The 144,179-nt window shown below is 42.6% G+C and overlaps 3 protein-coding genes across 7 annotated transcripts in view; 2 read left to right on the top strand and 1 right to left on the bottom strand.

Moving 5' to 3' along the window:
* Positions 1-31,805: 31,805 nt before the first annotated feature.
* Positions 31,806-99,454, bottom strand: NR4A2 (nuclear receptor subfamily 4 group A member 2). 3 transcript variants are annotated; one of them, XM_084800265.1, is made up of 8 exons: positions 99,289-99,454; positions 37,888-38,037; positions 36,525-37,390; positions 35,621-35,750; positions 35,094-35,257; positions 34,057-34,259; positions 33,554-33,732; positions 31,806-33,393 (listed from the first exon to the last, which is right to left on the bottom strand). In XM_084800265.1, the coding sequence occupies exons 3-8, from the start codon at positions 37,386-37,388 to the stop codon at positions 33,137-33,139; spliced, it is 1,797 nt and encodes a 598-aa protein (XP_084656391.1). In that variant the 5' UTR covers positions 37,389-37,390; positions 37,888-38,037; positions 99,289-99,454; the 3' UTR covers positions 31,806-33,136. The 3 variants fall into 3 exon arrangements, with proteins under 3 accessions (XP_084656391.1, XP_084656390.1, XP_084656392.1); XM_084800264.1 differs by lacking the exon at positions 99,289-99,454 and adding an exon at positions 39,249-39,367; XM_084800266.1 differs by lacking the exon at positions 99,289-99,454 and having other exon boundaries at positions 36,525-37,212; positions 37,888-37,996.
* Positions 99,455-132,921: 33,467 nt separating this feature from the next.
* On the top strand, positions 132,922-136,871 carry LOC311607317 (uncharacterized protein; the record flags this gene model as incomplete). Its single annotated transcript, XM_084798977.1, has 3 exons — positions 132,922-132,951; positions 136,051-136,421; positions 136,547-136,871. The coding sequence occupies 3 exons, from the start codon at positions 132,922-132,924 to the stop codon at positions 136,869-136,871; spliced, it is 726 nt and encodes a 241-aa protein (XP_084655103.1).
* The window catches only part of GPD2 (glycerol-3-phosphate dehydrogenase 2), a 159,827-nt gene continuing 152,506 nt past the window's right edge, over positions 136,859-144,179 (top strand). For 2 of the 3 annotated variants that reach the window (XM_084800261.1, XM_084800262.1), the window contains exon 1: positions 136,859-136,995. The gene's annotated coding sequence lies outside the window, so the exon portion shown is untranslated. The remainder of the gene's footprint in view (positions 136,996-144,179) is intronic. The other variant, XM_084800263.1, reaches the window with a different exon arrangement.

Genomic DNA, 144,179 nt, shown 5'->3' on the forward strand with positions numbered 1-144,179 from the left:
TTTTTGTTGTTGTTGTTGTTGTTGTTTGTTTGTTTGTTTTGTTTTGTTTTTTGTTGTTTGAAATGATGTTAATACATTCATGGGTCCCTACAGTCTCGGTTCATCCTGATAAATTCAAACGGTGGTTCCCTTTCTACTTACAGGAATAAATCATTCTTCGTTCAATCATGGATGGTGGTGGCTGAGAAATGGTGCCATCTGTGTGATTACACTGAGGTAGCAGCCATTCTCTTTCTTCAAAACAGATATGAAAGCTATAGTGACCTGGAGAGTTGGCTCAGTTAACAGGACTGACTGCTCTTCCAGAAGACTTGGACCAGCATTCATGTGACAGCTGAGACCCATCAGTAACTCCAGTTCCACAGGACGCTGGCTTTAGGGAGGAGTTCACAAATGTGCTACACACATACAGGTAAAGTACCCATACACATGAAATAAATACATAAATAAGTCTTGGGTTTTGTTGCTGCTGTTGTTGTTTTTGTTTCTGTGGTTGGTTGGTTGGTTGGTTGGTTGGTTGGTTGGTTGGTTTCTTTGCACGGTTGTTTGGTTGGGCTTTGGTTTTTTGAGACTGGATTTCTCAGTGTGTAGCCCTAGCTGTCTTCTAACTCACTCTGTAGACCAGGCTTGTCTCAAACTCAGATATCTGCCTGCCTCTGCCTCCCAAATGCTGGCATTAAAGGCATGCTCTGCCACCACTCACTGTCCTGATTTAAGTTGGTAGTAAGGTGGAATCTCCTAGGGATGGCATAGCTTTAAAAAAAAAAAACTCACACTCTTATATAATATGAAGTGTCTTAGAGTAGGGCAGGGCTTGGTGTCAAGAAGAGTAATTGAGGAAGATATCCAACATCAACTTCTGGCTTACAAACACATGTGCATACACACACACACACAGAGAAACAGTTACACTCAGACCTTTGAAGGGTGATGCTGTAGCCTATACCACTCTTACTTTATGCTAAGCTACCCAGCATCTTACCTGGCAGATGTGCACAGCTGCCCAGCCAGCCAGCGTCTGCGCAGAGCTCCTTAAGATTGCCCGGGTGTCTCGTTTCTAGCACCTCACATCCCTCTGTGAAACAATTTCCTGTCGACGAGCTTGCTTCTTGGCCTACATCAGAGTTTCTCCTTGACCTTGGAGGAGGGCTGCATTTCTCCTCCACGCACTTTCTTCCAGGCTTGTCATTTTTACTGATACCACCAATTGAACTCAGATTTATTTTAACCCCTGACTCCAAATGTAGCCAGTCTCCTTAAGCAGTGCACTGGGAAGGATTGGCATGACTTCACAGGTGTGCTAACCAGTCTGAGGAATTACAGGAAGCAGCGTCAGGAAAGGAGATGCCCCGTGCAGCAACATCACAAACTCCCACTGCTCCTATGGAACGCTAGAGTTTTAATGAGCAAACACTCCTCAGTTGGTTGGTTGTGTGTGGTTGACTTAGAGAAAGTGTTTTTTGACATTTCTTACCCAGCTCCATGGCTTGTTTTGAAGGGAGAAGGCTTGTCTACAGTCCTGAAATGCTGGTTCCCACTGTCTCATCTGCCTTCAGTGATGGACTCTGGTGAACACATTTAGTTATTCCCAAGTTTCTTTATTTCATTATCTTTATTAATTGACATTATGTCTTTTTCCTTCTACAGAGCATTATCTTTTACATTTGTCACTAAACATGTATTATACATCTTCCCTTTTAAGCCATTTATCATGCAGATATAATTCTGATCATCCTTAGTATAGGATAATGTAATACACAGGGGTTTTTTTTCTTCCTTTAAAGAAACACTGTAAAGCTGGGCATAGTGGTGCATGTCTTTAAACCCAGCACTTGGGAGCCAGAGGCAGAAGGATCTCTGTGAGTTTGAGGCCACCCTAGTCTACATAGTGAGCTTTAGGACAGCAAGGACAATGTAGACACCCTGTCTCAGTAGAAAAGGAGGAGAAGGAGACAGAAAAGGAAAAGGAGACAAAAGAGAAGAAGGAGAGAGGAAGAAAAGAAAAAACTGCAAAGTTTGTAAGCTGATGCTTTTTTCAGAGTAACTAGCTATGGAAACAGCTTCATCGATAGAGTTCCCAGCATGCATGAAGGCCAGGACTGGATCTCTTATAGCCACATAAGCTAGGCATAATGGCGTCTGCCTGCATTCCCCCTCATCCTCAGCTAATAGAGATCTTAAGGACAACCTGGAGTGCATAGGACTCCACACAATAGCCACTTTGTGAGTAAAGAAAAGCAGTCAACTCAAGGGGCAGCTGGAGGAACTTAGTGTTTCTTAGCACAGTTTTAAGACAGTGACTCTGAGCTGAAGGTCATGACTTTTCCTTTAGAGGATATTTGGCAATGATGTCACTGGGGAAAAAATGCTACTGGCTTCTAATGGAGGAAAGGGAAGGACCAGAGTTAGAACAGACACCTGAAGCAAAGAATCACGCAGCAAATTAACAAGAGCACCAAGAATGCTTTCTTTCCTTGAGAAAAGCCAGCAGATGGTATGGATGTAACTCAGAGTTAGAATGCTTGCCTAGTGTGTGAGACCATGACTTGTACTCCCAGCACTGAAAAATAAATAAATCGAAAGAAAAAAATAAAGCAACAAAGATCCCCCTTGGGATTGTCAAGGCGAGAAGTGACTACCTTTAGAAGAATTGTTGCTGGAACTCATTTGGACTACAGAGTGAAGACAGATCATATGGCAGGGATTGGCACAAGTTTTAGAACTGAATTTCTATAATTTGAGGACATTTCAGAAAAAGATAAATTTACAAATATGAACTTAGGCATGAAATTAAATATTTTAAAATTTAAAAGTCAATAATGTTTAAGATCTTACAAATACAGTAACCCTCACAGTATCTGGTGGAAAAAATGTCATGACATTGTGGCAATTAACTAAGATACAGCTTGGGAAGACATTTGATCTGATTTTTTTTTTTTTTTTTGCTTATTTGTCCACTCACATAATAATTTTATAATAGTTTCTATATGAAAAAAAGTAAGTCAAAATTTCCTAGAATGTAATGGGTTTAAATTGGTTTATGTCCTCTTGAGTTTTAGTGGTTTTGAAGGTGACTTGTGGCTTCCCAGTTCAAGTTAATATCATTGTGTTAGCTTACTTTCTCATTGCTGTAACTAGATGTCTATTGTAATCAGCTTAAAGGGGAAAACGCTAGTTTCAGTCATCGTTTCAGAGGGTTCAGCCTATACAGTGGAGAGGGCATGGCTGGGCACATCTTCTGACCTCATAACAGGCAGGAAGCAAAGCACAGGAAACATCTAGCAAGATACCGTCCACAAGGACATTCCCCCAGGGACCTCCTTCCTCCAACCAGCCCCTGCTTCCCACAGTTCTACCATCCCCCAAAAGTTTATTCAGACCTTGAATGCATCAAGTAATTTATCAGGTCAGAGCCCTTCTCATCTAATTGTCTCTAGAAATGTTCTCACAAACTCACCCAGAGGTACATTATCCCAATCCCCTTATGTAATATCTTAATTATTGCTTAACCACATGTAGGGAAATTTGCACCATTTTGGGTATAAGCAGTAACATACAGTTCATTCAAGTTTTTGTAGTTAGTGACTGGTATTAAAAACTCTTTGAAACGACCATAATCATTAGCCAATTTTCCTAGTTGATTATTTTGTTTTATATTATGATCTTCAGTAAGCATGTCAAAGTTCCAATAACACAATAAGATGCCCTGCAATATACATGTATGATTAATTCATTTCTTAACTAGGTTATGATTTTTGAGAGCCTACTTATTTGCTGTATTCATTCTATTACTGTATCTCTTCTTAGCGAATTATTTCTTTGTTATGAATGGAAATTATTTCTATGTTTTTATTAAGAGTGGCTTATGTTGACTTTATTACTCCAGTATCACTTATCCTTTACATTCTACCAGCTTTATAATTTAGATCATGTATTCTTTTAATAAACAGAGAAATGGTAAAAAAAAAAAAAAACACAAAGTACTAATTATGAAGTCCCAAATCCCTCACTTGTTTTATGAGCTATCTAAAATATCTTCTCAGTAGATACTTCTCAAGCTGTGAACATATTTTTCCTCTTAACAAAAATATGACTATGTCAACACACTATTGGATCATCTCTCTGGGTCTTAGAAAAGAGCCTGTGCACTTGAGGAGCTCCGACGCTTAAGCTGTATTCATTTCACTCACTAAGATGTCCCACTAAATGGAATCACTGTCAGCCGTTGGGAAGGAAACCAAGGCAATGAGTAGTCCGCTGTCTTTATTGCCAGAAGCTCCACGTGGCCAAAAGCCTAGAATGAGAAGTAGGGGACAGTGAATGACGTTGATAATCAGTTGGCCTCCTAGGTTATAGAACAGTGCCAAGGACTAAAGAGCAGAATAAGAAAGGTAAACCTCAGTCATACACAAAGAATTGCAAGCAGCTGAGCAAAGCTGGGAATGAGAGACGAGGTCTTCCATAGGGAAGGGCATGGCAATTGCTTGTCCAGCGCCAAAAGGTCAGGCTAGAAAGCATGCATATAAGTAGCACTATACAGACTGAACAGGTTCTACTTAAGTTCTATACACATAGATAGATATAGACATTAAAAATATATCCATATGTGTATATATTCATATATACATGTTATATATGTTTATGTATATATGTTGTATATATTATCTCCTTAGGAATATATAGGCATATAAATGTATATGCATCCAATAACAATTAATTAGTTAAAAAAAACAAAAATAAAAACAAAAAAAAAAAAACAGGCCAAAAGTTTGAAGGAGAGTGCGGACAGATCTATGAGAGGATTTAGAAGGACAAACAGAAGAGAGAAATATTATAATTAAATTATAATCTCCAAAAAAATGTGAATAGCAGATAAGAAGTTCTGTTATTGATCTGAATGGCTATTGCTCTTTAGAATTTTTATCCTATGCCATTTATTTGGGGACTGATATGCTTGTGTTCACAAAGGAAAAAAAATAAGAAAAAATAATATGATTGATACTTTGTCATTAAAAAAAATTAATCACTTCCTATGGAAGCATAGATAATGCTAGTGAGGCCTTGCTTGTCTCCCTGAGCTGAGTCCAGACCAATCTCAAAGTCCATAATTACCTCTGCCTTCCCATGACCACTGGACATCCTGTGCAAGGCATAAGGTCTGTCTGGTGCTGCAATTCACTGCACTTGTGTAGCTGAAGTGTCACCAGCTCAGTCAGTCTCAGTGTAAACTCCACAATGAACATGCACATTACATTCCTGAAGCCTCTTAACAAAATCCGGAGCACAATAAACTTTATTAGATGCTCTGGTGTTCACGCCAATGCTTCCCAGAATAAACAGAAACCTCCTGTTTAGGAGGAAGCGGAGGAGAGAAGATGGAGGAGGCGTCCCTGGCAGCAGCATGTCTAGCTAAAGTACTCCTTGTGACTACTTTACAGTCTTGTCTCAGCAAAGCATATTTATCCTCTAATACATTCACATATCATAATCATTTTGAAAGCCTCAACACATGTCTTCTAATGGTGTCACTCTATATAATGAGATATGCAAATTAGAATGTTATAGAGTCTTAATTGCACTATATCATTCGGAGTTGTAAATGTTCAGCTACTTACAGCTCAGATAGGGCAATCAGTAAAAGAGAAAGAGAAGAAGAAATATCCTTTTGGCTGTTTGACCAAAACTGAAATAGACTCACATTGCTAATGGAAAAATTAATATGCTTGTTGGATGTGTATTGTAACTGTGGGTTAACATGAACGGCCTCCAGAGTTATAGCATCACTTCCTAATAAATGCTTTATGAACCTGGCTTCAGCGTTTTTGGGGGATCCCAGGGCTCTATTTCACACACTGTGTTAAAGCTCACAATAAACTCTCAAATAACTAAAAAGAAATGTAAAAGTTGAAACTGATATGGCTTGTCGGGTAAAGAATACGACAGGGCATATTCTCTGTCACAGAGACAATGTCTTTCATCTCATACACTTTCCATGTCACCAAATGGTTCTTTATAATGTTACTTCCCAAACTCCAAATCCTGACATGATTTGGCAAGATGTACGATTGGAATCTGGGAAACTTTCCCACCTGAAAACAGGTGGCTTCATCCCTGCGTGTCGAGCTCCTACAGAGCAGATGCACCACGTCAAGCACTTCTATGCAGCCACAGGAGAACACAAATCCACTCTCAGGTCCGGTGGCTGCTGTGCTGTCTTCTGTGCCGGCAAGATCAGGGTCTCAAGGGTGACAAACTATTAAAATAAAGAACGTTGCTCTGTCCTTCAAAACTCAAAACTTATCCTCCCAGTAGTCACCCCAACTTCCTTCTTCTTCCACTTACATAGCCATTTTTTTTATTCTTCTCTCATACACTACAGTACAGTTTTACCCCATTACATACAGTCGGTACAGTACTGGCTGTCGTTTCCCCTCCCTTCACTCTTCCTAGCCCTCACCTTCCCTCTCCCCCAGATCTGATCATCCTCCATTACCCTTAAAAAAACAAACAAAAGAATAGGCCTCCCAAGGAATATCAACTGAACAAAGATATAGTAAGTCTAGGCACAAATTCTCATATCAAGGCTGGATAAAGGAACCCAGTAGGAGGAAAGGGGTCCCAAGAGTAAGCAAAAGAGTCAGTGACAGCCCTCAAACCTACTAATAGGAGATCCACGAGAACATCAAACTACACAACCCTATGTATATGCAGAGGACGTAGCTCAGACCCACACAGGATCTGTAATTGTCATTCCAGTCTCTGTGATCCTCTATGAGCCCTGCTTATATCAGTCTCTGTGCTTAGTTGGTTCTGTGGGCTGTGTTCTTATGGTTGCACACCCATTCTTACTTCATTTAAATATCAATGCTTCTCACACCCACCAAAATTTGCTTCTGGAATCACAGCTCCATCATGACTACCATTTATCACTATGATCCTCCCCAATTCCAAGGGAACACTGTTCTAGAACCATGCTCGGCCATGTTGTTTTTATCGGGCTCATGTACTGTAGTGTCTTGGATGCTCTGCCTGGATCATACAGACACTTAATCATATCAAAAAAGATACAAATTTAAGCAGAAAAATCACAACATTCTCTAATACAATCTAGTTTTATCATTTGATCCTGGGAAGGTGTGTTTTCCTCACTTACCTAAGAAACAACATCACCAGGACTTCTCCACAATGTTACACTGAATAAGTTCATAATGACCTCATCAGTTTTACAAGACAAGGTGCTAGAACAACATCCCATATTTCTGCCACTATCATTATTTTCACTTCTCATCTCTTAATTTTGCATATCTAATTTTTTTCTTTTATTCATTATCTATAATCAATTAGCCTACAAGCTACATTGATGTTTCTTACCTTCTGTTCCTTTCCTTCGTTCCCTACAACCACTTCACTCTGTAGTTATTATTGCATTGCCTCATAAAACTCTTCCTTTTAATATTGTCCATAAATTTCTTTCAAAGCAAAATTCTAAGTGCACCGATATTGTTTTTCACTTCTCTAACGGGTTTTGGTGGGTATTCAATAAGTAATATTAATAAGTTCAAACTCCACAGTTTGGAAAACTTTTATACAACTCCATCTCACTAATTCATTTCCTCATTGTGTCCACCCTCCCCAGACTGCACAGGAATATCCTCCTGGAGGTCAGAGTTCATGAAGAGTACACACAGATTCAGAAACAGTTATCTCAAGGCAGAAATCATGACCAACAATGTTGACAATTAGAATGGAAGCCAGACAGAGATGGGTCCGAAAAAATCTAAGTCAAAAAGGCAATTTCTCACCAAGTCATAAGAAATCTCCTTAATCACAGAAATAAAAGGTAAAGATGTTATTTTTTTTCCTTGATGTCTCTTAAATGCCCACCTTCTCTGTACAACAACCGATATCCACCTTACTCAGATTTCAATTTCATCTGAAATTCAAAATGGCAAATATATAGGTGGTAAAGAGTGCTCAAACGTCTTTGTCTTTGCCTATAATATGTTTGGGGAAAGGCATAAGAGGAAGGTGACAGGGGTTGCAAATAGATATGGTAGACTTAGATTCTAATCCTGCCTCCATTGTGCGACAAATAATTAAATAATTTAAGTCCTTACATTGTCTTTTCTGATTTGTAAAACAAGGATTACAATACTTAGCTTTTGTACATTTATACATTCACAATGACAGTACCAGGGATTGAACGTAGGGCACCCTGCATGAACAGCAAGTCCTCCGCCACTGAACTACAGCCATAGTCACTCATTGCTGCTTAGTTCTGCTCTGTTACCTGATGCACTGCTACAGTTAACTTCTCAGTTGCAGTTCTGTGATATTACTCTGTTACCATTTAGGAGGTTTTCTCTGACTTCCCAATTCTGAAGTCCAACACAATCATCAACTCTGTGTGTGTGTGTGTTGTGTAGTATATATTGTGTAGTATGTACGTATATATGCATGTATGTACATATTTATATTTTGGCCCTTACAAATTTTAAACATTAAAATTTCCAAGATGAAAATACTAATGGTCATTAAAGGCAACCCTTTCATTTGAGTTCATTTTCAGATATTACCTATTTGGTAGATAATAAATAACACTCAATCTAGTCTTCCTGACTTCACCTTGTTGAGTAAAAGCTTTGCACTGGGGGCTTAAACAATATCTAACCTGGTATGAATTGGTGTAGGTAATGAAGGATAGAAACATTTAAGTCAAAGAGCCAGAGAAACAGATGACTCTCAGCTATTCCATCATTGCATCCTATGTCATTATACCTTTTCCTAAGTTCTAGGAGTCAGGGACACAGGACTATGCTGAGTGAAAGGAGAGTGATCATATTAGAAGATTACATGCTGCGTTGTTGTTCCATTTGTATAGGTTTGTAAATGATAGAATTATAGATATAAAGAGATTTGTGGCTTCCAAGGGATACGGAAAGAGGTGGATGGGAGGTTGCTGATGAAAGATGTGTTGGCACTGTTTGTAACAATAACTGTATCCTGAATATGAAATATATATATATATATATATACATACATACATATATATATATGGCATAGAGGGTAGCAGTGTTCCTTGTCTTTCAGTTGATTTTGAACACCTGGTTTAAAGTTCAGTTTAAAGCGCAAAACCTGGGGCTGGAGAGATGGCTCAGGGGTTAAGAGCACTGTCTGTTCTTCCAGAGGTCCTGAGTTCAAGTCCCAGCAATCCCATGGTGGCTCACAACCATCTATAATGGAATGTGGTGCCCTCTTCTGGCCTGCAGGCACACATGGGGGCAGAATACTGTATAAATAATAAATAAATAAAGTCTAAAAATTAAAAATTAAAAATAAAGAGCAAAACCCATTGGGAATAGTATCGCAATATTCCTCAGGTATGTATGGCTAGAATTCTGAGAGAAGAAAACATACAAAAAAGGAAAGAAATATGCCTACTGTTTTTTTTTTTTGTCTGTCTCTGACTTAAAGTTCCATCTAAAATGGGGAGATACTCTTACAAATCCAGAACTTGGAAGGAGAAACCAGAGTATGAGAAATTCAAGGCCAACCTATGCTGAGTTACAGAACAGCCTGTGTTATATGAGAGCACATCCCAAACATAAGGAAACTTTTAAAAACATGTTAAGTTGAGAAATCACAACATCTGTGGGCAGTGGTTTATTTTTACTGCCTGTACCACAATAGGATTTATTTCATGTCCATTATGTTAGTCACCCAAGGACTATTTGTTAATTGAACACCTATTATACGTCAGGCTCATTGACTACTTTTTTTTCCGTTTTTTACAGAAGTCAAAAACTTTACCATTTAGAAAATTTAGGAGGTATCTAATCTATCTAGCCCTTTTAATGCTTTGAACTCCAAACAAAAACGTGGATGTGCCATTATTTGGACAAACACTACATATTATCATCCACTGCTTGATTCTTGGGAATAATTTTTTATTTCACTCATTAATACAGAGACCCTATGACTCCCGTTCCACCTTAAAACACTAGTCTTTCAAAGCTTACGGAAGTCAAAGCCATCGTGCCTCTACTCAGTCAACAGATTTGTTCTTGATCATGATGCACTAATTATGTCTATAACAACTAATTTTGCCATTGTATGACATTAGTCCAGTAAGAGAACAAAAAAAAAAAAAATAAGAGTAAGAGTGAGACAATAAAGAAGCTAGAAAGAGTAATTGCAGGAAGAGGGAGAGAAAGAGATAGTGGACAGAAGAGGACAGGACAGGAAACGGGAGAAAATGGAAGAAATAGCAATGCAGTGCAACTGCAGACAGTATTAAATTAGAGCCAGATGTGGGATCCACCTGGGAAAGTGTGGGGTTTTTTTTTTCTGTCCTATAGGATCTTAGCCCAAAAATGCCAACAAAGATGTTTGTTATTAAAGCTTAAATAAGCGTGAATGGTTTGCACTTTCAAAGGTAGCTCCTAAAGACAAATTATGAACAAACACTAAAGCTTACCTGACATAGCAATTTATGTTGCTCTGGGTCATATGGAGGCTCACAATCAACCTATGCCTTAAGCTTATAAAGAGAATATAAGGAGTGTGTCCTGGCGAGCTTCTGCTCAGTGTGAAATGACTGAAGAGCCATCTTACTTTGTTAATGAGTTTATGTGTCAGGAAGGTTGGCAGAACACAGCAGGGATGCTTGCCCTCTGGTCTGATATGTGTGATTCCAGGATCTCTCTGCAAACTTCACTCATCATCATCTGGGCATAGTGGTCAGTGCCTAGGATCCCACGCTCTGGAGGCTGAAGCAGTGGTGAGCTGGAAACCTGGGCTACATATAGAGATCACATCTTTAAAATAAGAAAAGAAATCACTTGTCCTATAATTTATTTTTAACACATTTTTATTGAAAAATAAAATAATTCATATTACATCTCATTTGCTATCCCATCCCATGTGTCCTCCCATTCCTCCCTCCCTCCCGCTTTCACCCCATTCCCCTTCCCTCTGACTGTGACTGAGGGGGACCTCCTTCCCCTGTATATGCTCATAGGGTATCAAGTTTCTTCTTGGTAGTCTGCTGTCCTTCCTCTGAGTGCCATTGGGCCTCCCTCATCAAGGCGACATGGCCAAAGATGGTAGGCCATGAATTTAAACCTGCAGAGGTTTTTTGTTGAGAAAATAACCGCCTCTGTACATACCCTTGGCTAACCTAGAACTGGCTGTAGACAAGGCTGGCCTCAAACTCAGAGGCATCCCATCACCTCTGCCTCCTGAGCTGGGATTAAAGGCCTGTGCCATGACACCTGGCAAACTTCCAAACCTTTTAAAAAGACGACTAGATTGTTTCACAAGGTCAGGCATCCTAAGTTGCCTAGTCCCTTCCATAAGTTTACTGCTGCCATAGAAAGATAATCACGTGCTTCAGAGGGTCCCTCTGTAACACTGGCCTCACCCCCACACACACACACACTGTGGCATACAAATGCTAGGCACCTCCCTAGATCAGCTGGAGTGATGTTAAATGCTAGAGTCAGTACAGTACAATGGATGAAAGTGATGTCTCTGGGTCCCAGATGTCAGAGCTTACCTCCGGGGTTCAGTATTTGCTAGCTCCACAACTTTAGGCATGGTACTTGGCCTCTCTGCACTTGTGTCCTTGTTTTATAGAATGGAGAATATAAAAGCCTCCTCCGCACCAGGTTGTTTTAGTGGTTAAATGAGTTAATCCTTATAACGGATAGACAGTAAGCACTCCATCGATAATAGTTGTAAATAATTATTCATTTACAGCTGGCTTGTTCCCAAAAGGTTTAAACAAGGCAACTGAATAAATAAGGCATTAAGTATGTAAATCAAATCCATATTTATGATGTTTTCAGAAATACTATACAAAGCAAGTAGTTCCTGAGCAAAGATCATTGTTTAATGACTCTCGTCCATAGCTGCTATCAATTCACATCCAAACTGGAGGGCTCAGTACTGTGCAGCAACAGTTACCAGTGAGGAAGGAAAACAGGACGATGGACATCGCAAACATAAGAAGCACAATGGTACTGATTCCCTGATAGTCACCCATGTTCACCACGCCTGCTTCTTTTGTTTAAATGCTCAGTTCTAGCAAGTTGTCTGACAGACGAGTTGCTCAATACAATTTTATATTTTTATTATTTTTTATAATATGTGTGTGTGTGCATGTGCACATGGGTACAGGTTCCCACCGAGGCCAGAAGCATCAGAGCCCTCTGGAACAGGAGTTTCAGGCATCTGGGATTCAAACTCCCATCCTCTGAAAGAGCAGAAAACCTCTGTAACTGTCGAGCCATCTCTCCAGCTCTCACACCATTTTCAAACGTTTTTCATTTCTGAGTTAGTTCATAAAACAAAATTATTTGTGTGCTTCCGTGACTTTATGTATGGGCTGCTTTTCAATATGATAGTTCTCTGTACCAGATTATATTAAGTTCTAAAATAAAGTTTAGGCCAACTCAAATCAACAGTGATGTCAAGCCTAGGCCAACTCCTTGCACGCAGTGCTGCTCAGGACAATGAAAAATGGTTTGTGCCTTGTAAAGATGCTATATGTCTACCAGAAGTCTTTTTAACAGCTTTGATAACTGTTACTTGATTTTTTTTTAAAAAAAAACATATTTTTTTTTAAATTCCCTAGCAGTATAAAATAGAATGGCTCTCCTAAGGTTCTCACTTGATGAACATGTGCTTATCCCAGAGCTATGCTGGATGTAGCTTATCTAATGCTGTTGTTGAATACCCCATTAGCCTAAATGACTGTCTGGTGTGGGATTGTTTGTTAGTTTGGTTTGGGGGGGGGGTTGTTGTTATTGTTGTTTGGTTTGGTTTGGGTTTTGTGGTTTTTATACACAAAATGTCTTCATATAACCCTCCAACTTGTGGTCCTTGGGCACCGATTCTCCTAAAAGCTGCATCACAGGAGCACACACCACCACACCTTGTCTGTCTTTCTGTCTTTGGCCATCTAGGCTATCCACTTGCCTTAGGCACCTGAGTAGCTGAGACTACCAGGAGGACTCATCTCTGTTGTGGTCGGCAGCTTCTGTTTTGTTCATTCCTCATAGTATCTGTTACTTAGAAGAAGCCTCATAAACAGCATTTAATTAATTCATTAATATCATTTCCTGTATGACTTTCCTCTTTGTGCATATTTGAGCAGGAAGAAAGCCATCTTTATCTAAATACTTATCTTCCAATAAGAATTCAGTGTCAATTTTTTTTTCACTGTCCTTAGTGAGTATGCATGGTTGGCTTCCCATTGCCCTTGGAGTAAATTTAACAGTGTCCAGGGGCCGAGGAGAGCCTTCTATTTCTCTCTTCATACCTAATTCCTCCTGTTCTCTGGTTCTCAATATCTCCAAAGTGAAAAGTAAATTTTAATTGTATGAACTGATGTGCTGGTTAATTTTTTTGTCAACTTGGTACAAGCTTTGATCACTCAGAAAGAGAAAATGCCTCCACCTGGGTGACCTATAGGCACATCGGGGGAGCATTTTGTCCTGACTATTAATTTATGTAGGAGGGTCCAGCCTACTGTGAGTAGTGGCACATCCTGGACAGGGAATCCTAGATTATGTTAAACAAAAGTAAAATTAATATTAAAAAATCTGAGCAAGCCATAGAAAGCCAACCAGTAAGCAGTGTTTTTCCATGACCTCTACTTCAGTTCCTGCTTCTGGGTTCCTGCCCTGAGTTCTTGCCCTGGCTTCCTTCATGATCCGATGTAAGTTGTAAGGTGAAATAAACTCTTTTCCTCCCTTGTTGCTTTTGGTCATAGTTTATCACAGCAATCAAAGGCAAACTGGCACAACTGGCTAACCAGAAATTTGACAGAAGGATCAGTGTCTTAATTAGGGTTTCCATTGCTGTGATGTGACACTATGGCGACGGCAACCCTTATAAAGGAAAAGATTTCATTTGGGGTTGGCTTACAGTTTCAGAGGCTTTAGCCCATTATCATCACGGTCAGACGCACAGTGGCATGCATGCAGACACGGTGCTGGAGGAGCTGAGAGTTCTGCATCATGATCTGAAGGCAGCAGAAGGAGACTGTGTGTACACACTGGGCATAGCTTGAGCCTAGGAGACCTCAAAGGCTACCCTCGCAGTGACATACTTTTTCCAACAAGGCCACACTTCTTAATTGTGCCACTTCCCATGGGCCAAGCATTCAAACACATGAGGCTACGGGAAGTTTATTCAAACCACCACAATCAGAAACAGAAACTTCAAGCTTCTAGCTAACTTGTTATTCAAAAGAGCTACTCCAGGTGATAAATTACTATCTGGTGGAAATTAGCAAAAGAGAAGGCATGACACTCTACTAGGGCTTCAGCAGTAATGCCTTGCTCTGATTTTTGACTGCTAAGTTCTATGCATGATATTATCTTGTCCTTGAATTGTAATTTGTTTTGATTAGAGATTCTTTCTTTAGTAAAAAATTTATAACTTTGAATTACATACCTGGACTGATACAAACACATGATTTTTGACAATGGCCGTTATGCTAATTTTTACCATAAGCTTTCAACAAAATATAAACTGAATGATTTCCATAGAAATATTTGCATATCTACACACATTCATGCAAGTGATGTGTGCAGCACACTGTTTTAAAGGATGGAACCTAAATTCAGCTGAATCTATTGTGTAGTTTAATTATCTGAAAAATGAACGCTTACTATTTAAAATGAACTACATTTTTATATGTGGCAAATATTTACACTCTCTTCCTGTTATATAAGAGGTTATGGATTTTAATAAATGAATATTTTTTCTTACAATAGGTATGGCTTTGTTTTCTTTAAAAATAATTGAGCATTTTAAAAAATTTATTCATTTTATATTTGAGTACCTTGCCTACACGTATGTATGTTCACCACGTGTGTGTCTGGTGCCCATGAAGATCAGAAGAGGGTATTGAATCCCCTGGCACTGGAGTTATGTGTGATTCTCAACAATCTCACCATGTGGGTGCTGGGAATCGAGCCCAGTCCTCTTCAAGAGCAACAAGTGCTCTTAACCTCTGAGCCATCTCAAAAGCCCAAATTGGGCACTTATACTACTGTATTTAAAAAATAATGGTAGTGTGCACATTTCTTAATGGACAGATATATTGGCTAGAAAATAACAGTAATTTTTCTCCTCCAACAGCTACCACAGTTGAATTTTATTTGCCTTTATAGAAATTTCAGAGACACAATCACGTGTTAAACTTCAAAAGAAACCACACTCCAGAAACAGCTGTCCATAGAAGAATCTGTAGCCTTCAACTGGACTGTGCAATCTGCTTTGAAATGTCACCTAAATGTACAAAAGCTGTCTTAACAAATACAAGATGTCCTCACTTACGGTTCTGAATTATCTTTTGTATAAGATTTACCACCCCCGAGATATATGACAAAACCGACTCTCAATTTAGAAGCTAATGAAGACAGCTAATGCAGACAACCATGAGTGGAGATATTGATGGGCAAAGAAAAGAAGGAAGAGGGGAGAAAGAGGAGGAAATAGGAAATAGGAAGACATGTTCAAAAAATATAATCAACAAGCAGCATGATGGTAGCAAGTATAGAGCCTTCTACAAAAAGTAAAGATAAAGTTTCTATGTGACCTAGGTACTCCTGGGAATAAGCCTGATGAACTCTAAGTCAGTATAATATAGTCTCTATTAGTCAAACATAAGAGAAGCCAAAAAAGGCCCTTCACACTCAGTGACACTATGAACTACCAAGTAAACGCATAAAATTAATAAGAGGGGAAGGTCTAATTAAAATTAAAAAAAGTAATTTTCAGGATCCAGCAAGAGAGTAATGATAGTCAAAGCAGAGTGGGAATTAATCACTGCGTAGGCACTGTCTTAGCACTTGGGTCTTTAAGCCTCAAGACAAAGACTCGTAGACGCCACTGCTTTATCTCAGGTCTGGAGGAGAAACCAATGTATAGACGAGGTAAAGTTGCCTGTGGTGACCCAGGTAGCAAATAGCATTGCTCAATAAGTGCAGATTTACAATCAGCCACCAGTGACAAGTTTTTTGTTCTGTGTCCTAGTGAAAGAGCAGAAATGGACAATCTATATCAGTTACACAGTGATTTGGAGGCTTGTGTCATCAAAATAGCTACATGGGTGCCTTTACTCAACTCCTACATCAAAATCTATGGAACTTTTTTAAGAGCTGCCATTCTACTGCAGTCTGGCCCTTGCTCCTGTTTTTCTAAAACACAGTTTCTGGGTTTGACAGTATCACTCAGTCACATGCATGAAGCCCTGAATTCAATCAACAACACCCTTGTTAGTGTTTGCCTACTATACACAAAGTTCTAGGGTTGATAGCCAGCACCACATAAAACTGGACATGAGGGTATGCAGCTGTAATCTCGGGACTTGGGAGGTGAAAACAAGACCACCCTTGGCTATTTAGTGAGTCTGAGGCTAGCCTGAGCTACATGAAAACAGTCACAATAGATGACAGATAGGTAGATAGATAAATAGGGATAGATAGATTGATAGATAGATAGATAGACAGACAGACAGATAGATGATAGGTAGGTAGATAGATAGATAAAATAATAAAATAATAATAGGTAGTAATACCTACACTTTTTAAGAATACATATTTGGCTTAATTTCTGACCATGTTACTAATCCCAACAAAAATTACGCTGATTTTTCCATTAAAAATTTCATATTGACCAAAGTAGAAAAGATATAGAATTGTAGTCGCACAAATACGCCACAAGAGTGTTCCTTGGATCATTCAAGGCATTCCTCCCACATGCCTCCACCCACAGGACTCCTGAGGAGAGCTCAGAAAAGTCCAGTTAGCACAAAATCAGGCACCTTTGTGTCTTTGTTTATAGCTCATCAGACCTAGCAGGTTTCAAATGAGATAAACTCCATGAGATGAGCTCCATGTAACCTATCTCTGTCCTCCTTTCTATGTACCTTTCCTAGCCTCTAGTGTACACTGTACTTTCCACGTCTATAAAAGCAACCTTTTAAACATATTTTAAACATAAGTCATTATTTACAAATTCCCCCAAAAGGTGCTAAGCAACAAGGTTCATCACTTTCAAAATTTCTCATGTTCATATCAACTTAAGTACTTATTCTTTGGGGGGGAAAAATCAATGGAAGTTATTCACATATGCTAAAGAATCATCTCTGAAAAACTACTTTTTCTATAAATAAATACGTTTTTGTATAATACGTTTTTGTATAATAAGCGTTTTGTATAATATACGTTTTTGTATATAATGTAATTTAGCTACACTTGGCATCCTAAACACACGGGAGAGTAGTCACTAAATCATTCCCTAAATGCTATAATATTCTGTCACTGTATCATAATATTTTATATGCAAAATATGCCCTTCCTAAAGTGGGCCTAAAAACAATCATTTCTGAGACGTTTATCTGGAATATAAATGTGTTAATGCACTACAGGGTAAAAGCACTTGAGTGCCTAAGGATCTCACTCAGCCGCAGGAATTTATCAAAAGACAAACCTCTTACTCATTTTAGTGGGCTATTAAAAGTAGTTAGTATCTACATATTAAAGAGCTCTGCCAAATTTTTGCAAATCCCCATGCCATAATGCATTAGCCTTCCTTTAACTGAGATGTTGTCTTTGACATGCAAGGCAAGCAAAACCCAGTTGGCCAAGAGAAACAGAGGTGGCATTGATCAACATTCTGAGGCCTCGTTAATCTTTATCACTTTACAACTCAAGAAATGAACAATGCTTATCTCTCTAAGAAGATAACAAACATTAACTGATCCTAGTTCACAAAATCAACGTTATAAACACAAGCAAGATATAGATACTCTTCTTGTCATACAGAAACAAATTGCTCTATTGCACAATCATAGAGTACATTTGCTAGCGTGGCAACAGCGCCTTCACACAGCCCCACATCATGACTCTTAGCTTCCTTAATATGACTCCTCGGGCCCAGCAGAACTTTCCTTGTGCATTCAAAGTGCAGGTGAGTAGGAATCAACAAACATTAAGAGATGAGAAAGAATCTTTAATTATTTCAAGAAGTATTGTGTTCCAAAGCCTGAGTTCGGGATAATTGAGAAAGTAAGCTGAATAAGAAAATTATGCATTGTGTAGATGTACCAGTTTCTTTAGTTGAGAAACATCTGAGTTGTTTCCAGAGTCTAGCTATTATGAATAAAGCTGCTATGAATATAGTTAAGCAAATGTCCTTGTACGGTGGAGCATCTTTTGGATATATACCCACAACCTGGAGACTTATGACGGGGTAGGTTCCTAGGAGGATATGGGGGTGACTCTAGCTGTGACCCCTAATAGTGAAGGTCATAGAGGCTGAAGAGGCCACCTTCCTAACAAGACAGGACTCCTAGTAGAGGGAAGGAAACACCTATCCACCCACAAAAACAACAACCCAAAATGTACCCTGCCTACAACATGTGGAAGGATAAAGATAGAGCAGAAATTGAGGGAATATACAACCAATACCTGGCCCAGTCTGAGACCCAGCCCATGGGAGAGCCAACCCCCAACACTATTAACACTCTGCTATGCTTTCACACAGGAACCTAGGATGGGTGTCCTCTGAGAGGCTCCACCCAGCAGCAATAGAAACAGATGCTGAGACTCACAGCCAAACATTGGGCAGAGCACAGGAAGCCTTGTAGAAGAGTGGGAGAAAGAATAGAAGGGCCCAGAGGGTACATGAGCTCCACAAGAAGACCAACAGAGCCAACTAACCTGGGACCAGGGGGTTGGTGGAGACTGAAACACAAGCCAAGGAACATGCATGGACTGGACCTAGTCCGCCTACACATATGTACCCCAGGGGCAGTTTGGTCTTTATTTGAGTCCCTTACTAAGGAGGATGGGGGCTGTCTCTGACAAAGACTCCGTAGCACGATTTTCAGTCACTTCCCCCATGGTGGGGCTGTCTTGCCAGGCCACCACGGAAGAGGATGCGTTCGGTCCTGATGCTACTTGACGTACTATGGTGAGCTGGTGGCGGGGGCTCCCCTTTTCTGATGGGTAGGGGAGGGGGAATAGGAGAAAGAGAGGAGATGGGACCAGGAGGAGAGGCTATGATCGGGATTAAAGTGAATAAATTAATTAATTAATCAATTAAAAAATAAAAGTATCCAATCCCGAGACCTCACGTAAAGGTGGACCTGACTCCACAAAGCTGTCTTCTGACCTCCATATGTGGCAGATCCAGTCACGCGTGCTCACACACAGGCACACACAATAACGATGAGTGGTTGTTTCATCCAAATGTTTGTAACCAACTCATTGTAAAGGTGAACACAGCAATGCCTCCTTGATTTGCACTAATCACTCTGAGATCACAAATGAGTACCTCGGGAAAGTCAATGATAACAGCTTTGTCTACTGTAGCTAATTCAGAAACAAAAAAAATAAGATCGTTTTCCACCAAATCGTTAACACAACACAGTAACAAAAGCCAAGCAGCTTAACAGTTCCAAAGGCTGGCTTATAGAATGGCCTACTGCAGTGCCTGTCCTCACCACTTGTTAAGGTAAGCATGACTATATTGAGGCCCCAGGCTGAGAGCTTTGCTAAAATCAAAACAAATTATAACCACTTACAAAACGAAATTTTAAAAGAAAACCTACACAATCCCACCTGCTTAATGAAACTGTATAATGAGTTTAAATTGAGTCAGGAGAATTCATTTTTATTATTTTTAATAGGTAGTAATAATAGAGACCCTTGGTATCTCCTGAAGCAGATAGTGAGGCAAACGTGCAAACGCTGTGTCACTGTGAGACTGAAATTATGTGAGAAACTTATCTGTCAGAAATTTAAAGATTAGACAGATAGTAACAATTGGTTATAATTGACACAAGCTACGATGTACTGTTAAAAAAAAAAAAAAAAAAGACAAAGCCCTTAGGAAAGTAAAGGCAAATGGGGTGTTTTTTCCTCTTCCGCTTCTTCCAGTTAGAGTGGTAAATCTACTAGATTTCAGACATCAGTATGCACTGCATAGCTAAAGAGAAAATGTCTGTATGTATCCCCAATACGATATCTCACTTCTAGAAGACCAACTGACACACACAGGAAATATCAGCAAGCGTTATCCTGGAACCATCCATAGGAAGCTATCCAGAAATAATTACACGCAGCCTTCTGCAGCTCAGCCCTGGAAGCCTGCATATGCCGGCTTCTCTGCGGCTTGACAGCAGGCAGTTTCCAATTGCATGGAGAAGGGCGAGCTCATGTTAATGAGATTTTCCTTCTGCATCTTCACCTCACTGCATCTTCCACTGGAGGAAAATCATTCCCCCTCTAAAGCAGAGGAAGTGGGAGAGCCTTGTGGGCCTTTTGCTCACTTGCACTTTAATCTTGCCTCTATTCATGTCTTAAAATCAATTTATAGTCCTCGTTGACACACTGCTTGGCTCTGCAACAGATTGCTTTGTAACATCCTTTTCTTCACTTCCATACTTCTGCCCCTTTGCCTGACTTTTTTGGAGACCAGGTCTTACCATGTTGCACAGGCTGGCCTGCCCCTCATGATCATCCTAGCTTACCGTTGTCTGGAGTTTGCTTTTGAAAATGCAGAAAGGAACTATACATTCACCTGGATACCAGCTACTTCCAAGCTTACTGTAATTTAGCCCAAGCACTTCATTTGATTCATCCTTTATCCCTAAAAACTAATCCATGGTACTTCAGAGGTGCATGAAAGAAAAGCAGATAGATAACAAGTGAGAATGCACCTCATTTCTCTCAGTAGTTTGATAATGATTTTTTTGCCTTACCAATATCAGTTGGAGAACAGAGCATCCCTCATGAGGGGATGTGTTAGCACAAGGCGGCACTATAATCCTCCTGCTGAGGTTACTCTACAGGGTAGGCCAAGTGTGTTGTGATGCTACAACCTATAAAAGTGGCATGGTCCTTCCCTTAAGATCCACTCTGACTTTGTTCCAGTGTGTCATATTAATCTCAACTACATATAACTTGTCACATTCTAAACTAAAATCCCGAGTCTTTCCTCCTCCTCCTCTTCCTCCTCCTCCTCCTCTTCCTCCTCCTCCTCCTCCTTTAAAATTTCCTAGTGTAAACACAAAACTATAAACTCTGGCATCCTCTCTCAGAATTAAACACTGACAACATTTTTTAAAAGTTTCCTAATGGTGAATGTATAGTTCCTTTCTGCGTTTTCAAAAGCAAAATTAACTTCTACCAATTCCTAAAAGCCACTCCCCTATTTTATAAATAACAATACACAAATTATTCTTTTAGAATCTACCAAACTTCACCCATTGGTTTCACTCTTACCTCAGAGCTACTGACATGGTGGGCCAACTTAATAATCCATTTCTCCTCTTTGTATGTGTGCTCTTCAAGTACTCATGCATAGCTGTTTGTCTCTCCTCCCTGCTGCTAGTCTTGTTTGGGCAAGCAGTACCTAACTGCTTGTTAGAGTCTTCCTCCATAAATCAATTGCTGGAGCCTTTAACCACTTTTCTCTAGTCTCCAAACTCAGTCCAGTTTATCAGCATCCCTCGTGTGCTGGGAAGTTGAGGATTGCTTGCAGAACTCTGCTACTGCTCCAGCAACACTTTCTTCAGAAAACAATGATCGCCCTGCTTCTTCTGATGGTGACAAATCCTTAGGCATGATGCTTCAAAAGCATGTAAGGCTTTTTTGCTTTGATTTTCACAAAGACTGTTTCTACCTAACTTTTTTCTAACCTTCACTCCAAGCATGAGCACTTGACAAATATTTCTTTTGCAGCCGTACTCTGTATCTCAAATTTGTTATGCTAAGGCATGTATTAGATGGATTTGCTTTCATCTTCCTCCACTAAGAAAAGCTTTCTCTTCTCTGTGTGTGCCTGACCTTTCTTTGTGCTGTTGTAGTTCTCCAGCCTGGCCAATTTCTCCATCCAGTGCCATATGCAGTGTAATTAATATGATCTTTACACATTAGAAGGGTTATTAATGATAAGGTTAAATAAAAACCCTTATAACGGGACCCCCACAGAATCACCCTATATAGTCAGCCTAGTGTTAGATAACAGCTCATTTTATTTATGGTCTTTCAGGCCATTTGTATCACGTGTGACTGTGCTGTGTTAAGCTAAATAAGATTCAAATAGGATTTTGTGAAACTGTATCACATGTTTCATGTTCCTTTTAGTCACCAGTTTTGTGATTTGATCAAAAGGTTGTTAAGTTTGACTGCTATGGTTCACTCTTCAATTTTGGAAGTTACTGTTATTAGCCAGAGGAAAAGGGATGATTAAGCTATTCATAGCACTGTGAGATTGATTCCTCTAAGTGAAAGCTATGGTATCCAGACTTTTAAAAATAATAAGCACTCATTGTAAAAATCATATGGGTTCAGTAATGTGCCTAGTTTCTATATTTATGGGCTTCTTTCAGTAAGTTATCATCAAAATTTATGCATATGTCTACATAATGCAAGTATTTGTATTCCACTTACAGAACAGGGAAAAGTGCTCATTTTTGCTTCTTGCTTATAGTATCTTGCCTTTTCCATCATCTTCTGCTACCTGTAATCTAACACAGTCTACATGTATCACCCTCATCAACTTCCCTACAATCGTGAAATTCCATAACTATTTTACATCATGCTACATTAGAAGGCTTGTTTCGAATACATGTTGAAGGAAATTAACTCAGAAAAGACGAGCACTTGATTTTCTTTTTCTTGCTTTTTTCAGTTAAGTACAGAGAAGGAACGTAATGAATCAACAGTACATATTTTGATGAAAGCAATGTTAAGCACACAAAACACTGCACACGGGAGGAGAGCCTTGCATTTTCCCAGCTCATAACACTGAAAATGAGATTCACAGTCTTGTTAGTGTCAAGGTATAATCATTCATATTGCTCTACAAATCAAAATAGTATTTTTGAAAGAATGGCAATGCACGTTTGATATTAAAGCTTTTTGTAGTTTGTGCTTTTTTTAATGAAATTGTGTTCAAGAAGAGCATTAAGGAAGGGGGAGACTTGCATGTGTCTTGATGAGCTGAGAAGAGAATCCTCCACAGAGAATGGATGTAAGCTGGCCTCTTGTTATCATTTGAGTTGTAAGAAGCGACATTAAACACTTGTGTGTATTGACAGTAAACTTACATTATTCTGGTCAAACCTGAACTGCAGCTTACTATGCATGTCCTAGAGGTGATGAGTTCATCTCCAGAGACAGGGGCAAAGGAAAAAGCATATGAGACTTCCACTCCAGAGGAAAGGCTATGCTGACACCCTAGACAGAGAAAGCTGCCCTCTGCCCTCCACCTGGGGGCCCTGTGCTGTTCTGGCATGGGCCAACAAGTGGAGATTAAAAACAGGAGAAATATCTGGGACAGAAAAATGTCAAAGCCTTAGAGTCAGTTACGGTCTTTAAAAGAACAGTATTTGAATGGAAGTCACATTATTAACAATATGGAATTCTAAGTGGAAAATAAAAATACTAATGTACTAGTTTCAGATTACACAACTTCCAGTGGCATCCGTCATCAGATGATGTGAAGAGAAAGAGTAACAAATTGAATGTGGTGATTTTTTTTTTACATGCTACACAGGATCACATTTGGTAGCAATACCATTTTAGTTCCCTGTCTTTCTAGTAATCAAAGAAAGGAAGAAAAAGGAAGGAAGGAAGGAAGAAAAGAAGGGAGAAAGGAAGGAAGATAGAGAAGTGCTAGCTTTTAGTAACCTATTACTCACAAATCTGAAAAATACTTCACCAAAGATGAGTTTTGAATCTATGTACTGAGTTCAGCCTTAAAAAGAACTTGAAACTGAAACAAAGCAAAGGAGACCACAGCACCAAGCCTATCTTATTCGGTGGAGTTGTTGAAGTCTCTGACTCTACACATACATACCTGCGTGTTTTCTTACAGCATGCTTATCTCAAAGCCACCTGGATGTCTCAGTTCAAAAAGAAATTCGCCCCACTAAGGAGCCTTTTGCCCTTTTCAAAAAAAAAATAAAAATAAATGAATGAATAAAGGACAATTTTAAATACTGCTCAGACTGATTTGAAAACCTCTATTCATTACACCAGATTTTAGTGCACAAATTCCTTGGCTTCCAAGAATATAATCATTCCATACAGTTCCTTTTTCCTTGTTTGTGAATCCAGAGTTGCAGCAAGCTTCAGCCACAAAAGCATGTACAAACACTAAGAACTCAAAATCCAGCTTCTCCTTATAAAGCCCCTTTTTCTCACCCACGTCATGAAAAGCAGTAATAACCTAATTCATTAAAGCATTATTTGCATAAATAACAAACAAATCAGTCATCCAGTAAGCAGACTTGTAGACACCAAGTACAAACAGTGAAAGCTGCATTTTAGTAAGGAAATATGCACTATTGGGGAGGGGGGCAGGAATGTAAGACAGACAGAGCAGTACACCATATATAAAATGTCAAACATGTCAAAACACTCATGAATACCAACATCTCCCACCACACCACGGCCAATTTTAAAGGTTATTTAGGGCTAACACATCTGCAAGTGCAGATTTTACAGCAGCAGACTTTATTTTTCTCAGATATATTAAAAATAAGTCACCGATGTGTCAAATGTTTGCGATATTGTTTCCATACATGCAGCCCATGTTGAAACTTCTGCCCAGCGCAACTTAGAGTAGGGCCACTGCACAAACTCCTGGTATCGGGTTTATTTACTATGGATCTCTGGAAGCATGCTTCTTCTTCTTTTTTTAATTGAATCAATTCAGCATGTTGAGATGATAACTAAGCAGAAGAAAGCAAATGTAGCCATCGTTATTTCTCAAAAATAAAAACATCTCTTAGGGTCTCTATAATTCAGCCTGTCAGAATTCTTTCAGAACATGTCACAAGGCTTCCGTGTCCCTAAGCCTCTGATCATGAATTATTTCTGAATAACTGCAGACGAGTGACTTTTATAAAACAAGAAGCAAGGCACATGCAGAACATGCTTATCCTATTCCCAGCCCTGAGATAGCTGAAGCTTAAATTAAATGTCAAAGCTGAACAAAATCTATTGTATAAGCAAACGGCTGACCTAAATCTACCATATTTTGTCTGCCAGTGTATATATTCTAATAAATTTTGAAATATAATAAGGCGATTTTTGCCTACCCTTTGACCACAACAAGCTAGATGCAGAGGGTCTCCTATTGAAATATTGCTTTCTGTTCAACTCTCTAAACAACATCTATTTATGCCATCTGGTAGATTGCAAGAGCAGCTTGTAAGAAAGTGTAACATTTGAGCATGGTAGATAGCAGGCATAGGAGAAGTAGAGGAAAGAGTAGTGAGCTCACGCAGAGCCAGGTGTTAGGTTTTACTAAATGGCCTGCTCAGAACTAGGGCTTCCTTCCACAAACTAACTTTCCGCTGTGCTCTGTGGTCTTCCTAACAAGAAGCCCATAAGTCAGCTGGAAATCAAATACAGCATAATTCAAACACCCTAAGGAAACCTACCCTAGCGCTATTAACGACTTTCTCAGAGGCATAAAGATGTGCGGCCATCAATCTACTGCTGTCTTGGGTACCAAAGTAGACAACTCTAAACTCCTTCATTGTGAAAAGCATCTCTCATTTAAAATGTCAGAGAGAAGCTGGGGTGATGGCACATGTTGTGATCTGAACCAACTGAGGCAGGGGGTTTGCGAGTTCGAGGACATACTAAGCTACATGGTACGATCTGACTTCAAAATGAAAGAAATTTCAGAAATAAAAGCACTGTCCTACTGTGGCTACCCAACTTGGACTTCTTGTCAGTGTTCTAAACATACAGACAAGAAATTCACTGTCTAAGGAGGCAGTGGAGAAAGCTCTTTAAATGCATGTTTTGACTCTAAATTCAAAGTCTGATAACTCCAGGTGGTGGTAAATGAGTTATTTTGTAATATTCTCCACATCGGTAAAATTAAAAGAATGCTGCCCTCACAGTTTAGAATTCAGAGGATTGTATCAAATAGGATCTGACTTTAAAATGTGGTAGATGTTACTTACTATAATGGACAAACCTCAGAAACTATGGAATAAGGCCTCTGCCTGCTGCCTCATTCTGCTTCACACAATGGCCCCAGTCTTTGAAGGAGTCCACATCAACCCTGCTGGAGAGCTTGGCCCCTCTGAGGAAACAACCTCAAGCTGCAATGTAATAACATAGGCTGCAACTTTCCATGCCAATGGTTTTGGTTGTTTTTAATTCTTTTGTCACAAAACTAGGCGGCCCTGTGGGGTTCCCATTAACCTAAGGCTTCATGTTCTCAAAGCCACACAGTCTTCAAATACAGCTATTAAAGGCATCATACCCACACCCCCCCCCATGTCATCCCCAATGCCTTTCTTACTTGTATTTATCTTCCTTTATCTTTTAACTCATCCATATTACATTTGGTACCCAGCCATAGGATGTCTTAGACTTCTCATCTCTGCTTACCTTCAACTCTACACTCTTCCAGCTCCTCAGTTCCCACCCACCCCCGCCCCTTACCATGTGGTTGGTCGCCATCCATCCCTCATTTCTCGAAAACACTTCTGCTTCCTTTCTTTCGCCAGATGTTAGATTGAGTAGACGATGGACCGTCCACAGTGGCTACCTTTATACCTTCTCTGCTGGTCATTCTCTTCCTAGGAAAAGGCTGCTGAAGAACACCAAGAGGGTTGCTATCTGCATATGTTCGATGCCCTTCCTCCTGGTTGATGACCAATTAATTGACTTCAAGCACGTAATGTGAGGTCAAGAGACTAAAGAGATTCTGAGGTCCTGTTGAGTGAGGAGTTGGTTGCCTCGCTCACAGCACCACCACTACCCAGTCCAGTCCATCAACAGTAGCTGACAAACCTTTTAACTGAGACCCACTCTGATAAAATATTTCATATTGTGCCCCGAGAAAAGTTTGAGCCATCAGTACATAGACTTCTTATAGTCCCTATGTTGTGAACGACCTCTTAATTTCTACTCTTTTCTTTTTCGTTTCTCTTGGGGGAAAAGCTAATTGCAAGCTATAATAACTATGCAATAACTTTTTCCGTTCAAGGATCTTGTTTCAAAAACTGTCTTACTTTCTGCATACTGATAAAGAGTGCTTTCTCCCCTAATCTCATATCCTAATCAAAATTCCAATTTAATTTGAGATTGTCAATACAATCCTCCCCTTTAAGCTTTCAGAGCCAAGAAGTCTCAACAGGCTCAGTCCCTCTGGAAGTCCCTCGCATTGCTGTAAAGTTCTCACGCAGCGCCCCCAGCCACCCTCTGGTGTCTCTGGAAGTCTCAGGCGGAAGCCAGTGTTTGCATTGAGTCTGCTAAAACAAGTGGAACGTGGCTTGGAAGTCTTCTCCCTAAACACAGGTTTAGACAGAAATAAGGAAGGACAATGAAAGACGCAGAGGAAAGGTACAAGGACCTCCTTTGGATACTAGCGTTTGCAGAACGCCCTCGGGTTCCAGCAAAAGCGGGTCCAGACTGGGTTAAGGCAAGAGCTGGTCTGGACCGCCTCTGCCTATCCCCTTCCCTGAGGATGGCTGCCTCACAGGCTTTCCGGGTGGCCCCGAAGACCCGCTTTAAGAAATGCCCCATCCTGCCACCAGACTAGTATTTCACACCTGCACAATGGCTTCGGCTTCCTTTTGCGTGTAGTAAGGGGACCCCAAAGGGGGTCATGGGCGCGCGCTCGCGCGCTCCTGCGCTCGCCCGCGTTGTTTCCTCGGGATGTGGGCACACGTGGGATGCAGGCGACTTTTCCAGCCACTCCCCTATGGAAGTCCGGACCACTTGCAAAATGTCCTTTCCAGGAAGTTTTGAGGGTACGCCCTTAAGGCTGCGGGACACCAAAGACTGATCTCAGATCCAGGGCCTCAAGAAGAAGGCGCCTAGTCTGTACAGCAACCGTGCTTCGTGCCCTAAGGCACCTGACCTAGACAGGAGTTATTTCAGAGCCTAGGGCGACCTCGGACTTGTGTGGAAGTAACACACCTAAGGAAGACCCGGCAACAGCTGAGAAAGAATCTCTCATCTCACCACAAAGCGCAACTGGCAAAGAAAGAGTGTTTGCAAATCCACATTCTTGGGGCGAGGTGGGAGGCAGACACAAGTCCTGTCCAGTGCTGCTAGGTACTTGTCATCACTAGCCAAAAAGAGGATCTATTAGACACCGCGACCAACTAAAGAGGAGTGTGTGGCCAGAGCCTTGCTTGTACCTAGTTGGTTTGCGAGCATCTTCGCGCCCAGAGCGCACGCCCCAGCTAGGAACCTAGGCGAGTCTCTCCTCCCAGCGCTGGCAGCTTTGGCTGCAGGGAGCAGCTCTCTGGCCAGCCCACCGCTTCCTGGGGGCCACTCCAAAGGAAGTCGAACTTTTCCTAAGGAAAAGCTTGGTCGCGGAGGAAAGACCTCTGCCTCCAGCAAATGCTCGCTAGTGCTCCAGCAACATTCCAAAGGAAAATTACTTTACATCACCACCATTCATTTCTGGATTCTAATAAAAATTTTAAACCGATTTCCGTGCGTTGTTTTAGTATTATAAACGAATTATTTTTTTAAACGATGACCTATTTGGAGTTCTTGTACTGCTTTATCAATAAAATCTGCCTGCATCGACTCGATTCACCTCTGAGAAACGTGACTGCTCTTCCGCAGTTCTGTCAAATACAGATTCTTTCCCAGTGTCTAGCAACCAGATGCTCTTATTTGAGCCTTGCCTGAGACCTGAGAAGATCAGGGACTGACCAACTGGCTGCTGGAAGCCAGAGAAGCTTCGAAATGTGATTACAAGTACCGGACCGCTGGGTGTGGAAGAAAGTTTAGGTTGTCGAGAAACTCCCAGGCGCTCCCCGAAAGCAAATGTTCACATCCTCCCATACCAGGGCAAGTACTGAGGAAGAGGGGTAGGTTCTTGAAGTCCCCTTTGGAAGAAGCTATATTAAAAGACACCCATCCTCATGCCCAGACCGTTAAAACAACACTGGGAGAAAGTTTCGAATTTGCGGGCTAGATGTTCTCCCACTCCTTTCATCTTAAGGAACCTGTATCCTTCTTGCAATGGAGTAGGAACCAAACAAGCAAATACCAATCCCAGGAAGGGAGGCCGGCCCCGGGAGACCCTCAGCCCTAGCACTCCTCAGCTACCTGGGCGCTGCCGTGCAGTGGCGGGTGCGAGTGCACAGCTAAGCGATGCCCAGAGCTGGTAGCTGAAAGATGCGGTGCGCAGCAAGCTTACTTCCTTGGGAGTGCTCTGGTATTACTATGCAGTATAGGTCTAGGGAGATGGAAATACATCCTACTGAAAAACTCTCCGGTCAAAATATTACAAAGAAATTGGAAGGCATTAGCCTGTGGACCTCTTGCTTGTATCTTAAAGTATTTCTTCATTGAAGATGTTTTAGTTTAAAAGGTAGATAACTAAGTATGAGGAGTGACGTCCGCAAAGCTTTAAGATCCTTAAGAGAACGTGAAATTCAACCTTCAAGTGACTTTCTTCAATTGTCAGGAAACTCTCTCTTTGTTGGACCACTTTTATGCAGAGTATTAGCGGCCCACAGACTTTCAGCTGGTATTTTTAGAAGATAGGATCCCCAAGTGCTCTAGGGATAAAGTCAATCTGGTGCAAGAAAGAAATGCTCAAACCAAAGTTTGTGCCATGGGGTGTGGTACAATTACTCTGGACCCATATGGACCATGCATATCTCAGGACAAGTGCGCTCTCTCTCTCTCTCTCTCTCTCTCTCTCTCTCTCTCTCTCTCTCTCTCTCTCTCTCTCTCTCTCTCCTAAGAGCCCTCTCACTAGTTTCAGCGAGGGAGAGCAGGGCACCCACAAAGGATGTCACCCTCGGCCCAGACAGCAGAAAGGCAGAAGCTAGAACTGCTCATCTGTTCTTGTTTTAAATTAAAGCCATCTCTCCAAAAAAGGCCGAGCGTTCTAGGGAGCCTTTCAATGTGGTACTGGACAGAAAAGATTTTTAAATAGACCTTTTCTAGGACCTGAGACGTGTGTGAATGGATAGCCATGACATTGGAACAATGACCATGTATTTTTCATTGCTGAAATAACACTTCGTAAATGAAACTCAAGGGTCATTGAGGAGCAGAGACGAATAGGAAGCCCTCGTCATAAAGTTAGACCCGTCTTCCTGAAGAAGTTCCATACATTTTGCTTTGACAATGTAGAGTCTGTGTATGTTCCTGAAAAGAAACACTAAGATGGAAAAAGTTCTAGGCAGAGAGAATCCTTAAAGACAAGGGGGAAATGAAGGGGAGCATGAGCCTGGAGTTGGACTGCCGCTTTGGAGCAAAAACCTACTAAGGGCAAACTAGGAACCAAAACCCAGCGCAGTAGAAGCAGTCTGGAGAACGGAGAGAGCCATTCTCCTTTCACCCTAAAGTCTCCAGAGGCTCACTTTCCAGACACCAGCCCCGTCCTCTGTTGGCTGTTGGCGACGGTCTCCGATGTTCCTCCACTGGGCTTCCTTTGGAGAGAATCAGCCTTGATGTTCGGTTCTGGGCTCAACTCTAAGGGAGTCTGTGGTGGAATGTAATTGTCTCAGGGCACAGATACCTGGGAGAAGAGTGCTGTCTCAGAGCTCATTCTGTCTACTTAATAGTTTGTGGCTTTGATTCAAATTAAGATGTAAAAATAAGATTAAATATCTGGTCTGATCTTTAAAAAAAAACAAAAAATAAAAAAAATTTTAAAACCTAGAAAATTGGACATTTCTGCTTGATACCCTATATAGCCAGTCTCCTTTATCCCTTGGTTGGTCAGAGAAAAACCCTTCCAGTAAAAATGGCTTTAAACTACCACATGGGGACTTTCCTTGTCTTTTTTTGCCAAGCACAAAACAATTTCTTTTGGAGGGGTGGTAAGAACTGATAGCTCTGGTGGCAGGTATCTTCTGACACCCATTTTTTTTTTAAACAATAGGGGAGTTTTTGGTAAATTTCAGTGGCAGGGAGTCATCTATAACTAGCCAACACAATCAATCCCTCTTGCAGCTCAAATTCAAAGGTGGCCTAAGACACAACTGAACTGCCATCTGCCCCAGGGATGGGTGGCAGAAAGCCAGCTCAGCCAAACGTGGTGCCCTTCTTTCAGTGAAAAGTTGGTGCTGGCTGGAATACTGGAGCTTAAAACTTGTTTAAATCAAACAGGAGACCTGACAAAGTTTTTTTTTAATCTGAAATACTTAAAAGGTGAAAACTTTATTTGAAAAGTGCAGATTACACCTCATCACTTACCCACTGAATCAGAGATAATGTAAGATGTCTCTCCAGACCTCTACTGAAAAGGCTGATTCAGAGCTTAGCCGGCCAGAAGAGACCCTGAGCTCTCTGCCCCATGCTTATAAACAGGAACCAGGAACCGAAAGAGCAGAGATAAAGCAGATGGCTATTCAAATCTGTGTCGCCTTTCTGAGTCTCAGGCACAAACTTCACGACTGTTGTCCACAAGAACTTAACAAGGCTCCCAACCTTGGAAAAGTTCAGACATTTGGTCTCCTAAGCTTATGTTTTGAAAGCTGTGCTTACTCAAAACTTACAATAGTAAGATGTTCTAAACTGATTCTGATAAATGTAGGTCAGCAGACTGGAAAATTCAAGCTAAGGAAAAATACTGCAGTGAATTCTCTAGATAATCAGTTCAATTACACCCTCCTTTTTGCCACAATGGATCCAGGCCGTCAGTTTGAAATTCAGATGTCACGTAAGTGACCTACCCCAAATCAATCTCCACTTTTGCTTTTTTCTTGTATGTGCTGTTTAGTCATCATTTTTTCCTGACCCAGAAATAAGACAAAGTTCTGTTCATTTATGTGGTTTATTGTTGTAAACATTAAAATTGTCTTTCTTAAAGAAAGAATTTATCAGAAAAAAAAAAATCAGCGTCTCTAACTGTCGTACACCATAGAAAAAAAGGCAGTGACTCATCCCATGTGCCATACTAGAAATATACAAAGAAAATACTACAGAATATGGCAATATTAAAATTCTTACTCAAACATAAAATAATATATTAACTGACAATTTTAGACGTAAAAAAACAAAAAAATTCAAAGTGCTCAGTAATTTCCAGGGAGTGATGTATATTATAAGCACTCTGGAAACAGTCAAAAGCTGCTGCATGCAAGTTCTGTTTAGCTTTAGACAACAAAATAATCAAGATATAAACTTTCTTTTATCAACATCAACGGTACATACAACACTTACAAACAAGGAATGTTGGACGGTGTTACAAACACTATGTGTCCCTTTTGTCAGGATTTTCCAATGTATTGATACTTGTGCCCACCTATTATACAATTGAGAAAATGTTTAAGCTCAGATAACTACCAATCTTTATAAAATCTAACAGACTACATAGTGTCTGAAATACTATTTATATAATATAGACATTACTGAATAGCAAGTGCCTATAACATCATCAACCTAGAATCACATGCTTGTCCCTTTTTATGTAGTTATTTTTCTTTTTTTTTTTTTGCAAACACACTTACTTTTTAGAATTTGTAATATTTATTCATAAATAGGCACAAAATAATTTAAAAAGCCAAACTGCATTTGGATAAATTTACAAGCCTCTGCCTTCTTCAACTCATGCCAGCCACGCAACATTTAGTTTTACTATATATTACAGCTTTCTTTACAGCAGAAAACTTTGAAATCTCATTAAAGAGCAAAATATGAGGGTCCCATTAAAGGGTGTGTGTGTCTGTGTGTGTGTGTGTGTGTGTGTGTGTGTGTGTGTGTGTGTTACATTTGTCTTAATGCAACAAGCAAGCATGGCCAAACATTTCCCATCACACATTAGCAACCTTTCTTCTGAACAACAAATCGATTTTGAACTGATAATAAAAAGTTTATACCACTGTACTGTGTGTTGTCCGTTTTCTAAATCCAGGATGCCCCGGAGCCATAATGCCCTTTCAGGTTCTGCCTGCAGGTTAGGAAATAGCGACAGTTTTTATTTATTTGTTTGTTTTGTTTTGTTTTGTTTGTTTACTTTAGGGTGAGGGTTAGGGTTCTACAGATGGGAGATGGCATGAACCGGACAGTTCAGCAAGCTCTCTGCCCACGTGACCAGCCCCCACTGGATGCTTTTTTTCTTTCCAGTTCTTTGATGTGCATGGGAGAAGGTCTTAGAAAGGTAAGGTGTCCAGGAAAAGTTTGTCAATTATAGCTGGTGGTGGTACCAAGTCTTCCAATTTCAGGTAGAAAATGCGCTGGAGCCCCTGTGTGCAAAGGGTGCGGAGTTCTGGGAGCTTCCCCAACAGTTTAGACAGGTAATTGGGTCGGTTCAAGCCCCCATTATTGAAAGTCACATGGTCTTTAAGACAATTTACAATTTTGTTTTGTAGCTCTTCCACTCTCTTGGGTTCCTTGAGGCCATGTCTCTCTGCAGAAAAAGCAATCAGAAACAAAAGAAGAATGCATAGGGAGTTAGTTAGTCAGCTGGGAGAGTCGAGTCAGAGAGAATTTGTGGCAAAGGGAAAGCCATGACCGGTCCCACCATGGGAAGTTCTGAAGGGCCAGTGCCCTGCACCAGCAGTACTGACCTGTAACCATAGCCAGGGCAGCAATGCAGGAGAAGGCAGAAATGTCGATGTTCATATTCTGCAAGTTGGAGGAGAATTCAACAATGGAATCAATCCATTCCCCAAAGCCACGCACGCATTGCAACCTGTGCAAGACCACCCCATTGCAAAAGATGAGTTTACCCTCCACTGGGTTGGACCTGCAATTAATACCAAAGAGAGAGGGGAGAAAAAAGAGAGAGAGAGAAGCTAAACAACTAATTACTTGAAGAGCAATAAATGAGGGATTTAAGAGGCACCTAATTACTGAAGAGTTAATAAAATGTAGACCAGTGGACCTTGAAAGGGTTTAGTTTCATAACAATCAAGAACTCCCCTATCCCCCCGCCACTCCATCCACCCAAGGATTCTGGGATCACTATTTCCTTTCTTCACCTTTGGTGTGTTTTTTTTTTAATATTGCCCCCCCTAAACCCTTTTTTCTCCCTTTCCTTTACTGATTCCTCCGAGGCCTCCCTCATTACCTGTATGCTAAGCGCAGAACAAATAATTCTAAGAAAGCTGATTCAAAAAGCAGGTCCTGATCAGCTTTGGGCAGGTCAGCAAAGCCAGGGATCTTCTCTGCCCAACCTCTGATGATTTCCATAGAGCCAGTCAGGAGATCGTAGAATTGCTGTATATGTTGGGTGTCATCTCCGCTCATCTGATAGTCAGGGTTTGCCTGGAACTGGAATTTCATTTTAAAAAGCACTTAATGAGGTTCTCTAAAATATATAACCCGTGAAATTGCTAACCCCGTTTCTAGTAGGGGAGCCAGGTTTTTATAACAATTAAACCTCTCTCTGACCAGTAAGGAAATTAGATGTTCCGGGGCAATTAATTCAATTAGGGACGGTGCTACAAGGTCGCTGCTTTAAATATGTAAATTACCATTTCCATACAGACTAAATACAGTGCCATCCAGCCCTGGGAAACGTTCAGCCTTATCTCCACAAAACAATTGACACGGTAGTATTCATGCTAATCCCAGAGTGGGTCTTGAGCAGAGGCGCCCTTTGCAAAGCTTAATAATATTGCGGTCGCTACTAGGTTTGCCCACACTCCCTCCAACCAAAGCCTGCACATTTTTCACAGCTGAAGTTAAAAAAAAAAAAAAAAAAAAAAAAGGAATTGCACCAGTTGATCCCTGGCCCTGAAACCCCTGTTGCTATTCCTTCCACCCCTCTTTTCACTCCTTGGCCCCAGGCAAGTCTATCCTTCATGGTGGTGGTGTGTGTGTGTGGGGGGGGGGGGTTGTTTCTTGTAACTTCACATAAGTAGACCCACCCGGTGGAGGGACTGTCTGTCGGGCAATAGTGGTTCACAGAGATTCAAGCACTCTGGCATGGTCTCAAGGTCTATACTCTCTGCCTCCTGGAACTCTGCCCAAAAGAACTGTGAAGCATATTTTCTGGGTTGCCTCCTTTACCCCTGAGTCCGGAGGCTAAAGCTAGGTTTAGGGAGAGGGTCCTGCCCATTTGTTGGTATGTCCACATGATACCCCCCCCTACTAGCTTCTTACCCTGGAATAGTCCAGGCTGGTCATAGCCGGGTTGGAGTCGACATGAGCTCTGACGAGGGCACTGATCAGACTCACCGGAGGTGAGGGGGGAGAGGGATCCTGTGGGCTCTTCGGCTTCGAAGGTAAACGACCTCTCCGGCCTTTTAAACTGTCCGTGCGAACCACTGTAAAGGAATAGCCCAGTTAACAGACGCTCCCTTGAGCCCAGACTCCGCGGGCCTCACAGGGCTCTCTCCCGAGGCAGCAGAGGAAGCTAAACCTGGTGGCCCAAGGTTCCTCTGCATGTAAAGACTTTACTGACGAAGCATTAAGAAACGGCGGGTTATTTTATACCTTTCCTCCATCTGGGTCGTATACTTAAAGACAAGAAGGCTCCCCAATGGCTTTCTTTAGAGGAGCTTGGGACGTTCAACAGTGGGAGCCAGGAGTCGAGGGGGTTTGGGGAGTGAGGCAGGGACTAGAGTCCACAAGCAGCCAGCTGTTCTTCAAGGCGCAGAAGGAGAGGTCAGCAGCTGGCCCCAACCTACCTTCTTTAACCATGCCAACAGCCAGGCACTTCTGAAACCGACAGTACTGACAACGATTTCGGCGGCGCTTGTCCACTGGGCAGTTTTTATTTGCTAAACACACATATTTCGCGTTTTTTTGCACCGTGCGCTGCAGAGTGAGAGAATGTAGGCCCAAAATTATTATTATTTTTAAATTGAAGTCCAGCAAACTGGACACATTTTTTTAATGGCTTGGATCTGCATTTCTTCCCTACAAACACAAACACTACTCCTTTTTTAAAAAAATTTTTTTTCTTTTTCTTTTCTTCCCATTTCCTTTCCTTTTCCTCCCCAGGGCATTTACCAGAAGAAAATTGATAGCGTTAACATTTGAGCTAACCTTGCTGCTCCTTGCTGTGTTTTATATGCCAGGAGAAGGAGCAGGAGACGCTCAGTAAATACAAATCCGTGGGCATTCATATTATTTACATTCCTTGGAGACCTTCTCTATTTAAAATGATAAGATTATTCAATCAGGATGGCGAAATAAAGAGATCACTTAATTTGACCATAGGGAATTCTGTTCCACTTGGTTAGCTCAGACACGGTTCTCTGTCCTAACCAATTTCAATCTGAACAAGGAAGACAGCGCCTAACACATGCAAATAGCCCTCTTCCAACTCTGGCTTCAGCAATTTCGGGCAGGAGCCCGCCGGGGCGACAGGGTGCTGTGAGGCTAGGAGGAGGAGGAGGGGCGTAGGGATGAAACCCAGACTTTCCCAGCTTTCCTCATCTCCTTCCTTAGACACCTCGAAGCCCCTCCGCAGCCCTTGGGTAGATGCAGGGAATTAGAGCCGGGCTGCCGACCAGAAGGTGAGGGCACACTGCTGGGTCTCAGGTACAAAGTCACTCGTACCTGACGCTCCGTTCCAGCCTTGCTCACCTTAAAGAAACCTTTGCAGCCCTCACAAGTACGAACACCGTAGTGCTGACAGGCAGCGTTGTCGCCGCAAACAGCGCACAGACCCTCATTGGAGGGAGAGCCCCGGGACGGCGGCGAGGGCACCTGCGTGTCAAGCAACTGTGACGCGTGGCCGATCTGCAGGCCTGGGAAGCCCATGGATGCCGGCTTGCGAATGGGGTTGGGCACGGCGAAGGTCTGCCCATCCACTACGTGGTGGCTGCCCGCGGGCTCCGGGTTCATGGGGACGTGCAGAGGCCCGTCGAAGCGCATCTGGCAGCTGGACACGGGAGTGCCCGGAGGCGACTGCTTAAAGGAGAAGAGTGAAAGGCGGGAGACTGGCGTCTTCCTCTGCTCGATCATGTGCGTAGTGGCCACGTAGTTCTGGTGGAAGTTGTGAAGAGAACCCGGGTCGTCCCACATCGGGCTATGCTGCACCTGGAAGCCCGGGGTGCTGGGTGTCGGGGGCGAAGAGGGCTTGTAGTAAACCGATCCGGAGTGTGGCATCATCTCCTCAGACTGAGGGGGCAGGTGGCTGTGTTGCTGATAGCTGTGCATCTGAATGTCTTCTACCTTAATGGAGGACTGCTGTCCGGACAGAGGCATTTGGTACAAGCAAGGTGGCTTGACGTCGTAGCCTGTGCTGTAGTTGTCCATAAAGGTACTGAAGCTGGGGAGAGAAGTGGTGGCAGTGATTTCAGTGTTGGTGAGGTCCATGCTAAACTTGACAAACTCTGGAGTTAAGAAATCGGAGCTGTATTCTCCCGAAGAGTGGTAACTGTAGCTCTGAGAAGCGGGGCTGGCTCCTTGAGGCGAGGACCCATACTGCGCCTGAACACAAGGCATGGCTGGAAACGAAACAGGGTGATATACACTCAGCCTGGTCAACTGAACACTTTCTTCCGGGCTCGGGTACACCTGGAGCTACACCGGCAGCCCGCGGCGTCAGAAAGCGAGGGGGGGCGCAAAAGGGGGACGGGGGTTAGAGGTGCGAGGGGGAAGGGAAAAAGAGGTCCTAGCAGCACTAAAGAAAGGAAAGGACTCACCCCCCAAAGAACCCAGAGCTGAAAAGCTGCTGAGGGTCTACACTCCCGGGATATTTCCAAATGCTCCCCTGCTCCACCCCCTTCCCACAGCCAATCCCACTCTGGCAAGCCTCTTCTCTGAAGCTCAGGGCCCTCAGGATTTCTAAAAACCCACCATCTAGAAATGAAGTTTGAATTTCACAAGAGAAATTTGTTCTCTGTGACCACAAGGCACAGGTTTGGTCTGAGAAGATCCTGTTGCCCTGTTTTTCTGGATATGTGGGGAACTCGGGAAAGGTAATGAAAGAAAGTTCACTAACCTTCAGCCGAGTTATTGGAGTTTTCGAGGAAATTAAAGGTGGACAGTGTCGTAATTCAGCGAAGGACAAAGTTTCCAAGATTTTTTTGTTGTTGCTGTTGTTGTTTAAAAAAAAAAAAAAGCAATTGGAAATCCAGCCAGTCAGGTCTCCCTGAAATACAGACACAGGAAGTTTCAGGATGTCTTCTAACCGAGACTTGGCTGGGCAGATGCAGGCTCACAAGCAAATCCTTCAGTACCTCTTTGAAAATGAGTCTGAAGACTTTACCAAACATCAGCCTAAATGTATGTGCAGAGACCCGGCTAAACAACTGATAATGCCACTCATCCCCCAGTGTAAATCCCTGCAGAGAAAAGCATGCTGGAGGGAAGTTATCCCACGAGCATACTTGATATGTAACAATATAATGAATTGGCCCCTTTGCTATAAATGGAAGTGTCATTCTCGTTCTACCTTTATTTCAAACCTAAGAAGTCCGGCCTAATAAGAAACCACAGCATCGAAGCCTTCTCTTAAACATTTTTTTTTCTTGTAGTCAAACGGACTTTTCTCTTAGAAGGAGAAAGAACGTTAGTAGAACTCAAAAATACACAGTGAAAAAGAAAATAAGAGATGCCACCATTAGAAAATGTTAGCAAGGCCTGGGCAAACCAAGAAGCCAATTTAGGCGCAAGTGAGCAACTTTTGTAATTACTTTCAACCCAGCACTGGGGCTTGGGGGTACAAATGAGTCGGTGTTCCTCAAGAGAACCGTCTTTCCAACCCCTTTAATGGCCTAGAAGTGATGAGAGAGACTTCTCCTTTACCAGGGATATCTTAGGTCAATGTCAGAGGGAAGGAAAGAAATGATATTGGCACCAAAGTTAGAAGTCCTTCTCAGCATAGCTAGTTAAGCACCTTCTTCTCCACAATGTTTTCCACGGGCGCTTGCTTGCTTAGACAAGGCATTCTTGTACCCTGGCTATTTTTCAGATGTTCCCACTTGCAAGGCATTTTAAAGCATAGACGATCTTGTTAAAGATGAAGAAACCCAAACGCCCGTTCCTTCTGCTCCCTCTCTCCTTTCTTCCATAATCTTGCTTCAAGGAGTGGACAAGTTTAACCAGGAAAAAAAAAGGAAAGAAAGAAAAGAAAAGAAAGAAAAAGGACTCTTGCCCTCCCCCACTCCAACCGCCGCCGCCCTTGGAAATGTGTCTATGCTGGATATTAACCCCTAGCAGCGTCACGCTTTCATAACTGTACTCTTTACCTTACGCACACGCTCTGACACACTACCCCCAAAACAGCATATATGAAAATAAGAAATTTCAGGCAACTTATCAATAGGACTCTCTACCGATACCACCCTTCCTCGACCATACCCGGGAAACACTGGCACGCGAGCGAGCTGAGCGACGCTGTTCCCAAGCAACGCATAAACTTTCTCTCCCGGACTGTTTCCCACACGCTCGTGAGATCTGGAGTCTCTACAAGCCACAATCAATTTCATACCAAGAGCAAACTTTGCGCACATCCCAGCAGGCAATTCCGCATCTCCTAAAACTGAGGGAGTCCCTCTCCCACATCCACCAATGAGAAGCCTGGAAGTCTCTGCCGACAGCCAACTCCCCCCCCCCGTGCCCCCCCCCCCAACGCTACAGCCGGAGTTCCAGCAAAGGCTCGGCTGAGCTATGCGCGCCCACTCGCTGTCCCCCAGCCCTTCGCGCTTCTGGTCTCTGGCGCCCACTTTCAGAGAACCGGTTCCCCGTACGCGGAGACGCGAAGCGCGCGAGACTGCGGGCGACCCCGCTGCCTCTACTCACTTCTCCGATCTTTTCATTCATTCAACTCCGCTGAAGTGCAGTTCCCTCCGGGAGCCGGGGCGCCGGGGTCCGCGGGAGCACTACCGGAGCGGGTCACTGGGAGCCACAAGCCTCCAGTCCAGATGGAAGAGAGGAAGGTAGCCGGTGGGGCAGGAGAGAGGGACGCGGAGCCTTAGCGGAGCCGCGGGGCGGACTGGCCCTGGCCGCCAATGTGCCTTTGTTTATGTGGCTCGCGCTGCTGCTGCCAACATGCACCTAAAGTCTGCGCGCGTCAGCGCGCGTCAGCGGCCCACGGTCCAATCGCCGAGCCGCCGCGCTCCCTGGACTCCTGGCCCGCTCTCGCTTTGGTATATTTCCGACCTGACGTCACGACTGGGGCTGATTTTAAGGTGGGAACCGTTCTGCGTTCACCTTGGTAGCCCACTTGGGTGGATTTTTTTTTTTCCGAAAGAAGTGTGACTTCTGCAACCCAGGTCTGTGAAGCCTGCGGTAATGCTACGCTTCACCTCCGCCCCCCCAACCCGGCCCTGAGCCCTAACACGTGGGGAGAGTGCAACAAAAGCTCGAACGGAAAAGAACGCTGGTGTGGGCCAGGTAGCTGGCACCTGGGCCGCAGGAGCAAAGGTGTGTGCCTTGCAGCTTCCAAACATCACCCTCCACACACTCCTTAGCAGAAGTGCGGACAGCTGTTCCGCGACTTGTAACTAACTCTACAAAGGCTCAAGCTTTAGGTGAGATTTTTCCTAGTTCGCGCACTCGCTTCTTCCTTTTTTTTTTTTTTTTTAATCAGAGTCTTCCTCCCACCTTCTAGGGATGAAGAGATGGGGCCGATTTTTCTTTACCCTCTTTCCTGAAACTAAAAAGTTATCATTCTTAAGAGTATGCGGAGAGAGAGGGTAGATACTGAGCCAGGCCTTTGAGGACCCCCCAACTGCCCCCCCACTCCACCCCCTCCCCCCGCTATGCAGAAGTGAACTGCGGCCGCTTTTCTTTTGCAGACAATGCATCAAAGAGTCGGGCAACAGGTGCGCCTCCAGCCGAAAGGTGGTACGATCCATCCTCCCACCCCACTCCTTGTCAGCAATTAACACCGCTGACATTTCGCTGTGTCCACCAAGCCCTTCCTGTCCTCCTCACAGGTTTTTGAAACGCTAAGGCTGTGATACCCGTACCCAAGAAGAAAGCATGGAGGGAGAAGCAGTAAGGGCAGTGGAGCCCAAGGCGGTGGTGGATCCGCAAAACGGAGAGTGTGTGCCCATTGCCTCACTCCAGGGTCCTTGTGGGCTGTGGGAGCGTACCCTATCCCCCCCGCAGCCCTCGCAGTCGCCCTCCGCTCTGCTCTTCAAGACAATCCACCCGCCAAGCGCGTGGATCTTTCTAGCAAAGGAATCGCCGCTCCGCGGAAGGGCTAGCCCTACTCCCAGTGCCCTAGCGAAGCTTGGGTAGGCAGGCCTCCTTCGGTTTCTCCAGAAGCCAGGAAAGGGCTTGGGCCAAAGGAGGGCAACGTTAGAGAGTCCCGGTCTTTGCCCGGGACAGTGTTCCTCCTCCCCTCCTCCCGCGCTTTGGCTTGCTCCCCTGCTGCCGGGGACTGGGGTCGTGCGGTGGGCTGTGCACTGTGCAACTCGGCCCCTTCTCGGTGACCCTAGCACCAGCAAAGAGTAGCGCGGAACTCTCGGGGTTGTGGGGTTGCTCATTCCTAGCCTGCACCTCCGCCTTTGCTGGCTCCGTGCCGCGCGAGCCAGCGGCTGCAGAGGCGTTGCCATCGGGTGCCCTGCGGCTGCCCAGACAAGCCGCAGGCTTCACTGTGCATCAGCCTCGGGGAAACCTACGTGACCACCTTAAGTTTCCCCCAGATGTTGCGGCTGCTTCTCCAGCTGCTGCCGCTACGGCTCAGCGGTGCCCTAATGGGCACGAGGGAAACACACACACACACACACACACACACACACACACACACACACACACACACACACACACACACACACACACACACACACCAGGAAGTGGGAGGGGGTGCAAGAGGGGGCAAGGTGAAGAACAGCTTATTAGTGTGAGCCCGGCAGCGTCAGCGCCCCGTGGGCAGAAGCGATTCCACGCGAACGAAAGGGAAAAAGTGAGAGTTTGGAGAGCAATGGAGAAGGAAGGGGGTGGGGGTGGCGGTGACGCAGGGGCGCAGGCATTGACGCACCGGCCAGGCTGGGCCCAAAATAGCAACTCCAGCTCACAGGCGCCCTCCCGGGTTCCCTTCCCGTTCCGTGAAGGAGCAGGGTGCGGTCAGGGGGGGAGCTTTCCTTGATCCACGCGGTGGGCCAGCTTCCCGCCAGCTATTTTCAGACAGTCAGAAAGCCACTGGGATGGAAGTTATTATTTTTTAATACAGTTCCAGGAGAGAGAGTACTGGGAGAAGTTTAAGGTCGTAGTCATAAACTCTTCCTACACAAAAGCCCCAAGTAGATGTGCTGCCCTCCACAAGCTCCTGTCCCTCAGTCATTAAAAACACATTCAGTTTGGGTCGAGTCTGAGGACAGTTTGAAAATGCACACTCCCCACCCACCCCCCGATAGCGGAAAGAGCCTGGAGTTCTATTGAACACCACAGGAACAAGGACAGTATTATAGTTATTTTTCTTAGCAACTTGCAGTGCCTGGTTCCTGATAAGAAGAGCCTTTGCTCAAGTCTTGATGAATCCAAGATCAAAAGGCAGCGGCCATAGCAATGTACTACAATAATAAGTGAGAATAGAGTAATTTATAGCATGTAAATGAGAGAAAATGAAGACTTTTTTTCCCAGCCAGTGTGCGTTTTCCCTCTCTTCGAAATTATTTTCAGCTTCCTGAGATGTTACTACTGCTTATGAAAGACTCAGCAACTCGCTTAAACTAATTCTTGGCTGAGACTACTCTAGGGTTGGGGTTTGGGCCTGGGATCCCACATGCTCCAGGTGGGAAGGATCCAGCGCACAGATCGGAAAGTATAAAGAAGGGTCAATCTCAAAACCTCAGTCCGTTGTTTTTCCCTCTGGATTCTGAAGTGGGCAAAGCTGTAGGAGCAAAGACAAGGTTTGCAATTGACTGATCTTGTCAGTAGGGGGCCTGACTCCACAATGTTCAAGAGGCAATCGCCCACACAGACACAGGCGCGCGCAGGCGCGCACACCACACACACACACACACACACACACACACACACACACACACACACACACACAGAGCTATTTACTACTTAGGCTAACTAAGACCCAGGAGAAAAGTCTGCAGGCACAAATGTTCATATTGTGTTGAAATTCATCAACAACTCTTTTATTTTTTTTTTCTATTTTCTCCAAAAGGGAAACAGTTCAACACATGGAATTAGGTTCACAATAGATTTTCTTTATTTTTCTTCTGCCCATGATTAACTCACTGTTAGGTCACACAGGAAAAAAACCAAAATGGCAATAAAATCTCTCATTTTATCTCAAAGTAGTTCAAATTGGCATATAGTTTGGAAAAATGAAAGCATGTTTTAAAATACTATGATTACATGTTTAAATAAATTATAGTTTAGAAGAGAATTCCTGTGGGTATATTTGCTAGTACATAAGAGAATGCTTTTGTGCATAGAGGTTTAATTATACATATAATGGAATCAAAATGCAGAAATGAACAACCTTTCAGAAAATGTTAAAACGATGCTTTAGGCTAAAAGAAACTGAAATTCTGCATTTATATGGCTGCAACCCTTCTGCATTCTTACACATAAATACTTCAAATAAAGTATTTTATAACTCAATTAAAAGGACAATAATGTTTTTTTCCTGGGTCCAGAGTCTGATTTGACTTTAAATTATTGCCGTGCTTAAATGTGTAAAGTTTTCCCATAATAAAGGTCTATTTTCTTAATTTAAAGTACTGGAAGCAAAAAAAAAAAGGTGATATGCATAGTAGGCCCTTCCTTATGTAAATTATGTTATTGATATTAATAAATGCAATATTGTGACCTTAAAAAGCATTGATGAAGCTGAAGGTAATGTTATATTACCTTTTTTATACTAACACATACTGAGAATAATATATCTGCCTGACTATAGAAAAATATTTTCATTAAAAATCAGTATAAATGCACATAAACTCACATATAAACCTAAGTATTTTATTTTATGCATGGCTAAGCAGATTATACTTAATAAAACTGAGCTTTTGGTATAATTTAGAGAGCAAACATAAATGTAATCCCATAGGATTTTCTATTTTAATGCATGGGGAAGAGGCCTCTGTGGGTGGGTTTCAGTATTCTTCCCAAATGAATTCAGAAGAGACCTCACAATGCAGATACAATGAAACAGACATACCTGTTATGCTGCTAGAGTTGAGGCAACTTCAAGATATTTCAATTGTGTAGGTATTGGAACTTGTAAGCATTAAAATGAAATGTATTTTAAATTATGTTTGAACAAACTTTCACTCACAGTCTTTGTTGTTATTTGGTAGTCAGTCTTACAGTAGTGGCAGGAAAAAAGGAATATTTCACTTTAAAACATGTATTTCTCAAAAGAAAAATATTAGTATTAAAGATGTTTTATTGTTTTGCTTTTGCCATTTCATTTGCATTCATGGGCTATTAACCAACCAAACTGCACCTCTCCTGTAGGATACTTGCAGAAGTCAATCGCTTCTTTGATTTTCACATTCTGGGTGATTGCAGCTTTTATTCAGTTTTACTCAGCCTGTTTTTCACCAAAGACCATTAATTTTTTTAATGTCTTACTTTAATTCAGAACCCAATTCTAGAAAATGTGCAAAGATGTGCAGGAGTAAACAGCATTTTTTTCTAGAAGCTTCGACTTATAAATTAAAATCATAAAACTGAACATATGGTAAAACCTCATGCCACTCAAAAACTATTTTACATAATAAAAATCTTTGGGTTTTTTTTCCTCTTAATATTTGGCTTACAGTAGTCCTCTCCTAATACTTGTTTTATAATAAGGACTTAACACTTTTCTTATGAAAAAAATGTTCTTTTATTAGAAAGAAAGATATAGTTGGCTTTAGAATTTATTTGCTTATTTCAGTAAGCATGGAAGACATTTAAATTGCACTATGTCCTAAAACACATTTAAAGATTCTGAAAATAAAGTTATATAGTAATATAAGAGATACCTGAAATTCTATCAAAAGCCAATGACATTATTCTAACAGTACTAAACAAGATTTCTTTAAATAGATAAAACATTTACAATTTGCAACAATTATATGTATATCACAGGAAGCTAGTTTTTGTTCTACTTTTAATGATAAAATAACCACATTTTATTTTTTTTCTCTCAAGCTAATTGTTAGAGAACCTCTTAATTTAATGAAAAGGAAAATAAGGTATTGATATATTCAGACAAAGAAATATATGCCCTTTTCATTGCATAATTCTTAATTATCAAGCTTACAATTTGAACACTACAAAAGTAACTTATAGCAAGGACCCTTATAGTGATAAGAAATAAATCTAATTACCATATCCTTTGAATAGATGTAATATAAATTTCATTGCTCACTTAAAAGTTCTAAAGTTAACAGCATAAACTTGAAGTTGAGTAATTAAGTAATCCTTATATAGACACTTATTAAAGTATTTATACATATTATCTTAAATCTACATCTATCATTTTGCCAATTAAAATTAGGACTTTAATTGCAATTAAGTAATTTAATTGCCAATTGAACAGCAAAATTGCTAAGTGACTAATTTTAATGCCTATTTTAATTACCAATCATGACTGGGGAGGGAGCTAATCAAGTTACATCAAGCAGTACCAGGGTAATGATGTGAAAAAAAAAAAAGGAGAACAAACATTCAAGGCTACATGCTTTTAAAAAAGAAACATAAATTAAATAAATGCAAACATAATCTTATAAATGTATAAAAATACTGTATTTCAATATCTGAATACAGAACATGAAAGAGAACAAGATTAATTAAAGAAAGAGCTCCTGTCAACCCTCAGTCAAAGTAAGGGCAACCCAAGTCAGTCTTTTATGTGGTATCCGTATGGCATTGATACCAGCCTATATAAAAACAAAGGTACATATGAGACTAAGAGACCACTTCCTGCTTGGCTGGAGTAATATTATAGACTGACACTTTTTCTTTTAATGAGATGCCAATAAAAGAAAGAAACAAGTTTCTAATGCAACAACGTGGGCTTTGAATTTGAAAAGCAGGTTGAAGAGCAAGAGGTCCACACCTTTTCCTGGTGACTCTCAACCCCACTGGTCTGAATGAAGAGTTTTACTAGAAGCCTAATGCCTATACATAACTGGTTCCATGCCACCTTGAGAGAACCATAAACTTCACTTAACTCAAAGATCACAAATTTATCTGTGAGGTTTTTTTTTAATGGAAAATCAGCTAGGATTATATATCACAATTAAAATTACTTAGTAGTTTTAAGAGGCCCTCTCTCTCTCTCTCTCTCTCTCTCTCTCTCTCTCTCTCTCTCTCTCTTCCTTTTATGGTCTTAGTAGATAAAGGCCCTATGTCTATGGGCAACAGAAACTCAGAAATATCTATCTTCTTGACCAACACAAACATATTTTCAATCTTTTCCCTGTGTAAACAAATTCTCCAATTAACAACATAGAAGAGCAATGCTGACAAAGGCAGTTTAAAGTTTGAGGACTCAAAAAAACAAAAACAAACAAACAACAACAACAAAAAACACCCCACCAAGAAAGTGATTTCCTAGTGGACAATAGTAAGTCTAGTACTTTCTAGTTTTGGCCTTCCCCTCGGCAGCCAGACATTTAGAGTAACAGAATTATGCTTATCAAATCTTTATTTAAGTTGAAGTGTGCTTGGGTTTGTTACCACGTAAGTATACAAAAAGATGCATAGTTTGTATCTGCAAAGGTGTCCCATTGAAATGTGCAGATAATGGTACAGCTGGAGACAGCGAGCAAACAGTGCTGCTTGAGAGTTTGCTGGAACTCTGAACTGAGGCTCAGGAGGCCTTTGGCCTGGATTTGAAGGAGGAACACTTTAATAATCACAGAGCTTGACAAAAGGTTGAAGTATCTGCCCATGACAATAACAGCTTTATAAGGCAGATTCTGTGTGACTGATTAAAGGGCACACACACTGTCAATTCACAGGTCATGGAGATGGAATCATTATTGACAAGCTCACCCCTGATCTGGATTTAAACTCAAAGAGTTCTAGTCCTGCAGAACACACTAAAACCTCAGCTATTAAAAGATTATGAAACGCAACCCCAGTGAAGAAACTTGCCATAAGCCAGCCATACCCTAATTTGTTCTGCATAAGACTTTTTGCTATATAAATATGCAAACAACACCAGGTATAATTAATTATCAGAATGTCTGAACTAATCCAAGCAGTAGTTACCAAAACCACCAGCCATTTTAAAGTGGGTGGGTATGCGTCCGTGGGAGGGGGTGACAATGTGTCCTTTCAAAATGATTCTGAAAGGCCATGATGTACAAACTTTCAAAATGCTACCACTTTGTGAAATGTCTAAAATTAAAAGTAAACACATTTTTAGACTGTTCATGTCTATTTTGTGTAGTCTAGTCTGTCAGCTCACAGGAATGACTTTTCTTACATATTGTTGACTGCAAAAACAAACAAACAAACAAAAACAAAAAACCCTATATGTCTCTAGCTTTAAGTTGTGTCTTCATATGTAAAAATAAACACGAAATTAAAATTTGACTTTAAGTTGTACCCTTAGGTTATTGGTTGTCTTTCACTGGGATCTGCATTTGTGAATCAAAAATACAGAATACGTTAAGAAGACAATCATGCTTATAACCCAAGTTTAAAGGCAGTTACAATATTTTATTAGTCACCGGGAGATTTAAATCTAATGCAAAAGATTACTAACCCATTCCAGTAGGATCTAAGTGATGCCTTCAATGTGTCGAGACTGACATCCTGGGAAGAGAAAGTCACTCTCTCCACAACCATAACTTGCATTAAGACACAGAGAGAAAGCAAGGTTCAGGAACTGGTGTGCAGAACAGGTTCTACTTTGGTTATTATAGTTCATTATTGCTTCGGACTGTTTTCCCTAAGAGTTGAAGCAGGGTTTTGTTTGAGCTGGAGAACGTCAAATAACTATCTAGATTTAGGCGTTAACACTGAAGCAACTTTTCCTAGGAGTCGTTTGATTTTTCTGGCTTTAAAGTGTGGTGTTCTTGTAGAATGCTAACTGAAACTAACTCCTCCGGAAGTCGTATTTTCCACCTCTCCATACCTTTTACCTGTAGGTAGATTGGCAATTTCCAAGATCAGTTTTGTTAGACTGTATCAATTTTGCGTGTCTAAAGATGGAAGAGGGTGTGGAGGGAGGAAGGAAATGTGGTAACCGATTTTTACAGTCAGAGTGAGGTGGCAGGGCCCCTCAAACTTGCAATAGTTAATACAGAATTTGAAATGTAGTTCTGTAACTCAATTTATACCACAGTAGTTGGGAGATGCTATCTTCCTGTTGTTATAACGCATCAGGTCAAGGGATATAAATTGTACCAGGTAATTCATTTTGCTGTTCAGAGAGCCATTAGGTTCCTCCCAGAATATATATGATTGATATCCCTGGAGGTGAAAGGCTAAAGGAACCATATGGCAACATGTTGCATTCCGTATGCTATCTGCCCATCCGTGCTTAAGCTGCCATTAGCAACATCTGTACCTTACAGAAATCCAGCTGCGCCAACGATGGCTGACGGAATTGTACTTAGGGGGGTGAGAATCTAGCTTAGCGCCATTAACTTCAGACTTTGAGTCTTATCTACCAGGACGAATGGAGGCTTTCCCAATTTAGACGAGACGACACAAATGCTTTATTAAAGTTTAATTTTGAACTCCCAATTAGTGAAAGTGCATTACAAATCGATTGCAATTTCCTAGAAGGCGCAGCAAGTTCTCAGCCAGCTTGCTTGCCTGCCACGTGCGTGGGGCTGCCGAGCAGCCGGAAGGGCAGGGCTCAAGACTGACCTCAGTGTCCCGCAAGTCCCTAAAAGTCCCTGCAAGAGCGACAGTAGGGCTTGGGCAGGCCAGGGTGGGAGCCAGAGGATGGGAGTTCCAGGCGTCTGTAAGGGGGAGAGGAGGGGGAAGAAGTGGCTGGGGAGGGGCCGACTAGGTGCCTTTGTCGCAGCTTCCTCTCGCGAGGAGCCTGTTGGGACTGGTCACACCGAAGTTTCTCTCCAGCTCTGGCTCTCCACACCCACCTCGGCTTCCTACACAGGCGCGGGATACCGCAGGGACAGGAGTCCAGGAAGGGCTGTCCCCGGCCCTCCCGGAGTCCCCAGCCCTGTCCAGTATACGTTACCTGCCCAGCTCTCCCAGCCCCAGGTCGCCGTATCCCGGAGCGCGGAGTGGTCGCGCAGCGGGCTCCAGCTCCTCCTGCTGTCCGGGCGCGCGGGCCGCCGAGCTGAGCCCCGGGGCAGAGGCCGGCCAACCCGGCTGGGGCACCGAATCGAGAAGAGGGTCGAGAGAGCGACCCGCGGCGGCCAGGGAGGCGCGCGCTCCGGGCCATTGTCGCTGCCCGCGCGCACCCCGCGCCCTCGGCCCCGCGGCCAAGAGCGTCAGAGGCCCCGTCAGCCGTGCCGGGCTCCGTGACGCGAGCAGCCCGAGCTATAAATAACCCACCGGCCGCCTCGGAGCCGGGCCAATGACGCCGACCCGGCGGGGAGGAGCGGCCGAGGAAACAATGACCCGCGGGGCCCTGCAGCCAGCCAAGCTGCTCGCCCAGCCCTCCGCGCTCCCCGCCCAAGCGAGGGGTTGTCCCACCCTCCCGGGAAAGCGCGCGAACCTGGAGGACACCCGTGGCTCAACTCATCACCAAGTTCTAACAAAGTTGTTCTAGAATGTCTCGGAGCTTCCTGCCCCAACTCCCTCTCCACTGTAGGTCCTGAGTGCCTTGGGGGTAGTAAATTGTCAATGAAACCCCAAAATAAACAACTTGGCTTCTTAAATATCTGGGCCGGGGTAGGCCATGCCCATGCCACTATTAAGCAATTGTACCTGAGAGCTCAGAAGCCACATTGAGGCCTGGGTCCCAGGACTGACCATCTTAGCCAGCGTCCTTCACATCTCTGCGGCCTTAATGATAGCTCAGCCTGTTGTGATCTTCCAAGTCTGTAGTCTTTTGGCAGTGGGGAGTCCATTCGAGGCTGGCAATTTAAGGGGCTTTCTCTATAGGTAGATATTTCTGCAGAGACTTCCACTGCCATGCTCATCTTCGGGCGTTTCTGTCATAACACTCCCTGACGCACGTCTTACTCATCAAGATTCCCAAATACAAATGAAGATCAGCTAGCTACTCTGCTGGAATTATCAATTATCAGTTGATTGAGACTGTATTCTTTAGTATTGCATTAATATTGATCGCGTGTTTGTATGTGCAAATGAACACGCAAGCCGTGGGGCTGGTGTGGTTATTATTTGGTAACTTTTGAATGTGTTTTCTTCCACCATATTGATCCCTGGCATCAATTGCTGTGCGGTTAGCCTTGCTGAGAAGCATCATTCCTGGCTGAGCCATCTCTCTGGCCACTAAAGACATTGTTTCTTTTGAGCCAAATGCCTCAGACATATGAACTGTGCAGATCTAAGCAGGGCAGTGAAGTGATAAACCATGGACAGTGCTACAGAAAACTTTCTTAGTTCAAAATCAAGGTAATGTGGCATAGTGACCTATCACTGACCTGGAAGTGGGAAGACCAGGAAATTTGAGTATTATGTCTTCATTGTACTTTTCTGTAGATTTTTTCATTCGTATATTTTTCCAAAAAGTAAATATATTAGTACTACTTAAAAAAAAAAAAAAAAAAAAAAAAAAAAAGAGCCGGCGCGGCCGCTGTGGCTCATGCCTGTAATCCCAGCACTCCGGAGACAGAGGCAGGCTTATCTCTGTGAGTTCGAGTCCAGCCTGTTCCACAAAGTGAGTTCAGAACAGCCAAAGCTACACAGAGAAACCCTGCCGGGGGTGGGGGGGTGGGGGGGGGGGGAGTAGAGAGTTTGAATGACCCTGTCATTCTGCCATCTGTAGTTGCAGTCCTCCTGGTCTGGGTAGCCAGGCAGTAGGTGCAGGATTCCCTCTCCCCAGCAGGGCTTCTGGCTCTCTGCCTGACTTCATCTGGAAAGTGTCTTTAGACTTAGATGCCCCTAACCACATTTGATCTATGGCCCTTGGCACAGCTCCCTGCTAGCTCTCCCCTCCCTGCACCTATAGGATAATTAGGTGCTGTGTTCCTGTTCATATGAGAGGAGCGTGCTGCCAAATGCAAAACAAGCATCCTAAACGTGCCTGGTTCCAACCAATTATGAATGCCTATCCTGGAAGCCCCCCACCCACTCGCCAAGGGGGAATATAGCCTTTGCTCTCCCTGATTAAAGTTCAACTACCTCCTGAAGTGATTCCTGGAGTGTTTGCTCTCTGTTGTGCTTATGGCCTTCCAGGCCCTCCATCTTATCTGTTCCTCTTGCCTCTGTGGGCTGGTAGCCAACAGTGCCCCAGGGAAAAGGAGAACCACAGAAAGAAAGAAAGAAAAGAAAAGAAATATATACCATTGTAGTTATTTAAGAGATCCTTTGCTGGTTTCTTTGCATGCTAGTAGCCATATTTACTATCTGGTGCTGCCCTGGGCCCTTCCCAACACCAATTTCTCTGGAAAGAAATGGGCTGATGGTGTGTTACAGAGCACACTAGGATCGCGTTCTTCTATTTTGTCCCCCTCTCTGGCTTTTTTCACCTGAAGGAAAATAGATTCTCCAGCAAGCGGCTATCACCCCGACCGTGTCCTCCTCGGCCTTCATAGGCAGAAGGAATGTGCCTCATTCTCCTGTCTTCAGGTTGGTGAAAAAAAGAAAAAGAAAACATAAAAGGGGAAGAAACAGGTTTGGAGCCAAAACATTTGCTTCACATAGACACCACCAAAGTGTGATCACAACTAAAAGTTAACCAATATTTTTTTTTCCAGTTTCAAGAGCCTATCTGCTTCCTTCCCCATCGAACATCTCATCTCCTCCTTAACTCTGTTTTAAAGTCCTTTCACGGCTGCTCCTCGGCAGCGGGATCTTTCTTTTGCTGATGGTGTCCTGAAACATCCAACTACTCCCGTAGTTTTAAAGTAAAACCACTTTTACTTCTTGTCACATTTAGTGAGCTCTTTGCTAATCATTTTCCTTTCCTTACACTTCTCTTTTTTAGTGTTTATAGTTATAGATTGGTTGTGTGTGTTGGGGGCGGGTGGAAGAGGTCTGAGTTGCCTCTGTGCACAGTATGGAGGTTAAAGGAAATCACTTCTGTCCTTCCACCTGGTGGATTCAGGGGACCAAGCTCCAGTTCTTGAGCTTGACAGCAAGTGCCTCTACCCTCGGAGCCATCTCACTGGCACTGCAATTAAATTTCTAGTCAAGTGGAAATTAGCACAGCCTGAGTAAATATTAAACATACCCAAATTTACTAGAGGCTGGGGATGTATTATGGTTTGTGTCTGAAATGTCCCCCAAAGCCTCAAGTATTGAAGGTTTCATCTCTGATGGACATATGTTCAGAGGTGGTGTCTTTGGGATATGATTAGATCATGAGGGCCCTGGCTCACTGATGCGTTCATAATTTGATAAGCTATTGAGAAGGGATAGAAACAGGAGGTAGGAACTCTGAAGGGAGTAGGTCCTTGGGTGCCTGCCCTGGGGAACTAGATCTTACATGAAAATGTTATTAGAGACATCACCACGCACTCTTGCCTTATTAGTTAAATCTGACCCATCTTCCACTCTGTCTTTGCTCTTTGGGTACCATAAGACAAGCAGCCTCTACTGCCACACACACACACACACTCCCCCACCAGGATGTTCTGCCTCTGTTACATCTCAAACCCAAGGCAACGGCAGTATCTCACTCAGCTTGGACTGAACTCTTTGAAACCTGGAGCTAAAGTAAAATTTTCCTCTTCTAACACCTTTCAGCTTAGGTAGTTTGTTACACTGATGGAAAGCTGGCTAACACAAAGTCATTTAATTCTAAACCAGTAGAAGCACCCAAATGATTTCCTGAAAATAAGAACAATAATACTTAAATCCTTGAAACAGAGGGATAGAAAGTGTTTTACAGATATTTGTGTTTCTTTGATAGCATAAAGCGTGTCACAATTTTTCTAACACTGTGGTTTAGAATGTGGACATTTTCCAGTATTTCCAAAGTTTCTGCCTACCTGAGATTAACTCCTTCAGTGGATCACAAATTAACAGTTTATTTTTTCAACATAGTGGCATCATTATTGATTTCACTTAACTGGAAAAGGACAGCCAGGGCCATTAAACAGAGAAACCTTGTCTAGGAAAAAAAAAGAAAGGAAGGAAGAAAAAAGAGAGGGAGAGAGAAGGGTGGAAAAGAAAATTAACACATACAAAATAAGGGGAGGGTAGTTAAGTGAAATCAATAATCACGCCACTATGTTGAAAAAAACTGTTAATTTGTGACAAGTATTATTTGTCTTTTCACTTTGCTAAACACATACATTTTTATCCAAATGGGCTCACGGCATGCCCAATGTTTTTCATCTAACACCGTGCTGTGAACGCCTGCCTCCCACTCCTCCAAAGCAATTCTTCCTTTGAGGGTTGAGGATCCTAGGCCATACACATCTCTTCAGTCTTCCTCTGGCTTGTATAGCAAAAGCCACATTTCCATGGCCTCCTTATGCACGGGCTTCCTGCTGCGTTCAACCAATCAGAATCATGAACAGAAAATTAGAGAACTGGAGTAGAAGAAAAGCCTTAGTATTCACCACCCCCCTCCCCCACGCTCCAGCTAAATGACCAGTGACCCCTGACTCTGGGGCTCCAGGGCCCACAGCCTCCTCCTTTAGGAGTTTTAGGGCTTCATCTTGTTTCTCATCACACACACACACACACACACACACACACACACACACACACACACACGATCCTTTCTGCCTTCCTTCTTCAGCTCCCTGTTTTACAGACTACTGGAGTTTAGATTTGTTCGTCCTATACTGATTATGTGTTTTCCCGGTTGGAACCCAAATCCTCATTTGTGATAGAGAAGCATCGTGCATGCTATATACCACAAAGCCAATTGTTCCTTCAATTTCTTTTGCTAGAAATGTCTTTCTTAAAGATGGTATTTGAATTAAGTGGCTCAGTCTTAAAAGAAGCAAAAAGAAAACTCACACCCTTTTAAAAATCAATTTTCCAGGAATGTAATTAAAAAATTATAAACACAAAATATTGTGTAACTTTTCTGAACATTAGTCAGAACCTGGCAAATCCTTCGCTGAGACTCAGACATAAATTTTATGCTAATGAAAAGGGTGGCATATAATACCTGTCAGGGCTTAATTTACATTACACATCTTCCAGGAAGCCCACTCAATCACCAGCATATTTGTGAATGGTGTCTGCTTCCTTATATCCTAAAATGGAGAAAAAGACAAGAATTCTGGATGGCTAATTTGAAACATCACATATCTTTAGGGAAGCATTTTAAATGTATACCGTAGCTGTGTTTGACTTCTCACTGTATTTTCTGCTATTGCTTTTTTGCTCCTTCACAACTCCTGAAAGAAAATAGGAGACCATCACCTCAGAAATGACAAGCAAGGCAAGCAGAAAGGACCTGTAAAGGGTTTCTAACTTTATAAAATTCTAAATTCTCAGAGGAAAGGGTTACTTGTTTCACCTTTCTATTATGAGACCGTGCCTCACTAAGTTTCCTAGCTAGTTTTGAACTCACAGTATAGCTCAGCAGGTCTTGAACTTGTGATCCTCCTGCCTCAGCTGATCTCCTGAGTAAGATGTGACACAAACCTGAGTCCCTAGACTCCCACCCTACCTCTTTCTGTGGCCAGTGAAAATGAGAAACAAGTCATACATATCTGTGTACATACACCCTCTCCTGACACTACACACACACACACACACACACACACACACACACCCCACATCCATCCATCTACACACACATTCCCCTCACACCACACCACACACCTCTCTCTCTCTCCTCCTCTTCCTTTTCTTTTCTTCTTCTTCTTCTTCTTCTTCTTTTCTCTCTCTCTCTCTCTCTCTCTCTCTCTCTCTCTCTCTCTCTCTCATACACACACACATTACATGCACACACATATTACACATAGCACAAACATATCATACAAACACTATAGACACACATCACACATACATCACACATGCACACTTATCCTCCTGACATCATATCTCACACACACACACACACACACACACACACACACACACACACCCCACCACCACCACCACCACCACCACCACCACCACCACCACCATCACCATCCAGAAAAAGCTTCAAGGAGGGAAAATATTTCTCTACACTTAGATAAAAGGATCCTGGGCAAGCAGACGGAGACAATGAAACTGACAAGGATCTGGGTTACCCAAAAGACAAACAATCTACTCAGAGCTGATACTCAGAGGAGTAATTCAAGAAAGAAGAGACCCAGAGGAGACTTAGCAAAGGAGTCCCATGATCTCATGATGTGGGCATCCAGGTGTCATGAGATGCAAACGCTACATAGCCTGCTTTCCTTTGTACTAAACATGCTGCTTCTCCATTTTCCACTAGCCAGACTGCAGCCTGGGTAGCCAAAATGACAAGTCAGAGCTTGTAGAAACCACCGGAAAAAGATCACTTTCTATTCTCTACACTTCAACAGAGTTTAACTGATATTATTTCCCCAACACAAAGACAGTGGACCCAAGCAAGAGAGAGACGAAAGGACAGACAGTATTAAAGACATTTTAAGTTGGATCAAGCTGTTCCTGGGGCTACAGGTGGAATCACTAGAGGTTATATGAGTCAATTTGTTGTCTTTTAACTCAAGTAAGTTTGAATTGAATTTTCTGTCATTTAAATATTAAGATCCCTATTTGATACAGCTAACCTATTTCTCTACCTACTGCAGGCATAGGAAGCATAGAACTTAGTTATTGACCAATATCAATGTATACATGCAATGATTATTTATTTTGTTTACTGCTGCTGAGCAGGGGAAGGGAGATTTAACATAATTACAGGGGCCAGCTCTAAATCCGATGCAAGTTCCTATTTTAGATTAAGATTTCAGTGTAGATGAGAATGTTCTTACAAGACATAAAACCTGTCTACTACCAACACACACACACACACACTTTACAGTCAAAGCTGGACAATTGATGCATAGCAACTTCGTTCCCTATCTCTGCCATCTTTGTTACTTAAATAGCATCACCTGATTCCTACCATCACCAACTAACAGTGGTCCCCTGAAACTGCCCATGTTCTCGGCAATGGAATCTCAAGAACTCTGTCCTCAGGCTACATTCAACTTCCCTCGATGTTTAACTGTCAAGACATAGCTCAAACACACAGCCTCCGGCACCACACTGCTCCCCTGGCTTCCCACCCATATGTTCAGAAATGGAGCGAGCATGCCAGGTGCTCTATGTGCACACGTGTGGTGTGACCTCTATTTTGGGTTGTTTACATCTTTGTGTAGCTCCACTACTACCGTTCTCAGTTCTGTGAGGAAGGGGATCCTTCTTATGATCTTTCAGTTTTAAGTATCTATTCACTGAGCCATCACAATGGCTATTTGTTAAGTATAAATAGTTTAAGAAATTAATGGACATAGAGGCAGAAAGATGTACATTTAGCCAAGTATAGTGGCACATACTTTTAATCCCAACACTTGGTGGCAGAGACAGGAAGATCTTTGTGAATTTGAAGTGAGCCTGGTTTACCTGGTGAGGTCCAGGAAAGACAGAGCTACATAGTGAGACTCTGTCTTGAAAAAAGGGAGGAAGGAAGGAAGGAAGGAAGGAAGGAAGGAAGGAAGGAAGGAAGATGCACAGATCACAGTATCTGTGATTGCATAATAGTTTTTAATAACCTGAAACAAAACACTGGGTCAAACAGCTCATTAAAGAATTGGGCTGAGTAAATATGGGAATATAAAACTCTACCCACTTTGCACGAGCACATACGTGTACACACATTCACACTTTTTAATAATCTCATGGTTTCAGTATCTTGTGTAGGAAGAAAGTGCTGTCACTTGAAAAGGTTACAGTAATGGATGCTGTTCCTTCCAGACCTGTATGAATCTGGGAAGGCTTAGAAACAGAAGGATGAGTGAAGTGGGAGGCAGCAAACGTCTGCACAAAAATGTACCAGTTATCCCCATTTAGTATAGACTCCTGTAGATTGTGTTATATGTAGATAAATGCTGTCTCCTCTCTCTCCCTCCCTCCCTCCCTCTCTCTCTCTCTCTCTCTCTCTCTCTCTCTCTCTCTCTCTCTCTCTCTCTCTCTCTCTCTGTGATATACCCCTAGATAGCCTTGAGCTCACTATATAGAACAGGCTGGTCTCACAGAGATCCACCTGGCTCTGCCTCTCCAGTGCTGGGATTAAAGGTCTGCACCACTATGCCAAGTTTGTCTTTATTAATGTAAGTTATCTTTGAGAATATAATGATTTATCCTCAAAGCTGAATGTGCATGCCACTAATCCTAGCACTTAGACAGCTGTGACAGGAGAATTACTCTGAGTTCAAGGCTAGATTACAGTGCATAGAAAATTTAGGACCAGCCTAGATTACATAATGAGTTTGCGGACAGCCAGGGCTACAGAGCAACAGCTTGTTGGTTTTTTTTTTTAATATTATTTACTTTGTGTGTGTGTGTACATATATGTATGTGTGTACACACACACACACACACACACACACACACACACACACACACACAATTGAATGAATGATCAAGAAAAATGAGTAAAGCCAGATGTTAGCACACAACTGAAATCTAAGCACTAGTGAGGCTAAAGTTCAAGGCCAGCCTGAGTTATATACAAAAACTCATATAAAACAAAAAGCATTTGATAAAGCATTCCTGTGGCTCATTTTCTTTGGAAGTTGTAGAAGCTGTCCCTGCATCTGGAGATTTAGGTGTACAGAGTTACTGGCCTGGGCCTCTTGTAGATCCATTTAAAATGCCATTTTCACTCCGTTAAGAAAGGCCATTGAAGCCATTTGTCATGCTAAGATTCCATTTAAAGATTTATCTATTTAAATAGTACCCAAATTTTCAATGCTAAGACAGATGGCCCCACAGTAGGAGCTGTGATGTCCTTGAAAAGATGTGGGTTTTGTTAGGAAAAGTAAATTTTCATATAATGATCAATTAGGTTTGTGAGCTGTGCATCTTGAGTAATTTGCATCACAATTTTCTGGTTCTAGATTAATCTAGGTCAAGAGTATGATAGAGAGCAACTCAGACTTCAGACTTCAGTGGGCATCAAGTTGCTGCATGCAACCCACTTGATTTTCTGAAAGTTATCTTTTCTATGTGGATGTTCATGTGTGTGTGTGTGTGTGTGTGTGTGTGTGTGTGTGTGTGTGTGTGTGTGTGTATAGGCCAGAGATCAACCTCAGGTGGCATTCCTCAGGAACAGTCCACCTTGGTTTGTTGTTTCGTTTTGATTTTTTAAAACTTTAAAAAAATGTTTTATTTTTAATTTGCTCATTTTATACCCCAATTGTAGCCCCCTCCCTCATCTACTCCCATTCCCACCCTCCCTCTCTCATCCCCCCTCCCCCCTCCCCTAGTTCTCAGAAAAGGGGAGCCCTCCTCCCTATCATCTCACCCCAGCCTAACAAGTCTCATCTGAACTGGCTTCATCCTCTTCTTCTGCTACCCTGATCTCATCTGATCTTGGAAGCTAAGCAGGGTCGGGCTTGGTGAGTATTTGGGTGGGAGTCCACCTTGGTTTTTGAGATAGTGCTGAGAACACATGCTCACCATCAATCCTGACTTTTGATTTTTCATGTATTAGGTATGGAACTCAATTCGTCGTGTTTGCACAGCAAACAAGCATTTTCCAGCCAAGCTATTTCCCCAGGAAATGACTTTTAAATTTTTTTCCCCTCTTGGTTTTTTGAGACAGGGTTTTTCTGTGTATCCCTGGCTCTCCTGGAAACTCACTCTGAGGGCCACATTAGGCCTAGAACTCAAAGATCTCTCTGGCTCTGCCTCCAGAAGGATGGAATTAAAGGATGTGCCACCACTACCAGGTCTACTTTTAACCTTTTCATAAGTTTTCCATGAAGCTAAGTTCATGCCCAGATATCCAGTCCACACAATAGATGTGATTTCTAAATACATAGAAGAGACAGAGAGACCACAAATATGCCCATTCTATGCAGGCCAGTAAGAGACACGAGAGCAAATAGTCACACACACTTTGGCTAGCCATATGAATGTCTCTTTCCCCTCCCTGTTCAGATCCATGGTCTGTTGTTGGGTAGCACAAACTGAATTACAGAATCTTTCTTCCAAGTCAGGATGGCAGAGCTGTAATAAGAGACTGTGTCTAGAACTTGCCTCCGTTTCCATCGGAAGATGTCTTTACAACTATGATTGACATAAAATGCCTCCTATATCAACCATGACTTAATAATCCAATCAACTCTAGTATTTAGTTTAGATCCCTTATATTCAAAAGCTCTTCGCCACTGCTGCCCACACATGCTGACAACTGTTCCCCTCCCAGCAGGAATAACAGATTTGATTTCTTAAGCATTGCAGAATGAAACCAGAATGCTACTAATAAAGGGAAGGCCTCATACTGGTTTTACTATAGGGAGAAAAGTAAGACATGAGATGAAAATAATCAAGGCTATTTTAAAATATCCCACACTTTCAAAATTGTAATTTAATTTGGTTTCCACAGGTGACATATTCAAACGCTCAAAATTCAAAAGGTCCAAAACCGTAGACAGAGAATAGTTTTGTTCTCTGGCACTGACTTCTTACCGGGCTAAATCAACATTATTTATCGCTTATGTTTTCTCATAGACATAGCTTATGTATAGTCCTTCAGGGAAATGTGAGCACATATACTCTGCCTTCTCTATCTATCTTCTAATGACTTACTTTGGCAATAGTTTCATATCAGTACCTGAAAAGCTCCTGGCCTGGTGGTGGTGACATATGCCTTTAGCCTCAGCACTTGGGAGGTGGATCTCTGAGTTTGACGTAGCCTGGTCTACAGAGAGAGTTCCAGGACCACCAAGGCAACACGGAGAAATCCTGTCTTAAAAAACAAAACAATTTTTTTTAAAAAAGAGAGAGAGAGAAAGAAACAAAAAAAATAAAGAAAAGATAAAGAAAAAAAGAAGCTTCTTAATTTTTCTGCTTGCATACTATTCTATGGCAAATATAAACATAATCTATTTCACCTGTTTGCAAGATCTTCCTGAACCTACATTATTTTGCTATGGACAGGCATTTCTTTAGAATAAATGCATAAATGTGGAATTCTTTGACTAGAGCTATATGTTACAGTTTTTAAATATAAATTTTTAATATATATTTGCTTTATTATGTATTCATTTACTTATATACATATGTGGAGGTTGAAGACAACTTACAAGAGCTGACTCTTTCTGCTTTGCCCATGTGGGTTCCAGATATCAAAAACAGGTTGTCAGGCTCCATGGCAAGTCTCCTCACCTACTGAGCCATCACCCCTGCCCAAATTATACATATCTGAATGGCGATTTTAAAACTCAAGAGAAACAAAGGGATACATTTTTTTTAAATCTTTTTTAGCTATGACTCTTGTTCAACTTTATACTTCCTTTTTCCCAGGAGCAAATATGTTATTACTTATATATTCTTTTACACACACACACACACACACACAGAGAGAGAGAGAGAGAGAGAGAGAGAGAGAGAGAGAGAGAGAGAGAGAGAGAGAGAGAGGGAAACATATGTGAGTGCCTGGAAGTTCATAGAGAGGATTCAATTTATGCAGGAACATTTGTATTTTCCTCTGCATTGTAGTCTATATAAAAGAGAAAGCAAATGCCATCATCAAGCAAATGCTGAGGTGCTCGCTAAAGAGAGTCAGTGTAATCATTTAAGATACACATACACCTCATGTAACCGTGTCCAGGATTGGAGTGTGAGCTTAGCAGTGAGGAGACCATACTGCTCATTCTTGGATCTGAGTTCAATTCTTAGTAACTACATCAGGCAGCTCACAGCTGTCTGAGACTCCAGCACAGGGCCATTGCTTCCATCCTCCCAGGACCCTGCATTCATGTGTACATGCCTATACACACGCACACACACATGCACATGTATGCATGTGCATACACACATAATTAAGAATTTTTAAAAATCAATGAAATTCTACAGCTTTATACCTTTTGTAACTTGCTTAATTCAGTTAATATAATTGTTTCATTTTTCATCCATACTGTAGAGTTTGTCAGACTTTGCTTTCTTTTAAAGAGGAGCAGCATTCTACTGTGTGTACACTATGTTTGTCCCCTCATCTGTTGATGGACACAGGTTGCTGCTACACTTTGGTAGTTGTAAATAATGTTTCTAGAAATATTAGCATTTCATATCTTTTTTCACTTACATTGTATGTATTTTCAAAATGTTCCCTTGTTTATTGTTACACTTTATGGTATTTTTTCTTTTTTGGGAGGCCATAGTATTTCCTTATTATATATATATATATATTTCATGTGTAATTCTATGTATGTGCTTTAATACATTTGTGTTTATTCATTCCTATCTAGTATCTTTTTTTTCTCAAAATGTGTTTGACTGTTTACCTTGTTTCCATGATAGAATTGCCCTTCAAATTTCTTACAATGCTTGATTTTAAATTTTTCACTTATCTATTTCAATGATGCTATGGATGGAATCAAGGGCCTCTTGTTTGGTTGTTTTAGTCTTTTGAGATAGGGTCTTTCTATGTGGTCCTAGTGTCCTGGAGCTTGCTACATAGACCAGGCTGGCCTCAAACTTACAGAGATCTGCCTTCTTCTGCTTCCTAAGTGCTGGGATTAAAGGCATGCTCCGTCAAGCCTAGCTAATCTAGGGTCTCTTGCATGGGAACCATGTTGTCTATCACTGAGATTACTACCAGCATTAACATTTTGTTCTTGATGAAGAATAAGGGGAAAATAAAAGCTGACAGGGACAGAGAATGTGGCCCAGAGGCAGAACACTCGCCTAACTAGTAAGAGGACCTTAGATTTAATCTTCACTACCAATAAGTCAATGAATAAGTAAGTAAGTGAAAAAGCTTTCATTCGCATCTATTATATGGTTTTTAAAACTATGCTAGGCCAGACATGGTAGTACACCCCTGTAATCCCAACACTCAGGAGGCAGAAGCAAGCGAATCTCTGTGAGTTCCTGGCTAGCCAAGACTGAGTAATGAGTAATGAGTCTCTGTCTTTTAAAAAAAGGGGGGGGGGAGTATGTTTTTCTCCTTCCCTTCTCTTTTTTCTTTAAGACCTTGGTGGGGAGGGGCTCTAGGGAGAAAACTCAGTAGACCTATCTGATCACTCCCCAGCACTCACACATAAAGCTGGACATGGTGGCACGGTCTATAACCACCATGGTGCAGATGGATGGAGACTGGGGGATCCAGACAGGTTCTCTGGACAGGCAGTCTAACCCAACAGCAAGCTCCAGACTCACCACTGACCTCTGACCTCCACTCAGGCAAGCATGGGCAAGATCATCCCATGCATACATGTATACAACACACACTCACCAAGAAGAACATTAACATCCTTATGATCACTTATGAAGGACGCAGAACATGGATAGTTGTTGCGTGTGTCCAATCCCCTCCTTAACTCTGAACCAGGAACAGCCTATTTTGCTTGCCAGAAAGAGAGGAAATGAATGTTCCTGACTCACTAAGCTTCCAGTCGTTTTAAAGATTTAAAATGTAGCTTTATGTCATTAACTTAATGTTTCAGTATTTAAAATCCTCTTGTTTCTTCATCTTAGGGTAATATTTAGGAATAGACTTATTTCTGTAAAATGAAGGCTTTAAGCTTAGGTGCTAATCACATGAGGTGCTCATTCGGAAAAAGCAGTTTACATGTCAGCAAGCGAAAGCTATTTTTGAAAATGTGAAACGTGACACCCTATTGGAAGGAGTAGTCACTGAGGACATGGTATGTACTTACTTGTGATAAATGCTAAGTTACAAGTTGTTTCTTCGCTATTTATCAAAAAATGGTGGCTTGTCTACGGCAGGAGCTTTGCCTGTATTCTTTGAGGTCATTTGTGCCAGCAAGTCAAGTCAAACCTTAGTATCTCAGTAAATCAAGTGACCTCACAAGAAAAAAAAATAACTTAAAAATAAAAGTGGCACCTGGTTATTACCCAGATATATCTGTTCCCTCTGCTTCATTTTAGTCATAGCTATTTAATTTCCCGAACAAAAAACAAACAGATTTTTCACGAATGTCAGTACTGCAGAGCTAGCATAGGAGGGAAGAGCCAGCTGTACCCGGTTTCGTCTTATGCATCATCAACAAAATTGGCAGCTAAGTTCTGATTTCAGAGCCTCTGTGGTTTCTGACGATGAACAAGCTGTGCTTGATTTTCAGATACAAGACTGATACTTTGCTGACAGAAGAATCTATTTTTGATTTGTAAATTGGGCAAATTTGTTGCAAGATTATTGATGCAGGATAAACGCAGATCTTGAAGATATCATTTTTAGACTCCTATCTCTAACCCTTAAACCACTTGAGCCTATTATTATTATAATCATCATCCTTATAATTATTAGCATTACGGGGATAGAAACTAAGTATTTAAGTAAGATCGCAGAAAAATTGTGTAAGTGAGTCATATATCGACAAGTATTATGCTAACATAGCGTAACTGCTATGGAAAGGAGCAACAGAACTAATTAGCAATTGATTATATTAGCATCCCTGTTCTGGGTATAATGCTAATTTAGAATCATGTTGCTGGTGATCATGGGTAAGATCAGACATGGAAAAAATGGTGGAGCAAAATATGTAAAAGAATAGGCATTTTTTTTTTAATTTGGAATTCTTAAGACAGTGGAAATGACGTCTCAGCCATTGCTTAGGGCAAATAATGGAATCTTTTATTTTTTAAAAAAAATTGTACTTGTTAATCTGTTCAGTAGCTAATAATATATGACTGAATATTTTTTTAGGACGGAAATATTGACCTTATACAAAATCATGTAGTTACAAGTTTTGCACTAGGTATTTTCTTATCCTGTGCCCATGTAGAAGTGCCCACTGTGGATGTCCCATCCTTTCATGATGCCTGTTTCCTCAAAGCAAATTCTTTCCCTGCTTCACACTGAGCACTGCCTCTCCCTTCTTCCACACCTGCCACTCCTCACCCATTTCAAAGCTCACCTGTCACTCAACCCATCCCTGTGAGGTTTTGCAAGGACGTGCAAGAGCCTGAAATGTTTATTTTTTTTTAAATATGTTATCCTCATGGGAGTACAAATTTGCATTTTTTAAGAACTCTTGAAGACCTATTGCCAGCGTTGAAATATCACATCTTCTGTCTGTCAAGAGTGGCAAAAATCCATATCCTACAATAACCGGCTTTTACTTATCGTTTCTACCCAGCTTTTAAAAATGTGTGTTTCTGAAGCATAATGAGATAGAGTTTAAGATGAAGAAGTTTGCAGTCGGAATTGCAGTCGGAAAGACCTAGTTTTCCGACTCAGCTCTGCCACTTGCTCGCTGTTCATGCGATTTAGTTTTCTGGGATAGAATAATGCTACTCACCCCCCCCCCCGGGCTGTTATAACAGGTAATTTGGTCAGGGAATGTAAAATTATTGCTATAATGTTGAATAATGCAAAGAATTCAGTCTTCATATAACTGATGACTACTTAATTCTGGCATCCTTTTGAAATTGTTGGTTTTCATTCATTCAAATGTAAGATCTACCTATTTGCACATACATGAATATTTGTATGCTATGCAAGGGAGTTACAAACCTTAGAAAACCATAGCGTGAAGTATTGTTTAAGTTATAAAAATTAAAGTCTTGGGGAACCCAGCTACTGCACAAAATTTTGTCCATAATAATTGCCAAATCAATGTGAAACTTTAATCAATCCATTGTAAAATCACTGTAAAATGACTCTCATAACAATATGTATTTCCTATAAGAAAAGAATAACAAAGGAAAAAAGCTAGGGTTGGACATTGTACTGGTTAGCTTTAACTGGCAACTCCACAAAATCTAAAATTACCTGAGAAGATAGGCCGAGTGATGGAGTGTCTAGATCAGTTTGTCTCATGGGTGTGTCTACAAGGATTTCTTTAATTAATATGAGAAAGCACAGCCCACTGTGGGCAGTACAGTTCCATGGGTTTGGATGACGGACTGTATTGGAATGGAGAAACGAGCTAAACCCAAACATGAATACGTTATTTCTCTCTGCCCTTCATCTTGAATATGAATGTGGTATGCCTGGTTATGTTAGGTTTCATCAGCCTGACTTCTCTGCTTTGATGGACTGTAACATGGAATTGTAAGCTAAAATAAACCTTTTCTCCCCTGAGTTGCCTTCCATCAGTGTTGCTTTGGTTGTTTTGTTTGTTTGTTGGTTTGACAGTGTGCTACTGTGCAACCTTGGCTGGCCTGGAACTGGCTATATGAAACCAGGCTAGCCTTGAACTAACAGATATCCACCCACTTCTGCCCCAGAAGTACATGTGTCACCATGCCTGGCTTTGTCAGAGTATTTTATCCCAGCAACGGAAATTAAACCAAACCATACATTAATGTGTTTCAGTTAGATTAAACTACTTTTTGTGTTTCTTTTAGTTAAGAGCAAATGAAACACTCTCTTAAAAGACAGGCCTGTCTCTTTTTTTTGTCACTAGTGCAACAGGGATGCCATAAGTTATGAGCAATAAATTAGTATCCCAGGGCCTAATTTACCATCAAGGAATGTTTTAGTGCCTTCAGATTGCTCAGAAAACATACCAAATTACACTCCAGAGGTCGAAAAGAGTTAATACCACTCTTTAAAGTGCAGCCTGGTTTATTATCATGAAATAATAGAAGCACTTGGAGAATTTTTAAAATAACATAAGTAAAATAACAACGGCACTGATGATGTTTGGTCCAAGTCTGTGGGGTCCAATCAGTGGCGTGGAGCAGAAAACAGAAAACAACATGAAGTGGGCATAATGACTCATGCCTGTAATCCCAACACTCAGGAGGCTGCAACAGGCAGATTGCTGTGACTTTGAGGCTAACTAGAGCTATATAGCAAGACCATGCCTTAAAAGAAAATTGTATGAAAAGATATTGAAGAGCTGTTAGAAATGAGCACCTATGAATTTGTGTACAGACATATGATTCGTTTAACATCTGCAGTGCCTTCAGCGCTCTCAAAGTTGATTCTGCAGACTGAGTTCACTGTGCTGTCACCATGAATGACTTGTGAGTTGCTCCAAGTGTGTCGGACACAAAATACCTGTTGCTCAAATAGACAGTTGTATGAGTGAGCACTCATGACATGTGCCAGAGACCCAGTGCCTCAGACCAGTGGAAATACCAAGGCTTTCCCCTGGTCACGACATGTGCATAGCCATGTCAGAGACCCAGTGCCTCAGACCAGTGGAAATAGCAGGGCTTTCCCCTGGTCACAACATGTGCATAGTCATGCCAGAGACCCAGTGCCTCAGACCAGTGGAAATAGCAAGGCTTTCCCCTGGTCACAACATGTGCATAGCCATGTCAGAGACCCAGTGCCTCAGACCAATGGAAATAGCAAGGCTTTCCCCTGGTCACAACATGTGCATAGCCATGTCAGAGACCCAGTGCCTCAGACCAGTGGAAATAGCAAGGCTTTCCCCTGGTCACGACATGTGCATAGCCATGTCAGAGACCCAGTGCCTCAGACCAATGGAAATAGCAAGGCTTTCCCCTGGTCACGACATGTGCATAGCCATGTCAGAGACCCAGTGCCTCAGACCAGTGGAAATAGCAAGGCTTTCCCCTGGTCACGACATGTGCATAGCCATGTCAGAGACCCAGTGCCTCAGACCAATGGAAATAGCAAGGCTTTCCCCTGGTCACAACATGTGCATAGCCATGTCAGAGACCCATTGCCTCAGACCAATGGAAATAGCAAGGCTTTCCCCTGGTCACGACATGTGCATAAGCCATGTCAGAGACCCAGTGCCTCAGACCAATGGAAATAGCAAGGCTTTCCCCTGTTCAAGTATGAATCATGATGCATGTTGACAATGTGCAGGAAGTGCCAACCATAACTTCCTCCTCCAGCCTGACCCTGCTTTCCTACAGAAACCCTTACAGAGATTACCTGACCTGCTTCCTCATTCAGCTAGATCTAAAAGAGGCCCTGAGTTTCTGGGAACCTGGTATATCTCCACCAGAGCTCATGGCCCACTTGGTCACAGCTTTTCGGCACATACTCTCCTTTTACATTTCCTGTCACCCGAGACAGGTCGATCCCCATATCATGCAGGTAGTGGCACAATTTGATATGCAACAGCCTGACTGGCTTGACAATATAGAGTCATTTATATTTTATTATACATTGGGAAGCCTGAGTTAGCATACGTCATGACTGCTTGGGGATACAGTCGGGACCTAAGTGAGACTATTCTGCCTGTTCCCATGTTTCTCAATACTTGTGTCTTCTTTCTTTAAAACTCTAAACTGTTCCTTCCTGGCCTTTCACCAAGAAGTGAGGTCTACTCAGTCACAATGCTGAGCAGCCCAGCATCAGGTTTTCCTAACTCGTGAATCCTGTAATTCAGACACCATCCCCCAAATGTCTGCTCTCTTCCGTCTCAGCGACTTCGTGCCATGGGCCCTCTCTCATTCTGGGCTACCACCTCTGGGCAACACATTTGGCAGCTCTTCACCTTCCATATTAAACTGTCTTTCTTCTTGAGGAAAGAGTCAAACCTCCCCTCTGGGGAGTGGCTAAGGGAGAATATGTATGCACGCATGTGCATGTGTATGCACAAGCCAGAGGTACGTGTCTGGTATTGCCCTCTGTTTTTCCCCAACTTACTTTTGACCCAGGGTCTCTCAGTGAACCTAGAGTCTCACTGATTGACTAGACTGGCTGGTCTGGGAGCTCCAGATATCTGCCTGTCTCCCCCATTCTGGGGTGACAGAGACACCATGTTTGCCTTTTACAGCTTTGTGTGTGTGTGTGTGTGTGTGTGTGTGTGTGTGTGTGTGTGTGTGTGTGTGTGTTGCTAGATAAATACCAACTGAGCCATCTCCCTGGGGCCCCAAACACTCACTTGTTGTGTTCTGTTTTGAGGCAGGGTTTCTCTTGTGTAGCCTTGGATGTCCTGGAACTCACTCTGTAGACCACACTGATCTCAAACTCTGAGGTCCTCCTCTCTCTGCCTCCCGAGTGCTCCGATTAAAGGCCTGCGCCACCACTGCTTGGCTTTAAACACTCACATTTTGACCCAGAATCTTTACTGTTTATGTCACCCATCATCAGAAGCACAAACTCTATTACAGGCTCTGTCCATTACCCATGACATGCCCAGTCCTTGTCTTTGTAAATAAAACTTCGTTGGAGCATAACCATATCCATTCTTTGCATATTGCTTTCACACTGAAAGGTAGGGTTGAACCTTTCAAAAAGAGAGCATGAGGGCTGTCAACCTTAACAATCCCACTCTCCAGCCCTACTGTAGAACATTTTCTGGCCTTTCACCTGGTTACTCATCTTTCTCTATTCTGCACTTCCTCATATCTGACCTGCACTTTCACTTCCACCACCTATAATTAAAACCCAATCGGCAGCAAACCTGTCTGTATCCTCACCACTATCTCTGAGTGGCCCCTTCGCTTTCTTACTCTCTGTGAAATCTAGCTGGACCTGTTGAAATCGCCTCTTAGAATCAGAAGCAGAGGAGGATGTTAGGCTTCCGCACCCTGTGTCCCTGTGTCGCTGCGGGCCCAGCATGTTCTCCAGTGCCTGTCCAAGCCCCGTTCTTGTCATCTTCCCCAACTAGCTCCACAGAGGTTTGTGTCATCAGAGTTTGCTGCCTCCTGGGTGACCAGAGAACTGGGTTTCTCATTCTGCGATAATTTTCACCCCAGATCAGTGGCTGTCTGCTGTTTGATCACTGCTCTTCTCAGTGGTTTCCTCGCTGGCTTCAGTGCCCACATGGATAATGCACAGAATGCCATCCACTCTTGACTTCCAGATCCCCTCCCTCTCCTTTAGAACACAGCAGCCACCGACTCATATAGTCATTCTCTTGACCTAGTGATCATCTTCAAAATCTCAAGTTCAGGCATGGCGTTTTCTGGCTAGCATCCCCTACACCAATACACAATTAACGTCTTGACTTCATTAAACTTTCCAAAATGGGGCCTAGGAGATGGTTTTGTGGGTAAAAGCACTTACCACGCAATCCTGACAACCTGAGTTTGGTGACAGAACTTATATTCAAAAGCCAAATGGACCAAATGGACCCAGTAGGTTAAAATAATAAACACCTAACTAAAAAGAAAAACCTGTAAATAGAGAGCATGAATTTGGCAGGGTGAGGTGATGGGAGTCCCGAGGGAGGTTGAAGAAAATGAGTGAACAATCAAGAAACATTGTACGCATGTATGAAACTTTCAGGGATTAAATAAAAATTAAAAGCAGGATATAATGGCAATCCCAGCAGTCCTATGATGAGATGGGAGATGGAAATAATAAAATCTCTGGGAAGATCTCCAGCCAGCTGGCAACAGAAGTAAGAGAGACCCTGCCGCAAATCAAGGGCAGAAAGAGAGAAGCCACCCCTACACGTTGTTCTATGGACTCCACACTTGTGCTGTGCCATGCGTGAATGCTCATGTGCCCACACAGATCAGAGGCACAATGCTAACACTAATACTAATAATTATTATCTTTTATTAAAAATGGAACTTTCTGATCTATTGGGCTTATTAGGTACTATTATTGGTTTGCACTCCATGGGTCCTCAATTTTGTCTCGTCTAAGCCTGTCTTTAACAATATCCCTTACTCTGCCCTCTGCTACCTCCCTTCAACTGGTTAAGCTGATGGATCCCAATACAACATAACACTGATGAGGATGTGCAGACCACTGTTACTAATACCACTTTAAATGTAGTCTGTATAAGGAGTGATCAAGAGTGGTGGTTCCTTCCATAGCCCTTCCATTCCATTTCTCCAAAATGATATTTCCCATCATGCTTTACTCTTTAAATCTTCTAAGCTCCTTTACTTTCACATTCTCAGTGCATAATCTGAAAGTAAAACTTCAAAAAATATTCATAAAATGATTTTAGCAAGAATTCCATCCCTTTTAAACTTAAAAGCACACACCTTCCTCACTCCATACCCTTCTCTGCCTGCCTTATATTACAGAACAAGTCCTCCTGCTGGTCCACTCACACCTCCCTTTTCAAGGGTTTGGCTTCTCCTTTGTCCCCTCTCTGACTCCTGAAGGACCATTTCTCTCCTAAATCATACTCAGCATCATAAACCACTTGTGATTCCTTCCTGAAGTGCACACACCCTCTCGCACATGTAGATGTATACGGAGTCGTGCATATATTGATGATTAAAACATTAATCTGCTGCTAATTTGCTTTTCTATTTTAGGACAGTACTTCGATATCACTCAGGCTGATCTTGAACTCAAAATCTCCCTGCCTTCCATTCCTCACATGCTGAATGATGGGCACACACCACCATACCACAACAGTAGCAGCAAAAGACATTTGATTCTGCCTCACAATACTCTTCCTATGGTCTCCCGGGGCTTAGCTTAAGTGTCTTTGAAGAGGAACCTTCTCTGCCCATCTAAGTACAGCCACCAGGAATTTTAAGTATGTCACTTGACTGAATTTTTATACATTGTCTTTATCACTCTGCTACATGTACAAGCATTGATGTTTGCTTACTGTTTTTTTTTTAATCTCCCCTCAATATTATATAAGCTCTGTTGAGGCCAGTGCCATGTATCTTCGCTCTTCTTTATTCTCAGAATACAAGAAGACCCACCATAATGATTTTTTAATGATATGTCAATGAAGGATGTCCATTACCTGTCTACTACAGATTGTAAGGTTCTCAGGGCAAAGGTCTCTGTGAATTATATCTCTTTATAGCTGGTGTGTGATAAATACCTGTTGCATGAGTGAATGAACCATTGCTCAAAATGAGCAATAATCTAAAGATAAAAGTTATTAGCATGATATTCTACTTTTAAATTTTGCATTGGCATTTTTACTCTTAAAGACTCAAAATGATATCTTTTAGGCTTCTTCTAAAGCCGTGTTAATCTGTGGGGCTTATCCATATGCAAAATTAATTCTAACTTTAACTAAGGCTTATAAATAAATAAGTACACATATATGCATATAGATGGGTGGCTATATATACACCTACCCACACATATATAAAACATATGTTAGTCCTGTTCTTAGGATCTGCCAAACTTTCTTGGTAAGACTTGCCAATTGCAGTCATGTGACAGGATGACAGCTCTCTTCCCTGGGATAAGTCCAGGCTTCCAGTGTCTGGGACAGAAATAATATAGACCAAGAAACATATATAGCTGGTGATGGGTGATTTTTGGCTCTCATACCGTGTGGTTTGGTTGTCTTATTGGAAGACTCTGAAGATCATTAGACCAGAAATTATTTTTGTTTCTACTGAGCTGAAAGAAGTTTTCTGTTTTTCAGGGTGCCGACACACTGCAAAGACAATTTGCCTGGTCAGTGTGGGTTTCTTCTAGTCTGTATCTCTCAGTGATAGCATAGCATCTTTGTGCCAGTGTAGCTGCCTTATTTTTATTGGCATAGTAAGTATGTGTCCAAATATACTCAATTATAGATGCTTTCCCGTTACCAATAATATGGCAGTGCTTAAGAGGGAAGATGTTTGTGCTCACTGGCAGCATAGATCCTAAGCAGATGACGAGAGCTCTGTATTGGCTGTATTTGTTCACAGGGAAGAGGTAATAGTTAAGAATGGTTCCACTACAAGGAAGGGGGGATAAAGCAGCCAAGAGAGGCTTTCACAAACCGAGGCTCAGGCAGAGAGTCAGTGGCAACAGTATTGACACATGTGCAACCCAAATGGCTTCCCTATCAGTCAAATGACAGCTCCTAGACCACAGTAGTCCTTACAAAAAGGAAGTACCCAAGCACAAGAACCAGGAGTTTCCCCTGAACTAGGGAGTTTCTCTCTGTGTAATGTCCTCTGATAAAGAGAAATAAAAATGTCCCTGCAACTCTACAACAGACTCCTCTTTGTGCTCCATAGGCTAATCCTGCCCATGAGAGTTCATAGGTCAGTTGCTGAAACTTAGTTTTTGCAAGAGCCATGGATGGTTTTCTCGCCCAATTTCTAAGCAGATTGAGAATCCATTTGAAGGCTACAAAGGGGACCAGGTATGGTAGGGTGCACCCATCAGCTCAGTACTTATTGGGAGAAGGTGAAGAAGATCACCCAGCTTGGAATACAAGTTCAATCCCAGCCTGAGATACAGAGTGAGTTTCGCGCCAACCTGTGATGTATAGTAAAACCTTATCTTCTTCTTCTTCTTCTTTTTTTTTTAAATAGTAAAGCCTTATCTTAAAAGGAGAGAGAAAGTAAAAGAGGGAAAGAAGGACAAGGGGTTGAAGAGGTTAAGAATTACCATACACCACGGTGGGTCACCAAACACATTCAATGGATTTCATGGAGGAAGGTCTCATATCGAGTCTTAGTTAAAGTTGAAGGCGGGCAATAAATATACCATGAAAAGTTAAAAAGGCAGGGAGATGTTTCTGCACATACAGGGGGCCACCAGGAACTGTACCCTGTTACATCTCAGCACTCTTCACAGACAGAAGAGTGAGAAGAGACTATGGGACTAGCAGCAGACATGCCGTAAAGGCAGTGTACAAGTAAGGAGTTGAATTCTGGTGTTTTCTGGGTTTTTGTTTTCCCTAAGGCTGTTGTTAACGGAACACATGAATATCTTCCTTGGCTTTCATTGCACATATAAGTGGGAAGAAAGAAAGATAGGAAGAGAGGAAGAGAAGGAAGGAGGGAAGAAAGTGGAGAGAAGAAAATCTTGGCATTTCAACCCATCAACTCTACAAGAAAATGGAAAGAGGTAGGCAGGCGCTGCTTAGAAGAGCCCCCTCCATCTCTTGTACAGAGATATTTTTGTCCTTAGCTCTTCACTAAACTGTATCTCACTCAATGGCCTAGGGTGTCTCTGCAGACTCTCCAGCTACACTGCTCCTGAGCTGAGTGACTGTGGCGAAACCAGCCCTGCTGCGTTGATGGGTGATGACTAAGCCAGCCAAGGGACCAGCACCTGAGCCATCACCTGCCCAACAAGAATGAACACGGGTTGGTAACGGCAAACAAGATACACAGATCCGCTCATCTCGAGAAGGTTCTTGGAGTGAAGAATGAATGCCAGGCACGTCAGTGGCAGACTGACGAAGGACAAAGGGGGAAGAGAGGAGGGGAAGGGGAAAGAAGTGGAGATAGCGGAAGAAGGGACAGTGGGCAGCAGCTGAGCTCTAGAAATTAGCACAGTAAGTCAGTTTCTTAGAAGATGGGAAGAGTCACAGAAACTGTCAACTGTCAAAAACATTTTAGTGGCCTAGGTCACACTGTCATCACAGTAAGGTGATGACCAGTCCCACAGTAATTGGTAGATCTATTTGTACAAAGCAGCCTATTTCTAGATCCTCAAACAAGATAACACATTCTCACAAAACTATTGATGAAAGTTGAGTCATAACCGGGATTGGTGGCACACGCCTTTAATCTCAGCACTTGGGAGGCAGAGGCAGGTGGATTGCTGTGAGTTCGAGGACAGCCTGGTCTACAAATCAAGTCCAGGAAAGCCAGGATATTACAGAGAAATCCTGTCTTGAAAAACAAAAAGAAGGAGAAGAAGGGAGGAGGAGGAAGAGGAGGAGAAAGTTGAGTCATAAGGGATTTTTCACCCCAGCTTCCAGAGTCTCTGAAGTGGGTGATTCCTGGAAAATCATGGGCCACAAAAGAAAGAAATGCTAGCAGGGCATGGTGGTGCACACCTTTAATACCAGCACTGGGAGGCAGAGGCAGGCAGGTGGATTGCTGTGAGTTCACGGACAGCCTGGTCTACAAAGTGAGTCCAGGACAACCAAAGCTACTCAGAGAAACCTGTTTCAAAAAACCAAAAAAGAAGAGAAAAGAAATGCCATTTCTCCCTTATACCAGCGTGTGTGCGTGCGTGCGTGCGTGCGTGCGTGCGTGTGTAATAACAATTAATGAAAACAAGAGGCCATGAACTTTAAAAAGAGCAAAGGGGAACATATAAGAGGTCTTAGAGGGAGGGAAGTGAAGGGAAAGATAATGAAATTATGTTATAATTTCAAAATATAAAATAAATAATTTTTTAAAAGGAAAAAAAGGGATAAGTATCACTAAATAGTTGTCAGAACTTAGGACCGGAAGAAACAATTAACAGATCATTTTGGGTGTAGAGGCTGTGGTACAAAGAGAAGCCGATTGGATAACTATAAACTTCTGGTGAATGAAAACAAAGGTGATAAAGACTCTCAGAAGCTAGTCTCCAGCGTGACTGCTTGTCAGAATTACTCGGTGTGCTTTTGAAAAACAATAATTTCTGACTTACTTATATATTATTGGATTAAAATGTAGTTTCAATTTTTATTTATTTTGCAATTATCCCAGCCCCCAACTCCAGCAGTCATTCCCTGGGAATTTACGGGCCACTTCAGCCAGGGAGCAAGAAGACCAACTGCAAACCTTCACTTTTCCCTTAACTCCTCCAAATCCATCTCCGAGTCTCACCTCCTGCTTCCGTAGTAGACCCCCTGATGCAGCAGCACCCCACTCTGGCGGATCATACAGACCATCCGCTCCAAACTTCCCTTCCCCCACTCATCACTTGTATCTCACCCGGCCTCAAACTCTAGCAGGCATTTTCTGGGAATCTGAAACCCTTCTGGCTAGAGAAGCAAGTATACCCTAACTGCAGACCTTCGCTTCTTCCTCCACTCCTTCGAATCCGATGCTCCAATCCCACCCCCAACACAGCAGACCACCTGCTGTGGCCTTCACTTTCTCTCCACACCCATCTCTTGGTAGATCACTTTTCTCCACTGTCATCCTATTATCCCAAGCCTCAAATCCCACTGGGCATTGCCTGGAAACCTGCCAGCAAAGCCTGACAGAGCAGCCAGTGGGCCAGGGAAGCAGGAAGACCAGCTCTAGATTTTTACCTCTCCATGCCCAAACTCCCAGTCTCATCCCCAGCTCTGCAGCAGACTATCTGTCCCGGTTTCTCCTTACTCTCTGACCCTGTCCCTAAGGGACTAAGTAAATCCTAGTGGAACACTCTGCTTTCCTCCACAGCATGTCCATAGTCCATCCTCACTCTTAAGTGTAAGCTCCCGGTACCTAGAAACAGGTTTTAGCTAGAACCCTTGGTGGCCACCCTTAGCAGGATCCTAGAAGTATTTCCTAATAGGCAACTCATAGCTACCATACCCTCCTGAGAAGCAAAGAGGGCGACCGAAGCAAAAGGGGGAGGACCCACTTACCCATCAAAGGCAAAACCATACATCAACACCTAGAAATACAATCTTCTCAAATACAGATGCCTAGATGCCAGCATTAAAAACACAATCAATGGCAGCCAGGGCAATATGTCTCCACTAGAGCCCAGCAACCCTAATATAGGAAGAGAATGGTAACACAGCGGAAGCACGAAACAAAACACCTCAAAATAACCTTTATGGATGTAATAGAGGTCCTTAAAGAGGAACTTAATAAATCCCTTAAAGAAAACTATGCAAGCAAAAGCAATACAATAAATAAAAAAGCTCAAGACCTGAAAGTGGAATTAGCAATAAAGAAAATTCAAAATGAGAGAAACCTAGAAAGGAATTCAAACAGGAAGCTCAGAGGCAAGCCTCACCAACAGAGCACAAGAGACAAGAAATAGATATTTCACCCAAAGAAAATGTTAAGTGTAAAAACCTCCTGGTGCAAAACATCCAGCAAATCTAGGACACCATGAAAAGACCAAATCTAAAAACAATAGGAATATGGGAAGAGGAAAGCCAGGTCAAAGATATAGAAAATATTTTCAAAAAAATTCTAAAAGAAAATGCCTTTAATGTAAAGAAACAGGAAGCTATCTAGGTACAAGAAGCTTACAGAACTCCAAATGCAGTGAACCAGGAAAAAATATCCCCTCAACACATAACAATCAAAATACATAACAAAGAAAAAATATTAAAAGCTGATAGAGGGCTATTATCCAAAATATATAAGGAACTGAAAACTGGATATCAAGAAAACAAATATTTCAATTAAAAGTATGGCGTACAGATCTAAGCAGAGACAACTCAAATGGTTGAGAAACACTCAGTGAAATGTGTAACATCCTTAGTCATCAGAAAAACTTTAATCAAAACTAATTTGAGATTTCATCAGAAATCTATAAGATCTATGAACAAATAAACAGCTCATGCTGGTAAGGATGTTGTGTAATGGGAGGGAACTCATCCATTGCCAATGTGACTCTAAACTTGTTCAAACACTATAGAAGTTCATGTGGTGGTTTCTCTGGAAGGTGTGAATCAGATATACCTCAAGATGTAGCTATAGCACTCCTGAGTACTTATCCAAAAGGCTCTTCATCTTAGCACAAGGATATTTGCTCAATCATGTTCACTGATGCTCTATTCATAATATCCAGAAACTGGACATAGCCTAGATGTCCCTCAATTCAAAAATAGATAAAAAAAAAAAAAAAAAACATGGTTCATTTATATAATGAAATGTTACTCAGCCATTAAAAAAAAATAAAATCATAAAATTTGCAGGTAAATGAATGGAACTGGAAAAAAATCATCTGGAGTGAGGTAACACGGTAACACAGACCTATAAAGATAATCATGGTATATATTTGCTTATATGCGGTCTTACAGAACCATGAAGGTTAGATATACAGTAGGCAACTAGGGGAGGGAGATAGGTTGTCCTAGGAAAGGGAATAAAATAGATAGTTAGGAGTGGATGGGGGAGGAGGCTGGTGTGAGGGCACCAAATGGGTAGAAGGAGGAAAGAGAAAGACAAGAGAAGGAACACAAAAAGAAAGCTAAAATTAAGGAACATTTGAGGGACAGTATGAAACCTTAATACCATAGAAGCTTTCTGAAATATATAGACACATGAAAGTGATCAAAATGAAGTCACCAAATAACAGGACAGAAAAAGCCCTAACTGGCCATCACTTGTCACCAGATGGAGCTTCCAGTATCACCATAGGGTTAAATCTACCTGAGTTGTTGGCCAAAGGGCTCTCATGGGAAACCTCACGCAACCTGGGCTGTGGCCAAGGCTATAGGTTGCTGTCCACAAACTGATGGCAAGGCCCCATTACTGTCAACAATGCCAACAGCAGCTCATTAACACAGAGAAGTCGAGCTGGTGCCTATGTAGAGCTTTCACCCCTATGTGCTAATGTCTTTGGTACAGAAAGGTACTCTGCATGTTACCAAAGGAGAAAACATAAACACCAATTCAAAGGTACAAACCCTTTGATCTACAATGGCATACTGCCTGCAAGCTAAGCTTTGGCAACGGTGGCACAAACTTGTTGAAGTAACCAACCAACGTCTGGTTTGACTTAAGGCTTACTCCAGGAGATGGAAACCATTCCTGCCACTTCTTGGTTACTCAACTAAATAGCCCAAGAACCTAAGACTAAATAGCCCAAACCTAAGGTAAAAACCAAATGCTTCTAGTACACAGTAAATAAATAACAACAACAAAACCCTTAGCAGTAAAAAGAACTCCTGATGACATCCCGTTGTACTCACAGATCCGTGCCTTGCTCTGCCATCATCAGAGAAGCTTCCTCCTGCAGAATGAGAGAGAGAGAAAAAGACATAGACAGAGACACACAGAGAGAGAAATAAACTGAGACCAGAGGGGATAGAGGACACCAAGAAAACAACATCCTCTAAATCAAGAGGATTGGTGCACACGTGAACTCAGAGAGACTGAGGAAGCATACACAGGACCTGCTTTCTTGTAGTAGGTAAACAGCTTTGTTCGACCTCAACTCTGGCTCTGATTTTCCAGGTTCCAATCCATTCTCTCCTTCTTTTGTTCTTTTCCTCTAGGCTCCAAGCATCTGTGTGCTTGCCTGGGCCCCAGTTCGACTCTTCCTCTCAGAGATCGATGTTGGGAACATACTGGTTGGTATGAATTTTGAGAGAGGATGTGAAAACTGTACAAGGTAAGGGCAAGTGAGATGTCAGTAAGTCCATGAGGGCATCGTGCCCTTTGGAAGAAACTGCAAGAGTCTCCCTGGGACCTTCGTTAGTTTTGCAAGAGGAATGTTATAATAGAGCTCAGAGCTGGAGAGATGGCTCAGCCATTGAAGGCTAGACTCACAACCAAAAATATAATAGAGATCAGAGTCCATCTTCTCTCTAACCTCAGTCTTGCCAAGTGATCTTTCTCCAACCTGCCCACCACATAACCCTGCCACTGACACACCAACTTTCATGAGGCTGACCACTCCGGGATCTAGTTTATGTCAGAGCGATGCTCTTGGGCCTCCACATTTGTACACTAAATAAGCATGTTTCAGAGTTAGTACTTCCACCCTCAAGTGTTTCATTAAAACAACAACAACAATGACAAAAAAAAAAAACCTAAGAAAACATGGTGTTCTTTCGACCATAAAAGGAGCAAAGGCTCTAAGGAGACTGGCCAATTCCTTAGGCAGTAAATACAGGCAGGAATGTACTGGGTGGTTTCCTGAAGCAATACTGATGCTAAAGGAAGTGAACATACAGAACCTATTCGTGAAGCTGGAGATGTTAGACCATCAAATCCAAAAGTTACCATGAAATGGGAGGGAGGAGAGTTAAAGTTCTGGAAACTATGTCAACTCCTTTCATAGACCCAATCTTAAATAGTCTTATGTCTATCCACACAGCAGCCCCTTCATCAGCCTCACGGTCTGTAATAAAAACAGTTTGTATTAAATTTAAATAAGCTATAGATGTTGTCTTTAAAAGAAATGAAAATATTCTTTGCTTATATTTAGAATCATAAGATATTTCTACTGCAGCCTGAAGTACAAGGGAATTGAAAGCCTCTTAGATAACTAGATAGAATAATCATTGTTGAAATTTAATGTATCGTTGGCTCCATTGTGTATATGTTTATGTTATCTACAAAATTATGTGCGCCTATAATCCACTTTAAGTCGAGGTTTGCACTAGTAAATGTTTGTGTGCGTTATCGGAGAAATATCTGCCATGGTTTTCTTTCTTTCTGCTGTTACTCAGGCTATCCAGGGGCGCCCAGCTTTCTGCTTTAGTCTTTGGATGGTTGGCATCACAGACGGCACAACCTCGCCCAGCCTTAGTGAAGTTTTAAAGGTAGAAAAATGCAAGCAGATGTGTAAAACAAAGAAAAGGAAACAGGGAGGGAAGGAGAAAAGGAAGGAAGAGGGAGCAGGGAGCGCAGGCAAAAAAAGAGAACTCTTAACTGAGATGCCAGCTCTGATTTTTCAGTATGCATCAATACTTGTGGCCAAGTTATTTATACTTGTATTTTAAGCATAATTAACACACAAACATTCATTTGTCTTAGATGACAGATAATATCTACCACTGGATGGTTTATTAGTCTTTCCCAATTAAAAAAATGACTCAGGTAATCAATATGAGCTTTAAAGATGTGGAAACTCATAACTCACATTTCGTAGCAATAAAAATGACCACCCTGTTACAGCAGAGGAAGAACGGGAGCTATAATGATTCTTCCAGGTGGTTCACGACGTTTAAATAGTTTGGCCAATGTTTACATCTTTTATCACAATTTTACATCTTTTATGAATATGCATTGTCCAAAATATTTATTTGTGCTGCCACCAGTTCACATGCAGATACCCTACCTAGCTCTCAATATGGTGCGGTAGGAGGTAGAACCTCAGGGGGTGATGAAATCATGATGACAGCTCCCTCCTGATGGGGATTAGTCACTTATAAAAACTAGGACCTGGAAAACACGTTCCTCTCTCACCCTGCAAAGACAAGAAACTACCTTCTATATACTATGAGAGGAGACTTCATCAGGCAGTGAATTTGCTAGAGCTTTGATTTTGGACTTTTCAGCTTCCAAACCTATAAGAAATACATTTCTGATGTTTATAACCTAAAACCTATCTTATTTTGTTACAACAGCTTACACAGTCTTAAGGAAAAATACAGTTTCCAAAGACATGTGGTACTAGGCAGCTTCTGTTCCCTTCCCTTATGGATCTGGATTCTTTGTCTGAGAGAGAGAGAGAGAGAGAGAGAGAGAGAGAGAGAGAGAGAGAGAGAGAGAGAGAGAGAGAAAGAGAGAGAGAGAGCGAGAGAGAGAGAAGCACCATGAATGTGTGCCCATGTGTGTGTGTGTGTGTCCATGTGTATTTGTGGTGCCTGTGCCTCTGTGTATGTGTGTGTCTGTGTGTGTGAAGCTGAGTCTAGCTACCTGGGTTATACAGGTACCACATTTTAGAAAGGAGTTACAATAGCCTACCTCTCCAGGCCTCCCAGAACAGAGAGCTGACCTTTGCCGTGGGTTGTAATTGAATGCACACAGGATGCTATCCTTAGGGAGATCTGTTGCCCCTGCCTTGCATGCAGATTAACTGAAGAACGGTCTTGTCGACAGTGTATGTGACAAAGTGGTGTGAGCGAGCACTGAGAGCACTTCGTGAAGCTGGAGTACGGTTGAATCCACAGCCCATGCTGTGCAAATACTGAAGGAAACAAAAAAAAAAAAGCATACTAGTGCCGACACCTGTTCAGAAAAGTGAGCTTTACCCAGCTGGAAGAGCTAGACAGCATCATAGCACTGAAAGCAATCACTGGATTGAGCAGAGAACATAAGAAATGCAGGGTCAAACTGAGGTAAAACATTAGCATTTTTAGAGCATTGTCTTTTTCCTTTATCTGATTCCTTGCTAGTATAATTGAACTTTTTTGGGTTTTGCTGCAAGCTCTCACTAAATATCCTGGAGTAATCTCAGACTAACGTTCTTCCTCCTTAGTTACCAGTTTACTGGGATTACAGGTGTGTGCCACCAGGCCCAGCCTAAACTGAGCTCCTGACCCTAACCAAAACAAGCTGAGTCAAGAACAAAGCACCGCGAATCATACCTTGGATGTTTGTTTCAGCCTCAAGCCTTGCCAAGCTCCTGTAAGCGGTGCGGCTGGAGTTTACAGAGGGCCTTTCTTAGAGGATGGCCCAGCATCCCTGCCCTCTCCTATGCTTCATCCCATAGGTGGCTCGGGATGTTCCAGCACATTTCTCACAGCAGCATCCTAGCATCACGGGGGCTCAGATTCAGTAAAACCCAATGGAAAAGATGTCATCTGATTCCTAACCCAATCATGAAACGGAGGTCAGAACGCCATGTGATCACATGTAACAGGCACAGAAGGAGCTGAGCTACTTCCTACTGTAAGATTAGCTCTTTATGGGGTAAACTAAAATTCAAGGCAAGACATAAAAATTCTAGTAGTTCATAACAATCCTAATAAAATAAATAGTGAGGTAGAATTTCAAGACGATGAATAAAAAGGTATGGAACTCGTCCCAAATTGCTCCCAGCATAGCCTATGAAAGGGGACCCGTGTTTGTAGCGAGTGGCCTAAGTTCTCTTTACCCTTGGTACTTACAGTTGTATAGAAATTGCTTAGACTTATTACTTCTGTGCACTAGGCACATCCAAATAGATTTGAATATACCTGATATTTATCTTCTCGTATATTTTATTATTTCTCTGTAGAAACTGAGACACAGATATAAAAATGACCTTCTCAAGGCTGCAGAGGAAGGAAGAAGCAGAACTCAACTCCAAACCCCAGTACTGTGCTTCCGGCATCAAAGTGCTTAATCACACACACATATAACACCTCTCGAAAACTCTTAATTTGCTACACATATTTATCAAATCCTGTGACTTTAGCGTTTCCTGAGTGGGAGGGGGACAGAAAGGAGAACTGCTCCCAAAAATGTTAGAATCAGATGATATATTGCTGTGTGTTCATTTCTTAAAATTCTTTTTCTGTCCTCATGAGCACCACAAAAAAAGTGTCCTTACCCAGACAGACATCAAACCGAGTGTTTCTGAAATGGCTTGCACTCAAAATCTTTGGTGATTATAGACAAGAGACATGGGAGAACCCAACCTAATCAAGATGGTCTGAACCAAACACAAAGCTCAAAGCAATTGTGCAGCCTAGAAATGCTATCTGAAAGGCTAAATCTTTGGATTTTTATACTATTTGGAAAAGGATTGGGTTCTGTTAATAGGACAGACTTCGTGCAACATATGTTAAGAAAAAATTTGGAAGCACTTTAAAAATACAAGCTTGGAAGCTTAATCTTGCAAAAAAAAAAAAAGAAAGAAAAAAGAAAAAGAAAAAAAAAGGATGGGGATCCTTAAAATGTTTTGGAGCTTTTAGGAGAAAGTTAATATTAAAATTAGTACAGCGCACAGAGAGAAGACTCCATGAGTTGAGTTACTGTTGTGTTTCTAAATGTCAGCATGGAATCCAAACAGCAAGAGGTGAGGTGGGTCTTTGGAAAGACTGACTGGGGAAGCAGAATGCTATGTGTGACATGGCTGATAGCAACCAAAAGTCGCCAGGAGTGTGATGACAAGCTATTTCCTGGCTCTTGGGAAAGCTTCAGGTCATACTTGAGGGTACTATTGAAAGGTCCTGGGCTTTAAAACAAGAGGAATTGGGTATGGAGAAACACTACCAACTCCTTGAGTGATGCTCTCAACAGAGCTTTTTTGGAGTCTGGAAAACATTCATAGACAGTCTGAACTGAGCTTTATACTAAAATAAGAGTTATGTACACAGAAGAGGAAAATAACCAACTTTATACATACCTTGTGGTCTGATTTTATTTTAACAGCATGGAAAATAACCAATTTTAAAATATAACCCGCACTGTGCTTCCGCTTAACGTCACGGCATTCTTTTTAATATAATCTTTGGGCTGTTAAAGGGGCTAGAACTCCTTCATCATGGCTTTAGAGCTTTACCCTGCAGTATTTTATTGAGCAGTAACATCCTCTAAAGAAAACATCCTCTAAAGGTGCAACTGCATACATTGAGGAGAGAGAGAGAGAGAGAGAGAGAGAGAGAGAGAGAGAGAGAGAGAGAGAGAGAAAGGGCTCTAGTTATTTTTCTCATCTTTAAAAGAAAGGATTGGTTTAATCCTTCTTTAAGAGTTTATCGGAAGTGGGTGGAATATGGTAACACACACTTCAATCCCAGCACTTGGGAAGCCAAAGCAGTAGAACAGAGGGCTCAAGGCTAACCTGATTCCATTAAAAACAAATGATCATAATGAGTGAGTTAACCCAGAAGCAGAAAGACTCAAATGGTATATACTCACTTATATCTGCATACTAGCCCAAGGGGCATGTCCCGTGAAAGCCTTCACTTACCAGGAAACTGAGACAGAGGGGAGGACATTCTATTGGGACTCTAGATGAGAGAAGCATGGGAGAATGGCAAAGTAGAAGGATCCAGAGGGTCCTAGAAACCTACAAGTAGAACATTATGATAGGCAGATTTGGGCCCAGGGGTCCCACTCAAACTAAGGCATCAGCCAAGGACAATACAGGCCGTAAAACTTTAAACCCCTACCCAGATCTAGCCAATGGACAGAACATTCTCCACAGTTGAGTGGAGAGTAGGATATGACTTTCTCACATACTCTGGTGCCTCACCTTTGACCATGTCCCCTGGAGGGGGAGACCTGGTGGCACTCAGAGGAAGGACAGCAGGTTACCGAGAAGAGACTTGATACCCTATGAGCATATACAGGGGGAGGTAATCCCCCTCAGGAACAGTCATAGGGGAGGGGAATAAGGGGAAAATGGGAGGGAGGGAAGAATGGGAGGATACAAGGGATGGGATAACCATTAAGATGTAACAAGAATAAATTAATAAAATAAAAATAAAAAAATAAAAAAAACAACAAAAACCCTTTATTTAAAGAAGAATAAGAGAAGGAAAAGGAAGAGAGAAAGGAGGAGGAAAGAAAGAATCACACACATACACACAATTTTTTCCTATAGCAAATCACTCTACCCAGGCTGTTTCTTCCATGTATAATGTATTGGTGCCATTATATTGGGTGCTTGAGGGCTGCTCTCTAATCTGTCTCTTGATTCGTTCACATCTTGGTACAATATGCCACATGAACTCACACAGGCAGCGCGTTCTTTTCATGTGGGAATATAGACATTAGACCCTGACTCAAAGGTCACTAGTTTACCATCTAGTGCAAGATGAACAGGGAGAGGGCTTGATCTTAACCTCCTCAATGCCCGAGAAGTATCCAGAATCGAAGTCAACGCTCACAAATTCCTTGAGCCCCTCCTCCCTCTAGCTCTGGCTCCATAAAGTTGTGGAGTGTATATGTATGTAAAGGGGCTGTATTTTAGTTAGTTTTCTGTCTTTGAGATAAATGCTATGACCAAGGAACTTGGAAAAGGAAGGACTTGTTTGGGGTTATGGTTCCAGTGGGATAAGAGCCCCTCATCTTAGCAAGGCATGGCAGCAGAAGCAGGAAGGTGAGAGGTGACTTCTCAACCGAACGCACAAAGCAGAGAGAGTGAACTGGAAGTGGCTTTTGGCTTCAACTCTGAAAGCCCACCTCCAGTGACTTGCTTCCTTCAGCGAGGTCTCACCTTCCAAACCTCTCCAATCAGTGCCATCCACTGAGTACCAAAGTGTTCAAATGCCCGAACCTATGGGGAGTGATTCTCATTTAAACTATTACAAAAGGTTGTAAAGAGGATCCTTACATCCTCTCCAGTCCCTTCCCGAAGGTTTGAATTTGTAGCAGCACCAACGGACTAGCTCCTAAATTCGAGTCATATATCCTATTTAGGACTTTGGCTGATCTGATAAACTCAGAGAGGCCCCCTTGCCTCTAAAGCCTATAAACATAGGGAGGTTCCTTTGTTCTGGAGCTCTCTCGCACACTCCAGCTTCTCTAGCATGGCATTATAAAAAAAGATCCTCATTACCTGAAACGATAAGGGAAGGGGGGGGAGGGAGGGAGGGAGGGAAAGAGGAAGGAGGGAGAGGGGGGATAGGGAACATTGTGGTTTAAGCTCAGATGTTAATATGACTCCTCCGTAGAGTAGCTCTCAGTTCCAATAGAGAGACAGAGAGCTAACGATATGTACCAGGCACACCCACACATACTAATATACTAACAAAGGAATATCCTGCTTCAGAAATTTACCACACTGGCAAGGCCATAATGAGGAAGCTACTATGGTTGCTTTACCAAGAGGACATTTAAAAACAAAGAAAAAGAAATGTTTACCGCACCACAAAGTCAGAAGCCCTCTCAGTGAAGAACCGGAAAAGCACACTGCTTAGCTTCCCCAGTAATGCTCTCTTTAGAACATTTTTCTCTCCCCACAGAGTAAGAAATGGATTTTTTTTCAAAGCATCTAAGCCACCAGCCTAAACAGTTGTGATTCTCCAAAGCTTCCATTGTCCTGCCACACTTACCTTTATGAGCACAATTAACTGTTTCTGTTTAACAGTCTTTCCCCTCTAATTAAACAGAGAAAGAACTGAGTCAACAGTAGAGTTCTGGAAGCTGACAAACTGAAATGTCAATCAGCTCTGTCCAAGGATATTAGGATGCTGCATTGATCCTGCATTCTTAAAAGAGAGAAAGACCTTTGCATGCGAAACAGCCTATGGGGGAGCCGAGGAAACTTCCAACTTGACAAATCGTGATTCATTTCCCCCTCACAGGCATCTTCTGATTCATAGACTAGGAAGTCGAGGCCAAGGCTTGTTCAGCTTGCAGGGAAGGAAAAAGATTCCATGCTCTGACACTGGTGTGTTCTCTGTGGCAGCTTAGCCTTGTCCTAAAGCAGAGGACACTGGTAGAGAAGAAGGCTACTGGTACTAGGAAAGTGGGGGGGGGGGGGGGGGGGGGAGGGGGAAGGGTGGCATGCAATGATTTGTCACTTCTATCTTCATTGTTGGGACAAACAGGAAATTCTTTCTGGAAGAAGGTGGGTTTTTTGGTGGTGGTGTTTGAGACAGGGTTTCTCTATGTAGCCTTAGCTGTCTTGGACTCACTTTGTAGACCAGGCTGGCCTCAAACTCACAGTGATCCACCTACCTCTGCCTCCTGAGTGCTGGGATTAAAGGCGTGCACTACCATGCCTGGCCTAAACAGGGAATTCTTTACACACCAACCACAGAGCATTCTTTTTGTTTGGTTTTGTTTGGTTTGGGTTTGGTTTGGTTTGGTTTAGTTTATTGAGACAGGATTTTTCTGTGTAGACTTTACTGTCCTGGACTTGCTTTATAGACGAGGTTGGCCTCAAACTCACAACGATTCTGCTGCCTCTGGCTCCCAAGTGCTGGGATTACAGGCATGTGCCGCCACCACCCGGCTACAGAGCATTCTTGACCTCCAGAAAACTTTTGCTTAGCTCCATAGACCCAGATATAAAACTGATAGTTTCATGACTTTGTAAATATATTTAGAACTGTTGATGTGTATACTTCAAGTGGGTAAATTGTATGGCATGTTGATTTGTTTATAAAATATTATCAGCCCAGGCATGGTGGTGCACACCTTTAATCCCAGCATGAAGGACACAGAGGCAGGTGGATCTCTGTGAGTCCAGGACAGCTAGGGCTTGTTACACAGAGAAACCCCATCTTGAAAAAAAATTAATAACTATTTATTTTACTGGTTCTGGGGATTGAATTCAGGGTTTTATGCATGGTAGGCAAGCACTCAACAATGTCCCCCTACACACACACACACACACACACACACACATATCCTTTTTGAGGCAGACTCTCACATAGCCCAGGTTGACTTTGAACTCCTGCTCCTCTTGCCTCTACTTTCAAGAGTTGGGATTATGGGCATACATCACTACACATGAAAAGCTGCACATTCTTGAGAGGAGGATCTAGAACAGGTGTTAGGAGCAACTGTGGAGGTGTTAGGTACAGGCAACTGCATTAAGAGGTCATCCAGATGATGCTGAGGAGGTGACCCCTGCTCCTAAGAACATAAAAAAGAGATGGTGAAGTTAGGGAAATAGCTTAGTGGTAGAACTTTGCCTAACAAGCAGTCGCTGGAAGTTCAGTCATCAGCACTGCAAAAGGAGCATCCTACAGAAACTCTACAGAACACAGAATAGCCAATAGACAAATAGCCACATACAAAAAAAAATCATAATTCTAGAGCCTTGAGAAATGTCTCAGTGATTAAAAGCACTGCCTGCTCTTCCAGGCAACCCTGGTGTGGTTCCTGGCAACAACATAGTGGCTTTCAGCCGTCGTAGTTCCAGTTCCAGGGGATCTGAGACCTTCTTCTGACATCTGCATCAACTGGGCGTGCCCATGACGCATGGGTATATATGCATACAAAATACACATACATATAAAAATAATAAGTCTTTAAAAATAAAGTTCTACACTTTAATCTCATTCTTAATCCCAGTAATAGAAATGAATTTTATCAATACAATAGCGCCATGGTTTAAAAAAAAAAAAACTTCACTAAGCAAGATATGATTGCTCATATTTGTACTCTCATCACTCTGAAGGGAAAGGCAGGGGGATTGCTGCTAGTACAAAGCCATCCTGGACTACAATGTCAAACTTTGTGTCAAAACAAAAGAAAACATCTTCACCAGAGGGGAGGCAAGAGCGCCGGTCACGTAATGAGTTGTACGTGCATTTCACTGGCTGCAAAGGACTTTCCTGTACATTTTTCTACTGAATCCTCACAAAGACCTGTGACATTTGAAGAGCTGTTTAAGCCATCTGTCTCCTACAGATGGGAAGGCAGGGCGATTCGGCAAAGGTAAGTGTCTTGTCTCCCAAATCCTAAATGATAGCCACACAATCTGATTAGAAACCAGGTCACCTGACTCCTAGTTCAGCAGTTGTCACTATCAAAATCCATTGCTAAAAGTTCTCCTTCTGCATGGGCATGGCTGGCCTTGAACCTTTAGAGAGAGTGTTTGAGCACGCTTCTGAAGCTCTTTTGTTAGGGTTGCAAGACCATCTTCTCGCCGTCTGCAACGACCAAGAAAAATGCACTACTTGATAAATTCCACCTAAATCTTCAGGAATATTTTTGTCTGAAAATCTGGATTCATATATGTTAGTGGGGAGGAATGAGCATGTTTCTGTGCAGGAGCACATGCGTGTGTGTGTGTGTGTGTGTGTGTGTGTGTGTGTGTGTGTGTGTTGAGAGAAAGACGAACCAATTTCTATGTATTTGTGGAGAGAGGAATAGAATATGATTCGAATATGACATTACAATGTAGAATCATGTGTTGATTTCTATGTGAGCTGTTAAGAGAAAGTAGTACTTATTGGATGGGTAATATGTTATAAATCAACTTCTCTCAGCGTTAACCCCTCTCCCATTCTCTGTCTGTCTCTCTCTCTCTCTCTGCCTCTCTATCTCTCTCCCTCCCTCCCTCCCTCCTTCCCTCTCACCCACCCTCTCTCTCTCTCTCTGCCTCTCTATCTCTCTCCCTCCCTCCCTCCCTCCCTCTCACCCACCCTCCTGCTTTCTCTAAAGAAAAGCTTTTTCACACAGCAACTGTGTTCCATTGTGTTTAACAAACTTTGCCCAGAACTATCTTGCTGCCTTTCTTATGCTATGATTTTTTTTTTTATGTTTTCTTTCTTGTTGAGGGGTGTTTTATAGATGGTCAGAGCTCCTCTGTCTGATACCTTCAAACCCCTTGCCTTTTGCGATGATTCACATCTCTCATCTTCATCGCAGAACAAAGAGTTTCTTCCCCGAAGGTTCCTGGAGTACCCTCTATCTTTATGGACATGCTCAAGTGTGAACCTTGAGAGTCCCTTTATTCCCTCCTCTTCCTTTTCCCCATGCACCCAGTTGATATGTGAGTTCTGCCAAACCCACTTTCTATCTCTTTATTCCTAGACTTTTTCTATCTCTACTGTGAAGCTCCAAACTTGTGCCATCCGGAAGAAATACATTGTGAACCACACATGTAGATTTTGTTTAATTTTCTGTATATATATATATATATATATATATATATATATATATATATATATATTGTGTTATCAAGATAATAGAATAATTATTAGGTAGTAAATTTAATAATATAGTCTATTTAATGCAAATATGAACAATATTGGCATTTCCATATATATTCATTATATGACTTTATGCATATGCTGCTACCTGTCACCATAATGGAAAGCATAAGCTCTCTAAATCAATGATTTTTCTCAAAATGGACTCTTCACTGGATTCCAAGAAGTTTCCAGTTGGGATTGAAGAGATCGCTCTGTGGTTAAGAGCACTGGCTGCTCTTCCAGAGAACCTGGCAGCTCACAATCACCTGTAACTCTGGTCCCAGGGAATCCAAGGCCTTCTTTTTCTGATGCCCATGGGCACCAACCATACCAGAGTTGAACTTACATACATCATGGACACATATGTAGACAAAACACTCATATACATAAATTAGAAATAAATACATCCTTTTTAAGGCCTCCAGTGGTCTTCTTGATTTCTGTTGGTTGCCTTTCTATTCATTCAATACATTACAGCTGAAATGGTCTTTGCTGGTTTTATTTTTGTTTACATTTATCTATTTAGTGTGTGTGTGTGTGTGTGTGTGAGTGTGTGTGTGTGTGTGTGTGTGTGTGTGTGTGTGTGTGAACATGTGTACATCCAACATATGCCACTTGTAGATGTCAGAGAACAACTTGTCTGGATGAGACTTCACCGTGTAGACTCCAGGAATCAACCCAGGTCATCAGGTTTGCCCAGGCTCTCTGGGCTCTGTGTATTCACAAAGCCCTACATAAGCTGGATCTTGCCTGTTTCTCTGTCCCACCTCTTGCTCTCCATAGTCCACACTACAGTACACACTGGTATGATCACGCACATACATGCCCATGCACATGATTTCTTTTCTTCCTTAAAGGCATCATCATTGTTTTGGCTTCTGAGTCATTGTCTATTCTGCTCCTTCCATTTAATCTTTCCATCTCCCTGCTTATCTGCAATGTGTAACTGCTATTTACACTTTGCACCACCAGACTCTTCCAGATGCTTTAAGTATGGACCAAGTTTTCCTTGTGTGCTCATGTAGAGCCCTTAGATCTTCAAGCCATATCTCTTCTGTACTTTTGATGACTTCTTTGTAATTTATTAATTTGTCTGTTTACTGTTGATTGATTCATTGGTTGGTTGGTTGGTTGGTTGGTTGGTTGATTGATTTTGAAGACATGGTCTTCCTACATAGTACTAGATGGCCTTAAACTCATGGCCAACCTCCTGCTTCAGCCTCCCAAGTGCTTGGACTATACGTATATGCTGGTTTACACTACCACATTCATCTCTCACAAAATTCTTTCGCATTTGACTGTTAATCCTTTGACCTTACATGTAGTCAGGTCAGGAATGGCACTGTGTGCTGTGTGATACCACACTTTAACAAAGAGCTTAGCATATGATAGGTCTTCAATAGAGATCTATTTACTGAGCAAATGAATAAATGTTATTGGGGGGAGATTAAAATAGTAGAAAGAATCTTTCCTATTTGTGACAGTCTTGGTGATTTAAAGGTATCCACTTGTCCTCTCTTTCTTCCAGATGAATTTGCTTCAAAGGAAATTTCTTTGAGGTAGGTATTAAAAGGTAGAGGACATAAAGCAGATGTTTTAGCAAAAGAAAGACAGGGAATTGTCCCAGGAAGAACCACTATAAATTGCATAGAACTTATTAGAAGAATTGGCACTCAATTTTACAGTGAAATAACCATTACCTCACTCTAATGGAAACATTAAGTCTGGAGTTTGCTACCTGATGCCTCAGCAAGCAGCTTTTTGAAGTTTAAATTTTCTTCCCTTTGCAGTTCAGAAGTCTATATTTAGGGTCTCTTGTATGCTAGGCCAGTACTCTAGCCCATTGATTCCAATCTCCACCCTTACTCACCTTTTCAAAGCCTACTCTTTCCACCGGAATCTCTGAGATGGTCTGGATTTCTCCTATGCCAAGAGCTTGTCCTTTTCATTCTTTCCTGATACTTGGGTTCCCTATTCCTTTCTGTCTTGTTCTTTATGTCCTTCTCAAATGCTGTCTTCCAGTTTTATGACTTTGTTTTCTCATAGTAGAGTCTTTCAGTAGCAGTGTCCCTGGCTAGTCTGGCTGGAATTCAGTATCCTCCTGCTTTTGAGTACTGCAGTTTTAGGCATATATCACCAAGCCTGATTGACCCGAGTCCATCCATATACATATTTCAATGCCTTACCCTTCTTCTTGTCTCCAAAGATGTGTTAGTATCACTTTAAGCTCATCTGTGAGGCAGATGGGTATATTCCAAATTGAACAAAATAGAAATAGAGTTAATGACTACCACTAAAACTCTTTGTCAGCTGGATAGAGTAGCACACGCCTGTAATCTAAGCACTTGGAGGCTGAGGCAGGAGCATCACCTGCTCACGGGCAGCCTATGCCACATAGTCATGTCCTGCTTGAAAAAACAAAAGCAGAAGCTGGGCAGTGGTGGCACACATCTTTAATCCCAGCACTCAGGAGGCAGAGGCAAGTGGATAGCTGTGAGTTCGAGGCCAGCCTGGTCTACAAAGCGAGTCTAGGACAGCCAGGACTATTACACAGAGAAACCTTGTCTCGGGAAAAAAAAGAAAAAAGAACAAAAAAAGCAGAAATAAAACATATATTCCTTTGAATGCTTTCTTTTTTCTTTAGCACTTTGCATGTAATTGTTCAAGCCAGAAAACTAGATACTACCTTTTCTCATAATTCCCATTTCTATTATATTCTTAATCAATTAATATTTGGTGCTTGGTATTAGAAATGTTTTGCATTAAGTAAATTTGTCCAGTGGTTTTTAAGGTGTGTGTGTGTGTGTGTGTGTGTGTGTGTGTGTGTGTGTACACACATATATGTGTGTATTATGTATATATATGTTTATATGTATATATTAATTATGTTTAGTTATTTTATGTAATTATATATGTAATCTGATTTTGGAATTTCCCCTTCCCCTGAGATTCTATACAATATTTGCAGTTGTATTATTGTTTTCAAAGCAGAGTCTCGGTTTTCAGTCCAGGCTGGCCTGGAACTCATGATGCAGATTAGGCTGGCTTCCTGACCTCAAACTCATGGTGCTCCTCTTGCCTCAGCTTCCCAAGGACCGTGATTACAACAGTGAGCTAACATACTTAGTAAAATGTTCCTTTTAAAAAGATTTATCTTATTTTAGTTTTTTATATGTCTATCTATATGCAGGTGCCTACAGAAGCCAGAGACATTGAATTCCTTGGAACTAGAGCTTCATAAAATAAATAAATGTTAAAAATAATAAAAGAACTTAGTACCTGGGGATACAGGCCCGTGGTAGAGTGTTTGCCTAGGATGTACAGTGCCTCACTTCAATCTCCACCATTAAGCAGGAAAGAGAGAGAGAGAGAGAGAGAGACAGAGACAGAGACAGAGACAGAGACAGAGACAGAGAGGCAGAGAAAACATGAATATGGGGTTAGGAAGATGATTCATGGTTGGGAGCACTGGATCCCAGCACCCATATGTGGGGTAGCTGACAGCCACCTTAATTCCAGCTCTAGGGGATACACATGCACCCACACAAACACAGATGAATAAACATATAAAGAAAAAGAGTGGGGCCTGGAGGACAGAGTAAGCCTGAGATGATCCCTGCCAGGTACCACATGGCATGGATGGGGCTTAGTACTCCTGAGAGGACCCCAGACACCAAAAGGCCCTGGGAGCCACTAAGATGGGCAAGTAAGTGGGGGAGAGATGGAAGAGAAAGAGAAGCAGACGGGGTATGCACAACAAAGAGGGGCAGAGCTGGAGACAGGGTAGTGAGAAACAGCCTGATGTGAATATATCCAGCCATGCCATCTGAGGCTGTGGTGAGGTCCAGGCCCATGCTGTCACTAAGGGTCATATCTGGGTCCGTGGCCCTGCAGCAGGAGTCTGTTACCACCAAAGGCCCTGTGGAAGTTCCTGGGCTGGGCTGCTGCCTGTGCAGAGCCAGCTATGCCCCTCACTGGCTGCAGCAGTCAGGAGAGCAGCCACCTACTTTGCCCAGGAAGCACAGTAAAGCTGGCTCTTGTTTCCAGAGTGAGCCTACCCCAAGGGCATGAGTGGGAGAGTTGGTTCTGCCCCTCACTGATCAAACAGTGACAGTGGTGTGAGGTCTCTGAAGAGATGCTCCCTTCCTCTCAATCCCTCGATGCCTATGGAAGGCTGGAGAACTGGCCCCAGTCCTAGCCTGGGCAGAGTGGACATGAAAGCAGGAGAGCTAGCCCTCACCCCTTACTGGCTGTAGCACTCAGGAAAGCACCCTACACCTCGTCTGGGCATCACAATAGAGGTGGTCCTGTTAGTAAAGGGGTTTGTAAGCTGCTCTGAGGCCATAAGAGCGGGAGAGTTGGCCCTGTGCCTTGCTGGCTTCGACACTGGGTGAGCTAGCTGGGGCAGTGCTGGAGAGCTCACCCTGGCGATGTGGGTGTGGGTGTGGGCATGGGTGTGGGTAAGGGAGAGCTGGCAGGCCCAGATCCAGGACTTTGAGATGGCCCATCCCAACATCCACCCCATCTATGAACAACTAGAGTGTGTGTGAAGAGATCAGTTCTGCAGATTCAAAGCTGTGGGATCTCCATGACACAAGGCAACAACAGGATATGTGAGAAGAGTCCAGTATTGTTAATGTAGCAGAAGGCACAGGCCTGGAACCAGACCGATGGCTCATTGCAATGATCATTTGCAAGTAAAGAAGTGTGGACAAAGGGATATGGTGTGAGACACGCTGCAACACACTACAGCTTCCATGACATGATGCTGCTGTTTTTTGTTTTGTTGGGTTTTGAGAGGGAAGGAAGATTGCAAGGGCAGAGGGTAGATATGAAGGGATGGGGAGATGAGTGGGGTTGAGGTGCATGATGTGAAATTCACAAAGAATCAATAAACAGTTGAAAGGAAGGAAGAAAGGAAGGAAAGAAGGAAGGAAGGAAGGAAGGAAGGAAGGAAGGAAAGAGTGTGTAAGTGGAAGAGAAGCTAGGCATAGTGGCACATGCCTTTAATCTTATCATTCAAAAGGCAGAGGCAGATGGGTCTCTGAGTTCAAGGACAGCCTGGTCTATGTAGTGAGCTCTAGGACAGCCAGAGCTATGTAGAGAGATTCTGTCTTCAAAAAACAACCAAAAGAAAGGAAGGAGGAAAGAAGGAAGGAAGGAAGGAAGGAAGGAAGGAAGGAAGGAAGGAAGGGGTAGAGAGCAATCTGATGCCCCATCTTTGGGGAAGTAAACTTCTGAATTCAGTTAAAAAGCTGTGGTCCCTCTTTCCCTCTTACTTTGCCTGTAAGTTACAAACAAGTAGAAAAGAAGAGGTGGTGCAGAGGAAGCTTATTTCATTACAGCACACACTGTGCTTGCTTCCTTTCCACAGGATGATAAGCAAGCAAAAAGGTAGTAGATATGTCCTTTGCCTAGAGTTAACAAAAATGAAATTGCTGGCTGCTGGTGAGCTTGTCTGCACCAAACATGATAGCAGCGTTCAGAGCTCCCTCCCTCTCCTTGACTTATAAAAGCAACTAACACTGCTTCAAATGCTTGTGTCTGTTGAGTCACATAAGCCACATTTGTCTGTGTGTTTACTTTGGCCCAGGGAGAATCATGACAAGTTTTTTTTTTTTAAATAAATTAGAATTTAAGGGAGAGGGGGGAGAAATGGGAGAGAGGTGGGGGAGAAAAAGGAAGTAAGAGGGAAGGGGAGGGAGAAGCAAAGAGAGAGGAAGGGAGGGAGGGAGAGGGAGGGGGAGAGAGGCGGGGAGGGAGAGAGAGAGAAGCCTGCACTTGCGTATATTATCACCCATTGGAATCCTGTTGCAGCCAGCTCAGGGCTAGTAATGAGCCGTCTTTCTTCTTCAACATTCACTGTGCAGCTTGAATTAGATCAGGTTTAGGGTCCTAGAATACCAAGGGAGAGAGGTTCACAGTCTCTGGAGTGTATCTTTGGAAGAAGACCTGCCTGCCTTGGGATAGTGCTGTTCCCTGTAGCCATGAGACCAGCTATAGGTAAAAATATCTCCTGTCATAGAATGGGGAGCAGATGTTAGGGACCAACAGCATAGGAAGGTACAACCTTGGGGTACAAGCCCAAGAGTGAGGTAATGTTGGATACAGTTTTGCTTTCAGCTTATCTATATTTGTAAACAGGGGCAATTTCTATGTTTCTGTTATGCTGCAATTTACTCCTGGGGTCCCCTTGGCTCAATTCAGCAGCCTACGCAGGTATTACTCACTCACTGTGGCAGTTCATGGTAAGGTGCCATCTGAGCCATAATTTCCTATCTATGCCAAAGATGTGCATTCATGGGAAATGATTGTCACCATCCATTTTCCATCTTCCGTGCATCATCCTTTGACTTTTTTCTATCTACAGGAAACACACTGTGTGCGCGAGTAACTTCCCACAGTATTCTGTGCTACTGTTAACACATGCATCCTTTACATGCTTCCCTTTCTTACAAATTCCACGTTGTCCACTTGCAATTGTTTGACTTCTAGAATGTCTATTAAGTTGTGTAGCCATCACGTAGCTCAGCTGCCTAATACATTTATCCCTCTGGTAGAATCCCATGTGTCCATTTACCCCTAGGCATTTTTTTTTAACCACTGTCCTCATTGAACTGTAAGGCAGCACACATCACAGGCATGCAGAGAGCCCAGCAGTGCTTACTGCTATGAGAAATTTATATAGAAACATACACACACACACACACACACACACACACACACACACCACCTAACCTTGGGAGATAGCCATCAGAGACAACCATAAGAAGCCATGAACTCCATTTCTAATGATGGGATGTCGAGACCACAGAAATTCCCATGGTTCAACAGGCCATTTGAAATCAGGAAAAAAAAAAAAAAAAAAAAAAAACCTTTCATGGTACACTGAGGTAGTTATTATTTTAGTCCTTCTGATCTTAAAATAACCATCCTTAAGACTGACTGTCCATTGATACTTTCCAGATGTGTGATAATTTTCTAAAATCTCTCTCCTCTTAAATACGTCCCTCCTTCCGTTTTAAGCTATTTGTAACTAGAACTTAAATGGTAAAATCGGCAACTTTACATGTAAGATCTAAGCTTACTGTTAGATGAATATTTCTGACTCTACATGTAAATTATAATCACTATAATTTTTCACTTTGGGATACGTATTGAAAAGAGTAATGTTTATTAAGTTTCTCTGTAATAAATGTAATCAGGATCTTTCTGGGGCCTCAGATTATTATTAATGATAATTAACTGTGGTGATGAGGAATTGCTAACAGTTATGACCCCCAAGGAACAAAATAGTGTGCCAGGAAGACTGCTTGAATGAAGCAATTAGGATTTTAACAGAAGAAGTTACAAGCACCAAGCATACTGGGTGCCAAGCACAAGATACACCCCTCCCACCCACCTCCTAGCCCCATCTTAAGACTTGAAGTTGGCAGCACATCAGCAGGGTCACCCCCACTTCAGGAATCCATTCATAAGAATGTGGGGGTAAAGAACACCGAGGACGAGGACAAGAAATGCTCATTTTTAGCACGAAGACACCTGCCTCCACCAGTTTGATTTTGCATTAAGGAAAATAAGGAAGAGAAATTGGAATGAGTCAGCTCCATCCTCTGGCAACACTAATTCCTGAGCTCCTGTGGGGGAGTGCTGGGCAACGAGCCTTCCACTTTTCAGATTATGGCAGCCTCAGACATTCGCACCAAGTGAAGAACTTGAGAAAGTATTCACTTTGGTGCAATGATACTCTACCTTGGCGCACATTAGGCTTACCTGGAAGTCTTTCAAACATCCCATACCCAGGCCACCCTAAGCCTATGAAATTAGAGCACTTGGGGATGTCTAGTTCTACAGCCTTCCTAGAGAGCCTAATATGTGGCAAGGTTGAGAGCCACCCACTTAGGGTTAGGCTTCTCTTGTTGACCCGGAAACCTTCGACTTTGGGCCTTAGCTACCCAGGGCAAGCATCTGAAAAAAACAAATTTAAAAAAAAAAAAATACTGCTGTGAGGAAAACAGAGAAACTTGAACACCGGGTGCAATTTTTTTTTTTTTTTTTTTTTTAGTTACAAAATGAGCAAGTTGTGGGGAATCCAAAGCATGACAAAAGCTTTGATGGAAATGTTAATTAAACTGCAGTCATTCCATGATGTGTAGGATATCTACCAAGTTATCACATTATACCCAGAACCTTTATCAGATATAGGCATGTGTGCATGAACACACACACAACTTAAAAGAGACCGCTGCTGCACTCCCCTTTAGAGACTTTGACTCAGTTGGTCCAGGTTTGGGCTCAAACAAACAAGAGGGTTTTTGATTTTTTGTGTTTGTTTTTCCCAAAGCTGTCCTAGTGATTCGAAGGCACAATTGGGAGTAAGGAGTAAATCCACTTCCTGGGCTGAGAATGCACAACTTAACTTGCAGCTGACCCCGAGGGAGGGATGTCCAATGGCTGGCAGAGTGCTAAGAACTGAGATAAGTAAACACCGTGCGAGATTCTGGCTCTTTGGGAGGCTGAGGCAGGGGAATTAAAAGTTCAAGGTGGCACAGGCCTGTAATTCCAACACGCATCGAGGCAGAGGCAGGAGAATCTCTGTGAGTTGGAGGCCAGCCTGATCTACAACGTGAGTAGGCTACACAAAGAAATCTTGTCTCAAACTACAACAATAAAAACAAAAAACAAACAAACAAACAAACAAACAAAGAAACTTCAAGGTCTGTCTGAGCTGTAAAGTTGATAGCCATCCTGGGCAACTTAGTGAGACCCTCTTCCGGAAATAATAAAATGAGAAGAGGGCTAGGAATGCATCTCAGTTCAGTGGTAGAACAGCTCAGGCTACAGTAGCAGCGGTCTGGGGAAGAGCTCGGGGTAGCATTGTGAATGGTGTGAACACATACACATGTGTGGATATACATCTGAATGTCAAAATGTACGATAAGAAGAAATCTAGGAATAGAAGACATTTTTCTCCAACCAAAAGGAATGTAAGGAGCACAAAACATAAATTGGTCTGGTTTTGTTGTTGTGGATGGTTGGTTGATTTGATTTTTTTTTTTTCATTTCCATAGGTAGGGATATTTAGTCAGCTTTTCAAACCTTTGAGCCTGCCAAGGCAGTTTTATCTGCACACAAAATAAATGTGATCTAAGGAGTTTTCTGAAATATGCCTCCTTTTTTAAAAAATTTATTTCTCTGTCTTTTTTTTTTTTTTTTTTTTTAGATTTTTATTTTTATTTTTTGGTTTTTCAAGACAAGGTTTCTCTGTGTAGCTTTGGCTGTCCTGGACTCACTCTGTTTTATCTCTCTGTCAACCACAGTAGTAAAATAGTCCAGTAGGTTCAAGCTGGATAGCACTAAGTCAGGCCAACAACACACTTCTTGGCCTCTGCTGGCTGTAGAGCCCAGGCTCATTTGCTTTATCAGGTGAATCTCCATGGGCTTTGCATCTGTAGACTGTAGGGAGAAGCATTTAAGATAAGGCTTCCGGGCTTGGTGTGTTGGCACATGCCTTTAATGCCAGCACTAGGGAGGCAGAGGCAGGTGGATCTCTGTGAGTTCTAGGACAGCCTGATCTACCATAGCCAAGGCTACAATAGGCTACACAGAGAAACTCTGTCTTTAAAAAAAAAAATGATAAGGCTTCCTTGGTCTCAAATTGCCCGAGAAGGGGAGAAGGGGAAAGCTTCAGGTGGTAGCAAAATCAGCCATAGTATGAGGAAAGGAATCGCCAGCAGAGCTTGCATCCTTCCCCCCCCCCCACCCCCACCCCCCACCCCCCCGTTTACCTGGTGAAAACCTTTAGGGTTTAGCATTTGTCTCCAATTTCTGATTGAGAATCAGCTTAAGCCATGTGTGCAGGTGGATCTTTGTGGGTTCGAGGGCAGCCTGGTCTACAAAGTGAGTCCAGGACAGTCAAGGCTACACAGAGAAACCCTGTCTCGAAACAACAACATCACAAAAAATACCCAGACAATCAAACAAAGAAATGTGTGTTCCTGTGTTACTCTTGTGGGAATCCTAACAGTAGGACTACTTGTGGGACTCTTTTCCTCCTACTGAGCTTCCGTGTCCAGCCTTGATGTGATGGTGTATGTGTCAGTCTTGCTGTATCTTGTAATGGTGAGTTTGGTTGGTTTGCCTGGGAGGCCTGCTCTTTCCTGAGGGGAGCCAGAGGTGGGGGTGGGGGGGTGGGGGTGGATCTGAGGGAGGGGTTGTGGGAGGGGAGGGAGGGGAAACTGTGGTTAAGATGTAATATATGAGAGAAGAATAAAAGGGGGGGGAGGAGAAAGAAAGACGACTCGAATGCGTGTTCTAGCGCCTTAGAAAGGATTGTGGGGATGTCCTTAGGTATCAAACCTCCCTGATAACTGTCCACTGGATCCCGCCAGTCCCTTCTTTTTAATTATTGGCTGAATTAGATCCGAGCGTGACTTTTTTCTAGTTAAAAACAAAATCAGTTGTTGAAATCGTCGGGAGCAAAACAGCCGTATACTTACTCTTAATGAAGAAAATGATTACGAAGCGTGTGGTTTACCAAGTGACTTTGACGGTTCAGCGCTCAGCTCTGTCTTCTGCAGGGCTGACCTCTGCACAAGCCAAGGGCTAGGAGAGGTTAGTCCCTCACTCTGCCACAGCTTTTTGACCTCAGCCTTACAGGTTAAATGGAAATAAGCTGATACCGCTACGCCTACATCAGTTGGTGTCTGAAGTTTCTACCACTCAGTCCCGCTGGAATGGAATCCGTTTTAAATGCACCCAGAAGGAACACAGAGCTCACTCATTTCACTCAGAGCCCCGTTGAATCATCTAGCTTTCCTCCTAATCAGCTGAAACTTTAGGGCTGAGGCAGGATTAGGTCAGGGAAAACCGGAGGCATTGAAAGAGCTCTAAGTGTATCAATCAACTAGTTACACATCTATCAATCAGTCCGATTGGCCCAAGGTGTAAGTATCAAAGGAGTGAATCCTCCACCCTGACATTTATACACAACTAAGGCACCAAAAGTGGGGGCAGAATCATTTTTGCTTCAGTTTGAGCTTCATACAAAGGAAGAGCAAATAGCAAAAGCATTTTCAGCTGCAAGAGTTGGCGGTAACCTCCCTCTAAAACGTCGACAGGTATTTGATCTCCCTACCGGCAAAGCAGAAATGTTTAAGTCACTGGGTAAACCACAAATTTGACGTGATTTTCCTAAGACTTAGGGGGTTTCCAAAGATGCAGAATACCTGATAAATCCATAAAACTTTTCAATGCAGAGACAGGTATGTGCAGCAACAGGACAGGTCTCTTGGGTCACGTGAGTGATGCCCACAGTTCCTTTTCCACCCACGCTGGCGGACTTGACCTCCCGGTAGAGGTCTGAGTCTGTAACCTAGCTGAAGAAACAGCTCAGCGCCTATGCCACTAGACTCAAGGGGTCCAGCGCCTGCGCAGTAGGCACACAGAGTTGTCCTCCGGCAGGAACTGGGCGGGCCACGGTCCCGCCCCTATGGCGGTTCAAGGTTCCTGGCACCGGCTGAACGCTGGCGGGTCCCCGCGGCGACTTTCAGCTGGCAGCTCTTTTAGCTTCCGGATCCCTGCACGGGGTTAGTCCAGATGTACCAGGAACACAGCTTGAGATGGGAGTGCCAAGAAAGAAACTTGTAGTAAAGTCAAGCAGAAGACGTAGTCCAGTCGGTAGAGTAGCGCTCAGATCACTGAATAAGTACGTACCAGAAGGCTCTGACTAACGGCTGGGGGATGTAGCTCAGTGGTAGAGCGCGCGCTTCGCATGTGTGAGGTCCCGGGTTCAATCCCCGGCATCTCCAAACAGCCTACGCTTTTTTTCTTCCTCCCCAAAAGACAAAAGACAAGTGTCTTTGGGTTTTTACTAGTTATATTTGTACTTTTTGCTCACAATTGGAACAGCGAAAAACAAAACAAACAAAAAGGCTGGGAAAAATATCTGCAAACTGGAAAATCGGTTCAAATGATTAATGGAGAAACAAGTGAAATAAAAAGTTCAGAAAGGAAAATTTGTAGTTCCATTTCAAATCGATGTATTTTAGAAAAACAAGACCTGTGCCAAGAAAAAAGGTAGGTTGCATTGGCCGGGAATCGAACCCGGGCCTCCCGCGTGGCAGGCGAGAATTCTACCACTGAACCACCAATGCAGACATGCTTGCTAGTGGTTTTTCTCTTATACTATATTAGGAATTTTTCCTGTTTGTGTCGTTAACTTTTTATTCATATATTTATATACTCAAAAACCAAAAAAATTAACAGATTTTTTTTTTTATTATCCTTGTACTTATCTCACTTTTAAGCATTGTATTTGGAGATATTTTTGCGGGTCACTAGATCTTGAGGAAGAGTTTTAGTATCTTTGATCATGGTACAGAATTCTGAATTCAATGATTGTTAAATATTGACAAACATGACCATTTTAAAAAATTCTCACTGTTCTAAGGTTTGTTAAACTTTATGAGGTTTTTGTTACTGTTTTATTTTGTTTTGTCCTTGGCAAAGGACGCAAGTGAAGATTTTGTATTCTGTATAGAATTGCATGATCACCAGCGATCATGTGTGTGTGTGTGTGTGTGTGTGTGTGTGTGTGTGTGTGTGTGTGTGATTTTTTTTTCACGACACGATTTTTTTGTGTAGCCGTGGCTGTCCTGGATTCACTTTGTAGACCAGGCTGGCCTCGAATTCACAGAGCTCTGCCTGCCTCTGCCTCCCAAATCCTGGGATTAAAGGCGTGTGCCACCACACACGGCTTCGTTAATTATTTTAAATAATCACACATTACATGATGGAAATTTTTAGCGATTGAGACTAGGCATCAGGGATTTGAAACTATGACAGTGACTGAAGTTATTAGAAGAGTGAGCTGTCATACTGACCCCACAACTGGGAAGGGAAGCATTACTTAGCCTGGTCAAGTGACCTGGATTTTCTAAATGGTCCCTGCTTCGTGTGTGAAATTTCAGTCTCAGGATCTCTTTCAGTTCATAGGATGAGTCTGAACCTTCGCTTGGTTTCCATGGAAAGGAGTATTGCCAAAGACAAAACCAGGATATATAAGGATAAAGTAATCGAAAGAAATGACTTCGTGGAAATAGTCTTCATTGTAAGTATGTCTTTGCAGGTCATCAAAGAATATGGATTTGGGCATCACTGGTCTTTTTTCTTCTGGAAGGAAAATTCCAACAGTTTTGAATGACCTATGACTAGCCAAGGAAGATCCAAGGAAAAATAAGATAAAATAAAAGCTACACTAGTGGTTGCTATATTCGAGGCTTGGTGAGTAAGCTGCCAAGTGGACTCCATCCTAGTGAAGCAATTTACAGCAACTCAACAAACGGTGACGCTGAGGAGGCTAGAAGGGGGAGGATTGGAACCTGGTCACTACTGTGTCCAGCGTCTGAGCCACTGTCCGCCTGAAATACTGCTTTGTAACTCAGGGTGTTACACATTAAGAATAGTTGAGTGCAGATACAGAAAAATTATAAGCAGCCACCGAAATACTGTAAGCATTTATGCACTGAAAGTGTTCCTGAGGAAATTTGAGTGGGGGGGGGGGGCGTAAACAGCAGCATTAAAAGTAAATGAGTTATAGAATCACAAATAATGAAAAAAAATAAGGTGTTAGAGAACTGGAAAAAAAATCTACACTCCAATCTCAAGCAACCTGTGAGGGAACAAGGTCAAAGCATTTTACTTGGAACATAGTTTGTTCTTTGAAATGAGAGAAATGGGGCAGAAATGTGCTTTGAAATACCACTGCTGAAAGGCCTGACTTTCCAGTGCTGTTCCAGGCCTGTGAGGACGGCCACTGCTTCCTTGTCTTGCCTCTCTGTTCTGTTTGCCGGCTCATTTTAAAACACTCATTTATTAGCATTTGCTTATTAGTTTGTAAGCCAGAAATGTAAGAGAAGAGGAGAGAGAGAAGGACAGAGAGAGAGAGAGAGAGAGAGAGAGAGAGAGAGAGAGAGAGAGAGAATTTTGAGAATATCATACTTTCTTTAATGTATGCAATCCAGATTGGCTCTGTGTGTGTGACAGAGAAAGCAAAGCGCATTATTCACATGTGACATTGTCATAATTCAATTCCACAGGTTTTTTTTTGTGTGTGAAAAATAAGGAGCTGGAGGGTACGGCACCCACTTGTAAACCCAGCACATGGGAGGCTGAAGTGGGGAGGATGGATTACCTCAAAGTCAAAGGCAGTGTCATCTACAAAGCAAATGGAAAAAAAGAAAGAAATTACAAGAACTTGTATTGCTCTAACCCTATGAATGGTTGAAGAGAAAAGTGATGATTCGGGAGCTAATGGGGAGAATATTGAGAATGTGCCCCTGAGGGTCCAGAGTAGAGCCAGCACTGCTGCAGCAGGCAATGGTTTTGCTATCTGTGTGACCAAGCATGCAAAGATCACAAGGCTGACGGGACTGTGCCTGAGGGTGGGCACCCACTCACGGTTTCTCTGGCTCACAGAGATTGTCCCCGAGAGACAGGGATAGAAAGCACAGGAGTGACATGGAATCTTGAAATTCTACACAGTGTCTTTGACAATCCTGACCGCCGTCAGTGGAACAGACCTGGGCTTAAATTGTTGCAGAAGCATTTTTGGGGGCCTTGCTCCAGGCATGGAGTTGGCTTGCCACTGAGATGCAGTTAGGCTTATCCCATCTGAAGGAAGTAAGCCATTAAGAAAGAGGAGTGGTTGGTATAATGCACTCAGCAAAGCAATGCCTTTTTTTTTTTTTTTTAAGCTGTGAGTGATTGTATTGATTTAATACATGCGGCTTATTTCTGTCCCAGGTTAAAAACTAGCCCTGGGGAAATGGAGGAGCCTGTCATTTGGATTGCCCTTTACTGGCTGGGAATTAAATCATTACTTATTCCATTTTAGAATCACAAGTAGTACCCTAAGGCCTACTTTCCTAAGGATGAAAATCAGGCCATAGAAATGAAGAACGCAGGTGTAATTCTCACAAGCAGACATTGAGGGTGTGGAGACGCTTTCTGGAAGGCAGTGCCCGCAGTCGGTCACTGCTTCTGTTTTTCAGTTCTCCGGCATGTCTGGTTAGTCAACAAGCCTGAGTTTTCTATCTTTAAAAAAAAAAAATCTGAATTCCGTTCTTCCTCATGTTGGTCTCGCCTACTCATGGCAGACAATTACCACCTTACCCTCTAAGGCAAGAACACTGCATTTCCTTTGCCATACTACATGCAACTACTGAATTCTCTCTCTCCCCCACACCTATTCCTCTCTCTCCCCCATCTCTTCCTCCCTTAATTTTTGAGAACCTCATTGTTCCGTCATGATTGGTTCTGAAATTGAATTATTTTAAGTGCATGGGATGGCACTGTGCCTATGAAGTCATCATCCTTCCCATCTCTATTCTTTGGCGAGCATTTACTCAGAGAGGCTTGGTGCCATGTGACCAACACCATCTATTGGCAGAGATGAAAGTTGCCTGCTTTACCCATGGCTCTCTTCCTCCCAAGTCATCCTATGTCTAAAGTGTATGTACACACCCATCTATGCACTAAGTAACTTAGGCCCATGGTTCAAAGTTCAACAAATTTGAGAGCATGGTCATTAAAATGGGGTCTTTGGGGCCCAGCATGGTGGCGCATGTCTTTAATGCCAACACCAGGGAGGCAGAGATAGGCAGGTTGCTGTGAGTTCAAGGCTAGCCTGGTCTACAAAGTGAGTCCAGCCAAGGCTACACAGAGAGACAAAAAAGCGGTCTTTGTCCCACTTCATCTTGGGAGGTACAAATATTTTATGTGCTTTAAAGCAGAGAGAGTACACGGTGTTTGTGAAATGATACACATGGTTGTAGCCAAAAGCTTTGCTTTTTTCCATAAAAAATAAATCATCTTAGAAAAAATTCATCTAATAAAGGCAGCTACATCTTATAGAGGTAGGGAACTCTATGTTCATTCTTTATCTTTTTATAGGCTAGGAATTACATTAATTTTTCCATTTCTCAGTTGTAAATAGTATCCTAAGGCCAAGTTTCCTAAAGATTAGAAGCATGGCATGGAAGTGAAGAATGCAGCCCCAATTATAAGGCACATGAAGATGGTGGAAAAGTGCATTATGTAAAGGCTGGGTTATTACTTCAGCCTGGTCCTCCACAGAGGGTGTCCACGCTGCTCCTGATGTTGTGCAACAGAAACAATGCTACAGCCAATACTTCAAATTAGTGTCCTTTTGCATGATTATAACACCTGCAGAATAAATTCCTTCAAGTAAAATTGCTGAGGGAAAAAGCTAAGTATTTTTTAAGGCCAAGTATGGCCTTGAACTCACAGAGAACTGCTTACCTCTGCTTCCTCGCTGCTGGGACATGCACCACCATGCCAGGAATGATTTGGGTACAAAATGTAGACTTATAAGTCAGAGAAATCTACTTTCTCCACATTTGTAACACTTCATCATATTAATTTTCCTGGTTTGTATTCTATTTATAGAATACACACTATGCCCAAAAGCAATGTGGGAAGGAAAGGGTTTATTTCAACTTACAGTTTATGTCATGGAGGGAAGTCTGAGTAGGAAGTTCGGACAAAAACCTAGACGCAGGAACTGAAACAGAGGCCATGCAGGAAGGATGCTTACTGGCTTGCTTTAGGCTCATGTTTAGCTACTTTTCTTATTCCTCGCAGGACCACCTACACACGCTTGGCATCACTCATAGTGGGCTAGGTCTATCAATTAAGAAAATGGTATACCAGCAGGGTGGTGGTGGCACACATCTTTAATCCCAATACTGGGAAGGCAGAGGCAGGGGGATGGCTGTGAGTTCGAGGCTAGCCTGGTCTACAAAGCGAGTCCAGGACAGTCAAGGCAACACAGAGAAACCCCCGTCTCAAAAAACCAAAAGAGACAAAAGAAAAAGAAAAGAAAATGCTATGCCAACATGCCTACAGGCTAGCATGATGAGGGCACCACCTCAGTTGAGGCTCCTTCCTCCCAGATGACTCTAGTTTGTGTCAAGTTGATGAAAAACAACCTGCACATTAATCTTTCCTTCTCAAACTTCAGTGGTTTCTGATTGTAACCATTTTCTGGAATTTTGCTAGATTCCAAGGGGGAGTGTCATGAACGTGTATGTAGTGCATGAGATTCAATAAGGCTCTGAACTTATTTATCCTCCTGTTGCAGTTCTTAAAATGTAAACAGATATTTTTGGGTTTTCACCTTGCTAAGGACCATGCAAATGAGGTGGGCCAGTCCTGGGTACATTCCCCAGACTGCCCAAGTGCCATCCTCCTCCTTTTCCTGTTAGGACCATGCTGCCCACAAAGGTGCTCACTGTAGAGCTACTTGTGGGAACCAACTCAGTGTCCTGTGGGAGAGGGAGGAAGTCCATCATTATGGTATTTACATCTGTAATTCTTTGTGGACATCTCGGAGCAACATGAGAACTTTCAAAAACCGTTACCCAGAGAATAATATGCACTATGAACTCTCAACACTACAGATGAGAGAAGCTTGAAATCACTTCCACAAAAGAGTATATGCTTTTCCAGATCACATCTAAACAACGGGATGTTTGCTACTGCACAGAAAGATAGCTTCCAGGGAGGCAAAGAGAATATAGTAAAAGATATTAAAAAAAAAAACAAAAAACAAAAAAAAAACCCAAAAACTAAATCACTGGGCATGGTAGTGCTTATCTTTAATCCCAGCATCCGAGAAACAGAGTCAGGGAGATCTCTATATGTTTGAGGTCAGTCTATCTACATAGTAAGTTCCAAGCTGGCTAGGGCTACATAGTGAGGCCATAAAGAATAAATAAATAAATAAATAAACAAACAAATAAATAAATATATACACACACAGAATAAGAGAGACTGTGGCCTCAAGATAATAACCTATCTATCATGAATATAGGTATCACTGGGTTATCTTTTGCATTCAACAAATGAGTTGCCCCAGCAGAAGAAAAAAGATGAAAAATAAAAATAAAGCAAATGCATCGTGATAATTAACCTTCAGTGTCAGCTTGACTGGGTTTAGAGTCGCCCAGAAGGCATACCTCTGGGGTTGTCTGTGAGGATCTTTCCAGAGAGGTTTAACTGAGCATAAAAGACAAACCCTGCATGTGAATGGCACCACAGGGGCGGGGATGGGCGTGGGGGTGGGGGGTGGGGTAGAGCGGTGGGGAGGTGGAGGGGTGGGGGGTGGGGCACGGGCGGCGCTGGGATACAAGATTGAATAAACAGAGCACCGAGGTAGAGGCAGAACTACCTGCTCTGCTCCCTGACTGCACAGGTGTAAGGATTTCCATCACAAGCTACTCCACGAATTGTGAAACTAGAGGCTTTCTTTAGCTGGGCGTTAGTGGCGCACACCTTTAATGCCAGCACTGGGGAGGCAGAGGCAGGAGGATCACTGAGAGTTCGAGACTAACCCAGGCTCACCTGGTCTACAAAGTGAGTCCAGAACAATCAAGGCTACATTGAGGAAACCCTGTGTTGAAAAACCAAAAAATAAAAAATAAAAAATAAATGAATCTTTCTTTGGGCTTTTGTCACAGCTTTTGAACCCTGTGCTGTAAAACGGTTCTCATTTCTTTACTGATTTATCTGGAGCTCCTGTACATTAATAAATTGTGTTGTTATTCTCTTTTCCTAAGCCTCAGCAGTAGTTTTGATTCCTGTCAAAATTTAGCTTTTAAATATTTACTACTTGTATTTTGTTGCTGTAGTCGTCCTTACACAACATTCTTGTGGTTAAAGAAACTTTTGTTTGTGTGTCTTTTAAGACAAAAATCTTCCTACACAGCCGCTCCCTGCTTACCTCACACTCAAGACTCTTCTGCCTCCATAGCGCTGGGCTACCCTTGCATGCAAGCACGCACAGCTGGAAAGTTTTTCTCGATGTTTCCTTCTTCGACTCCCTTTCATAATTCCTAATGCAATATTGATGTAACGTCTATCTGGCCAACATTATCGACTGAATATATAAAGTTGCCTGTCGACAATCATCAATATATAATAACAATCAATCCTTTGATAGAAAAATCACAAAAGGGAAAGAAAAATGCAGAACGGATCCACCTTCGCAGCTCACAGGAAGAAAGCATGCGTGCCAACACCTTGATGTTGAATCTGGTATCCAGAATCAAGGGGACGAATTCTAAGCTTTAAGCCACACAGTCACCAAGTAATCTACCAGGTTGTAAGAGAAGGGAGACACAACCAATTAGGAGGACACTGTAGGCTTTATTTGTTGAGTAGGCAGAGGCCATTGTGCTTGTTTGTTAATAACTTTAGCTTTATCCTTACAATTATTGATTTAATCAGTTCCTCAAAGTAAGCAGTTTTCTATCACTGAAGGTGACAAAGTATTTAATATCAATAGCCAGGACAGAGGATTAATTAGTTACCAGTGTGTGTGTGTGTGTGTGTGTGTGTGTTTGTGTGTGTGTGTGTGTGTGCTTGTGTGTGTGTGTGTGTGTGCATGGGTATGTATGCATGTGTGTGTATGTGTATGCATGTGTGTATGTGTGTGTGCATGTGTGTGTGTGTGTGTGTGCATGGGTATGTATGCATGTGTGTGTATGTGTATGCGTCTGTGTATGTATGCATGTGTGTGTATGTATGCATGTGTGTATGTGTGTGTGCATGTGTGTGTGTGTGTGTGTGTGTGTGTGTGTGTGTGCCTAAGTGTCTGTATGTGCACCATGCCATGCTGCCAGTGGTCAGAAAGGGCTTCTTTTCGTCCCTTGGAAATGGAGTCACACAGTTCTAGCGGCCACGTAGGCACTGAGAACTGAAGCTGGCTCCTCTACAAGAGAATACACACTCCCAGCCACTGAACCATCTCTCCCAGGACTGAATGATTGAATTTATTTCTAATAATATCCTGGCTACTTGTGGCCTAAGTATCCTGGCAATCACAGGTCTTAGAAATCTGTAACAGAGGAACAGAGATTTTTGAGGCCAGGCTAGGCTACACAAGGCTGTGTTAAAAAGAAAAAATAAATAAAATATAGAAGTTAGGGCTTCTTTTATTGAAGAAAAATGACCTGGTCCAAATGATTCTGTCTTATTCAAATCTTTATGCATTGAGACAGATATAGGCTAAGAAACAAAGCAACAGTATTCATGGTAGACTGAGACATGTTTAATGCTTGGCTTTATATGTACTACGCTGTTTTCTTTTATATTTGCTTCCAATTTTTGTCAAAATTTTCATTGGCTCTTCTAGTTGTCCTTTATTTAAGATGAAAATAGAATTGAAAATTAGTTGCTCTTGTGTGTAAATGTGTATATATCAATTAAATTATTATTTTTTTAACAAGTGAAAATAAACTTATTTGTCTGACAGAACTGTTTTCAGGCTTTCTGGATATCTTAATTATAACTGCCAATGTTGTACTGGTCAGTATCTGAAAACACTACTCTGTCCTGCTATTCACAATTATTTGAAAGTGAAAATAACATGAATGAAGAATTTGTATAAAAGACACTCTGTTGCTTCTGATGTTGCAGTCACACACAGGATACCAGCCTGTAAAAACATGATCATGTTTAGTAATAAAGATGAGAGTGATGTTTTGGTTTGGGAAAAACAAAAACAAAAAGGAAAAGAAAGAAAGGAGTGGGGGAAAGGCAAAATCCTGATTACAAGAGATGTCATTTAGGAATGCTTAGTAAATATTTTTAATTATTTAATAATACTCTAGTAGATGAGTTAGCAGTACAGATTTTGGAGAAAGGTTCTTAAATAAAATAATCTTGACAAACACTTTTTAAAAATAGCCTTCTTGAGTGCTAGAATATCAATTGCCCTACCTTTTAAATGGTTAACTAGTAAGCCCATTTGGGTGTATCAGCAGCCCTTAAAAAGTTACAGGCCCATGAGCAGCTAGTAAAGGAACAGTTAGGTGCTCAACACAGGGAGGAAACTACAACTACTGTTTTCCTATATTTGTAATAAAAACGAAACCTTGGAAATGGAAAATGTTAACTGATTTAACTGTAAATCACTGTAAATAAAGTGATTCAACCTAAAAAAATAAATAAATAAATAAAAACAGCCTTCTTAATCCACAGTATCAAACTCAGTGAATTTTTAAGAGTAAAAGTAAAACAAGAACTGCTAGCTCTAAATAAGTCGATCTAATAATTTGTAGTGTAAATGTTACAATTCTAGTTTCATGCTTATGTATAGACTTACTAGAAACAAATGTGATCAGTAGTCACAAAGGTTACTATCAGAGGCCAAATACAAAAGTTAGAGTATATGGAGCTTTAGGAAGGGCCACGGGTGGCGGCACACGCCTTTAATCCCAGCACTCTGGAGGTAGAGGCAGAGGCAGGCAGATCACTGTGAGGTCAAGGCCAGCCTGGTCTACAAAGTGGGTCTAGGACAGCCAAGGCTAACACAGACAAACCCTGTCTCAAAAAAACCAGCCAAACAAAGAAACAAAAACCATCGACTTCAGTAGAAGCTGAAGGTGTAGATCACTGGTCAAGTAAGTGTTTATCATGTCTAAGGCTCTGTATGCTTCCCCCAGAAGCAAGGTCAAAAGAGTGAAAGGACTGGGACTACGTGTTAACAAGAATTATGTGGCAACGTTTATAAAATATCTAATATTCCCACATTCATGATAGATATGCATCGTCATCATAGAAACTAGACAGCCTACAGCCATAGCTGCCCTAGGATGGATGTCCCTCTACTCCACAGTAAACGTCTTTAACCCCTTCATAAGAGACTTTTTCATGTGCCAATATGACTGGTAACGCTGGAGTTAGCCAACCCCTCTGCTACCTGCTTAGCATATTTTCTTCTGTTTATAGTGCATCTTACTGATAGTATATGTTACTTGGATGTTGTCAGATTTAATTTAAAATATACAATCTCTGAGGAAAATGTGAAGTGAGTACAGGCTCCCTCTCCTCCAAAATTGTCCTCCAAAAATACTCATGCACTCCACACTAGAGAATAGTCACGAAAACAGTGTTGAATTGACCTGTCCATGCTGCCACCACAGCCTGTCTAGTGAACCTGAATCTGTTTCTCACAGCTCTGGAATGAGGAAGTCCAAGCCTGGAGCCACCATGGTCAGGTTCTTGCACACAACCTCTTCTTACTTACAGATTCCAGAAAGACTGGAGTGGACCTCCTAGGCCTCTGCTCCTAGACTGATTGGTCTCCTTCTTATGTGTATCCTTTTGTCCCTTCCACCCAATGAACCTTGAACTTGCTCTTGATCTTCACTCTTGTGATTCGTAATTCCTTTGTATCCTACTTCCTCTTCAACTGGTATATTTATTGCCTTTACTCCAATACTTCAGCCGGGAGTGGTGGCACATGCCTATAATTCTGGTACTCTGGGAGGCAGAGGCAGACAATCTTTGTGAGTTCAAGGCCAGCCTGGTTTACAAGGAGTCCAGGACAGCCAAGGATACAGAGAGTAACCCTGTCTTGAGAAAACCAACCAACCAACCAACCAGACAAACAAACAAAAACCCAGTGCTTCCTAGTCTCAGTTCAGTTGAGATCCTAGGGCCCTATAGTGATTGCTTTTGGCCTATTGCATGAGTTCAAAGTAATATTTCATACAGTTTGGTGCTTCTTCAGCAATGTTACACCGAGCTTTCTCTGAGTGTATGATAATAAGGTAGGTGAACCCATTTTTTTCAGTTGTTTGTAAATACCTTTATTTTCCCCCTCACCCCACCCCTGCCCTCCAGAGCATGAGTCATCTTAGAAGTGTAGGTGTGAACAGTAAATAGGATTCCTTGATCGAAACTTCCAGGCTTTGTTTGAATCATCAACACATTTGTCCTTGTATTTTACTGCCATGTGGTTCACTGCCAGTGTTGCATGACAGTTCTGTGCCATTTTGTCTGTGCTCTTCTTCCTTCTCTTCCTCTTCTTCTTCTTCCTCCTCCTCCTCTTCCATCTAAAACAACTTGTATGGGGCTGTGGAGAGTTGTGAGAACTGGCTACTCTTCTAGAGGACAGGGGCTCCGTTCCTATACAGCCTGTAAGTCAGCTCTGGAGATCTACTGGGGTTTGTGTGTGTGTGTCTCTGTGTGTGTCTGTGTGTGTGTGTCTGTGTGGGTACGTGCACATATGTGGTCCACAAACATACACACACTTTGATAAGTGATAAAAATAAATGTTATTAGTGTGATAGCACTTTACTCACGAAGGATCTCAGACTGAAAGAGTTGATGTTTTAAAGAGGCCTGACACAAAGGCTTTTTTAAATTCCATTCCTTTTTTGGGGAGGGGGATGGGGGGTCAGTTCAAGACAGGGTTTCTCTGTGAAGTCTTGGCTGACCTGGAACTCACTCTATAGACCAGGCTGGCCTTGAACTAAGAGATCCACCTGCCTCTGCCTCCCAAGTGCTGGGATTAAAGGCGTGCACCACCATACCCTGCCAGTTCCACATCTATAGAACTATTTGTAATATAGGAAAGTGATAAATGTGCAAGATAGATACTGAATCAGCAAAGAGTATGCAACTTGAATTAGTCTACATCAGAATTCAGTTACTCTTATTTAAATTATTTTAATATTAATTTTTTTAAAGTACTGTAAGTATACTTGGGGACAAAGACTTTATCTTTTTCTTTTTTTTCTTTGAGACAAGGTTTCTTTGTGTAGTCTTTGCTGTCCTGGACTCCCTTTATAGACTAGGCTGGCCTCAAACTCACAGAGATCTGCCTGCCTCTGCCTCCCGAGTGCTGAGATTATAGGCGTGTGCCACCACCGCCAGTCCTGTTGTTGTCTGTTTTGAGGCCAAGCTCAACTAGCTTTGAATTGGTGGCAATCCTCCCATCTTACACACACACACACACACACACACACACACACACACACACACACACAGTCCTAACACTGGAATCAAAGGCATACTCTATCAAAATTCACTAAATTTCCCTAATAGTAAAGAATAAGGTCTTAAAGTCATTTCAAGTTTATAATACAAATATGGTGAGCATGTCATCAATCTATTCTCATTTGAATATTCCAAGTGAAATTGCTTTCGGAGTTGATATTTTAAAATCGACTATTACTGTTAAGCATAAATAGCATGCCCGTGACTACCAGCTTGTCATCCTTATTCTTCAGATTTGTTATGAACTAGAAGTTAGCCCTAACCATCCTGTGATAATTGATGCTAAAGCCCACAGAGAAAGAATGGATGTGAGGTCAAACACTCACATTAAAATGTAAAGGATAGTCTATTATCTGAAAGTATTCATAATGATTCTCACAGATACATCTAAATGTATTTCTATCCTAAGAAATATATGGAACCGGAATAGCTTTTATATTCACATGTTTTATGGAAAAGGCTGAACCAAATGATCCCCAGTCACTTTCTAGCTTTCCAAGCCGGAGATGTTCCATAGTTTTACTGAGGTCTTATCAGCACAGACCATCATAAAATTTAAAAAAAAAAAAAAAAAAAAAAAGAGGCAACCTTCCACATTCAAAATGAGTTCTAAGAATTGTTAAAGGTTATTTAGTACTAACCTTGCTTTATGAGTAGTTGTATTTTAAATGACTATGTTGATGCTATTTGCACTTTAAAATGTGGGGCGCCATCAGTTCTTCCTTATATGTATGTTTAAATAATGATGACCAGAAAGGAAAAATAAGCCTTGAACAGATGTTGCTAAATAAGTCTGTGAGGCTACTACATACCATCCAACCAGATCCAGAAGTTATAAGTTAATGTACTCCTGTTTCATCTGTCTTCCAGATAATAAAATGACACTGTGGACAAGTAGAACACAGAGGGGAGTCTGAAACAAACTCTACTTTTCACTGACTACTGCAGTGACCCATTAAAGATTTTGTTAGACGACATCATGTTTCCCCTTCTAGGGACCGAGGATGCATCGAAGACCACACATAATAGCCCTCATAGCACTAACATCCTAGTATCAGAGTTGGACAGTAAATATAATATAGCCACATTTACAAAATGATGAGTGGTGAAAATCATATATTTTAAATAAACCTGATGAGCTGGAGAGACGATTCAGTGGTTAAGAGCAGCTGATGCTCTTGTAGAGGACCCAGGTTCCATTGCCAGAACCCATATGGTGGCTCAAAACCATCCCTAATCCCAGTTTCTATCACCCCAGTGTCTGGGGACTCTACAGGCACACACGTGGTAAATATGCATGCATTCATGTAGGCAAAATACTCAGAAACACTCAGTAAAAATAAAATAAACCCAATGAACTAATTAACTAGCTAATTGGTTAAACCTGAGTTGGGCATTAGGCAATGAAATGAGAGGGACAGATTCTAAATTAGGTAATGAGAAAGTCCTCTTTCAGGAAATGATGTTCTTCTTTTAAAAAAAAAAATTTGAGACAAGGTTTCTCTGTGTAGCCTTGGCTGCCCTGGAACTCACTCTGTAGACTAGGATGGGCTTGAACTCAGAGATCCGCCTGCCTCTGCCTCCCGAGTACTGGGATCGAAGGCGCGTGCCACCACCACCCAGCTGGAAGTGATGCCTTAATAAACGCTGCCAAGCACGCCTTTAATCCCAGCACTTGGGAGGCAGAGGCAGGCGGATCGCTGTGAGTTCGAAGCCAGCCTGGTCTACAAAGGGAGTACAGGGCATCCAAGTCTACACAGAAAAACCCTGTCTCGAAAAAAATTTAAAAAAAAATAAATAAACGCTACCAAATGGACACAAGTATGAATTCTATGTAGAGACAATAACATGAAAAGTTACAGATTCTAAGAGGTCCAAGCCATGCCGAGATGGAGAAGAAAGTGATTTCATGAGGGTAGGAAGTGGGAAGGTAGGCCATGGTAAGGTTTTCAGGTTTTGCTCTGAATGGTGCGGGAAACTATTGGAAGTCTCTGTGCAAGGGGATGGGCCGGCCTTGCCTTCCAGGTGAAGTCTGGCTAGGAGTTACGGATGGAATGGAAGGGGCACCAAAGAAGCAGTGAGTCAAGAGCAAGGGGAGCACACGTGGCATGGTGGCCTTGTGTCTCGAGTCCCAGCACTTGAGACAATGAAACAGAAGGATTCCTTCCAACAGGAGGCCAGCTTGGGTTACATAATGAGTTCCTGGCCAGTCTGGGCCACAGAGTGGAAGCAGCAAAAAGGCTCGCCGCCCGTAAAAGTGCTTGATGTCCGGAATTCGGTCATCCCTGTTGTGTTTCCCCCCACCCCCGCCCACTCCACACCCACTCCGCGCTTCTCTGATACCCACTGTAGGAGAGAACTGACTCTCAAAAGTTGTTCTCTGAACTGTACATGTGTTCTGGGATACATAAGCACTTAAGCACTTTACATTCACACAGTGAACAGATTCTACTGGGGCTTTGGTTTGTTTGTTTGCTTGCTTGTTTTTTCACTGATGCACATGGAAAAAGATAGCGGCAGGGACAGAGCTAGGGGTAAATAGATTCTCTCTTCTCTCTTCTCTCTCTCTTCTCCCCTCCCCTCCCCCCTCCCCTCCCCTCCCTTCCCCTCCCTTTCCCTCTCCCTCTCCCTCTCTCTCTAACCTCTCCCTACAGATCCACATGAAAGAGGTTAGTGGCACAGAGTCTTGGTAGCAGCGATGGTTAGGGAACAGTGGTAGCTAAGGTCTGCATACACTCTGTAACACAGCCCTGTGATGCGTCGTCTCCAACTGAGAACAACAGAGGCAAAGAGAAGCTGCAACTTCAACAAGGCAGCCTATTATCAGCAGCGCTGACATGGACCTCAGGTTTGCTTTTTTATTCCCCACCCCCACCCCCCAAATCCTAGATTTTCACCCACTGACCTCATTGTATGTGAGCTGAAATTACCAATCCTTTGCATTAACCCTGGCAAATGAGGAATTCTACTCTAGTGAATGTCAGAACCTTCATTTGTTCAGGGTTTAGAACGGGAACCAGATGTGGTGATGCATGGTTGCGATCCTAGCATCCAAGAAGTAGGGGCTACCATCTGAGGCTCGCCTGGGCTTCTTAGTAACCTGTCTCCAAGGTACAACAACAGTAAGAAGAAGAACAGGTAAAACAACAGGTAAATGGAGGTGGGCCAGGAAACACAGGCCTGAAATAGCCAGCTGCTTAGGAGTCTGAGGCAGAAAGATCTCAAGTTCATTCCCTGAACTACAGAATGAGTTCAAGGGCATCTGGAGCAAGTTATTGAGATCCTGTCTCAAAGTAAAACAAATTAGAAGGGCTGAGGACATAGCACAGTGGATGAGAACTTGCCGGCTATGTGTGGTGTCTGGGTTTCAATATCAAGGGACGTACTCATAAAGAAAGGAAAGGATAAAGAGACAAGAAGAAGGGGGGGGGATAGAAAGATTAAATGATAATGTTTCCGTCTTCTAGTAGTTTATATCACTTTATCTTAAAGTTGATATTGGTATTCTGGACATAGTAGTCAGGAAAAAAAAACCATGAATTGACATTATCCCTACTGACACAAGTGGCTAACGTTTTTCTCTTTTCCTTCACTTGTTCATCTATTTTAGAAAGGATTTTGAAACCATGCACTGTAGTGCCTATGTGTATCCCAGCGCTTCTGAGTCAGAAGTAGGAGAATCAGGAGTTCAAGGTCAGCCTCATTCAACGTGTCAATTTTAGGCCAGTTTGGGCTACACAAGGAGAAGATGGCTGATGGCCAATTTTATTGCCTGTCATGATTCTAGACGGTACACAATGACTGCTCTGTAACTAACTGAAATGTGACCTGGGCCACCATCAGTCATGTCACTGAGGAATCGGTGTCCCTTTCTGTGGTTGCTTAGTCTTACTGATGGCAAACTGAAAATTCTGACACCCGGTGGGAGGAGGAGGAGGAAAACGGAGAAGAGAAATACCCGACCTTTGAGTCAGGATCTATGCAAACAGGCAGACTCTGCAATCAAAGTCTCTACACTGATGCCTAGAGGGTGTGGAGGCTCATTAAAGATGGTAACGGGGAGTGTGTCAGAGCAGACATTAGTTGCAGCTGGTATTCAAAGAGGAGATAGGGAAGGGGGCGATGGGTAGAAGAAAAGAAAAGTTAAACTTTTGGAGAACTCAGAAAAAGTGGCCAGTTCTGTAGGTGCAGCTCTGTAAGCAATTGCAGTGAGGCTTCTGGAATTGTAAGTACATTATCTCACTGCAGGGATGATTATTCCTCCCACATTCACAGCATGTGTTCAATTGAAACAGTGTCTGAAGGGTGCTCTCTCAGACAGAAGATTGATAAATCTAGTTGGATTAGCATTGCCAACAGTCGTCTTTAATGGAGAAACAAATTCTGCTTCTAGGAGCTCTGACCCTGGGGACACTAAACAGAAGAAAATGATCTGTACAACAGACATTTCCACCTCAAGGAAGCCGGAGTGTGCTACTTCTTAAGATGTAAAACTTATGTTACTATATATTTTTCTATCCGTGCGACCATGTCTTCGTTCTCCATAGCAATCTATTAAGCAAAATATTCCCTTTCTTGTAAACGTGGATTAATGATTGTATAGTGATAGATCATCATAAAAACTCAGCTCAAGAAACACATTGGATCCTTAACCTTCTCTCATACCTGTTGGGCCCCCAGCTGCCCCTGCTGAAAATTCACACTCCAGATTCAGAAGTCTTGTTTCACTTATGGAGTTCTTCTACCCACATAGGATTAACACATTAATGCTTTGGGCAATTTAGAATATCATGTTTTAAAATGTATGGTGGCTCATTTCTGTAATCTCAGTATTCATGAGGCAGGGGCAAGAGAATCTTTGTGAGTTCATGTCAGCCAGACCAGCCTCCATCACATATATATCTGCCTGCCTCTGCCTCGTTAAGTGAAGGTTTAAAGGAGTGAGCCACCATACCTGGTGAAATTTACTTTGCTTGTTTTTAAAATAATGTGTGTGTGTGTGTGTGTGTGTGTGTGTGTGTGTGTGTGTGCAGGCATACATGCATGTGCATGTGTACGTGTGTACCCGTGTGAGTGCCTGTAGAGGCCAGAACAGGACATTAGATCCTTTGGACCTGGAGTTATATGCAATTGTGAGCTGCCCATTCTAGGTGTAGGGAATGAAAATCTGGTGCTCTTAACCTCTGAGCCATCTCTCCAGCTTGCTTCACTTGCTTAAAACTGGTGTTACTAAGGAAACAGACCATAGAGTCCAGTGCTGAGTATGAGGCAGCAGGTCCACCTCAATGGCTCCCATGCCTACTAAAACCTGCATGTTATGTGACTGCTGTTCACTCCTTTGCACTCTGTGGCACTCACTTGCATCTCTCTTCACACTATCCCCATGAGCTGGTATTTGTTTCTTTTAACAAAATGCTTGGCTTCCTCAAGTGGCTTCTAAGCTATTTGAGGTCATATGAAGTCCCTCTTGTCTTTGCATTTCCAGAAACGAACACAATGTTCCTCTCATAGTTTTGTCTGGTTTTGTTTTTGGGTTTTTTTTCGAGACAGGGTCTCTCTGTGTAGCCTTGGCTATCCTGGACTCACTTTGTAGACCAGGCTGGTCTCAAACTCACAGTGATGTGTGTGCCTCTGCCTCCTGAGTACTGGGATTAAAGGCATGTGCCCCACCTCCCCACCCCACCCCCACCCCTGTCTTCTCATAATTTTGTGGAGAAATTGACCAAGTTTACTCAGAAAATTTTTTGTGGGTTCTTTTTTTTTTTTTTTTTTTTTTGACAACCTGTTATTTTTCTTTTAAACTCGTTATTGATGAAGTGAGGACCAATTAAAAATAAAAAACCATTTCACAGCCGGATGGTAGTGTTGATTCATGCCTTTAATCCCAGCAGAGGCAGGCAGATCTTGGTGAGTTCAAGGCCAGCCTCAGAGGTTTAGTCCATTATCATCATGGAAGGAAACATGGCTCCAGAACAGTGACTGAGAGCTATATCCTGATCAATAGGCCGAGACAGAGACAGACAAGGGGAGCCTCGTGTGGGCTGTAGAAACCTCAAAGCCTACCCCTCAGTGACACACGTTCTCCAACAAGGCCACACCTCCTAATCCTTTTAATCTATTCAAAACTCCACTGGTGAGTAAGCATTCAAATATATGAGCCTATGGAAGCCATGCTTATTCAAACTACCAGTCTCCACCAAATCCCTCCCCTCAAGGTTCAGGGAACTCTATAAAAGAGGAGGCAGAAAAATTCTAAGAGCCAGAGGGGATGGAGGATGGAGGACAAAGGCCATGGAAACAAGGCCCTTCAAACACAACAGGAAGCTGGGTGTGGTGGTGCAGGCCTTTAATCCCAGCACTCTGGAGGCAGAGGCAGGTGGATTGTTGTGAGCTTGAGGCCAGCTTGGCCTACAAAGCAAGTCCAGGGCAACCAAGATAACATGGAAAAACTCTGTCTCGAAAAACCAAAAAAAAAAAAAAAAAAAAAAACCCAAACAAACAAAGAAAATAATAAACACAACAGGGTTGATGGACATATGAGCTCACAGTGACTGTGACAGCGTACCCAGGGCCTGCACAGGTCTGCACAGAACTGAGTCCTAGAGATGAAAGGAGAAGCAGGCACAGGCTCCATTCCTAACCTAGAAGTGATCTCCAATTGATAACCACATGCAAAGGAAAAATGAATTTTCTTTAATAGAGCCTCACTGGCTATTACAAACTACTGTTAAGAGTAGTCTCCATTCCTGACAACAAATGGCATGTGACATTTTTGGAGCCTTTTTTTTTTTTTAACCTTACAGGACATTTATGTATGTTATGGTTTCTGATTTTGTGTTTTTATGGGATTTCTGTGTGCAAACGTATGCCTGTGTGTGTGTGTGTGTGTGTGTGTGTGTGTGTGTGTGTGTGTGTGTGTGTGTTTCTTGTGCTTTTATTTTGCCTCATTTTCATTTGTTTGTTTTGCCCCTATTCTGGCTTTTTATCTTATTATTTGTTCAGAGGTCTGTATGTTTTCCAGTGAGAGAGAGAAAGAAAGTGTACGGATTTGGGTGGAAGGGAGGGTGGGGAGGATCCTGAGAGGAGATGGCGGGAGGGAAAACTATACTCAGAATATATGTATTGGAAAAAAAATCTACTTTCAATTTAGAAATAGATATTTACAAACAAACAAACAAAACTGAAAGCAAATTCCTACATTTTAACAACCAGGCCATTTCTTGGTGCTGAGCCCCTAACGACTTCTGATGTTTTAACAGATATTTGGTGCCTAGCTAACTCCTCATGATCCAATGTACCAGAACAAACGGCCACGGTCAGGGGAAATAATTCCCCCATAGTAAGATGATTGCTTACTATCCTGCTCTGGACCCTGCATAGGTAACTTGGCCTTCGACTACTCTGTAAGACTTCCAATCCTCCAAGCACTTTGGTTTCCCTCCCTGCTGCCTCTTGGCAGTGAACATCAATAATTTCTTTCTTTGTTTTTTCACATCTTGGGTAAATCCTGTCCTATCGACATCACCAGGCTTCCACGGGGTGCCTTATCCTGTTGTTAGCTGGCTTTAAAGTCATCACTCTCTGTGTGGTATGAAGCCTTACTGACAAATCTCAGCTAAATCGCCTTGTGCCGGAGAAATAGGTGTGTAGCCACCACATCTAGACCTCTATTGTCTTCTTCTTCTTTCTTCTTCTTCTTCTTCTTCTTCTTCTTCTTCTTCTTCTTCTTCCTCCTCCTCCTCCTCCTCCTCCTCCTCCTATTCTTCTTCTTCAACCGTTATACTCCTTAAAATTAACTAGATCAAGATTCTATTGTTGTTGCTGCTCCTTTTCTGTCCATCGGTATTTTCCCCCCAGGATTTCTGAGAGATTGCATCCACTGAAACCTTACAGATCCTTGTGAGGAGCCATGCGGACACTGGGATTCGAACTCAGGTTCTCTGCTAGAACAAGCCATGTTCATAACCACTGAGCCAGATCCGCTAGCCTCTACCCCTGTGCATGTTGGAATTACAGGCTACAATGCCATCCCCTGCCTGCTTCTATTCTTGGCCAGGAATAAGAAGCTCTTTCACTGTTCAGTTGTCCCTAAGTCTTGTCATTGGTTTTAACTTCTGAGAGGAAGAACTCATCTCAAGGGGAAATAGACTGGCAATAGTCTTGCTGTGTTGTCCAGTTTGGTCTCTTGGCCTCAGTTGATTCTTCAAGGCACAGCTCTACATTTCACATGAATATCTAATCAACTTTGAATGTTGGTATGTTTGTTGTTTTTGTTGTTGTTGTTGTTGTTGTTTGAGACAGGGTTTCTCTGTGTAACCCTGACTGTCTTGGACTCACTTTGTACACCAGGCTGGCCTTGAACTCACAGAGATCCACCTGCCTCTGCCTCCCCGAGTGCTGGGATTACAGGTGTGCGCCACCTCGCCCAGCTGATGTTGAGTGTTTTATATGCCTGAGGGATTGTGTTGAAATGGTATTTCATCCAATTCATCTTATAATTCTCTGAAGTATTATCTGTATGTTATAGATAAAGAAATTGATGCTCTGAGAGATTAAACAGGTTGCCTAAGTACAGGGACATGTAGTGTGACAAGATCTGGCTGAGAATCATCTGATTCACAGCCAATGTCTCTCCCCACATGGTTGGTATCTTTCTTCTTCCCTTCCTTCCTTCCTTCCTTCCCTCCTTCCTTCCTTTTTTTAAAGACAAGGTCTCACTATGTATCTTTAGCTGCCTAGAACTCACTATGTAGGCCAGGCTGGCATCAAACTCACCTGCTTTTGCCTCCCAAGTGCTGGGATTAAAGGTGTAGGGCACTGAACCTGACAAAAAAATTTTTTTTAGTTGTTTGTGGGTTCAAGATATAGCTCAGAGGAAGAGTGTACGTTTGGTATAAACAAAGCCAGCATCAGCACTATTTCCTCTATTCTGTAGGTTGTCTTTTCTGGTTTTCTAGTAGAGCTGGGAATCAAAACCAGGGCATCACACCTCCTAGAAAACTGTGCCACTGAACCACATTGTCAGCCCAATATTTTTTTTAAATAAAAAAAAACACAAAAACATTCACATGGTAAGCACTTAGAATTATAGCAAACCATTAAGACTGATGAACTGTGATTCAGTACTTTTTTTGTTTTTGTTTTTGTTTTTTTGAGACAAGGTTTCTCTGTGTAGCCTTGGCTGGACTCACTTTGCAGACAAGGCTGGCCTCCAACCTCAGTGATCCACCTGCCTCTGCCTCTCAAGTGCTGGGATTAAAGGCATGCACTACCATGCCCAGCTTTCAGTGAGTATTTTTAAACAGAAGTTTGGGTGCTTTTCTTTCTTTCTTTCTTTCTTTCTTTCTTCCTTTTTTTCTTTGTTTTTGGTCTATACAATTCCGTGTTTCCAGAATGAACATGAATTATTTCTTTAATAAAATACTCAACATTAGTAAGGTGCTATTGCAGTTTGGACGGAGCTTAGTGGTAAGAGTTTGCCTAACCCAACTCTACCAAAACAGTCTTTTTGGTTTCTGTTCAGTCCACTACTGCCTCTATAGATGAATGGGGGCTCAGGGCTTCCAGAAAGAATGAAGATGTCTCATTGGCCCATCTCATAACCCTGCAGCCACACCCACTCTCTGCTTTTCCGTAGCTGCTGTTGATTCTATGTTCATCTTCAAAGCTCACTAGTGGGAGGAGCTGATTGATCTCTTCCCCGAGAGCTCAGACAAATGCCCCACGAGATAGTGGAATCTTACAGTAAAGTTGGTTTGTCTTTCCTTCCCTCTTGGTCTTTCTTCTCAAACAGTGAATAGCATGTGTTTGTTTCTGGGCTCGGCCATGGCAGAGCCAGTCTCTGTTGCCCTTTATCCTCTACCGCTAAGAGCAGTAGCCACTAAGTGTGAAAAATCAAAATAAAGCACTTTACCATCTCCCCAATGGAGTGAAAGCAGTGGAGCCCAAATAATGCTTAGTTACCAAAAGCCACGCCAGGTGGCTAATCGAAAGGGTATTGATTTTAGCTGGTAAATAGCCCTTAATATAGTTGGAGCCTGGGTTGAATACGCAGCCTGGTAATTAGCTAATAAAGCGTACAAGGGCTAGAGAGGCCTGGCGCAGTGGGAAAAGCAGCAGCCTGTCACCCGGGAAGCTGGCCTTGGTCAGGTACCTCCTCACACCGCGAACGGAGTTATCTCCTGGAGTCCACACTGGCTGTTAAGTAGGACCTACTATAAACCTCTTGCAGGACGTGAGATAGAACTAAAAGCAGTTGTAAACGTTCTGCAAATATTGTGGGTGCTGGAAATACTTCCTGAAGACAGATGTTGCAGTTTAATAATCTTAAGTGGTAAGGTTTAATAACTATTTTAGATGGTTCTGATAATGTTTAGTACCCCAGGGTAATTATTAAACAGTTCTCAGTTAGCCAAATCACCAGATACTCAGGTAAATTCATAGCCTATTAATTCTCACTTTATCCTCCGATAGCTCAACAACACAAGTTGGGGGGTTGGGGAGGGAGTAATGTGAATTAGTCCAGAAATCATTCTGAGAAAGGAAAAATAAAAAACAGAGAAAGAAAGCTGGGCAGGAGTGCACGCCTATAATCCCAGCACTCAGGGAAGCAGAGGCAGGTGGCTCTCAGTGAGTTCGTGGCCACCCTGGTCTACAAAGTGAATCCAGGACAGCCAGGACTACAAGAGAAACTCTGTCTTGAAACAAAACAAAATGAAACAAAAACAAACACAAACAAAAACTAGAGAAGGAAACAGGTTATAGTGCAAAAGCCCTAAACTAAAGCTACCAAATGAGTTCAGGAAATAGCTGTGGGTGTTGTGGCAAATACCTTTCAACCTAGTAATTGGGAGTCTGAGGCAAGTAGATCATTGTGAGTTCGAGGCCTGCCTGATGTACATAGCTAGCTTCAAGCCAGGCAGACCTCCAAAGAGAGGCCCTGTCTCATAAAAACAAATGAACAAAAGGAACAGCTTTATCACCTGAGTGCATAGATTTGGCCAACAGAGGAACTGCTATTAGCTTTCTTTCTTTCCTTTCAGATTTGCTTGATAATATTATCTTAAAATGGGGGAAAAAAGGAAACCAAAGACTATTTCCCATATAATAGCAATATTGTTATCACATTAAACAATTCAAATTTTAGGGGCCATAGAGATAGCTGAGCAGTTAAGAGCACATGCTGCTCCTTCAGTGCACTTGATTTCCAGTGGACTTTGGTTTCTGGTACTCACAGTTTAGAGCATCCTGTAGCTGCAGCTCCAGGGAATGTGGTGTCTTCTGAGTGCCTTAGGTACTTATGCTCACATGCACACACACACACACCCTCCCCATACACACATACATGTAATAAGAAAAGATTAATTGCAATCCTCTAGATGGTGCTTTATTCAGCCTATATTCAAATTTCCCGTATTGGTCCATTTTTCCATTATTATCATAAAACACCTGAGACAGGGTAACTGTATGAAGGAAAGAGGTGCTGCGCAGTGGTGGCGCACGCCTTTAATCCCAGCCTTCGGGAAGCAGAGGCAGGTGGATCTTTGTGAATTCGAGGCCAGCCTGGTCTACAAAGCAAGTCCAGGACAGCCAAGGCTACATACAAAACAAACAAACAAACAAACAAACAAAAGGAAAGAGGTTTATTTGGATATTTCAAGTTCAAACTCTTGGTACATACAGACTTTGATGGAGGCCTTTTTTTTTTTTTCTTTTTGAGACAGGTTTCTCTGTGTAGTCTTGGTTTTCCTGGACTTGATTTGTAGACCAGGCTGGCCTTAAATTCACAGTGATCCACCTGTCTCTGCCTCCCGAGTGCTGGGATTAAAGGTGAGGGCCTCTTCTGAACTGTGTCACCTCTTAGGGATTCAAAGATGACATGAAAGTGAAGGAAAGTGTCATCTCTTCTGAAAACATGAAACCAGAGAGATGAGGAGGGATAGGATTTGTCTTTCACAAGATCTTTTTTTCCAGAGCAAGCCAGGATTCTCAGAGAAACACTTTAAGACCAGAGGGTTTGTCCCCCACGGACCTAAGGCACTCACATGAGGCTCCCTCCCTCTAAGACTCCTTTTCGTCCCAGTCCTACTCCCCTGATGACCAAGTTCCCGCAGAACTTTGGAAGGAAAACAAGCAAAGCAATCTCCTAAATATCTTTTTCATCCACTCTTTTCCAAACTGAGCTTGGGTAAAACACCATTTGTCACATGTAATTTTCTCTTATTCTAGGCCAACCCTCTTCTATCTTCCACTCTATGCCCTCTGTGATGCTGTCATGTCAATGAGGAGTCAGTTGTCTCACGGACTCAAATCCAAAGGCTTAATTAATTCATTTTAGATATTAGAGCAAAACCAGTTCATTTGTTTGCTTTCATGGGACAGAATCTCATATAGCTCAATCTTGCCTTCAAACTTTCTGTGTAGCTTAAGGGTGGCCGTGAATGCTCCTGCCTCCATCTCACTGTGCTAAGACGACAACTGTACACCATGATTAGATAAAGCAAAAAAAAAATCATAATTCAGAGGTGATTCACAGGATTTCACATCGATTAGGGTAGCATGTAATATCTGGTTGCCTTGGCTGGCCAAGCCAAGTTCGAATGCAAGTGAGATAGCCCTGTTGGATATGGGAGCCTTTCTCCAGCTCTCCCCAGTCCCTGCTCCTCCCCATTTTCTTTACAAACTCCTTGATTGGGAGACATTTGCCCCTTGACCTGAAGGTATATCATATGTAGTTAGGTGTAGGATGAAAGCATATACCCCTGCATGCCTGGAACTAATGTATGCTCAGCGAGAGCAGCTGAAGGAGTACAGCTAGGAATGCTGGGAAGGAAGTAGTGTGTGAGGGGTATTTCAGACAATCAAGTTCCTGAAGCACAGTGACTGGAGGAAGCTTTGTGTTCTTATCGATGTGGAGCAAACAGCATGACTCCAGGGGCTGGGTTCTTATTTGAACGGGACAGAAATGTGTCGGTTCAGTGGGGGAATCAGGACAAGGGGGAAGAATGAGTTTAAAGTTCTTCAGAAGTCAGGGATTCCGTTAGCTGACTTTCCATTTATGAAGAACCCTGAGCAGACTGGGTTTTTTTCAGAAGGGAGTCGTGAAAGAGGGCGTGGCTCTCATGTGTGTGTCAGGAAGGGGATTGACAAAGAAAGGAAGTAGATTTAGAGTGGAATCCCACCACAGCCTCAGTCAAGGCCGGAGCGGAGTGGAGAGGGCAGGCTTCCTCAGTAGGAGTTATCTTCCAAAGATCTGGCACGGCCTCTACCCTCCCACCTCATTTAGTCATAAGATAATGACCAGCCTAGCAAAGGAATGCCACAGCCCTCTGACCTAGGCAGATTCTGAAGGGACCGGCTACCCTAGGTCGTTATCTGCAGATGTGTCTAGCAGCTGAGAAAGTACACCCTGTTTGAGGGAGGGCTTGGTGCACTGTGATGGTCAGCTGGGTTCGGATCTAGTGATGCCAGGGGAAGCAGTAAAGCGCACATCTGGTTGGACTTCTGAGACTGTTTCCTGAGACTGCTGACATGCGGGAGAGCAAGGGAGCTGGGAAAGATCCTTTCTGAATGTGGGCTGGTGGCCTGCTTGGACTAAACATGGGGAAAAGAGAAATCAGTCGGAGCATGCAACCTCTGTGCTTCTTATTACAACTCTAAAGTCCAGATGTTCAAAATCATTAGCAACAGCCTGAAGTCAAAGGGTTGTTGAGGGCTGCACTGGCCTATGGGGCACTTGGGACGACTCTATCTTCTTATGTTTCTTTTGAGTTTCTTTGGCTGGTGGCATTTCTTGGCATGTTTCCACCTTTGCAGACACACCTAAGCTAGCCTCCACTCCCCTGGATGTGTATCCTCTCACTACTTTTCTCTTAGATGAAAATATGTAGATGAGCATGGTGGTACACACCTTTACTTTCAGCACCCAGATAGTGAAGTTCAGGCCAGCCAAAGACTATACAGTGAGACTATTTTTCAACAAAATAAAATAAACAAGCAAGCAAACAAACAAAACTGCATGGGTTTATAGAGTTTCACTTTGTAGCCAGGATGATGTTGAACTCAACAAATCCTCCTGCTTTCACTTCCTGGGTGCTGGTATTATGGGTATGTACCATGACACTCAGCTAAGCCTTTGCTTTGAACTCTCCTTGGTCTGAAGACAACACTTTTCACATGTGACACAAGAGTATGGACAGCTGGGCATGGCAGCAGAGTTGGTAGTTTCAACACCCAAAAGGCAAAGAAGGAGGACGGCTGAGAGTTTAAGGCTAGCCTAGGCTACCGAGGAAGACCCCATGTAAAAGTATTATGTCTATAGAGAGAGCACAGTGATGGGAAAAGCAGACTGCCATGTGATGTATACATTTATTACACACACATAGGTTATTATTCAGCCACAAAGACAAATGAGAATTTGTGCTTTGTAGGAAAATTGATAGAATGGGAGATGGTCATATGAAACAAAATAAGCCAGGAAAGAGAGAGAGAGAGAGAGAGAGAGAGAGAGAGAGAGAGAAGTAGAAGAGGCAAAAGTCTAGTTCCCAGTACCACAATATCCAAACAACCATCCATTACACTGCTTCTCTCCTTAATGGGTGTTACAGGGTGCTCTTCTGTCTTATGCTCCCTACAGAGTTTGAAAAATAAGCTTCCAGGTGGTGGTGGGGTGAGGGTGAGTGTGTGTGTGTGTGTGTGTGTGTGTGTGTGTGTGTGTGTGTGTGTGTGTGTGTACCTTTAATCCAAAACTCAGGAGACAGAGGCAGGTGGATCTCTGAGTTTGAGGCCAGCGTGGTCTAAAGATGAAGTGCTAGGTCATTCAGGGCTGCATAGAGAAACCTTTCTGCCTTAAAAAAAAACAAAACAAAACAAAAATGAAAACCAAAAAACCAGGAAAACCAGGAAAAGGGGAGAGAGAGAGGAGGAGGGAGGGAAGGGCCCCAATTTGTAATTCACAGATAACAGAAGCAAGGCTCTCTACCTCTCTGGTTCCCTCATATTGGCCTCCTATGATGATTTTCCTGGTAGAGGAGGAGTGAGGGAGAGGTCTGGAAGCTGATGTGTTTGCTGAGGACACAGCACCTGCTAGCCTCTGGCACGCGCTCCCTGTGTGTAAAATGCTTTCATATTAGTCTAGTTGAAATTAGGTCAAAGCCTGCGTGTTTCAAAACTGTTGAACTCAGACACAACAGTCTACGTGTGTGTGTGTGTGTGTGTGTGTGTGTGTGTGTGTGTGTGCTGAGAAAGGATCTTTCTACATTGTCCTGGCTGTTCTTGAACTCACTATGTAGATCAGGTTTGCCTTGAACTAATAGAGATCTACTTGCCTCTGCATCCCAGTCTAATTTTTAAGTTAATCACGTAAAGACATCACTCTTGCTTTTTTCTAATCAATTTTTGCTATTCAGGTTAATTAATTAATTGTGTGTGTGTGTGTGTGTGTGTGTGTGTGTGTAATTTTGGGGAGAGAGCGGAGGTCAATACTCCTGCTACCAATGCAATTTATCAGAGTGTATGCTTCCAGCCCTCTTCAAGATCATGTTAAGCCTTTTTCTGCTGAATTTTTTGGTTTGCTTGTTTGGTTGATTTTGTTTTGTTTTGTTTTGTTTTTTGAGACACGGTTTCTTTTTTTTTAAGCCCTGGATGTCTTGGACTCACTTTGTAGACCAGGCTGGCCTCGAACTCACAGTGATCAGCTTACCTCTGCCTCCAGGGAGTATACCACCACCGCCTGGCTTTTCTCCTGAGTTTGAAATGCTCTCCCGGTGACATGAGGTCTTCCAATATAGAAGTGAAGAAATCTCCAGTTCCCAGGGCAGCTTGCCTTAGGCTTATGCCCTGCTTCCTGAGGACAGCAACTGGGGTTGCTCTGAACCCCATTCTCCCCTTTCAGCTAACGCTTCACCCTGCTCTCTGGATGAATTTCCTGGGGGGCATTTCTGCTTACTCACCAGCTTCCTGAAGCTATTAAAGTAGAAGGCTGTGCTCCAGAGAAAACATGATCCAAGTTAGCTCATCAGCATTTGCAACGGGGCTTGTTTTCAGGGCTGCCCAGAAACCTAGGAATAGAGCCTGAGCCTGTACAGGAAAGGAGGTATGGATTCCTTCCCCTCCAAGACCTCCAGGTAGAAGCAAGTTTCTTGGTGCCATGTTATATTCATGCTTTAAACTTTTATTTTAAGAACACTTTCCCAGATTCCTATAAAATGGGAATAAAACCGCAAGTACCCATCTTAAAATATATTTAATATTTTATTTCATCTTTTCAAGGATCATATATTTTCATTTTATTCTTGATCCTAACTCTTTGTGAATCATTGACATGGGGAGATTTTCTGTTGCCTGTTTTAGATGTCTATAACTGTGCTGTTAAGAATCCATGTAACAAGTAGGTGGGGCCCTACTAACTGAGCTCTCTGAATTTAAAGGTCTCCACAAGATTGGCCTCATCCTGCTGAAGGATTTAACATTTCCTTCCATAGTACTATCAACCTTTTAGCAACGCGCTATCATTTTTGTATTTGTACTTTGTAAACTTGTCTTTGTTTAGTGTTTACTTAGCTTCTTGGTGTTGTCAATTACCACATATAATGGGTGAGATTATAAGTAGCTATGAGTTATAAATACATTAAGTGAGGCGTGGAAGTGAGATGTGAACGTGTAGAGCCTCTGGACAGAGGGTCTTGTACAGGATGCTCAACCAGAAGTCAGATTGAGAGCCACGGAGATGGATCAGGCCACAAAGGTCCTTGCTTACAGCTGGGACACTTGAGTTAGTCCCCCAGAACCCACCAGAGGTGGAAGGACACACTGCTCCACAAAGTTGTCCTCTGATACCACACACATGCTATGGTACACACATGCTACCATACATACTATGCACACACCCACGTATGCACACATGTACACACCACCACCAATAATAGAAAGAAAGAGAAAAAGAATCAGAATGACTGTAGTTTAGCACTGGGAATCCTGAGTCCTCAAAGCCGCATGCAGCGACTTCTCTGGTCTTTTACATATATTATCACACTCAGTCCTGGTTTGGCTATTTGCTCATTGTGCTCATATAGGCATGTTACCTATAGTTTACTAATTTATTATAACCAAACCAAACAAAAATTTAAAAATTCCTCGAAGTTAGCCTAAGATTTAAGGATTATTTACTTTACTGGGTATGGTAGTGTCCCCCTTCATCCCAGTATTGGGGAGATAGAGGTAGGCATATCTCTGTTAGTTCAAAGCCAGCATGGCCTACAGACAGAGATCCAGGCCAACCAAGGCTATATCCTGAGAAACTGACTCAGAAAACACAAACAAACCAAAAAGCAACAACAAAAACTATCTGTAGGTCTAGGACTGGCTCGCTGGCACAGCACCTACCTCACAAGCATGGTGCTCTAGGTTCTGTCTCCAGTGCTGCTGCTGCTGCTGCTGCTGCTAATAATAATAATAATAATAATAATAATAATAATAATAATAATAATTATTATTATTATTATAGTTATAATGGCAATTATAAGAAATAAACAAAATAAACAAAAATAAAGATTGTGTACTTTGCTAAAGAACAGTGTCTGGTACAAAGTGAGTAGCACATGTCTGGTTCCTGTTCATATCTGAGACTGATGAGGACACCAGGGCTCCAACAGGTACAGAACTAGACCATGGGTGAAGACTTTGCATGATGATATAATACATCCTTAAGGAAGTTATTTAAGTTTACCTCTGAGTTTTGATTTCTCATTTGTAAAACAGAAGCAGAGAGAGAGGGATAACATTCATGGTTCTTTCTGTTTCTAATATTTCATAAATTTTATTTTGAGCTGTGATGAACCATGAGCATGCTTGGGTAAGGGGAGAATTCGTTTCTCTAGAAATGTACAGGATCGGCTGGGCGTGGTGGCGCACACCTTTAATCCCAGCACTTGGGAGGCAGAGGCAGGTAGATTGCTGTGAGTTCGAGGCCAGTCTGGTCTGCAAAGTGAGTCCAGGACAGACAAAGCTACACAGAGAAACCCTGTCTTGGAACCCCCCTCCTCCACAAAGAAAAAGAGATACACAAGATCTAATGTTGTCTACAGCAGTGCTGTGGGTGTCCTGAGTTTAGTTTCTAGCACTTTGACAAGCATACAAACAAAACAAACACACAAAAGGCATGAAAGAGTCATCTGGAAAACTGAGGGGAAGACCTGAGTAAGCGACGTATTGTTTGCTTTTATTTACTTATGTTTAGTTAACTTAAAAAGAACAATCACACTTTCTGGAGGTTGCACAGCTGTGCAACACTAACTTGCCTACAGATAACATTCTGGCTATGATGACAGTGGTTGTCTTGGGTTTGGTGCAGGAATTGCAAAGATGCTTTCATTGAAATCGCTAGGCTGTGAAGGTGCCTGATGGGTGACTGAATGTGCTGGTTACTTTTCTGGTCACTGTGGCAAGCTATCTGACAATAGTAGCTTCAGGAAGGAAGGGTATTTTTGGTTCACAGGTTGAGGGTTGTCCATTATGGAGGCTAGTGGGGGAGGCTTGGGGGAGTGAGGAGGACAGCTGTCCAGGCAAGAAGCTGACAGAGCAATGCTTTGTCAACTCACTTTCTTCTTTTTATCCTGTGCAGGGATTCCTTCTGTGGCATGCTTCCACCTTGAGTAAGGGTGGTTTTCCTGTCTTAGTTAAGCTTCTGTCTTAGTTAGGGTTTTATTGCTGTGAAGGGACACCATGACCATAGCAACTCTTTATTTTATTTATTTATTTATTTTGGTTTTTCAAGACAGGGTTTCTCTGTGTAACCCTGGCTGTCCTGGACTTACCTGTAGACCAGGCTGGCCTTGAACTCATAGGGATCCACCTGCCTCTGCCTCCCAAGTGCTGGGATTAAAGGCGTGCACCACCACCGAATGGCTAACAACTCTTACAAAGGAAAGCATTTAATTAGGGCACAGTTAAAAAGCATTAACTGTGGCTCACAGTTCAGAGGTTTAGTCAGTTGTCATCAAGGCAGGAAGCATGGCGGAATGTAGGCAGACATGACGCTGGGGCAGGAGGCGAGAATTCTACATCTGGATTGGCAGGGAACACGAAGAGAGAATGACACTAGGCCCGGCTGGAACTTCTGAAACCTCAAAGCCCACGCTCTGTGACATAATTCCTCCAACAAGGCCACACCTACTCCAACAAGGCCACACCTACTCCAACAAGGCCACACCTACTCCAACAAGGCCACACTTCATAATAGTGCCACTCCTGAGCCTATGAGGCCCCTTCATTCAAAACAGCACAGCTTTGTACTTATCTTCGCATATATTTTGGCCTTGGTGACTCTAAATGTTGCCATGTTAAAAATTAAGAGTATTCATCCCACAAAGGTTTGTTGTTGTTTTGTTTTGTTTTTGGTAGGGTCTCATGCCTCACTAGGCAGCCCACCTTACTCTCAAGTTTGAAAGCCTTTTCTGAGTTGCAAAATTTTCAGATAGTGTTAATATTGCCTTTGTCTGTGTATGTATCCCAGGAAGGGCCATGATGTTTAAGTACACTAACATGGGCTTGGTTCCTTAACCTCTACAAACCATTCTCCGTGCCCTGCCCTTTTGTCTTAGTTGTTCAAGACAAGGGTTTCTCTGTGTAGCCTTGGCTGTCCTGGACTCACTTTGTAGACCAGGCTGGCCTTGAACTCAACGTGATCCGCCTGCCTCTGCCTCCCAAGTGCTGGGATTACAGGCATGTGACACCATAGTGGATCTTGGCCTTTTCCTTCTGTTTCTCCTCCAGAGTGACTGCCACTGCTTGGTATTTCCACTGGACTTCATGAGCCATAACACCTTGACTCTTCTCCCCATAAATTTCCCCAAACCCTGTGTCCTTAAGGAATTAGATTTGAGACTTGTATCTACCTTCCCACACTTAGCCACCTTGTAACTAAACTTTTTCTTCTTTGCAAAAAGTGTTGTTTCTGTGATTAGTATACTGTATGGTAGGAAAACCAAACCAAACCAAAACAAAGAACAAACAAACAAACAAAAATAACCAGACCTGGCTCATTAATAGCAGTAGTGGGGCCCCTGTATTTTGGGGAAATGTCTGCCATTTCTGAAACTGGGTTTAAGGTTATAGTAGAAGTTGTAGAGCCCAGATTTCAGAAAGAGAAAAATAATTCTCCTTATTATTTTCATCTATTTTATTCCATGGGAATGTATAAGCAGTAGCATAAATTGACTGATATAAATGCAGAACAAACTGTAGGGATACTGGACTCTGGTACGATGGATAAGGAGAGAGGAAAAATTCTTAAAGTTGGACAGACACATGAGGGTGAAAACCTGGGACAGTCTTCCTTCCTTGTGAACAGTGTTGGGACCCAAACTTAGGTCTCTAGCATGCCAAGCAGGAAGGCAGATGTACTGCTGCTGAACTATAGCCTTGGTTCTTTATTTCTTATTTATCTATTTAGGTTTTTTGAGACAGGGTTTCCCTGTGTAGCCTTGGCTGTCCTGGACTTGCTTTGTAGACCAGGCTGGTGGCCTTCAACTCAGAGCCATCCGCCTGCCTCTGCCTCCCCGAGTGTTAGGATTACAGGCGTGAGCCACTGATGGCCTTTTATCTCGTTTTTTTTTTTTTGTTGTTGTTGTTGTTGTTTGTTTGTTTTTTTAAATTGAGACAGAGTGTGGTGGCACACACCTTCGATCCCAGCACTCAGGAGGCAGAGGCAAGTGGATCCCTGTGAGTTCGAGGAGGCCAGCCGGGTCTACAAAGTGAGTCCAGGACAGCCAGGGACACATACACAGAAACCCTGTCTCGAAAACCAACCAACCAACCAACCAACAAACAAATTGAGACATAGTCTAGGTAAGCCTTCCAGCCTGGCCTTATATTGTCTCTGTAGCTCAGGCCGGCCTTGAACTTGTGCCTTTCCTGCTTCTAAGTAGCTGGAATTCCAGGCTTGTGGCTGTTTTCTTAAGAGTATAAGAAAAGCTGTCTGACACTGGCAATGTGTGAGTCAGAAACCACTTTCCAGATGCTTAGTCATGCTTATTAAGGCAGGGAGAAGCATTCAGACTTTAGTTTCCCAAGATACAGGTCTAAGGCAGCCTTTGCTGCAGTAACTACTGCACGTTTTCACATTTGGTGATGATCAGCACTTCCTTCTCAATCCCTGCTTTGTCCCCAATTCCTAAACTTACTTTTTTGTTAGAATTCTTGTGACCAAAGAGTAGCAGTAGTCACTGTCTGGTGTAAAGAAAAGTGTGTCTATTAGTAGTAGTAGTTATGTATAGCTGTGTATGTGTGCATGTGCATGTGAGTGTAGGTGACCTCAGAGGCTCAGAGATGGTGAATTCCTTGGAGCTGGAGTTACAGAGGGTTGTGAGCCACCTTGAACCAAGGTCCTCTGGAAAAGCAGCAAATATTCTTGACCACTGAGCCATATCTCCAGACTCTTAATGTTTTCTTTGCTTTTAAAATGAAGTTAAATGAGATTAAATGAAAATATTCTTTGTAGGTTCAAATGAGCAATTTCTAAAATAATGAGTGTCCTCTCATTCCCTGTGCAGTTATTTTCATTATGATAAGAATGTACTAATCCCAGCACTCGGGAGGCATCGGCAGGTGGATTACTGTGAGTTCAAGGCCAGCCTGGTCTACAAAATGAGTCTAGGACAGCCAAGGCTACGCAGAGAAACCCTGTCTCAAAAAAACCAAACAAACAAAAGAAGAACTTGCCTCCTGTTAGATACTCCAGTTCTCAAGCAAATTCTTTCTGAGGAGCTTTTATCATGATAAGAGCAGCACACCTGGACAGAGATAAGAAGGCTGAACAAATCAGGTACTCACAAACAGCAGCCTTAAAAAGGTTTAAAAGGACTACACATTAGAATATGGCTTTATATATTTTCTGCTTCTCAAAAAATATTGATGGAGCCAGGTGTGGTGGCACATGCCTTTATTTGAGCCCTCAGGCAGAGGCAGTAAGATCTCTGTGAGTTTTAGGCCAGCCTGTTCTATACAGTGAGTTCCAGGACAGACAGAGCTATGTAGAGAGACCCAGGCCCAAACAAACAAACAAACAAACAAACAAAAACAACCAACCGGCCAACCAACCAACCAACCAACCAAATAAATAAATAAAAATTAACAGAGTAAGTATACAATACTAAAAGAGTACCTTTTGATTTTATAAGTTTTTGTGAGATTTTAAAGTAGCCACCTTAAACCTGCACCTTTTGAAATTATCTGGTATTCACTTAAAAAATGACAGCTCTTCCCCCTCTTCCCCACCGCCCCCCAGATATTCCTCACTGCTGCTCTGGATGTCCTGGAACTTGCTCTGTGGATCACACTGATCTTAAACACATGACCATCTTTTCTCTGTCTCCCGAGAGTGCTGGGATTAAAGATGTGTTGACATTTTTGCTGTTTTTTGCCCCCCCAAACACACTCTAAGTTAGTTGTGATCTGAACAGTTAGAAGCAAGCAGTAGTTTTAATTGATGAATGTATTTGCTGTGGAATATTTTCCTCTTGATTTTTATTCCTTCTATTTTGCTCATTGGCAGAGATGCGATGTGATGTGCAGATAAAGAATGCTGAAATGCAGAGGTTTTGACCAAGAGGACTCAATAAAGTGTTTTGTTCAGGTTCCCTTCCTGGCTCTTTGCTCTGCTCCCACTCACTCACATCTTTTTTCCTAGTGGGCTCTGGGTGAATCCTACTATTCTGATCTTTATGGTTTTGGGGACCCTCTTTGTCCAGTGCCCTGGCACCCAGTGCTTCTGACTTTTCTCTATCTCCTCTCTCATTTACTATTAGGGTGAGCTATTGAACACTGGCTCTCAACCCTTAGTGCGAATCCATCTCTGGAAGGGTCGGTTATGTCTGGAGCTCAGTCTCAGGGGCGTTTGTGGCTCAGGTAGTCGCTAGCTCAGGTAATTTGCATTTCTGTCACGTTCTTAGGTGATGCCGTGCAGAGACAGCATAGCTGTACTGTGAAAGGCACATCTTATACGCAAAGGATTTCCAGGATCATTCCAAACTCAGTCAGTGCTATAGCGCCAGGAGCTTGGTATCGATAGTTCGTGGCTCCTAAATTGTAACGTGTCCAAGGCCAGGAATCAGTTGTTTATCTTAACAGAGTGTGTTTGGCTTCCAGAAGTTTGTGACTCCACACATTTCTGAGTTAACTGTCGGAATTCTGCAGTGTTTCAGAATACTAAATGCATGACCTAGTAATTGATTACTAAACACTGCTACTATTTTCTTCGAACTAATTTGACTTGAGCTTTTCGGATCAGTCCATTTTCTAACACCACGATCTCAGGATTTAAAGTCTTACAAAGTGGGGGGGGGGGTCTTTCAGATCCCTTTTTGGGTACCCTAGGTTTTGCTTAACCATTGTAGTTGGAACAAGTGAGCTGGGCATGCTCAGTGGGCAGGGTCGGGTTGGGAGGGGGTGCCTGTGGCTCCGCAGCCAGGGCTCAGCGCCTCCCCCCACCTGTACGAGGCTGGGCCCGCTGGGCCTGTGCTCAGCATCCCATCCCTGCTCTTTGGGCTTGCTCTTCTCCGCGGGTCCCGGCGCTAACATTCAGGTCCGGGGTCAAGAGGCCTGGAGCGCTCGCAGAACACGCCTGGGTAGCAGGGCCAAGAGCTGCAGGCCAGGTCCCCAGGGGTCCCCCGACTCTTAGAAGCCTTTCTAGGCCTAGGGAAGCCTGGCGACTGGGAAGTGCGGAGGAGGGGGAAGCCAGATCTGGGGGCGTGCGACGCGTGACCAGGTAAGGCAACCCAGGCAGGCATCAGGCGGGGGCGGATGGCAGGGGTGGCCCGCGTGGGTAGGGACAGGAACCCGACACCCCGCCGGCTTCCCCGGCCTAGCTCAGCCCTCTCGTCTTTCCTTCAGCTGGCTAGGAGTGGCGGAGTATGGAGTCCCGCTCCGCCGGGGAGCTTGGGCGGGATCGACAACCCCGGGCAGGGCTAGGCAGCTGATGTCCCCACGAGGCCCAGAGCTGAGGTCTGCACTGGTCCTTCCTGGCCCGGACACCAGCTGCACTTCCGCGTTTCCCCGCCGAGCTGAGGAGCTGGAACCGCGGTGTCGCCGCGCAGGCGGTGGCAGAACGGCCGGGTCATCCCCCGGGGAGGTGGAGGAGCACGAAGGGGAGGAGGAAGTGGCCGGGAGGGGCATCGGCGGGCGGGTCGGGTTACCGTGGCCCCGCCTGACCCGGTGACATCCCGGCGCGCTCGCCGCGAGCTCAGGGCCACTCTGGTTCTCTCCGAGGCCGACTCCGCCCTGGCTGGAGGATCCTGGAGACCCTGTCCGCCGTCCCCCTCGCGCGTGACGACCGATCTCAGGTGTGTGCGTCCTGACGACCAGCTCAACCACCCCGGCTTCTTGGGGGAAGTGGTCCCTCTCTGACTAGTCTGACTCTTGTGGGGCTGCGGTGTGGCGGAGGTGGAGGTGGTGGTGGCGGGAAACTGGTGGAAGACTGAGAATTTGTTCCCACCTACGGAAGAGGAGCACAGTTCTCATTCACGGTTAGACTAGGCTGGTATTATACATTTGTAATATACTTTTCCTAGCAAGAGGCAGGGCGTCCGCACATCAGTGAAACTTTATGCAAACTTTTAGCTTGGGGACGTGGCTAGTGTAGTGAGGGGGATTGCTGTTTCCTTCTAAGGTGAAGCGGGGGGAGGGGGATGGGGGAGGGGAGACCCTTCTGGAAGGGGAGGAGGCTTTCTTTGAGAAACTCAGTTGCTAGGGTGTGACTGGCCTAGGAGGAAATGCAAAGTGTTCACCAGCAACAGCCTCTACTCTCCTCAGTGCAACTGCTTTTTCTTGCCAAAGAAAGTTTGCTAAGTGCTGTTAGGCTGTAAGCAGGTGATGGTTACCAGACTTCCCTTCACCCTCCCCCCGCCCCCCCCCCTCCGGGCTAAGAAATTTATACTCCTGAACCAGCCCTTCCTCAACTAATACAAGTTCTCACAAAATCTCAGTGACGGGACATCCAAGTGGCACAACACAGAAATACCTGAGGCAGTTGCTACAGAAACAGCCAACAGCTACCTTTGTCAGTTTGTATAATTAGGTGAGAGAAGGAAGTCGGTAAATTAATGACCCCTTTGCTTAAGACAAAACTTTGTATTTTGCATGTATTCCAAAGTTTAGAGTCTTGGAGTTTCTTCTCAGATGAAAGTAGAAAGCACTGGGGATTGTCACTCTGGGACCAGGGACTTGTTGGTACCTATTGATCAGCATATGAGGACTGGATGTCATTGCCCAATGATAGCATGTGCTGTCTCTGGGGCCTTAATGTTGAGTGTGTTGAAACTTCATGTTTCTCTTAGGGACATTAGTCAAATGACCACATTTCCTTTATTTTAGCAATTGAATCCTTAGTCAATAATGGAAAAGAGACAGAATTTGGGATGAGAGGCAATACTGTTGCAACTGTGCATTCTGAAAGCTCACATAGTCACTTTATAAATAAAGTCATTTCTAGGCAGTGTGGGAAGGCAGTGGCATGGTTCACTGTTAATGAGGAAGACACAGAGTTAGCACTTCTCAGTGGATGTCATGCCCTCCTGCTGAGTTCTTGTAACTAATATCATTTATAGACAATCAAAAAAGTTTTGACGGCCATGGTGGATAAATCATAGTGACAAACTGATATAATCCTTACATTATCCTGCATGGTTATTTATGTCCTGTTGATTGCCAGGATGTAAGTCTTGACTGGGTTAGGTGTGTCTGACACACTTAGAGATCCCTGGCACCTGGGAGGAGGGGGCTGTGACTGGCTTGTTATATGCGCCCACAAAGGCCTTCTCAGCAAGTGACTAAACTGGAATAGTGTATCTGAGGCTAGGAAACTCAGGCTTTGGCCTCAGAGAACATATTCAAACTCACTAAGTCTAATGGACAAAATATGGGTAATAGTATATAGCTGGTCTACAATCACTACTAATATGCCCCGGAGGCAGTAACTTCTAAAATGTTAGCGTCTTTCTTCCTATGTTGATTTTGTATTGAAAAAGCAAATTTTGGGAAAAGGATACAGCTAGCCACGTAGTTTAGTTCTCATATGTTATGCATGAGTTGTCCAGTGTTTTACTCTTTAGTTGGGGCAGCGGGAGGAGGGCAGCAGGAGGAGGGCATGTGGGGGAGGGCAGCCGGGGGAGGACAGGTGGGGGAGGGCAGCAGGAGGAGGGCAGGCGGCAGCTGTGCTTATTAGAGGAGGGAACACTTTCCAGACCATTATCTAATTTCTTTTATTTTTGGAACGCGGTGATGTTTTCTGAAACTTGATTCATTCTGCCTAATGCCCGGACTGCAAGGGCTACCACAAGTGCAGAATCTGTACTTGAGAAAGCACTAGAAATTATACAGATGTTACAATTGGCTTCATAAGAGAGGTTTTATGTAGTGTGTGCAGTGTTACATAGCAAATAACTAATAGGTGAAAAAGAAAAATTACTCTTAGCTGCTTTTGAGAAGTGTGTGGAGTTTGTTTAGTAAGGTAAGACCCGTATTCAGGTGCCACACAGAGTCATTTGGATTGGCTACGTATGTAACTATGGTCTCACAAGAGTCTTGCCTAGTGAGGTAGAAGCCATCTTATTTTGTGTACATTCTGTGGTGTTTCTCAGGATGAACGATCACCTAATGAGGAGTTTCTCAGAAGTTGTTTCTGACCCTACAGATGACTGTAGGTGGTTCAACTGGTAGAAGACAAGTTAATGCTCAAGACAGTACCATTGACAACAGCTTAAAACTGCCTAAAGACAAAAAAAACAAAAAACAAAAAAAACAAAAAACAACAACAACAACAACAAAAACCAAACAAAAAAACCCATGATTTTAGGAGTACAGATCTTCCCAGACTTTACTAGTTTTGAAGTCATGGGAATCTTCCTGCCTCAGCCTCTCAAATACCAGGATTATAAGCATGTGCTGTCATGCCTGGCTTTGAAGCAGGTTTTAAATGCTCATGAACATTTGGGTAATTCCACTATATTTTATTGCTTTGAGAGGAGATGAGGAAGATATACAAGTAGTGTTATAGGAAGAGTTGTTGACATGATGGATAAAATAGATGTATAATTGATGGGGTGATCACCTTCAGTTTCTGTGGAGAAAGAGAAGAGCCAAGGTGGCTTCAAACCAGGAAATGTCTAACAACTTTAGGATAGACCTCTTCTTGTATTCTAAAGCCAGAGATAAATCTCAGAGTCACTGAAGCGAATGAACGGAAGAGATGCTAATATGGCAGTGTGTAGTGGTACTTGCCTTTAATTCTAGGACTTGAGAGGCAAAGGTAGGCAGATCTTTGTGAATTTGAGGCCAGCTGGTCAACATAGTGAGTTCCAGGAAAGCCAGAGCTATAGAGTGAGACCCTGTCTCCAAAAAACCAAACCAAACCAAAACCAAACCAAAAACCCCCAAAACCAAAACAACAAAAAAGCCACCCAGAGATGCTGATGGAAGGAAACAAATGGTTTGAGTGAATGAATACCTTACGAGTGTAGATAATGATCGTGGTTAGTTTCTCTTGAATTAATTCTAATTGAGCTGGATCCTAATTAAGTGGATGCGACTATCATCATCATCTTCGTTTTTGTTGTCATTATTTGCTTGTGTTCTAGCCTTTTTATCTTGTATCAGTGATTTTGGCTTTTTTGTTTCATTCATTGTATATATCATGTATCATCTGTATTATTTATTTATTGAGACAGGAACTCAATATATAGCCCTGGATGACATTGAAACTAGCTTTGTAGACTAGGTTGGCCTAGAACTCAGAGATCCATCACACCCAGTCTTACATATTCACTCACTTCCCCTTTTTCTTTGTTTCTTTTGTTTGTTTGTTATTTTGTTTTTGTTGTTGTTGTTGTTTGTTTTTTGAGACAAGGTTTCCCTGTGTAGCCCTGGCTGTCCTGGACTCACTTTGTAGACTCACAGCGATCCATCATCTGCCTGCCTCTGCCTCCTGAGTGCTGGGATTAAAGGCGTGCACCACTACATCCGGCTTTGAGTTCACTTTTGTACCTGCAGGAGATTACTAGTGAGTCAGTAGATAGCTTCAGGGATGGGAGCCAGGTGCCTGAGGCTTCACTGCTGAACTCAAGAGTTGAAACTTCCGAAAGAGAAGGAGGTTAGAGATGATAATAAATAGCCAGGGGTCAGATCCTGCTGTCTCCATAATAGAGGCCTCATAAAACTCAAAATCATGGGGTTTGGAAAAATGTGGTTTTCAGAATATTTGGAGGATGGAAAATTCTGAGAGAGGAGGAAACCCCTAGGGCTGGTTTCCATGCTGAGCTGTGCTCTTTATTCCCTGTATTATTTAGGTATTTTCTCTCTCCCTTTCCCTCTCCCCTCCTTCCCTCCTTCCTTCTTATTTCATTATATATGTTTTTTTTAAATGAGTCTCACTCACTGTTGTATCCTTGGGTGGCCTGGAATTTGCTGTGTAGATCAGGCTGGCCTGGAATTTACAGAGATCTGCCTGCCTCTGCTGGAATCCAAGGCATGCAGCACATACCCAGAGCTCCTTTTCACACTTTATCCTGTTTTTACAATAGGCTTAAAAAGGCCTTTCCCTGAGTGGTGAGCTGTTACCAAGCCTGAGCAGGGGCCACGGATTCTAGATTGGTAGACAAGTTGGAGGAAGTGTGGGTAACCTGGGAAGCCAACTGTGTGACCACTGCCTGGAAGTGCGTATGTGTTTGTGGGGCAGATTGTGGAACTGAACCTTTAACCTGTGAGGTCTGCTACACAGGTAGCTAATCAGAATTTGAGCTAAATTGCAGGGGGAAGAAGAAAGAAAGAAAGGAAAGAAAGGAAAGAAAGAAAGAAAGAAAGAAAAGAAGACTGGGTGGTGGTGGCCCATGCCTTTAATCACAGCACTCAGGAGGCAGAGGCAGTGGGATGTCTGAGTTCAAAGCCAGCCTGGCCTACAGAGGAGTTCCAGGACAACTTGGCCTATACAGAGAAGCCCTGTCTGAAAAACAACAAAAACAAAAACAAAACCCAAAACAACAACAAATTACAGGACCCTTTACTTGGTATTCTCATGGTACTGGGAAAAACCTACACACACACTTGGTGTCAGAAGTGCTGTCGGGACAGGGCAGTCTTGTCCATCTGCAGGTTTGCAATTTTACATTATTGGGAGCATCTTGTAGTGATCCAGGCAAACTTAAATACTAACATATTTCTCAACAGTGAGATAGATATACTCAACAGTGAGATGCAGCGTGGGTACCTTTTGTACAATGACTTTCCTAGCTTTGTATTTCTTCAGATGGTGATTCTTTTGGGGACCCTTATCTTTGACTGCCCACGTACGTGATTTCATGACTGCCAAACATTAACAGAGAAGCCAGTTTCTGAGAATGAGATTTATGGAAGCTGCTGCTGTCAGACAAGATTGCCTCTGAGAAGGCTTGGTGACAGCGGAGAGACCAGAGATTTACAACTGGTCTTAATTTCCTTGTGCTTGCAGGTTGTCACTAGGGCAAACGTGGAAGTTTTAGCAGCTTATATACACGTGAGGAAGGAAAGAGATGTTCAATGTAAAGAGCTTCGGAAACATTTGGTTAAGATTTTACAGTAAGATTTGCTATTATATGTCAGTATAACCCGATAAGCTTCTCAATGTATTTCAAAGTGACAAAAACAATAGTTTAGAGTACTGGGTTCTCAACGGTCCTTTTCCTTTGATTTACACTGAATAAATAAAGGATGTTGTGTTTCCTTGTAATGAAGTCAGAAGGGCTTTTGATCATGCACCTCTTTGCTCCACCCTTCCTGAGGGGTCTCATGTCCTGTGGGAGCAAGGGTTTGTCTTGGAGTTCAGGACACCTCCAGTTTTGTTCCTGGATTCTGCGTCTCTCACTGGGTTCTAAGTTGAATTCTTTAAACCTACCTGGCTTCTGTAGCTGCCTCTTCCCCTGTTGTCCAGTGCTCTCTCCTTTGAAGGTCCTCATCATTAGCTTCCAATTCGTGAAGCTTTCTTCCTTTCCTCCCTGAGGGAGAAGTGTTGCTTCATTTCTTTCATTTAAAATGAAAAATTTTAGTTTGTGTATGGTGTGTGTGTGTGTGTGTGTGTGTGTGTGTGTGTGTGTGTGTGTTTGGGATTCAAACCCCAGGCCTTGTGCAGGCTAGGCAGATCTCTAGGCTTCAACTACATGTGTTTATTTATTTACTGTGTGTGGAAATGTATGGGAGTTGGGGCAAAGTACCTCCACCTGCAGAGCCACCTTGCTGGCTTTTTGCCTTTTTTTTTTTTTTAGATAGGGCTTCTCTGTGTAGCCTCCGCTGGCCTGGACTCGATGTAGCCTAGGCCAGCCTCAAACTCACAGAGATCTGCCTGCCTCCACCTTCGCTGGGACTAAAGGCATGTGCCACCACTACCTGGCTTGAACTGCTCTTTTGATGTAAGCTAAATCCTTGTATAATCCTATGTACTATACATTATTGAAAATCTGCATCGTTTCCTTACATGAAAGAGCAGGGCTGGATCTTACAGTTTTATAGACCTCACATGTGTAAGCAAAGTGCGTTGCATCTCACCTAGCAAATACTGTTGGATGTACAATCCTCTCATAGCTTAGGCAGTCTTTATTTATTTATTTAAGAAATGAGCAGTTGGTTTGAGCTGGGTGTGAATGGGTAGTGGATGACACATATTAGCCATATTTCAGATAATTAGCCCAATTGGATATTTTAGCTAAGTTTTATCTTTATGTCTCCCCATTTCTCTCTATACATTTGGCAGGATATTTGGGAAGAGGTAATTGCACCAGTCAAACTGATGGCTTAAAAGCAATCCTTCCCCAGCACTAGGGAGGCAGAGGGAGAAGGTTCTTTGTGAGTTCGAGACCAGTCTCGGCTACAAAGTGTGTCCAGGACAGCCAGGGCTACACAGAGAAACCCTGTCTTGAAAAACAAAAAACAAAAAACAAAAAACAAAAACCAAAACCAAAACCAACCAAACAAAAAAGCAATCCTTCAAGAAAATCATTGGAGGAATTTATAAACCAGGAGATCACATGATGCCCATCTCTGTCAGGATTTTGAGGATACTTTGTTTCCACTAATTTCTCCCTTCCCCACCTACTCTCCTAATCCTGTTTCTTTCTTTTTTCTTTTTTTAAGTTGAGGGATTTCCTCTTATCTAGGGGGAAGCCATGGTTTTGTTTACTTCTGGACCCTAGCCTGACTTTTCCTCTTACTGTGTGCACTTGGAGACTCCGTCTCTAGCCTTTCAGGATGTGGCTTTCCCCACTGCACCCCACATCTCCATCTAAGCCCACAGGGCTCATCTCAAACATGCTCTTACTTTTCCTTTCTTTCTTTCTTTTTTTTTTAGTGTGCTTGTTAATACTAAACCCTACTCGGATCCCAACTCAACATTAAGTATCTGATCTGGGATACATAAGTTAAACACATATTCTTTCTCTCTCTCTCTCATAGAAGATTGTCTTTTCATTTCTTTTTTTAAAGATAAGGTCTCACAATGCAGCAAATG

Source organism: Acomys minous, assembly GCF_964271855.1.
Source record: "Acomys minous genome assembly, chromosome: 10".
Lineage (NCBI taxonomy): Eukaryota > Metazoa > Chordata > Mammalia > Rodentia > Muridae > Acomys > Acomys minous.

Coding starts and splice junctions, on each gene's coding strand:
- NR4A2 (XM_084800265.1), bottom strand. CDS start 37,388: ATGCCTTGTGTTCAGGCGCAGTATGGGTCCTCGCCTCAAGGAGCCAGC. Junction 35,751..36,524: donor GCTGCAAAGGTTTCTTTAAG/GTGAGCAAGGCT, acceptor CTCACTCTGCAG/CGCACGGTGCAAAAAAACGC. Junction 33,394..33,553: donor TGCCCTGGCTATGGTTACAG/GTCAGTACTGCT, acceptor CTTTTTCTGCAG/AGAGACATGGCCTCAAGGAA.